The following is a 143,417-nucleotide window of genomic DNA, read 5'->3' on the forward strand; positions in this document are numbered from 1 at the left end:
GCCTTGCCTGGTGCTGGGGACATCCCCAACACACTCAGCAACTTCAGCTCAGACTCTGACCATTCGTTTTAGGGGAATTTTTCTATTTACATACCAGAATAACTGAGGTTGGAGCTGCCCCTTCTTCTGTATCAGCAAGCCATGGGTGCAGAAACACTGCAGGAGGAACCCCCTTCCTAGGTCATCGAGGCAGATGTTTTTATGATGTGCCTCTGGCTACTTTTCTAAATCCCATTTTACTTTTTTCCAGCCTTGTCAGGAATTGCTTAGAGAAACCCCATGAAGAACCCCGCCTGCTCCCAAGTCCCTCACAAGGGGTGCAAACGTGGGCCAGGTCCCGCCGCCTTCCAACGGGCAGTGTGCCGGAGCAGGAGCCTGCAGACGCCTTCCCCATGCACGGGCCCCCAGCTGACCCCAAATTTTACCCTTCATAGACACAGGGCTCACACCAGCTGACTTAGTATAATTGAAGTGGTCTTCTCAAAATGGTATATATTGATTAACGAGTGAATTAAGCTATCGAATTCTGGCTCCCTGACCCCTCCAAGGTACAGCCACTGACCTGTTACGCTTTTAATCATACTCTGCTCTGCTGCACGTAGGAGTTCACGCTGCTGTTTGCCATGCTTGGGGACCTACTTTGGAGTGGCATATTTTGATTACTGTAGCGAGATGTAGTTACTCGCTTGTTTCTGACTAATACATTTTATGAATCTTCCCTGCTGTTAATAAACATGTTGTTTAATTATTGAGACATTTCACAAAAATGTTTTTGAGATGAAGACAAATTTTATGTTCTGACTAAATAATTAAACATTATGCAAATGTTCACAACCCCAGCGTTCTGGTTTTGCAAAACAATACTTGGATGATGGCCTTGTTTGCACACTGAGTTAACTATTGTTGGGCTATAATTAGCAGCAGATATGGTATTAGGGTGATTTAAAAATATAAACAAGTTCTGGTGAAACAGGACAAGCGCGAGGGTAAGGCTGAGGGCCAGGCTGCAGCCAGGCTCTTTGAGGAGAAGGTGGAACCACCTCCCACCCCAGTTGTGCTCCCTGGGGAGCAAGGCCAGCCCTGGGCTCACCCTCATCCAGCCGGTAACCTCACCTGAATGCAGAGCGAAGCGGTAGGGCTGTGGGCTGCGACACAGCCTGCAGCATGGGAGAGACAGGGAGGAAAGCCATTGCTTTCCACACAAGCCCATTTCACCTGTGCCCAACGTGATGCTCTCTGCCCTGTCCTTGCGTTTTTTTTCCCCCTTCAGCTCAGGGACAAAACCCAGCCCTTGATGGTTTTAGGGTTTAATTATCCATGAACAGGAGTCATCCCGCAGCCTGACTTTGAACACGTCAGTACACACGTGCTGTAACTCTGTAACCTAGGGTTGAGGTATAATCACCTTAAAAAACAAAGGACTTTGCATGTGTCAGCCTTGTAATGTGCTACAGCTCTGTTTCTCAGAGGACAGGAATAACAGTAATACAGTGCTGTCACGGTTTGAGGCTGGGCCGGCCACTAACGAATGACAGACGCTCTCTACTAACCCCTCTCCCCTCCCAAAAGGGAAAAGGAAAGAGAACAAGAGAGAGAGACTTTATGGTTTGGAAAAGAAAACTAAAACAGCTTTAATGGAACAATAACAATAAAAGAAAAGATAATAATAAGAATAAGGAAATAATGAAATATATACACTATGTACAAATGTATACAAAACCAATACCGAACCCAACTCCCCCCCACCCTGATGACGATAAGTCACCACCACACCGCAGGGCTGGCACTGGGGCAGTCCCAGGCTGGACTCGGCAGCAGACAGGGACGGGAGGCAGGAGCTGGACTCAGGCACTGGATTCAGGGATGCACGGATCGAGATTGAAGACAGAAGAACTGACAGAGTCCTCCTCAGATGTCGGCCATCGAAGAAGAGAGAGAGACCCTCGTGATCCCTCAGCTTTATAATGAGTATGACGTCTATGGGATGGAATACTCTGTTGGTCAGGTTTGGGTCACCTGTCCAGTTCGCTCCTCCCTGCAGGTGTGACCCTTTTCACTCCCGGCACCCCAACACGCAGCACAAGATTTAGCAGTGACCTTGGTTGCTACAAGAACAAGTGTAAGCAAGGGCCTCTCTGCGTTACATTCCTTGGTACGAACTATAAACACCAGGCCTTATCACTGCTAGGAGCAGTCACTGTCTGGAAAAACATGCTGCTGTTTCAGAAAGTGCCGTTAGTCAGAGGAGACTTAACTGAAAAGTTAAAGCACTAAAACAGAATTAGTTCTGGTTTAGCCCAAACCAGGACACGTGCATAGCACACAATATGCTGGGGATACAGCGACTGCAGTTATCAAACTCGTCATCACTGATGTGTTACAAACTTCAGAAAGAGTTTATTAATCGCTCAGTGTGCTCTGGCTGCCAGCGGTACTTAATGGCTTTGGTTGGTGTCTGCTCCTGACCCCTGTCCCATTCACTCTCATTACCTGTGCGTTTGGTGGGTGGAATTAGCATTTGCCCACGCAGTTGCACAGCACATGGGATCACACTTGGTGCTGTCATTCTGAAAAGTACTTTTTGGGAATAAAATACAATATCAACATACTGCTCTTAAACTGCTGGTTTCCCTGTGTGTGCCAGGAGAGTAATCTGCATGCAATTGAGAGGAGGCTGAACATCTAGTTTGCATGTGGAGATGGGAATCTAAAGCTTCTTTTGAGGCTGTGAAGAAAGGAATACATTTGAAAATTCTTCGTGTCCTTCCTGGGGGATGGAGCTGTTTGATAGACCCAAAGCTCTTATGTTACCACTGTCATTTTTGTTGCCTGTTGGAGCTGTGGCAGTGCCTAGCTTGTTGCTACTTACACATTATACATGGGTAGGGCTCCTGTCTGACTGAGGTTCATTTCTCTTTTTCATAAAACTCCACTCCAAAGCGTCCTAAGACACGGCAAATTGCACTCATTATTTCTAAATGCCATGAAGAATGCTCCTGCCCTATCTATGTCTTCCTTGCCATCTACCATCCTCCCACTGCTGCTTGGATAACTATAGGTTTGCTCTGTGGGGAGGAGATAGGATTCTAAATTGGCAGAAAGATAATACCTAAATAAAAGAAACATCACTAAAGCCTTTAAGGCCGGTCAGAATGACTTAAGACAGCCTGGATCCCTGCTGCGATAGGGCAAAGCACGAGATCTTTTCATTACGGCAGAGCAACAGCTCTGCTAGTTTAAATGGAGAGTGGCTTTGGTAATTATTTTCAGTGCTGCAAGAGTTCACATGCTCACAAGGGACTGTCTTGACACTTGCCATGTCTCGGAGGCATACAAGTTAAGGTTAATGATACGTGCTGTAGGTAGGTCTAGCAAGGGGGGTCTAATGATATCATTCTCTTACTCTTTCTCTCTCCCCTCCTGCCCCAAATCAGCTGCTGACAGCACATACCTTGGGTTCAGATGACAGCTCTCTATCCTCCCCGGGCTGGATTTGAGCCCTCTCGTCTGTGGCCCTGCTGCAGTGTGGAATGATATGCTCAGGGTGAAGTTTAGGCCAGGCAGGTTGATGGGGAGACCAAAAATCCCCTACCAATGATTAGGCGTGAATCCAGGATTCGAACTTTTTACCCATATTGGATGTGATGGGGCTGGATGCGATTAGAAGGATGCATGTTGCAGGGTCGTGCTTTGTCAAGGTGTTCATGAATCTGTCTCTTCTTCTTTCCTTCATCCCAGTGTAAATGGGTTTAACAATTTCTGGCTGTTCTTCACAGTATTGGTACAGGATTATGAAAGCAAAGCAGTCAGTGAAGACAGGAGAGTGGCACAGGATCGGAGCAGAGGGTGGGCTAAGGAAGGTACAAGAGCGAGGGCTATGCCTCTTTGCCCGTTGAGGTGATGCTGACTTGAGTGTCGGTAGGCCGCAGGTGATGAGTGCAGTTAGTCAAATGCTCACCCAATCACCATCTCCAGCGTCACGTCCCACATGTTCAGTTTTGGCTGGGAATTAAGTTGCCAAGAATGAATGCAGAGGGTCATACAGCTAGTCTTATTCACAGAGAGACAGCCTGCTCCATCCTTGTAAGCAACCCCATCTATTAACTTGTTGTCACCAACCCCACTGTTCATCTTTTTTTTGGGAGAAGCAATTTTCATCTCCTGCCCCATGCTGTCTCTAGTGGCAGAAAACATGCACCAAGTTCATCCTTCGCCTAGTGCTCCCCCTCTACAAAGAAAGAGGTCAGTGCAGGACACTTCCCCCCCCCCCGCCCCGCTCCTCCATCTGCAGAGCTCTTGCCATAGCACCGCTCTTCGCAGGCTATCGACGGCCGCCAGAAACTGAGCACAAAGCGAAGGGATTGTGGCAGCAGTCGCTTTATTCCAGTTTGGTCTGCACAGGATGTCCAGATCTGCCCTTCAGTAAGAAGTTGTGGAAGGAAGAAACACCCACTGACCAGAGATCTCCTGGGTGATGGCGCAAGAGTAGAAGGGAGCTGCTTGCCCCAGAGTTGGGTTTTAGCCAACAGTTTGGTGCCTGGTTTTGACTCTTGAACATCTGGTCCTAACAAAGTGGATGGAAGCACGTTGTGCACAACCCCGCTTTCTGGTGGGAAGGAGGATCGATGACGAAGAGCTGGGCTGGGCTAGACAAGAAGAGAGGTGAGACAAAGAAAATGATGCAAAGACTAACGTGCGGCCAGCCCACTCTTTGGCAGGGGAGCCTGCGCCAGAAGCGTGGAGTATAAAGTTTTAGTCTGTGTTTCTTGGCAGTCAGAAATTTAGATTTGCATTGGTTTTGCAGATTTCAGCTCAGGTTTTACCAATCTCCAAGTCTTTGGAAAATATGCTCGAGCCTTAACTGTGCATTACTCAAGAAGGTATCTGGGCATTTGCAGTGGGTGGACCTAGAAAATCTTTGTAACAATTCCGCACAAAATAATTAAGAGTTATACAGGAGCCACAGTCTCTCTCAAAGCTTCATGTACCAACAAGACAATGTGCTGAATTTTGACAGACCCTTCTAACGTATCTTATTTTTGCCTGTGCAAGTTGACTTGGATTCTTTCCCTGTGCTGTCTGGACCTTTATTTAGTTGTGCTAGGAAGGAGCAAAACAGACCTTCAGAAGAAGATGACCTTCAGGAACCTATACTTGCTGAAGAGCTGATTCAGACTTCCCTTTAACTGCAGGTTCCCTGCCGTTGGCGGACCAACCGCCAAGTTACCCCAAGGTAAGTGAAAGCAGACATCTTTTCAGTGTGTTTTGCTTGTGATGAAGACGTCCAACTCGTAAAGTCTGGTTCTCAAAACTTCCCTGAAAAATTTTCCATCTCTTAAAATTAGGAGAGAGAGTACCATGAAGCAGGCATGTGGAAGATGAGCTGGCAATCAAAATCCTTAATTCTTAACGTCCTAAATTCCTTTTGCTTGGACTATCTCTTCAATAGTAAATGCATCTGGCTGTTCTTTACCCAGGGCGTTGGACCTCAGCTACCGTCAGCAATATTGGCACAATATGAACTTCATGGTTTCCAGGTTTATGTTTATGTAATAGCAGGAATGCATTTAAAAGCCTCTGCCTTCAGAAGGAGATGAATAAATGTAAATGTTCATCACCTCTGAGCATATGGCAGAGGCATTTTCGGCTCAGACAGAACCTCCACAGTCAGTGAAATGATGGTGATGTGGGGGTGAGGGTAGAGAAACATGAGTTTGGAGATTGAGCTCTGCTCCTACCTCCCCGAGAGACTTCTTGGACAGATTAGTTGCTCCCTCCCGCCTTAGTTTTTTATCTTGTTAAAGTGGATCAACAATTCATCTACTAGAAAGGATGGCACCATCACACCTGCATTCTGAGCGAGACACAGCTGTGTGCGGAGAAGCAGCATGACAACATGTAACAAGATTATTTCATAAGGTAGTCACAGAAAATACAGAATGAAGATTACCTAAATGTGGCATTTTTTGACTACTAAGCATTTGTATCTACAATCATATTTTAATGTAATTTTCTACATCCCTTTATTTGTTGAGTATTAGCACTACAACAGGTGCTACACAAGCCACACATTAATACATCAACTGTACACCTAGCAGCTTCGTGTACAAAGTAAGTTTCCAATACCACAAAACAAAAACTGTCTTTTGCAAACTAGCTCAGCCACTGAAGCATTCATTTGCTTGGGTTGATACCTATAAAACCAAAGTGAGATCTGCATTTGTCTGAGCATCAGACCTGTCTGTGAGATGAGAAAACCTTCTGCATTGTTATGCATACACCATTTTATCTAGTCATGGGGAGATGATAGGAAAGATCCCTTCCCTTCCCTTCCCTTCCCTTCCCTTCCCTTCCCTTCCCTTCCCTTCCCTTCCCTTCCCTTCCCTTCCCTTCCCTTCCCTTCCCTTCCCTTCCCTTCCCTTCCCTTCCCTTCCCTTCCCTTCCCTTCCCTTCCCTTCCCTTCCCTTCCCTTCCCTTCCCTTCCCTTCCCTTCCCTTCCCTTCCCTTCCCTTCCCTTCCCTTCCCTTCCCTTCCCTTCCCTTCCCTTCCCTTCCCTTCCCTTCCCTTCCCTTCCCTTCCCTTCCCTTCCCTTCCCTTCCCTTCCCTTCCCTTCCCTTCCCTTCCCTTCCCTTCCCTTCCCTTCCCTTCCCTTCCCTTCCCTTCCCTTCCCCTATCCCTATCCCCTTCCCCTATCCCCTTCCCCTATCCCCTTCCCCTATCCCTATCCCCTTCCCCTATCCCCTTCCCCTTCCCCTATCCCCTTCCCTTCCCCTATCCCCTTCCCTTCCCCTTGTCTCCTATTGCCCTGCCACGGTGCCAGGTGAGGGCCTCAAGTCTTCCCGGTGCTGCACCATGACTCGAAGCCCGGCTCCTGAACACACCCGATTTAAGAAGGTGGTTGAAGGGGTGTTTGCTTTTCCCTTCACCAGCCGTGCGCCGCAGGGATGGCACACAACCTTACGCAGAAGACAGGCTGGGGCATAGACCAGTTGCAGGGGCAGTGGGCAACCACTGCCAGTCCTTCCCCAATACACACTTGGGTGTATTTGTTTACTTTATTGTTGACATGGGAGTGTAGCAAAGGCGCCGCAGAAATACAGCTTCACTGAGCGAGGCGCTCTAGCATGTAGCAAAAAGGTCATGAAAGGCTTACAGTTGAAAAAAGCAAAACTGAGGCGAAATGAAGGTAGAAGCCCTGAGCATCCCAAAGGTGTTGTTCTGGTAAAAAACAAGGTTAGTGGCAGGCTGGGAATAAATCCTGTCTCTGAGCGAGGACCCAATTTTCAGTCAGGAGACCCAGACAGTTTTCAGGCGGCCATTTTACAGCTGAGCAACTGTTAAGGCTTTTGCTGCCACTGCGAAGCACCTTTACTGTTTTTGCATTTTTCCTAGTGCCTGGGAAAGCCAGAACATGAGCACGGTGAAACGCAAGGACAACAACGCCGTCGTGCTTCTGAATGAGTCAGGAAAAGTGCCTGGATGAAACAAGTTCCAAATCTGATGAATGGCAACAGCTGTGCAGCCCTATAGAAGTGGTTTGCCCAGGTGTGCCAGAAACAGTCACTGCAGCATACGTGAAATTATGGCAGGCCTGGAGCGTCTTTTGCCGCTTTGTCTTTACTCTGACACTTAGGTAATACCTTAGCAAAAATTTCCCAGCATGAAATCTTCCCTCTGTCGAAATATGATTATGCATTTCTCTCTCATGGTTTTTTTTTTTCTTTTTTTCCTGCTGGTGTAGAATAGCAAGCTCCTCGGTCTTTTTTTTTTCTGCAACCAAAGCTGGAACACTGAGGATTTAAACTCCTCATGTTTTGAAAAAAATTTCTGCCCCCAAGTCCCCCCATTATGGCTGTTACAGCACTTGTACTTTAACACTTGCTTTTGGAAGTGCTTAATCTTCTCCAGTTTCAAACTGATACTCCAGTTGAACAGCACTAGCCGCAAGATGAAAGAGTAACTCGGCAGGAAGAAAGATTTCAGAAATTTGCTGGCATTAAATATTGTTCAGGCCTATAAGGGAGCTGCCACCCTCACCAGAAGTAAGAGACGTTTTACTGTGTCAGCCCAACAGCCCCAACCCCTTTCCTCTGGCAGCTGTAGCATTTTCCTTCACTGTGCACTTTTTCCACCCATCAAGCAGTGGAATATGCCAAGCGGCATTTGATTATTGCTGCAGTAGGTCAGATGAGGGCAATGATGATTTCTTTTTTTTCTGTCTTGAACTTTGTCTCCCTTCTCAGGTGACTAACTTCAGGGGACAATGTCAGAGGAGCTGAGAAACAACCACCTTACACTTAGTCTATTGTTTGGGGAAGTTCATGGTTAATTGGATACCATCAACATCTGGTCAGTAAACCTTCCTAATGCAAACGTTCAATCAGTGAAAGAAAAAAACATAGGAAAGCTCAGACAGTCCTCGTGAAATAACTGTCATTAAACTCATCTTGTAACAGAGTCTTCTCTTCAGCAGACTAAGCTCTCCCAACAAAAGGACTTTTATGTGAAAATGTCTCCACCAGTTTTTTTTCCCGGCACAGAAATGCAAAAATTCATATCCCAAAGCAACACTAATCTGTTAGAGGCAAACAATGGTGGCTCTAATGTTTTTAGCTTGTTGGGATCTTTACAGAACATTCTGCTGTAGATGTGTGTCTGTGCGCGCACATGTGAGGACTTGCACGCGCCAATTTTTGTTTGAAAGTCGTGCTGAAGTGGTTTTTCAATAAAAAATCCACTTTATTCCATTTCTTTATAAAAACGGAGGATTGGAGCACACATTTACATACTAAATTTTCATCACTCAATGAATAAAATCACAGAGCAGCCTGGGTGTCAAGACCTTCCAAGCTTCTCCTGAGCTTCTTTTTTGCGCTCTGCCTGATTTGCCACTGACTCCTCTTTGCAAGCTTTGAGAAAGCCAGAAAAATTGCTGAGAGCGACTGTGCAGGTATGTGAATGTGTAAAAATACTGTAACATGTTTAAGTGGCGGGTAAAAAAAAATATCTATGGAGACTTGTTAAATGTCAGGCAGATAACTAGTAAGATTTTTCCACAGTTTCTAAAGTTCTGGTGGGGAACTCTCTCACTATAGGTAGCATAAGAGCATTAACTGAGGGTAAAAATGTGTACTATAGACTTTGTCTGAATTAGGTGGAAGACAAGAAAAAAAAAGTTGAAGCAATTGAGTTGGTCAAAAGGACTGAACACAGCTAGCCAGTTCACACTACGCTGCAAGAGCACGGTTCTTGCAAGGTAGACAGGACTGTACCCTAAGCTGAGGGTGCTGTTTGATTTTAATGAGAGCTTTCAGACCCCAAAACATGCACAAAATTCCTGGAACACGTGAAAGAAACCACTGAAGATGGGGATTACTTACAGAACAGGAACACCACAACCCTAAATAATGAACCCATAGAGTAAAGCTGCCACTGGCTTTCTTTCACTGGCTGCACAGCGCATCAGTAACGACCCTCTGGAGGAAAGTGAGTTCATTTTCACACCTCCAAAGCTGTGCCTGTTCAGCAGCGCTGGGGCAGCCCGCACGCCATCACCGCGTGAACGCCCTCCCCGGAGCCACGCTTGCGAACGGCACAAAGGACAGAGGGTTCATTTAACTGGTGTGAAGCAACAAGCTGCTCTTTAATTCAAACAGCTCTCAATACAAGCTCTGGGAGATGACTAACACAGTACAAACTCAACAGCAAAAATTCACGGCTGCAACTTCTCATCGCTGGCGAACAAGCACATCGCATTGGGCACCAACACGTGCGATTGTGCTTGGCGCTGACAAGCAGTTTGAGAAATCCTCTGAGCCCAACTTCCTTTCAGGAGAACTGCCCTGTCACACAGCAGGCCAGGGGCTCGACCCTGAAGTGACCAGGGAGAACCAAGCTGAGGACAACCCTCCAGCAGCTGACACGGGGCAACGAGTAACCAAGTGCCGAGGCAGCTAAGCCTTTCTCGGGACTCTTCCAGAACACTAAACCCCAGAGAGCAGAGCGCAAGAGCAGACGCGGACAGACATCCACTAACTACAGCCCTCCCGGCTCCCGCGCCCGCTACTGAGGGAGGCCTCGCGAGACTGAGCCATTTATAGCCGCGGCCGAAGAGAGCGACAGGACGCACAGCCAATGAGCGGCGCTCTCCGACGCGGCGCCCATTGGCTGCCGGCGGGGACGGCGCCTTGGCCGGCGGGCGGGGTTTCCGCGCCGGTGGGCGGAGCCGGAGCTCCGTGAGGTTTCACGGCTCCCGGGACGGGGGGCGGTTGCGCGAGGCGGGCGCGTCGCTGACGAGGGAAGGGCGGGGGGCGGGCGGGCGAGCGAGGGGAGCGAGAAACCCGGCGTGAGCCGCCCCAGTCCCTCGCCGCCGCTCCCGCCCCGCGGCTCCCCCTGCCGGAGCGCAGCGCCCAGGTGAGGACGGCAGCGGCGGTCAGCGGGTCCCGCTCTCCCTCCACCCCCCGGGCCCCTAATGCCGCTCTGCGGAGCCGGCTCGGAGCCGGCAGCCGGGTGGCGGCAGCAGCTAACAGCCGGCTCGGCTTTTTTTTTTGGGGGGGGGGGGGGTGTTAGGGCCGGACGTCTTTCCGTACCCTCTTGGAGTGGGTGTGCAGCGGGGGGGCGCTCCCCTTTCCAGCGCCACGGGTGGCTGCGGTGTCAGCGGAGGGAGGGCAGGCAGAGGGCCGGGGGCCGTCCGGCTCCCCTCGTCGGCATGGGTGCACCCTTCCGCGCTGACATGCACCTGCGGGGGGGTAGGGAGCGGTTGCGGCTCCTTCGCAGGACTTGCTGGCGCCCCCTCTCTTCGCCCTGCGCCGGGGGGTGCCCGCGGGGTGGCGGCGCTGCGGTCCGGGGCAGAGCGGTGCTGCTCCCCCCGCTCCATTTCCGGATGGGGCGCCTGGGGGAGACCCCTCTTTTCCCCTTCTCCTCCCTGCCTGCCGGGGGGCTTCGGCGGAGTTTGCAGTTTCCACTTCCCCCCCCCCCCCCCCCCCCCCCAAACCTCGCTCCGATGCACCGGGCGCCGCGCAGCTCCCCGGACCGCCGCTCTCCCGCCCCTCCCGTCTCCTCCAGCTCTCGCCCTCTGCCGCCCGGCAGAGCTGGCGGCGGCCGGTGCCTATCTCCCCGGCTGATTTAATTTTATTTTTTTTTTTTTTTTTCCCCTCCCGTTTACCCGATTAAATAGCCACGACCCGGAGCGGGGAGACACCGGGGAAGGTCCCAACTAACTCGGGACGGTTTCCACGGAGGCAGCGGGTCCCCTTTCGCCGGGCTGGAGGCTGCGAAATGGCAGGGCGCCGGCCAGCCGGAGGTAGCGGCCGTTAGCGGCGGCGGCGACGGGGCGCCGCGGGGTTTGCCGAAGCGTTTCAGCGGGAGTAAGATGGAAAAGCCCCGGTTTAGCAAATCTCCTGCGCCTTTTTGTCTCTCTTAACCGTTCTCCCATGTCTTAAAGAAGAACCTTTTGAACGCAGCGCTGCTGCCGCGGTCGGTGATTTTTGCGCCTGCTGGCAGGATGGGGTTCGCTCTCACCCGCTCCGAAGTCTGGCGCTCCTCAGGCTTTGAGCTGCACCAGCTAACCCTTCGGCAACTATGTAAAGGGCCTTTGGAGGGGTATTGAGGCGTATCGGTTTTTATGGTTTGCAGTTGGAAATACGCTTCGGATGTGTTTTGGGAGTGTTGGATACGTACAGAAACTTCTTGGTTTGTTTAAGATGTGTTTCGGTAGGGTGGTGCCACTCAGCACCTGAAAGGTGCCAGGTACCTTCAGTACCTGTGGCCTTCAGCATCTTAGCAGGGTCATTCCCGTCAGTCTGCAGCGGGAAAGGTTGAGGTCATAACAGCGCTGGAAGATTTCTTGGGCTTTGTTTAGTTATACCCTGTCATAACGTCGTCTCAAACTGGATTTACCCCTCAGTTAAATTTGTTTAGTTTGTGGTGTAAATTATGGAACGAACCTAAAGTGACCACCTGGGGGTTAAATAATTTATGTGCATCTACACAAGGGTTTCTGCTGGTTTAACTGTATGCATTTTTAAAAGCCGGAACACTTCTTGTTGATGTGTGGCCTTGATGTATGCAGTTTGATATAGTGAAATGCTTGAATAATCATCTAAGTACTGCTGAGCTGTAGCTGAGCTGCTGGTGCTTGTGCTCAGAGGAGTGGTTACAACACCAGAAGAGAAGGATGAAAGCAGAACCAGCCAACTCAAAACCATGATAATTAATAATTTGACACAGTTTTGTGCATACTCACTGCTAATTAAATCAGGTTGCTGCTGGAGGGTTTTTTTGTTTATTTTTTTTGTTTGTTTTCTGAAGTCTTCTAGGCTGTATTTTTTTGTGGATTCAACTAGCACAGTGAGAAGCCCTGATCACATCATCTTGATTATATTGCAGCAAATGTGCAAATGGTGCCCACATATTGTGGCAAGGCAGGCACTTCCCTTACATTATCAGATGATGTTTTTACTTTCCTGGCTGCCCTCTCTTGTTTGCATGTCGGACCAGCTGCCTGTTGCCCCCAGTGGGATAATCTGTCTAGCTTGCAGCCTGGTCCTTTGTGCACACCTGAGCTGCTCCAGAGAGATCTGACTGCTGTTAAAATAATGGTAAAGGTAGATTAGTTTAGGCATCCTTGCTTCAGAGCTACTTTAGCCGTGCTAAACTGTTAATTCATGTAAACAGGCCTTACAAAACCTGGGGCTTTTGAGATCTTTGCCTTTCCTTGCTATTAACATTCACCCAGACTTTTATCTTCTCACCTAATTGCTATTGCCTGCCCTTCTGAGTTTTATGATCTCCTATTTAAAGTGCTAGTGCCCTGGCATGCCATGCTCTCCATGTTAGGTTTCTATAGGTCTCTCAAGTTGCCTTTATCTTTCATTGTGTTGAATTCAGGTTTCCAGTATCATAAGGCATTTCACGGTTCTTTCTATTCCTGCTCCTTACTTTGTTTCTTACTGAGCTTTACCATCCGCTTTGTTTGCTTCCTATGTACTTGCATTCGTTCCCTTCCTCATAGGCACTGTGTGATTTCGAGTTAATGTTTAAAGCCACAAACCTATGTGTGCGTAGAGTTCCTCAAAAGAAAGCACGTTATTAGCATTATAGTAATCGTAGTCTGAAGGTAAATGCTTCCTGTAACTTGGATGTTGTGGCCAAGATTTGGACACAAGAGCGTGTGGTTCTGCAACTTTGTTGTTCCCTTCCGTTCATTTGCTAACCGCGCCTGTTGGTTGTGTCCCGTTTTGCAAGCTGTTAGTGAAGGTAGCGTGTGCTGCGACACAAGCTTGGGAAGAGCAGTTCAGATTTGACTGGAATCTCTTGGTACCATAATAATAAGAAGTGTTTTTTGCCTGTTGTTCTAAATACACCCAGGCAAGAGAGTGACAGAGATCTCTTCCAAGGAGAATTCATAGCAAGTTAGTTATTGCTGGGTAGCACACTTGTTTCAGATGTAGTTTATAGTGGGGAAAAACTGGCAGTGCCTTAAAAGAATGTTAAATGTTAGTGTTTGAACTACTGTAAAGGATGATTTAGTGCTTTAAAAACAAATCTGCCCCCACTGCCATCTTTTAAAGTTGATTAGTTTATTTCCCGCTCCTCTTTGTCTTGCTCAGTTGGGACAGTGTGGTTAGATTCTGGCTGCATTTGGCCAGTTGAGGATTTTCTAATCCCAGGATATGGAGCCTTCCCCTGGGATAAAACTGAACTGTAGGTAATTTCTGTGTTTTGTCCTTGTGCCTGTGCGGCGGAGATAGAGGAGCGGTACGGTCATATCACAGCATTTTATGGGGCTTTTGGGTTGTTGCCAGTTGGTATAAATTGAACAGTCTCTGCATGTGTGACTGTAGCCTGTGCTTTAGCTGCTTAAGCTAGGAAAAAAAAAATGGTTGTGGATGAATCAAATGCTCTTGCATTGAGCAGAGAAAGATGAGTGATGTAGGTTTGTAAATGTGGTTTAAAGCTCTGGTCTCCCAGTTCGCTGGGGGTGGTTCTGCTGCAGTCGCGTTGGGCCTCACTGGTATCAGTGGGGTTTTGTTGCAGTGAGTACTTAGGAGCAGGGCCTTGAGTTGCTGAAAACAGCTCCTGTATCAGTTTGTCACCTGCCAGGTGACACGTGGTCTTGCCTTGAGTTTATGATAAAAATGTGATGTATGTGTTTGTCCTTTAACAACCAAATTCATGTGAAATACAGCTCCTCTAGATAACGAGCAGTCTTAACAGAAAAAAGACAGATTAAGCTAACAAGTTCTATTCTCTGAGCCAGGACTGAGGCAGCGCGAGGGAGGTGGATGTAAGCTACAGTAATGAGCGTAGAGTAGTATTTCTTTACCGGATTTTGGTACGTGGGGGACTCTTGTAAATATTTCTTGCATAATCTGTTAAAATTTTATTTCCTTTAAACAGGACTAGAAGAATAAAGAGAAGTTTAATTTATGACAACTATAAGAAAGCTTGCAGCAGTTTGGAATGGATTGATTTATGGTACCCCTGATATGTGAGAAGCTACATTTTGTGTCACTGTTGGCCTATTGCTGCTGGTGGACTTCAGCTGACTTCATTGCAGCGAGCCCAACAGATAGGTCCTCATCGCTAGCAGAACATAAACAAGTGTGATGCTGAAATGAGATGAGGCTCCGAAATGGAACTGTGGCCACCGTGTTAGTTTTCATCACTACTTTCCTCAGTTTGTCCTGGTATACTGCGTGGCAAAATGGGAAAGGTAAGTAAAAGGCTCCAAAACCTTCATTGACCAAACCAAATTGACCTTCACGTGGCTGTATGTCAGAGGAATGAATAGTACCGGGATGTGCGCTGCTGCTGTATGTTAGCAGTCTGTAAATTGCTCGTTGACTAGCTCTGCTCCAGAAGGTATTCCCTTGGTGAGGAATGAACACCTGCTAGTAGGTTCAGGAAAATTAACTTAGAGTGATTGTGATTTAAAAAGAGAAAAAAAACCATACCTGAAGAAACCCAAATGCTGCTGTTGGAGGGAGGGGTTGGTCCAGGCTGAATAGTTGTATTTTGTGTTTTTTTGTTTGGTGTTTTTTCTTTTCCCCTGGTTTATAGTTGTTGGAAAAACATATGGTCTCTGGTTGGTTGGGGGTTTTTGTTGTTTTGTTGGGTTTTTTTTCCTCCTTCCCGTGTAACATATGGCCAATGGACCCGGCTGGAGAATGTTGTTTTTGGTGCTGCTTTCTGTCTTCACTCATGTTTCAGTGAAGGGAGTGACAAACTGCCAATCAACATTGTTGAAACACTTTTCTTCCTCTCTTGAATGAAATGTAAAATATTTCTTGTCAGAGTATGATATAAGAAATAAAGTAATAGAGCAAATTGACCAGGTAGTGGGACATGCATCTGTTATAATAACATGAACCATCTCATGAAATAATCAAGTAACTATTCTGTAATAGATTTTTATCTTTTTATTTATTTTTTGTTGACCCTATTGCACTCCTTGTCAACTTTGGAAAATTCCATTTTTTCAGGACTGCAAGTCCTGCAAGTGAGATATTTTGGTTTTGTCCATCAGTAAAGCAAATAAACTTGTTCAGCAGCGGTTTCTAGAAGAAGAAAGGTTTTGGGTTGTGTTGTTGTGTTGTTGTTTTTTCTTTCTTTATAAACAGCTGATCTCTGGAAAAATAGTAAATCATGTGCTTCAAAGATCAAGTAATTTTAAAACATATTCTGTCTTAAGTGAGATTGCTATGTGGCTTGTTCTGACTATTCTGCAGACAATATTATCTTCTGTTGTGCCTCCGGTCCAACAAGAGGAAGCTGAGATTTTCCAGGAATACTGTCTGCTGTAGCACAGCCAACTTGTTACCCTTATTTAAGTATAAAAGAAGCAGATGAGTTCTGTGGCATATTGCCTTTTTTTTTTTTTTTTTTCCGCCGTTGGGCACGTGTTGGAGAAGCAGGTGTCTTGTGGTGTGCTCTCTGCTGTAGCAGTTGGTTGGTAGGCTAGCCTTCTGAATGTAAGCAGCAGGAAAAATGTCAGTTTCTCGAAGTTATGGTAATATATAGATCTTTTAATTGGACAACAAAAGTGTAGATGTGCCAAAAACTGACAAGAAAAGGATATTTGAAGAGCACTGTGAGTCTTATTTTCTTCATTTTGGCTAATACGACTTTCTCTAGTTAGATTTTTTTGTTACTGATTCATTTTTTGCTACAGAACCTTACAAGAATTTTGCTTCCACATCAGCAAAGATACGTATATCTGACATTCTTTCTCATGCTTTTTTCCTTTCTTACTTGACATGTGATTTACAAGTCTTTTTCTCTTTTGTCAAAGTATAATACAAAGAAGAGTCTCCTTTAAAAGAAATTAACAAAAATCTGTTATTTTGAGAGTATTAGTGTATATAGCACTTGGTGACAATTTAAGCTTTTGTTCACAAGACTGCTCAATTTTTTTTATACTTTTCTTCCCCATCTGAATGCTTCGAATCAAAACTTTCTTAATGTTGGTGTGAAAGTTCAGCATTTGTCTTCTTCCAGACCTTGCTGTTCAGCATTAAGATGGTATTTGTTAAATAAAAAACAGTGTAACAAGACATCAGTAATGTGTTAATCAATCATAAATCACAGTTATGAAGCTATAGTCTAGATAATTTGCTCTTAAGGTGTTGCTTCAAGATGAATTTGTACATAGAATATTGTTTTTTAAATTTTGTTTTACTTTTTAACTTACGTTTAGCACTTTATTAATTTGCACGAATTGTCTAAAATCAAAACAGACTTTAGTTCATTTAGTACCACGTTTTCAATTAGGGACGTTTCTGCACTAATGGAAAAGGTTCAGAAACTGATTATATCTATTTATTTAGAATTTTTTTTTCAAGTTTGATATGACATTTATTTAGTAATCTTTGCGGGATGGTATCTTAATTTGTTGATAACATTTTCATTACAAATTGAGTGACTCAATTAGATGCAAATATAGTGCTTCCTGTTCCCATTCACTGAAAGGCTATGAGGTGTCACATAGGTGGGTGACCGTCATCTTTTGTTATTTATTACGTATTTATGGCATGCACTAGATTCCTGTAGATATTTGTCAGTCTTTGGCCAGCAAAGTAAACACTACTTACTTTTTTTTTTTTTAAAAGAAAAAGCAAAACCCTGACTTGCTAGCTTCTCAGTGATAACAAAACCAAATGTTGCTTTTTAAAAGCAGAAGCATAGTGCCTTGTTTGTAACAACCCTAATCCAGTCTTCAAGTGATTAATTTTAATTGAGGAACTAAGATCTTGGATAATTGTCACTTAAAATGCAGAACCATTTGTAGAATATCAATAAGACTAGAATGATGTGATATTTTTGTAGATTATGTCTTCTAGTAAATATACATAGTCTCAGTCTATGCAGGATAGGATTTAGACGCTTCAAAGTGATACAGACTTTGTGCAAAAATTCATCTCTGCGAAACAGTGCTGTGCAAACTTTGAGGATATACTAAAAAGTTATCAGGAGTTGAAGGAAATAGTCTGTCTGAAGGGCCATCACTGGAAACATCATGGCTTTATCTTCCCCAGTGGTGATCTAATGTAACTAATCGTTCATGGGGCAAGTATCGCTGTTTGGATGAAATGGCCAATTACATGGTTTTACTTTTAGATTTAACTGTGTTTGAAGAAGGTTGACTGAAATACCTCTTGTCTTTGGAGACAGTCTTCAAAATTAAGCCAAGATCTTTGTCATTTTCTGGACTCCATACAAAGTCTAGAAGCGCTGGAGTTGTAAGGAAGCAGTACAAGCCCTGACTACACCTGGGAAAGAACTCTTTGTGGGATTTATGAACAAGGGTTGTAAGACTGCTTTCTAGGAGTTAAAAGTGTGTTATGATTAGCACAAATGAAGTAGATGTTGGAAATCAAATCTTACCAAAATGCAGATTATTTTGGTACACAGAAGGAGCACTTTTAAGGGATCTGCAGTCACTTCACATTCACAGTTAGTTCAGTGTAAGGTGTCCTTGGATTCCTCCTAAGACTGAGCTCTTACGCAAGCGATAACTTTATGCTTAACACCGTCTCTTTTGACTGAATCATGCTTTCTGGTACCACTGACCTGCTCAGGGTCACAGGTCTTCACCACTTCATTTGTGAGCTGCAGAAAAGCAGTGGGTTTGGTTTGGGGTTTTTTTGATCCCAAAGGCACTGCTCTTAAGAAGATCTAACCAGTACAAAACAGTCGTGTGTACCTATTACACCAGTCACAAAAATTACATCAAATCTGTTGTGCCCTATGTAGAGAGCGTTGTCTTGATGCTTTGATCTTTAATGTGACTAGTGGTCTGGGAACGTAATGTTCCAAGAGCGGCATTATGCTCCATAATGCTGAAGAAACTCCTCTTGGGTCAACAAACTTCCTGATGCCTGTCACCACCATGGAAGTTGCAAAGGAAGGTAAATAATTAGGGCAGATGTGGTAGGATGAAATTCTTCAGCAAAGCGTTCATCAACCTCATCACTTGCTTCCCAGGTTAAAGTCCTTCTCTGATCCTGCCACCTTTGATTTAAAAAAAATAAAAAAGCGGAGCAGTTTTTGGTTTAAGGTATGTGTGTTTTGTTCTTGGTGAAAGACAGTAGTTGGCGGTGTCTTGTGTCACTTCTAGAGGGCATTTGACTACTTGAAGTGGTGAGGACATGTATGAAATATGTATTGTGAAAATCTATACAACTTAACCCTTCAAGGTTGTCTAAATGATGTGGTTCCAGAGTGCTCTGAAAACTGGTAGTGTATGCCATCTTTTTCCTATCTAAAACATACTCTTCATTAAGGATGAAGAATTAGTTGAAAAAGCTTCTGGTTTTCAGTTCATCCAAGAGCGGTGGTGTAACTGTAGTATCTCCTCACTGTATAAGGATGGGTTATTTTGGTACCTTGGTTTAAATTCACATGGGAAGACCTCCAAGAAGACTTTTACTTTTGAGATGTTTAGCTAGCTTCCTAGTTTGTTGAATATTCACTCATACTTAAGGAGTGATGGTTGGAGCTACTGTTTTGTTCTAAGCATGATTTTTTCTTTCGTTTGGAGAGAAAATGGCCTGGGCTGTGTAATAAAACTGTTGTCTTCTTTCTCCTCTGGCTGTTTTCATAAAATTAGAATTACCACACTGTTTCTCAGCCACAATAACCACAAGTGATGAAAAATATCTAAACAACAAGCATAGGAAGACTTATCTGAGACTAAACCAAGAAGGCTTAGCCAATGGTGGAAAATTTTGGAGTAACAACGAGGCATATTAATTCCTGGAGGGAGAAGACTCTTACAGAACCATGGAGGAAACGGGACAAGGAGGACAGGATATATATATATTTTTTTTTAATTATTTTTTTCCTTGGTGGTCATTATGCAAATAGATTAGAAATCTGAGAGATACATGTTAGTGTTTTGCAACCATAACCCACCTTTGTTTATGCTTTAATCCTAAGAGAAGCTGTTGTTTGAGTAAATGCTGATCACAGTCTTCTGACTGCATGTTCTGACTTTCAGTTACGTGCTGATTTCCCACTGATATGAATTAAGACCAACCAGCCTAAAAAGTTAAATGGACTACAAACTGGGAAGAGTGGAGGCAGAGGAAGGGATGGGATGCTGAAGTAGAAAGTGCATATAACAATTTATGCCAGTTTGTTTGGAGAAGAGAGGTCTTTTTTTCTGTTCCATTAAATAGAAGGGAAACATTGGTTTCCTTTGGAAAGTCTATTGCAGATCTTTCAGGAGCTGAAATTAAAGGAAATAGGAGTTTCCTTTTTGTTTTTAACACCAGCACATGAGCATTACTCTGGTCTTTATCTAAAATACACTTCAAGCTTGGTTTCCAAAACTGACAAATTGGCGTATAGCTTGTTGATATTAAAAATAGGAGTTGAATTTCATTAAAGCCAGGAATGTAGGTTTGGAATAGTAACTGAGAGTCCTGTGCAGGCAGTGAAGAAGCCGTCTCGGGTGAATCGGGCAGAAGGGGTATATATCCCAGGTGGGCAGTGTTTAGGTTTGCGGTATCTTTATGTCCGTCTTGTGCCTGTTGCAGCAGAACTTCTGACAGCAGTTATTCTGGTGAGCTGCAGTGGAAAGGATTGCAACCAAAGGGGCTTTTGCAGCACCACCGTGTCCCCTTGCTTTCTTTGTAACATGCTGGCTGGGTTAGCTTGGCAGTTTATGGGTTTCTAAAACTGGGTGCTACCAGAGCATTTAATATGACCAGACTCAGCCAGCATCTTGAGGTACTACTCGTGATTGTGGCCCAGTCCTCAGATGTGAGGAAAGGCAATACTTTTGCTCAGTGTTGCTTCTCTTGATACTTCTTCAGCCTGAGTCTTCTAGGCTTGTGTGACTCCTCCAAAATGCTGCTTGCTGCTCTTATGCAGAGACTATCATGTGAGCAATGTAGCCAAGCCAGGAAAGAAAGTTGCATCTGAAACAGCTGCTTGTACCTTACTGTAAGAGATGAATCTACTGAGAAGCATTTGCAATGGATTGTAAGCCACTGTGTATTTATCTTCTTGCTAGTAACTGTCTTCCTAGACTAGTTACAACATGGTCACATTTTAACAGTGAGCAAGAGGGGCTTTGCAATGATCTGTCCTGATTTTGATTTTGGTGGCGATTGATGTTTTCTTGAGTGAATCTGTGTGTTGAGAGGGAGAGATTTCTTACTAGATTTCAAATGGTACCGTGCTGGGAGGAGCAGTGAAGGTAGGCAGAGAGATTGAATTTTAAAATAACTTATGCAAATTGGAGACCTTGTCAGGAAGGAGGGTGAATGGAGGGTTGAAGGTAGGTGAAAGTGCCCCAGACAAAACAGGGGGTGCAATAAAGCAGAAGAAAATAAAATGCATATATAAAGCATGGGGAAGAAATTTGCTGTTAGGATTCTAGTTAGGAATGGCAGTTTACTGTGAATCTTGTGCTAAGAGTGATCATCGGGTTATTGCAGAAAACAAAAGAAATTGAACAGAAAAGGGGTGTTAAGGAAGTAAAGTAATATGAAGTCTACTACTCCAGCAAGACACAGGAAGTCTTCTTTCTGCTCTGCTTGGCACTGTGTCTGCTTCTGGATGGCGCACTGCAAAGAAAATAGATTCCTTAGATGGGGTTCAAAGGAGCATCAAGTGATCAAAGCTCTAGAAAAATCTACACTGTAAGGGAATGGTCAGTATCCTGACATTCCTTAGCTTAAAGGAAGGGTGTGAGAAGAGAAAGAGGAAGATAGTTTTCCAAATATTTTCAAAGTTCTTGCAAAAATAAACAAAAAAGGGACATAATCTATTGTTTGTGGCCATGGCAAATAACAGGATATAAGGGACTGAAATTGAAAGGGAGACCAGGGTTAGGTAGTGGAAAAAATTTTTGTAATGGCAAGTACAGTTACATACCGGAGTAGATTTTCGGGAGGCGTGAAGAATTTCCATATAGGCATTTTCAAGAACAACTTAAACCAGCGATGACAGGTAAAAGACACTAGTACCATGTTTGGTACCAATAGAGATTTGAGCTGGCACAAAATGAGTGAGTTACACTGTGTTTTTTAAATACAGTGTGACACTCCCAAAATAAGTCTTAGGGAAGACCTACAGCTGGCAGGAACAATTTAACTTCAAACTAGGTATCTTGCTGAAATTAGTTTTGACTGGGGGCTTGGACTAGATGACCCCTAAAAGTCTGTTCTAACCTACGTTACACTAGGTGCTCTTGACCTTTGCCAAGTTAATCTCTTCTTGTGCCAGGAGTGACATGCCAGTGCATTTCATTACTGAATAACATTGATGTTTGCATGAGATATGTGAGAGCTGCCCTTTATTATCATAAAATTTGATCCCTTAAAATACATAAAGTGTTTGCTTTTATTTTAGCAGATTCACTTAACCATTTATTGTTCATGTCCACAGCTCTTTCTATAGCTAGAAACCATGAAAATATTGTTAGACAAATCTCAAAGTGACTTGTTTCTATTTTCAAGTGCGATATTTTTTTCTTCTTCTTTTTTCCCTAACTCCCACAGTTTAGAGTAGTAGCTTATTCAGTAACCTTATTCCTGCTGTGTAATCATGACTTTATTTGCTGCCTGGATAACAAAAAGCTTTTTCCATTATTGATACAATCTTTAGGAATAGAATTCTGTAAGTTGTTTCGCTTTAAGATGAGACACTGGTAAGTCTATAATTTAGTTTTGTTTATGATGCACTATGTTTGTTTTCCTGAACATAGCAGAAAGTGAATAGAAAGTGATTTCCTTGTTCACAGTGCAAAGCTTTATTCCAGATAGTCCCTGCCTAAAAAGCAATTACTCTATGGTATTTTAGAGCTGTGCTTCCAGCTGCTTTTCTGGTTGTCTCCTTGGCTTTCACGCAGCATTCTGTCTGTTCCTGCGGATGCTTCCCACAGATGTGCCACCCATCTATCTAACAGTAAACAACAGACACCCCATTTTTGCTTGTGGCAGTGTATAATTTGACTATCTTACGCTTAAAAATAATTTAAAAGTTTCCTGTGCTTATCAAACATAAATGTTGCCATTATAGCCTGCAGATACATCATGGTCTTGCATATCAACACTGTGAATATGTAAGTTCCTCAGACAGTTCAGAGACGGGCTGAACTAAATCTTTTTTCCCATTACAAATTACTAGTAAAGTAGCTGTACAAATAAACAGCCCTCATACTTAGTTGCACAGCCCCTAGAGACAAACTGCAGAGGTACTGTTGGAGAGAGATTTGAATAAAACGAATGTGATGGGATCACATTTGACTTACAAGGTTGTTGTTGTTTTGCAGCAATGTGGGAGCATGGCAAAGCTTTGATCCTGAGTTGTTTGCAAGGAGGACAAGTTAGAATATGTTCTCAGAAACAGCTTGTTCAACACAGTTGTCAAGGCACAAAGGAGTGTCAGCGACCTCAACCCGCTAGCATGTGTAGAAACAATAATCAGACTTTGGCAATGGCTTGAATTTTGTGCCCAAGCTAATGAGAATTTCCAAAAGCTTCAGCTCATAATAGCATTGTTAATTGTGGTGTGGTAGCGCTTTTCTGACCAGTTATCTTTTGCTAGATGAATTTTCTTCTGATGTGTTAAAATGTTAAAACATTTGGCTGTAGATCTACCATTACTAATCTCATTTTAATTTAGAAAGCTACCTTTTCTTGCTCTATTTCCTGGCTTGTATGTATGTGTTTCATTGGTTTCTGAGAGGAGGGAAAAGGAGTGGTTTAAAGTAGGAGTGTCTTGATTTACATATATAGAAACTCACAGAGTTATTGACAATTCTGTAGTAGAAACGGATCATGTTAAAGTATTCAGAAGCTTTCAGGTTGTCAGAACTGAATCATTGCTTTTTTTTTTCCGTGTCGTAGTTCTACTTTCCTGTGTGCTTTGTTTCCTTGCCATGTTGGACTGTAGCTGGGTTAATCTGTCTGAGAATATACAGCATCTTAACTCTCAAAATCTGAGCCTTGAATGTTCGACGGTGCGTGAGCATATAACGTGATGATCCTTGGAAAAGGTTTGGGATAGGTACACCTGGGTTTTCCTGGACATGACTTCATTTTCTTCACAGAAATCTTGCCTGGGCAGAAATCCTTCAGATGCAGAGCCTGTTAGCCCTGAATGGGTGGATGCTGCTGCACAGACATCCTGTTGCTGACTAGGTTACTGCATGACCAGAAATCCCTATTGTGTACACAGAGATTGTTTAAGTGCGCACAGTGAGCAACACTTTTGGGAAGTTTTATGTGAGTGCATATCTGTGATAAGTAGTTGCTGAGCAATTGCACAATAGTCCACATGCTTTTAGGATGTCTGAGGGGGATCAACCACTCAGTTAACCGCCCTGTTGGTTGTCATATGTGCCGTGAGTCACATTCTGGAGGATGCATAGAGGCGCACGTGTTGTGGAGTTTGTTTGCGTGGAAGCGTCAGGGTTAAACATTTTTGCTTTGCACAAATGTATCTGTTGATCAGGGAGGCCCTAGGCAGAAGTAGGGGAGACCTTTCTGAAACTCCTGTGTGTAAACATGTGATGGTAGAATAACTATTTTCTCTTCTGATGTAAATGAGACACACGCATTCATAGGTAGAGATGACCTTTTTAGGTCAGGGCTCATTTTCCCTTGTTCTCCTCTTCCACACTGCTCTACTGAGAAGGCAATTGTATACAATAAATGTGCAATTTCATATTATATGGGGACACTGAAAAAGAGGCTAATGTTTTGCCCTGTGTTTGTAATATGTTGCTTTAAACCTAACTATTTAACTTGATAAAGTTTTTAACTTGGAATGAGCTGTAACCGAATGGAGGACTTTTCTCTATCTCGTATTTTGAGGATCCAGAGATGAGCATTGGGTTTCTGTAGTATTTTAGTTATCTATATGTAGATTGTGGTGATCAAAGATTTGAACTGGGTGAAGTTGAGAATTTATCCTCATGCAGGAAAAACATTGATGCTAGGACATTCACAATATGTTGTGTACCAATGGCTTTAAGTTGTTCTCAGGTTCAGTCATAATGGTAAACTAATGACTCAGATAACGGACATAGGATGGCTGTGGTTAACTTTTTTCAAAGGTTGAAATGTCACTACAGCTTCATTTGCCTTAAGACCTGCCACTGTATTGTCATCTTCTCTCCATCACTCCTTCGTAATACTTTTTTAGTCTGTCCTCCTTGTTTGGTTCAAATTTGGTGGTGCCAGTAATGCTGTATTCCTGTAAGTTTGGAGGAAACAGGCTGTTAGGACCAGGACAGAGCCTCCACTTGGCCCCGTGGAGGGAAGGACTGGAGCTCAGCAGCAGTGTTGGGCTTTGCTGGCGGGGCAGCCACTGCTCATATTCCCCCTGACCACGGAATGGGTGCAGAGCTCTATCTGCTGCAGCACTGCTGTCTTTTGCTGGCGGTTTAAGGCAGATGCTGTTAATGCATGGAAGAAGTATGTGTAAGGGAGGACATACACAGGGTACAACATGAGGAGTCGTGTGCCAAGAGTCAAATGCTGTTTCTGCTGGCTGGGGCTATAGTGGCAGAGGAACAGAGGGTCCTGGGGTGTGGGCGGGAGTCTTGGGGAGGAGCTGGGGCCACTGGGATAGAAGTCCCTGTAGGTGAGAGAGGGTAGAAACACCTGTAGGAAAACCTGTGAAATTTGTGTGGATGCAGTATCTATGTTTGAGTTTGGGTGTTCCTTCCTAACCCCACAGTCTTGGCTCTCTTGGGGCACACAAAATTACCAGTGTGCCAGGCAAGAGACCTGTTTTCTTTAAAACTCAAGCAGATGTTTGCACATAAATTGTATGTATTAGTTTCTGATTGTTCATGATACTGTTGGTTTAATCCTACTTCAAAGTGTAGGACAAACTGGAATTGTGTTCACAGGTGTATTTTAGTACTTGGTCCTCTTTGGAATTAGTGGAGAAAAGCTTTTGGGCCTGGCGAGAATCTGTGCTTAAGCTGTTTGCTTTTATCTTTATCTGATCTTCTGGCGTGTCTTACTGTTTGTACATGTTTACTGTCATCGTTAAATGTGCCATAGAAGAAAAAGGCCTTCATGGCTACTTTGCTGTGTTGTTTATTGAGATGTTATAGATGCATTTTTCAAATGGAAATTAAATGTAGGAGGCTGATGGTTATGCTAAAGGGGGTGTTGCCATTTGTGGAATTTAAGTGAGACGGTATAGTTGGTGGTGGATGCAGTTGACTCTACCCTTCATTCTCAAAAAAAGCTTTATAGCAGATTGATTTGCATACTGCAATAATGGCACAAAAGTAAGGGGACTCTTAATAAAAACTTCTATCCAGCTGTATTAGTTTGCAGCTTTCAAAAGTAAAAATGGATTTTTACATACGATTTTTGTAATGCAAAAAGTTTTTTGAACGAATCTTTAGCAAAACCCAAGGCCTTTCCTGTAAGGGAAAATCAAAATGTACTTTATTTCAATAAATCTTTACTAAGGTGTGGTTTATAGCCGCATGATGCTTCTTGGATCTCTTATTCTGTGGGAGTAATTCCTACACGGTGTCAGTTCTTTCACAAACTCTGGTTCCTTGTTACAAAAGGATCAATATGAAAGTTAGAATTCTACTCAGAAACCTTAACCCATTTGAAAGAAAAATGGAACCACATTTCCCGGTGGTGTTGTAACGTCACGAACAATGTTTGATAATGTTGATGAAGAGTAGTGCAGTGGGAAAAGAATTAAAAATATGTAACTAACACAGTGATTTGGGAAAGTGAAACCAAAATATTAATTTTCCACACGTGGTATTGTGGAGAGACTGTTTCTCACCCTCCCCCAAAAAATTTCAGCTTCTTGCACCATGTGACACATTCCAATGGCTTTAATCAAGTCTAGAAACTAGAAACCAAGTAATGCCTTCTCTAACCTTGTGAAAATATGCTTGTTGCTGCTTCTAGACCATTCTTTTCCTGTTTATGGCTTCATTTGCCATGGTTGAAATTCTAATCTGTTAAAGTGTATTATTTGTTCTATATTTGCATATGACATAAACATGTCCCTTTGTCCTGTCCTGTCCCCCCCACCTTGATTTTTAAAATAATTTACTCATTTTCTTTTTTTATATATGAATGTTGCCTGTGAAGCAACGACAAAACAAATATGATACGTGGAGACCACGTTAGAGTTGAGATTAAACTATTTTCGGGTGTCCAGCTAGGGTTGTTTGAATTGGTTTAATGCAATAACTACAGGCTTGAGATACACCAGTGCTCACAATTGCATGTTGATCAGCATGAAGGTCATCTCCAAACCATACCTGAATCTGTAGGGTTTTTTTAAATGCAGACCTATCTGTGTGTATTGTAATGCTCCTCCTAACTAGAATTTAAGTCTGTTGTCAATATTCTCTGAATTATAGGCACTATGGGAGGCACTGGCTTTGGTTCCAGCTGTATAGTTAGTGGTGCTGGTGTTAACAAGAGCTGGACAAAGGGGGGAAAAAAGTTCATTTCAGATCAGTTAGTTGTTTGAATTTTCTTGTGTAGTACACCATGAATACAAGGAATAATGTGTGTAACCTTTGACTAAAACTTTATCTCTTTAATTTTAAAATATAGGTGTGACTGTAGCTGTTAAAGCAGAAAGTTGACGTGGAGGCATCAGATACGTAAAACATTTTAAAAAGTGTAGAAAGCAGGTTCAGTTAATGACTGGCTATTTCTGAGATGTGACAGGCAGGATTAGAGGAAGCTTGAACGATTACCAAATTGATTTGGAAAATTGGTATACTGTTTATGCACTCTGGTTTGAATTATAAACATTTTCAACAAAAATGTTTTTACTCTGAGCTCTTATGGCAACTTGTTTTCTCTTTCAAATCCCTTTTCCAGTTTTAACTTATCAAGCCGATAACAAGCAGAATCAAAGACCCTTTCATGAATTCTGTTACAGCAGAGAACACTATTTTAGTAAATTGAATTAGAAGTTCAGTAGCTTGTAAAAAGGTGGTATGCAGAGCAATAGCTTTCTTTTTTTTTTTTTTAAAAAAACAAAACAAACCAAACCCTCCAGGAATTTGAGACTGCTAGATAGCATGAATAGTTTGATTTAATAGCTTAATATAGGCATATGTGCTCGCTTGTACAAAGTAGCTGAAAATATTGTCTGTTTGAGGTCTGATGAGAAACATGAGATGTCCCAGATAACTTGTAGTCAAACTGACTGTAAGGGGTTGAATTTCCTAAAGGGTGATTACATTTGTTTACACTGTCAGCAGATCTGTAAGTATTTCAGGTGAAGGGGTTGTCTCTTGTTCTCTTAACAGATGTGAAAGAATTGGGTTTTACCAGGGTTAGATTTTGGTATTATTTTTAATGTTGAAATTATGATATCACACAGAGATGCTGATTGTTACATTATAAGTGAGGATCAGCATAAGTGGTTATGGCTTCTTTCATATATCTTGTTAGAAATGAGTGTAATTAGCTATTACATAGTTTTAAGAAGATATTCTTATTTATTGGTGGCAATAAAGTGTGTGCATATATATATAGACACACGTGTAAACTAAATGATGGAAGCAAACATAACAAATGGATGCAACATGTATGCTTAATACATGCATTCCTGCAGAAATGTAGACTGGATGGTTTTATTTCCATATGTTAAAAAAAAATGCGACAGGAATGCTTTCTTTCAGCTAATGTGCTTTAGTCCTTCAGTGTTGTCAAGAATCCAGGCTAGATACTGACCTATCCTGCATCTTAAAAGTGAAGTGTGTCTCCATGCTATGATTGTAGTGCTTGCCTAAACTGGAGCTTTGCGCTTCCTTAAGCGGTAGATCTTCTGCGTAAGATTTTAGTTAGAGTTGTAGCGTGGCTTTTTAATTGACAGTTAGTTTGAAAAAAATAATCGTGACATAATGATCTTTGTAAAAACTGTCACTGGAAATTGTGTTCCTGTTTTTGAGGTAATACTGTGATATTATTGACCATTTCCTAGTTTGTTTTACACCGTTGTACGCTTTGAGTCTTGTGCCAGACAAGTAAGAAATATCAAAGTCAAGGGTTACAGTGAAGGTTGTTTGAAGGTATTTTCTGTCACTGTAAAGAGTTAATGTCCAAATTACATTAATTCAATGGTTTGCATACTCAGCTGAGCTCTTCTTTTATTGATTTCTTAAACTGAACTCTTTGTGCTATATATGTCTACAGCAGAAGTTGCAATAATTGTCCTTGTACAGCTTTGCTTTTTGGGAATAGAATCTATGAAGCTTTTATTTATTCCTTAGTGTTTCTATTCAGGGCTAGAGATGTGTTAAATGCTGATTGCTTATTGTGGAACTGATTTAGCATATGATTTCAGTGACCTTTTTGTATCACTTTCCCTTTAAAGAAGAAATCCCAGCAGAGTTGACAGTGCTTCTTAGCACTGGGAATGAAATAAAAACCAAATAGCTGGAACCTAAAAAGCCCTGAGGATTATATTAATCTATAGAGTCCTGGGCAATGTTGTTCACTAGGTAAAGAAGTGTGAATGCTAGTGAAGTTAACAGTCAGATCAGGACAAATAAATTGCAAATGTGAGATTTTATTTTTTTGTTCCCATCACTGTAGCTTGCTGTTCTTTGTTATAAAAGACCTTCAGCTCAAGTGCTGCCAATAACTCTTTTCAAACAAATCATGTGTTTAATTATCCTTATTGTCTGAAGCCAATGCACAGACAGAACACCATATGCTTCTGTTGACTTGACCTCCTTAGACGTGGGTGTCTGGATTTTCTGATCTATTATTCTTTTTATTCCTTGCATCCAAAGGAACGTTCAGACCTCTGTCAGCCCTCATCAGTGGAGATTTGAGAGTGGTGTCATAGTGGGTTTTATAACTTTATAGGAAATTTTCTGAATTGTGACCTTTGTGTTTTGAACAATTTGTATATAGAAGCAAAGGTGAGCAACTGCACCTGGAGACATTTAGAACTGTTCTGGATGCTCTGTCTAGCTATTAAAATACCCCTTAAGTAAATGATTCGTCAGTTGTCACAATTCTAGTGTGGCTTCTCTGGCTTTCTGATTGCTTAGGATTGTTTTTCCTCTAGGAAAATGTTTTATTCTGTAGCTTTTTAAAGGAGAGAAAAAAAAAAAAAAAACCCGAACCAAACCCGAAAAACAACAAAGAACAAACCAGCCTGATGTGCTACTTCATGCTTCCATTTTGATTGGTAAGCTGCAGCGTTTTTGGTGCATTTATATTAAAGATATAAAAAGGAGGGGGGGGAGTAGCTTCTCAATCTGATCTGTTTTGTACTCCCATTTTCCTGCTTTGTATATGTGGAATCTCTGAGAAAGCAAGCGTTTTTACTTTTTCAAAAGAATGTTTACCAATAAATTGATTCTGAAATTTACATTTCAAAATAGGAAGGTTTTACCAGTTGATATTACAAAGGATCATAGTCAAATTGCATAAAAAAAATTAGTGAAAACGACTTCATCTCCTGCTGCAAAGGAATGTTTAAACAAAAGTATCTGGACTGAGATTGGCCCTGAATGTTTCAAAGCAAACACTTCAGACTTGTGCAAGTGCATTAGAATTGGAGAGAGCAAAACCCATTATTCGTTTATACAAATCCTTGAAGTGCAAAATGTGAACAAATGCAATGAAAAATGCAGTAATTATAATTCTTGAGTTATTTTTTAAAAATAAAGCTAGGAAAACCTCCAGAACCTTCACTCAGAAATAAGCTGTCTTCACAGTGAAAGCTATTGAATAAGCATTTTTAACAGTACTTCTAGTCCTAATAAGTACATTTTGCTGTGGACAACAAGGGCAATAAACAGTATTCTATCAGTTCTACTGGATTGTTTTGGTAGATTGAAATACCGGATTGCAGAAATGACCTGTCAATTTGAGTAACAAGATTAGGGATAAAAGAATGACTTGCCCACTTGTTTTCCTAAATCTTGGTACAAGACCTTTTGTGTTTGTTTCATGAAGCAGAAAATGTTTTGTCATCATCAGTAGGAAGTATTTTTCATATGTAAATAATCTACCTTACTTTACGGTCTTAATTTCACAGAATAATATACTTCTAAAACAACTGTATATTCTCTAATCCCTTCAAAATAATAAAATAGCTTTATGAATAGGCGTAGCTACACACTGTGACTAAAAAGGCCCATAGGATCTAGTGTTTGAAGAGGGCTGATAAAATTTGACCTTGAGCAGTTTTCTTAAGAGCTTTTATTTATAGTATGTCTCTTGTTAGCATTTACAGTATACTGCATTATTCTGTATTTGCATGGTTGATTACTTTTCTGCTTCAGATTTTATAACTCATCATAACTTGCTTATAAAAGGTTTTAATATCACTGAAGAGCAAGGCAGCTAATTAGCTTATGGGGAGTAGTCATCCGTGGTAATATATTGTAACACTTCAAGGACACCATGTATCAGTTTTTAGGCAGTTTCGAGACAAAATCAGAATCTGATCTATAAGGGCACTTGAGATTTAATTGGGGGGTGGTGGGGTGTGGAAATTTCGTTAACACATTCTTTACTCTTCACTGTTTACATTGCAGGTTATAAATATGATTTGTGGCCACCTACGGGTTTTGACACTTGGTAATTACCCCAGCTTGTTACAATGTTTTGCTGTTTTTATAAGCCTAAATGTCACAGGCCTTTTCTGGAACATCTTTGGTATCTTTTGCGTGGACAGTTTTTTGGCCATGCCTGTGTGATTGGTTTGACAATTCCTCTGCTCTCCTCTCCTCGGTTGTAAGTTTGCGAATGTAGCGCTTGATTTGTACCTCATGAGTATCTTCTGAGCTCTGGGGTCACTTCCAAAGGGCAATGGAAGTAACGTTTGTGTTTCTCAGTAAATGCCACTACGTATTTCTTGTCTGTACATCTTTATGTGGATGCTGGACGGTTGTACAGTGCAGTGAGAGCAGGGCTTTGTATTGCAGTATTGGGTAATTGTATCTGTAGTTATGTTTTGCAAAACCCACACGAAATAGGAAATCTAACCTTTGTCAAAAAAAAAGTCAGTTTTAAGGTGAAGTTGAAAATTACATAAGCACTAGTGTGGTAATATTTTCTTTTGATTTACTAGAGGAATTCAGGCTTTTTTTGACTGACGCTGGAAATAATTTAGTCTGCCACATGTTAGCATAGCAGGATTTTAATGTAAAAGGGTATCTGTTTGTGAGGGGCAAAGATGACTTTGATCCGGTGATGCTACAAATGTGATAGCTTGTAACGTACTTGGGTATTATAGATCAAGCATGGTCTAAAAAACACACATTGCATACATCTCTGTGGGAGTGAAGTGCAGTTATTGCCATGACTTACTGGATACTGGTGTACTTGGTACCATGATTTCATGGATCGCATAAGGTACCTGAACTGATTTTGGGAGAAGTGCAAAACTTAATTTTTTCACCTTACATGGCTGAAACAAAGAAATGTTCCTGTAAAAGCTGTGCCAGGTTGAATCAGCTGGCATGTTGACAAATCCCTAATTCACTGGAAAGTAACCTGCTCTTGCTACACCTGCTGACTCTGTGTAAAACTCGGTGTGGAAGGAAGCCTTCTGTCCATTAAGACTTCTGTTTCATATCAACCTGTAGATTGATCAACATCCTCGATGTAAGTATAAAAAATTAATACTTGAAACTTGTTACTGTCTCTGACCCATGGCATGATTGTAACTACTCTGGGGTTTTTATAATGGGAATAAATGAGTTGTATAATAACTAATAACAAAAGTACCTGAATTAGCACTTACTGCAGTGTACTCTCACAGATTCAGGCATTCATTTAGTGGCATTTTAGTAACTCTTCAACAGAGTATACAGAAAGATGAGACATTTGCTGTGGAACCTTTAACTTGTAGCACAAGAAGAAAACTGAAAGGGCTATCATTAGGGTGGCCCGTAAACTGTTACTTTGGTGAATTTAAAACTGTTGCCAGTGAGATAATGTTTATTTGAATGAAGATTTGAATATCCCCCTCCTGGATAGAGGAAAGGTCCTGCCCTATCAGGTATCTCTTCCTACTCTTACCCGTTCTACTAATTGAATATTTGTGTGCAATGCTTTGTTGCCAGCCAAGCCTTTTGTCAGTGTGTCAGACAGCCGTTGATTCCTCCTGTTCCTGTTTAATGAACAAAGGGGGTGAGAGGTTTCAACAGTTCAGTTGGGTAAGGGCAGGAAATATAAATCAGGCCTACAGTGTGGTAAAGCGAAGCCCTCTGTGTTTGTCTTGCTGACTTTTATGAGTGCCAAGTCTGTTGCTGGTTACCTTTTTTTCTCTGTCATGGATCCATTGCTTTGGGTATTTAGCTGATTTGTGCTTTGAAGGAAGATTCAACTGCCTGCTGTTGATATGGGAAGGTTATAAAGCTTATTCTGATCTTGTTGTCTGATGCATCTGCCTTTGGAGACAACCAGCTGTACCACCATAGAGCTCTTGAGTAAATTATAGCTTGCTTTTTTTTTTTAAATACAGTCACCTTTGTTCAGAATGTTCTATTTCCAGTTGTGGAAATGGCCTGTGATTTAATGTATTTGTGAACCTGCTTCTTGATAAGGTAAATAACAGCTTGCAAAGCTTTCATTTTTATGTTGTAGATGGTGCTTCTTTTAGCAGACAGTAAAAGGCTTTCCTTGAGCGAAAACGTCAATACTAACTGAGAATCGCTGAGGATTCTTGAGGTTTGTAGGGGTCTTCATGCAATTCTGTTTTCTACCTCCTCCTCTTCTGTGGCCCTTCCCCTCAAAAAAAAAAGGGGGGGGGGGCATATTACCTGGCAGCCACAGATTCTCTTTTTTTTTTTTTTTTTTTCTTGTAGAGAGTGACAGGGTTTTTACCTAAGTTGCAGGCTATCACAGTATATCTGTGCAGGCTACATGGAGTCAGAAACTTTGCAGAGGTTGCCAAGAATGCCAACTTCGCTTTTTAGATTGTCTCTGGCCCTTTTTCTTTGTCTACTATTTAGCCCATTTTTTGAGAGGGGCATCTCTAGAGGGTCACCAAACAGCTCGGATTCTGTAGTGCCTGTACCTCCTTTTCTTGGTGCAATGTTAACAAAGATGGATGTATATACATACTGTCTAAACGCGTACTCCTTTCTTCCTCTTCTGCTACTGCCTAAGATATGTGAATAAAAACTTCTAAATTCCTGTATATCAATATATGTACAGTGTTGGTCGTGCCTGTCCTGTACTTACATGCTCTGAACAGTATTAAATTGTACCTACAAGCTCATGGGTGGATCTAAGTAGTTCTTCAAACTTCTGAATAGTGAATGGAGTGTTTTCTGGTGATTGTTGCTTTAATAATACCAGTATCTTGACCAGGAATCCTGTTCAAATGTACTTTCTGTGTTTTAAGATTAATGGCAATGCACACACATGTGTATATGGTTTTCAAAAGTGTATGCGATTGAAGGTTAGGTGCCTAGTTGTTTGGGGTTTTTTTTTTGATACTGACCCATCTCCATTTCCTTTGTGGGTGGTTTATGGTGAAACTTCAAATAATCAGAGGTAGCAGAATTTTGCTGGTTCTATAGATGTCTATACTCCACTCAATTTAAAAGTGCACCAAAAGTAGTTTCCTCCCATAGTTTTCGTATTAGAATGGAATAGACTGTTTCAGTTGGAAGGTACCTACAATGATCATCCAGTCCAGCTGTCTGACCAATCCAGGGCTGACCAAAAAGTAAAGCATGTTATTAAGGGCATGGTCCAAATGCCTCTGAAACATTGGCAGGCTTGGAGTATTAAAATATTCTTTTTTACTGAAAAGGTAACATGAACAAAAAACCTAAGAGATTGTGGTGATTTTTTTTTTTAATGGCACCGAAGCTGAATAGTCATAGCATTTCTTTGATTCTGTTTCCAGGGTATTTTTGCCATTTTGTTGTTCGGTGTGTGTTCAGATGCAAGGAAGTTGTTCTTCACTGTGAGGATGGTGAGACACTGGCACAGGCTGCCCAGAGCAGCTGTGGCTGCCCCCTCCCTGGCAGTGTTCAAGGCCAGGTTGGATGGGGCTTTGGGCAACCTGGTCTGGTGGGAGGTGTCCCTGCCCATGGCAGGGGGGTTGGAACCAGCTGATCTTTAGGGTCCCTTCCAACCCAAACCATTCTGCGGTTCTGTGATGTGTTTCATTTGGAATTATGATACAGCGAATGTTCTGCCAGTGCAGGTAATTTACCTACAATTCAGACTCCTTTTACTGTTTTGATTGAGCTGAGAGAATCTGAAAAATGCTTTTCTAAATTCAAACTGCAGCATATTTTCTTGTTCCTTTACTTTGATGCCCTTCTTTATCCCAGGGGAAAGCTCTTTGCTCTTAACAATCCTGGGTTCAAGTACATAAACAGATTAGACTAGTAATACAAAACCCAAACCTAAAAAACTAGATGTTTGCTAAGATGTTCAAAAGCTTCGCTTATGAGCTGTCTAAATTTGGAGAAAAAAAAAATCAAATTATGTGATCAAGACTGTGGCTAAGAAGAGAATGGACTGAGTTTGTAACTTAGGGTAGTGGTGTCCTTTTGGAATAACTTTATTTTAAAACAGTTGTTTAGTAGAAGAACCATAAATAACCCAGAGAATGAAAAGTAGGCTGAGAGCTGAGATTGTGTCTCTGGTCAAAAACTTGCAAACCTTCACAGTTTGATTTGAATTTTTAATTTTCAAAATACTTCCTCAACTTTCAAGTGAGCTTGTCTACATTCAAGGTTCTGCATATTTAGGAGAACATCTTGCAAGAAGGGAAAGAAAGTTGAGAAAACAAACTACTGAGTGAGTTGACATAGTGTTAACTTTCCAAGAAGTGTGCAGCATCAAGCCAGCTAAAATATTTATGTTTCAGCTTCTGGAGTTTTGCTGAAACTAGTAGAGTTTAAGAGAAAATGATGAAGAATTAATGCTTTCAGTTCTCAAGTAATTTCTTAACAAGATATTTTTATTTGAAGTATGAGGGCTAGTTATTTTTATTTGATCTTTCTGGCTTCCAGACCAAAGTATGGAAAAGCATCACCTTCTCAATTCAATATAAAGTGTTATGTTATTCTTAGATAAAAATATGACTGTGTGCTGAAACAATTGACGGCAAAGTGTTTGATATTGGCTACAGCTGTTGTTAGGGGGATGTTTTATTTGTCAGAGAACAGATAGGTTTGGGGTTCTTCCATCAGCTGTATGAGGCCAATAACTTACTGTCTGAATTCCTTCCTCTGTTTTCTTAAATTACTCTGGGTTTCAGCATAAGAAGGCGAAAAGTCATTTATAATATTGTAGAAACAGAAACGTTTTTTCGTGTTGGTGACTGCTGATCTCTGTGACTGTTTCCTTTATGGTTTTAGGCTCAGTATTTTTCTTTTTACTGTAACGGCAACGAAAACAAGTGGTTTGATAACTTTTTGACAAGAAGTCAATTCAATTTCTTTAGGTTTTAGGGAAACCTTTGAACAATCAACCACTAAATGGTCAAACGTGTTTTGAAAATATTGGCCTTGCTGACTTTTCTGTATATACAATGCTTACAAGTCAGCTTCTCATAGAATGGAGTATTTCAGTTGGAAGGGATCTACGACAATCATCTAGTCCAACTGCCTGACCAAAAGATGTAAAGCGTGTTATTAAGGGCATTATAAGAAATGCCTCTTAAACACTGACAGGGGCATTGACTACCTCTCTAGGAAGGCTGTTCCAGGGTTTGACCACCTTCTTGGTAAAGAAAAGTTTCCTAATGTCCAGTCTAAACCTTCCCTGGCACAGCTTTCAGCCATTCCCATGTGTCCTGTCTCTGAATCCTAGGCAGCACCTCCTCCCTCCACCTTAGGAAGCTGCAGAGAGCAATGAGGTTGCGCCTCAGCCGCCGCCTCGACAAACCCCAAGTCCAAATGTCAAAGGACAAATCCAAAGTCCTCAGCCGCTCTTTACAGGACGTTCCTTCCAGCCCTTTCACCAGCTTTATTGTCTTCCTCTGGTTGCATTCAAGGACATTTTACATCCTTCTTAAATTGTGGGACCCAGAACTGCACACAGTACTCAAGGTGAGGCCCCACCAACGCTGAATACAGCTGGACAATCACCTCTTGTGACCGGTGGTTATGCTGTATTTGACACACCCCAGGGTGCAGTCTGCCTTCTGTCGCCAGCCAGACGTAGCCCCATTCACTACAACCCTTTGAGCTCTGCCCTTCAGTCAGTTCTTCACCCAGCACATCATGAACCTGTTCCATCTCACAGCTGGATAGAAGGATGCTGCGAGGGACAGTATCAAAAGCTTTCCTAAAATTAAAATCATCCACCACCTTCCCTTCATCAACTGGATGGGTGACCTTATCATAGAAGGATATCAAATTAGTTAAACAGCACTTTCCCTTTGTGAACCACTGTTGACTGTGCCTTGTGATTGCATTTGTTCTTCAAATGCCTTTCAATAGTACTACCCAGTATAATCTTCTCCATAATTTTTCCAGGAACTGAGGTTAGCCTAACAGGTCTGTAGTTCCCTGGGTCTTCCCTCACACCCTTTTTTGTGGATTGGAATAACACTGGCTAGCTTCCAGTCAGCAGGGACCTCCCCAGAATCCCAAGACCTTTGGTAGATGATTGAGACGGGTCCTGCCATAACATCTGCTGGCTCCTTCAGTATTCTGGGATTAGTCCCATCAGGCCCTGTGGGCTTGTGAACATTCAGCTGATATAGCTGGTGCCTTAGAATTTCAGTGTCCATAAATGGAAAGTCACTGTTCCTGCGCTCATGGTCCTCCCACTCAGAGGACTGAGCAGCCCAAGGTCTATCAGTATTATTAAAGACAGGCAAAAAAAGCACTGAATGCCTCTGCTTTATCTTTGTCCCTGTTAGTCAGGTGACCATAATCAACAAGTATTGGTCCAACAGTTTCTTTAGACTTCCTTTTGATAATAAAGTACTTAACAAAGCCCTTCTTGTCAGATACAGCACTGGCTAGTCTCAGCTCTAGTTGAGCTTTGGCCTTTCATCACACATACACATTTCAGAAGGACTGCCTTGAGTTTCTGGGGATGCTTCTACAGTCACTTGCAAATTTTTATTCCTTTCTCTTTGTGAGGAAAGATTTGAAGTTTAAAATACAAATGGAACTTCTGTGTAATATAGTAACATGCTCTCATCAAACAGTCCTAATTTTTTGATTAAAAGATTTAGCTTTCAAATGATTTCGTACTTGGGAGAGGTGAGGGGGAAAGCAAATACCAAACTTGAGCTAAGTCAAAGTTTAAATAAGAATAGATCCTTGAATTTAATCTTGTAGGCTCATTCCCAAGTACTTAGAGTCAAGACCTCTGAAAAATCAAATTGGGGTATATATAAACTGGTGATGCTTTAAGGGACGCTTACTTTTCTAAAGTCTGGGACAAGTGATGACCACTATTGGTGGTACTGTAAGAGCCTAAGAAGTATTTTCAGCTTTGAAAGTGCCTTTCAGTACGAGATGAAATTTGATGTTGCTGCTGCTCTGTGTGTGTGTTTGTTTTTAAGTAATAGGTATCTGAGCAGTTGATCAATGCTTTGAAGTACTGCAAGTATGCTAAAGATATAACTACTAGAAATTTAAATTTAATTTTGTTTCAAAGTACAGGCAGTCGTATTATAAAACAAGTACTGAAAGGCCAAATTACACATTGATCTCCAAATACATGAAAAGTGACAGCTCTGGTAGTGTTAGAAATGTAAATATTTTAAATGACTTAAGTTCTTCCAAAGAATGATTTTTACTTCATTTTGCATAAATAACTAGAAAAGTTCTTGTAGGGTAGTGGACTTAATATACGATTAATTTGTTAGCATTTTCTAGTTTTACTTAGCTGAATAGTATTGTGACCTAGTAAAAAATCAGTCATATTTTTGAAGGATGGGTCTCGGGACTTTGTATATCTTTTAGAGCAGCCTCCTTAACCTAGATACGTCTGGTTGAAGCAACTGTCAGAAGCTGACTACTTTCAACCAATCAGCTAGTATTTCTTAAAGGAATTCAAATACCAGTACTATTCACTGGGAGCCTCAGGACTGGACTACTTTGTAACGGTTTTACTGGGGAAAATTTTATAGTGTCACCGTTGGGAACCTATGTTCTTTGGTCAAAAACTGCTATGATAAATTATGAAAATAAAGGTTTACTTCTACATAAATAGTTTTAAATTTCTTTAAAAAGAAATTAACTAATTACCTTTTTTACGTTTGACATGTTATATTAATTGTAAATTAAAGGTGTAATAACAGCCACCTTCTCTGAAAGTATCATCTCCTCAGTAAGGGATTTTTATTGGTGGTTCTTAATACGAAACTGCAGTTTTAATTTCTTCATGTGATAAAACTGCCTTTTCAGTTGGGCTCTAAGTTTCTTGTAGTTTTACTACAGAGTTTTAAATTTTTGTGGAATTACAAGGTCCTGTAATTCCCATTTTTCTATTACCTACTTGAATTAGGGAGGTAGAAAAATCTTAGTCTCTGCTTACAAGCTGAGGTTTGCAATAAGATATTTCTGATTTTGCATTGTGGAGTTTGCTAGGTGGAGGTGGTAGGGAACTACTGCGGTTCTCTAGTCTTTGACATATTCCAAAGTAAATTATGCCCTCTAGGCCTCTGCTGTTTTAGAGCACCAGAATCACCGGAGTACTGTATGTGATGTGCTACTATCTTGTAGTAAGCATAGGAAGAGAAATGGTCTCTGCCAAGAATTTGTCTGAGTCAACAGAGGAAGACCTGAATTCGTCCTACTTGAGGTGTTGAAGTCTGAACCACAGGTTCTGCTTCTTGAAAGAAAGGGTTTGTGGGCAGCTGTTCTCGTGTTTTCCTGGGAGAAATAGACTCTGCCACAGGTGAGTTTTTAGCCTTTTCAGAGTAGGAAAACCAGAAATGCTAGTGTTTGTCTGCTATCTTGTACCATGAAGAAAGACAAGAAGGGAGACCTGGTGCTACAAACTGCTTCTGAGGCTATCCAGTGCTATAGAAGCTCTCACAGAATCACCGAATGTCAGGGGTTGGAAGGGACCTTGAAAGACCATCTAGTCCAACCCCCCTGCTAGAGCAGGACCACGTAGAGTAGGTCACACAGGAACACGTCCAGGTGGGTTTTGGATGTCTCCAGAGAAGGAGACTCCACAACCTCTCTGGGCAGCCTGTTCCAGTGCTATCAATAAAACCTTCCATGTCCTTTGGTGGCTCGCCTGTTCAGACAGAAATTAACAGGGATCTATATAACCTGCCATCACCGTTCATTTTGGGGAGGGAATATAATTTGCGTATTGAATGTGGTGTCTCCACTAATACAATTCTATGTTCGTTTAGCCGTTAAAATGTTTTGTAACCTTACTGTAACTAGTAGACATGGTTCCAAGCAATCTTTGATTTCTTTGGGTTATCATTGGCAAGTAAAAATGTCCTTCATGCCAGAAGCTCAGGAAAATTTTCCTGGCCTTCTCAATACTGCTGACTAAAGCACCAAGTCCTGTTTCAAATAGCAGTCTGGATTCAGTTGTCAGTGTGTAGCGTGCCTAGCACTGTATTGTGGACCAGCATCTGTGTGCTGGGTTTGTTGGCACAAAAGCAATAACCATTTGGTTTTAATGAAAAAAGGAAATGAAAGCTGGCAAGGGAAATGCTTTTAAGAGGTGGTGAACTATGTTTTTATTTTTCTGTCTTCAAAACAGAGGGCATTTTAACTAATTATGTTTTCTAAACATAATTAGAATAGTACATGCCAACTACAAAAAAGAAAATAAATGTAAATTGAAGAAAGTTGGAGGAAATGCAGCATTATTAACAAGGGAAAGTTGACTGTAATTACTTTTTTACCCCATGTTGCTGTAATGTAGCAACAGGAAGAGATTTGAATTGCTTGCAAAACTGCTGCTTCCCTACCATTGCAATTCTAAAAGGCTAGGAATAGATAGGTAAATAACAAAAGATATGTCGATGGATGACAGCTGTGTGGTTGGAATATTGATTACAAGGTATGAAATCACTTAAGATACTCCAGTCTATATTTGTAGATTGGCTGAAGGGGAGGGATGATGGTGAGCAGGAGATTCGAGGAAATGACCAATAGGAAGAAGCAAAGATGCAGGAGCCAGAGATATTTACCTTGCTGGGTGGCAGCGGCATAGGCAACATATCAACAGATGAGTCTTGGTGCTTCCCTCTCTCTTTTGCTCTCCTTTCAAAGAATACATGTATGTGTCTACATTGGCAGGATTTCAATCAAAATTTTGTTCTTGCAGGCACCGACAATATCATTAAGTTAAAACTTGGGTTTCAAATTGGCTTGTCTGAAATATCATCAGATTCTGCTCGTTCTTATAAAGTATTCAGAGAGGAGGCTTTCAAAAGGCGTAACCTGTGCTTTTGTAAGGCACTACTTCTGTTCTGCTTCTTGAAAGAAAGGGTTTGTGGGCAGCTGTTCCAAGAAAGGATTCGGAACTGCCTTGTGGCGCTGAGTAACAGGGACTGAAAGGTTGCCCGGGTCTGTGGCTGTGGTGAGGGGCATACCCCCCTCAGTGCCTGCTTTGCATCCCTGCCTGGTGCAGCTCACTCTTCCCTCTGGGTGCTGTGTAAATGTCAAGGTGCCTGACTCAGGTGGGATTGTGCTGGGCCCTTCTTGGTTAGATTTCAGATGCTGCATAGCTGAGCAGTCGCTGACCCTTGTTGGATCTGTCTGTAGGTGTTTGTTTCCAAAAATAACCAGGATCATCTTTTTTCTCTCTAGAAAAGTTGATTGCATATCAACGGGAATTTCATGCTTTGAAGGAACGTCTTCGTATAGCTGAGCATCGCACTCTGCAACGCTCTTCTGAGCTGAACGCTATCTTGGAGCAGTTCAGGCGTGCAGTAGCAGAAACAAATGGCAGTAAGAATGCAATGAATAATTTTTCAGGTACATACCATGATTAAGCTATTTTTTATAACTCTGCAATACCAGTATCTCTTCTTATTACTATAGAATAAGAAATTAATACCAAGAAAGCCAAATGAAACTGTTCAGCAGTGCAAATGAAGAATGTGTAATATGTTATATGTGGTGGAGATTTTTTGGGGTTTGGTTTTTTCCAATTTCTATTCTTAATGATCCACCCACTGTTCATTCTTATGACTTTTAGGGACTGAATACTTATTCCACACCTAGCACCTGAAGTTTGGAACTTCTGGTTTCTTATTTAACATATTGAATATATTTTGACAATATTTTACATCACTTTTTGAGTAGAGCTTGAGGGGAAGGATGAGCAAACAGAAGGAATGGATGAACTTGGAACAATTAAGATATGTTTAAAAAATCAGCTGGAAGATGTAAAAACATACAGGCTGAGGTATTGGTTATGATTTGTAAAATATACAGGTAATGTCCTTTTTTAATAACTAATGATCAAGTAGTAAACTGGTAAAGTCTTCCGTAAGTTTTTACCCATTACAGAGGCTGATGCTCAAGATTAGAGAGCTGCGTTTGGCACTATTAGAGAATGCCTTTGCATTACTCACCAGATTATTGAAGTTAACTTTTAAAATCACCCTAATACTGCTTTAGTCACTGATTTTTCTAGGTGCATAATTAATAACAAATGGAAACTTTCTGGCGAGAGTTTTGATTTGGTAGGTTGCAGAAATTTCACTGTATTGACCTAATGAGGAATGTAAACGCAAAGAGTTTTGCAAATCAAAAAACTGGATCAAGCTTTTTGAATCTGTTATCCATTCGCATTTGTGCTATGGGTTACTATTTTCTGTAGTCTAATAGACACTAATGGCCTGTCCAACCTGATCTCCATAGTTCCCTGGATCTCCAGGAGTGGTGTGCATAAAGGTTGCATTTAACATAGTCTGTGACCTTTGTCTTCCTATTCTGTGTGTATGTTTTTGCTGTTAAAGCAAACAGCCATAGAGAAAGTCAAGTAATTTTGATACTGGATTTATGATACTGGATTTATGATTCAGTTATTACTATGTTTATTTCTAAAAGTGAGTTATCTTGCTTGTAGATAGTATAGTTGTAGGGAGTTACTCTCTTCTAATGCAGCTGAAGCTACTGATTCACATTTTTGACATTCTACCGTGTCTGGATCCCAACTGGGACATCCTCTTTTTTCCACGTGAAGGCATGATGGGAAATCAGTGGAAGTCTGAATCTCTGAACTTTTGTGCTCAGAACTTAGTATTAGATAGATTTTTTTACTAAGGTTAGTGTATTTAACTATACATGGTACTATGTAGCATTTGCTATCTTTGAAGTTGAAAGAATTCCAAATTGTTTTATATAGGTCATTATTTATTCATACAAAGAGCTGTCATACTTTGACAGAATTTTTAGTCCAGCTTTTGCAGTTGAAGCTAAAGGAAATGTTAGCAGGAAAAATAAAACGTACTTGTATTGGAATCTGTCAAAATGAACATCTCTACTTATGGCAACTATTTACAAAGCTTTTTTTTTAAGACTTTAAGTGGTTAGGAATTTAGTTTCACCTAAAAATAAATATTAAAACAAACAAACAAAACCCTTCTATCTTTGTAGAAGCAACACGCAGAATCTGAGAGGAATGACATTTATGGTATTACTTTTATGACTTCTTCACAATTTAATTTTATCTCTGAAACCTTGAGTACAGCTTTTTTTTTTTACTTAACTTGATATTATAAAGCCCATAAGTTTTCGAAGTTTCCATATGTTATCATATTTGTTGTTTGAAATAAGAGTTGTTTTCACACTTGATGTAAGAAAATCAACATGCACAGCAGGGGAATTAAAAAAAGCCTGTTACTTGCAATTTTGAGAGCCACCTGGCCATTTTGAGAGGCAGCTACTCTAGAAAGAGCAAGAATTATTTTAAGTGCTCTAATGGACTAAATTAAATTCACATTAGCATTTATTTTATTGCAGAAATACTCAAAATCTCAATTGTATATTTAATGCTATTTTTGTGCTGTATGTATGTGCAGTGCATTCTAATATGTACTTGTAGCTTTGAAAAGTTATTTGCAATAGCATCACCACATGGTGATGAGCTCTGTAAGCATAAGTAAAAAATAATCTAGATAAATAAGCCTCCCCACCCAAACAAACCAACCCAAACCCCTAAATAAATGGAGCATTCTTCTGTGATCACACATTAAGTCATATGTCATCAGGTAATTGTTAACTATGTATGTAGCAAGGTTACTTGGTGGAAAATAATCTAAATAATCATTTATTTAAAAAATTATAATGAGAAAATACTTCCCTTGTACACAAGATATAAAGCCTCAGTAAAATGCATTGTTTGTTCTGTTTTTCAGTTGGGACCAAGCTTGGAATTTTGTATTATTTACCACTGCATAGAACTTAATTTTATTTGTTTTCTCCATTACTGATTTCATGTATGTTTGCAGATGAGACGCTGAAATTATTAAAAGAGCTAACAAGTAAAAAATCTCTTCAAGTGCCAAATATCTATTACCATTTGCCTCATTTGCTGAAAAATGAAGGAAGCCTTCAACCTTCTGTGCAGGTTGGCCTTGGAAGGACAGGAGGTATGCTGATACAATGTTTATTTTGCATTTTATATGTAGAGGACTTTCTAGTTTTAGTAATATAATTTACTGCATTACTTGGTAGATCAAGGACATCTCATTTAACTTGTGTAATGTTGATATCTCTTAGAATTCGCACTGAATTCAAGATGAAAGGAGTTTGGCTTCAGCTTTGCTCTTTTCTGCATAATCTCAGTCACACCCCATGCCATGTTAAGGTACACATTAAGAAGCATTTAGTTTGCATGAATTTTTTGTAACTGAGTAGAAGGAAACAGAGCTCAAACGTTACAGATTCTGAACTGTTAATGGACATATGCCTTTGGCTTTTCAGATTTGTGGGGATGGATATAATTATGCATGATATTATTTTAGAATTGGTGTTTCTTGTTTTTTGAGCAATATATTTCAATGTATAACTTCAAGTTGGGCGAACTAGGATAATCAGATGTAATTCTATCAATAAAATGTGTACATTCATTGGAAGGGAAAAAAAAAATTGGTGTTGTCCTGCAATACTGTTGATCCCTTCTTGTTTTTTCTAATCCTCACAAATTCTGAGCTTTGCTCATTAGTGTAGCTCCATGGAATCCCACTCTTGGAGCTCTAGAGAATAAACAGTATGAAGCCCAACCAAGCTGATATACCTCAAAGCATATGTGTGTGTGTTTGTGTGTCTTAAGCTTGAAGGCCCCAACAACGAATCCCTGTTTCTCTGAGTGCCATCTGACTTGAATGGCTCATGTTATTGTCCACTAGACCTTTCTTTTTTTTCTTTCCTCCCCTTCCTTGCTTTTGAAAGAAGCATTAGTTACTCCTGGCCTGTATTTTTTTCATTACTTCAGTAAGTTTGATTGCTTTCTTTTAACAGATGGCATGCCTGTGTGACAAATGTGTGGGCTCAAGCCATAGGGTTATTTTTCTGACTATAATTTATTTCAATGTTGTTATTCAGGAAGGAAAAGGCTCATGTTCCTTTATTGTTTTAAGTGAAGCCTGTATTACATTGCGCTGGGAATATGACAAAAGTTTGAAATTACAAAATATAAATTGGAATCAGGTTTATTTAATTAAAAAGAGGGAGGAAATTCTAAGTTAAAATTATTTTTCTGATATTTCCCTTTCCTGGTCACTGTGCTTTTTGAGTGTTTGTCTGAAAAATTCAGAGCTTGTTAATGTGTAGTTGGTAGGTGAAGCAGGCTCTATAAGGAAGGACAAACAACATTTTTAATAGTTGTTTGATTTTTATATATTTATGATATGGTAAATCATTTCACAGAGATGGCTCAGAATGCTGATGCTGACTTCGTTAAGTCTGCTTTAGCCTTTTACTGCTCCTTTATCCTGCTGCTATCTGCTGTGTTCCTAATAGATAGCCAGCCCTGGCCATGGGGTGGGATGCAGAAGAAAGACTATGGGAAGGTTAAGGAGAGTCAAGTGGCCAGCTGGTGTTAATAGCATCGTAGCTGGGGCTAGATTGCTTCGTATTTGCAGTGCTTTTAACAGGGTAAGAGATTTCAGTGAGGAATTTCCGGGCAATCCTGATGACTTGGACTTGTGTTTCTAGAAGAACCCAAATCCAGGTGCAAGGAAAGTAGTAGAGTTTTTCAGCAGTGTCATTTTAAAAGATGACTTCTCAGAAGTTAAATGCTTGTTGTGAAGAAAGGTTATGCCAGTTTGAAAATAAAACTAAGTTAGGGAGTTTAATCGCTCTGTAAGTCTCGGTGCACCTTATCTGATTAATATCATGGTTGTTGGTTATTACTTACTATATTGGGTTTGCATGGCAAAGTTTTGGTAGTGGGGGGACTACAGGGGTGGCTTCTGTGAGAAGCTGCTAGAAGCTTCGCCTGTGTCTGATAGAGCCAATGCCAGCTGACTCCAAGATGGACCTGCCGCTGGCCAAGGCTGAGCCCATCAGCGATGGTGGTAGCGCCTCTGGGATAATGTATTTAAGGGGTGAAAAAAAAATCCTGTGCAGTGGGGTAGAGCAGTGAGACTATGTGAGAGAAACAACTCTGCAGACACCAAGGTCAGTGAAGAGGGAGGGGGAGCAGGTGCTCCAGGTGCTGGAGCAGAGATTCCCCTGCAGCCCATGGTGAAGACCATGGTGAGGCAGGCTGTCCCCCTGCAGCCCATGGAGGTTAACGGTGGAGCCGATATCCACCTGCAGCTTGCGGAGGACCCCACACTGGAGCAGGTAGATGTGCTTGAAGGAGGCTGTGACCCCATGGGAAGCCCATGTTGGAGCAGGCTCCTGCCAGGACCTGTGGAGACAGAGGAGCCCACGCTGGAGCAGGTTTGCTGGCAGGATTTGTGACCCCATGGGGGACCCATGCTGGAGCAGTCTGTTCCTGAAGGACTGCACCCCATGGAAGGGACCCACAGTGTAGCAGTTTGTGAAGAAATGCGTCTTGTGGGGGAGGACTCACATTGGAGAAGTCGTGGAGGACTGTCTCCTGTGGGAGGGACCCCACGCTGGAGCAGGGGAAGGGTGTGAGGAGTCCTCCCCGTGAGGAGGAAGGAGAGGCAGAGGCAATGTGTGATGAATTGATCGCAACTCCTCCTGTGCTGCTCGGGGTGGGAGGAGGTAGAGAAATCAGGAGTGAAATTGAGCCCAGGAAGAAGGGAGGGGTGGAGGGAGGTGGTGTTTTAAGATTTAGTTTTTATTTTTCGTTACTCTACTCTGATTTGATTGGTAATAAATTAAACTAATTTCCCCAAGTTAGTTCTGTTTTGCCCATGACAGTAATTGCTGAGTGATCTCTCTGTCCTTATCTTGACCCACAAACCTGTTATATTTTTTTTTTTTTCCTTCCCTGTCCAGTTGAGGAGGGGAGTGATAAAGTGGCTTTGGTGGGCACCTGACATCCAGCCATGGTCAAACCACCACACCTATGCAGTAATCTGGCATGTCTAGGATTACTTTTTTTGTTTGCTGTGTTCGCTCTGAGCGTTGGTGATGATTATGTTAATCATGCTCCTGATGATGGGTGGTATATTTTTAACCTATTTTTAATTAGTTATCTCCATCTTTTAACTGTTTGCATTTCTTAAGCAATGCTTTATTATGAGATAAGATTTTTGTTTTCTATCTTGTATATGAAATCACTGAACGTACATTTCTGGTTTGTTTGATTTCAGTTTCCATTGTAATGGGAATACCTACAGTGAAAAGAAAAGTCAAGTCTTACCTTACAGAAACTCTCCACTCCCTTATTGATAAGCTGTCCCCTGAAGAAAAACTGGATTGTGTTATGGTTGTCTTTATAGGAGAGGTAATCACTTAAATTTTTATACAATTTCTAACCTTTTAATTACAAGTAGCACTCCTTTCAGGGATTGATGAGGATCTACTTTTTCTTCAAGGTGTAGATAGATGACAGTCTTCTCCTTCCATGACAAGGAGAAGAGAGAAACAGTCCTGGAGAGCCTAGCTTTTTCTGTTTATCAACGGAATAATGGACATGCGTTCAGTGGACTAGTTATTTTTCCAGTCTTCTGATGCTTCTACGTAGTGACAGACATGCGCTAATTAGCTTATTGCTTCAACATCAAAATAATGGCTAAGGGACTCCGGTGTCGTAGGGAGGATTATTTCTGTTCTCTTCATGCTACTGCTTATTCTCTGATTAAATGGGTCCTGCAGTTTGAGATGTTAGGCACAGATAGTTACTGATTTTATTTTCTGGGCAGTGTGGATATTGTAAGTCCATTTTCATGGATTAGTTCAAACAGTGTTCAGTTGCACAGTCTGGTCAGTTTGGCTCTGATTTAGTGGAAATCAAATTTAGGAATATGATAGAGTGCTTTCAGAAATAATTCTGTTGGGTGCTGGGAATTGCATGTACTTATTTTGGTCTGTGTGTTTTTTCTCAGAAGTCTGACTTGGAGAGTGGGAAAACTATATGTAATGTTTGAACTTCATCCATCTAACCACATAGTGCTCTACTGAAACAGTTTTATGAGTCCCACAAGTGAAAATTTGAATCCTCTAGTTACAACTGAAAACAGTTTTAATCCTGGGAGCCAGTGTCCATTCAGGGGTGAACCAGTGGAAAAATAGATAGGCATTTTAATACTTCTAGTTCTGTTATCAGCACATTTGAAAGCTTTCTTTGAAAAGTTTATAAACTCTTTACCTGTACCTGAGAACTGATTCTTCTGGTTCTCTAATGTTAATTGCTCTGTTCTCTTTTTCTTGACAGTCAGTCAAAAACTATCTGTCTGGATAGATACTGCTTTTCTGCAGAAAATGCTCTTAAAACATCCATTGGTTGAGAGTATCAAGAGAACAGAATTCATTCTGAATTATTGGAACACTGGGTTTTTCTTCACTGTATTAGTTGGAGTAATTTTACTGCCTTTTAGCGTGGCTTCTTTTCAAGGTTTAAAACTGAAGATTCATTTTGTTTTGCTTAAGGAGGTCTGAGCTGTGAAGACTGTGTATTGTCATTGAATTCTCTCTTCTACAAAACTTCGGAGTGAAGTGTCCCCAACAGCATGAGTTTCTCTTGACACCTTAGACAAGCCATGTTGCTATACCTGAGTTTTCCATAGCTAAATAACTTCCTTCCTTTGAGGTGGTGTGAAATTCTTTTTCATCTCGGGAATGCTTCTACAAAAGTGACCGTGAAGGAACTGAACTTTTTAACGTGGGAGCTATTGCTTCTGTGCCCAAGCAGAACTCTGTGGTTTGCTCCTTTGCTCCGGGGTGGGCTACTGTTATCCTCTGTATCTTATCTCTGTATGTGTCTCTCTGAGAGCAGCACTATGTGCTTACTCACATACCTGCTGTGGGTGCTGCAAGCCACGAACGTCTGGGAAAATTTGAAGAATGTAAGTTTAAGTTCTTGTCATGTTACAACCATTCCTTAGATTTGCATTTCTTTTTCTTTACTCCATCCAATTTTATGTCTTCCCTGCTTTACTGTTTCTTTGACCATGTTTTATATTTTCTTAAGTTCAATATCGTACAGTTTGTTTTGTAATTGCTAAAGGGAACTTTTTCAGTGATTAATATGGTACAGTAAATACTTCATCCTGAACTATGCTGTGATTTTTCTGAGTTATGCTGTATATTTCAGCTTCCTTCTGCAAGATGAAAAGTGTAGGTTTATTAAGCATTTTCTCTGGCTATTTTAAGGAAGGCCTACTCCCCTGGTGGAATTCTGTTTTTCCTTAAACAAAAGGAAGGGCTTTAGGTTTTAAAATAGCTTTATTTGTGGGGTTTCGTAGCCTAAAATGCTTTAGGCTATTGCTATCATTGGCATGTGTGCATTAATGAAGGCTTATTTTTAAATAACACTAGAACTTTGACCAACTATGCTTGTGTTTAAAAATGATGACGAAAGTTTCTGAAAAAAGGTATGGCCTCTGCTCAACATCTGTGTGGCTTAAGTACCGCAAGAAATGGTCATAGTGTGAGGTTAGGTAATTTTGCTAATAGGCTTAAAATTACTATCTGTTCTTTGTCTATAGCTTGCACCAACAAAAAACCTACAAGACTTTACAAAAATGTTTTTCTGAGAATTATATGAAAAATGGTATTTTAAAAGGATTTTAGTGTTTTCTCGCTGACTTTATTTGAGAAATCAAATTGACAGTGTTTAAGAAGCACTGCTGGGAGTCATGGACTGTAATCTCTTTGTGCTAAGCACCCTAAAAAATTAATACTTTATTATTCTTTTAATGCTGATATTTTTTTTAGCAGTTCAATCTCACTCCTTTCTTGTAAGTTTTACTTTTTTGCTAGAAAACAAGTCGAAAATTAAGGCTAATGGCCTTCTGTAAACAGCATGAACAGTGTAAACAGATGAACTAGTAAATATAGAGGCATTATGGTTGCTAAATAGAGATCTGCATATTAATTTGCTGTATGGATATTTCTCAGTAATGCAATTATACACCAGTAAATTTCCATACTGGAAGTTCAAGGAATTCTAAAATATCTCAGCTGATGTGTTATCTAATCACCAGTTTAAATAATTACTAAATTGCTTGACAGTAAACTGTACAGTTGTCCCAGTAACTGACATATGTCTGTGTTCTCAAATTTGTTAAAATAACTTTATTGCAGAATAATTTGCAGGTATTCATTAGGATGACTAATAAATAGGCATGATTCATTATACCTCTATACTTTAAAATCTTTGTATTCTCCTTCACTATCTAGCTAGGTCATAGGCTTATCAGATGATTTGAAACAAGCAATTCAAATCTCATAAACCTGCTCCACATGAGAACTTGCTTTCAGAATAAACTATAGGCTCTGTGTTTAAGAAGCTATGAACTCCAGATTAAAGTTGTTGTCTAGTATTTTTATTTAATAGGGTTTGTAATTAACATGGGAAACATGGTTTTGAAGTACTTTACATCATCATAGTGGAACAACAAATCTATATGTATACACACACTACTGAGTATGAGAAATTAAAAACTTTTCTGGTATCTAAGAAATGTTTTGGGTAGTTTGTTGTTGATTTTTTTTTTTTTCCTGCGGGGAGATCTCATTTACCATGAAGAAAATGCATCTTAGACTTGTTCTAAATATATCACAACTTACTGTCAGTCCACTTCATTAATCAGTGACTGCACTTAGCACAGTCTTTTGTACAAACAGTAATCAGTGTATATTGGAAAGACCTTGATTTGACCAAAAATATCAGAAAGATAAATCATTCCGGTAAGAATCAGAAGACACTACAGGTATGCAAAAGCATTTTGCTAATTCTGTACACTACTGATTACATCTGGCTAGGCAATAATTGACCAGCCGTTTGTTCTTGGAGCACTAGGCCATATGTTACACTTTCTTGAATATTGGTTATTCAAATTTTATTCTTTCATGTGTATACAATTCACTTAAGATAGAAAAACTTGCATATCTTATCTTTTACTGTCACCGTGTCATCTCTTTATGTGAACAGTGGCTGCTAAATTTAAATATGTTGATCTTCAGTAGTGTTTTCTCTGCTCCTTTTGTGGAGAATCTTCTTTTTTTTCTTTATTATTTCTTTGGAAAAGTTTCTGCAGTGGTTGGGTCAGTGTGACACAAGCACCCAGCAAGGTACCATCCGGTGCTCTGGCACGAGCAAAGCCTCAGCAAATTAAACACTGAGTGAGTGCACACACTGGGTCAAACCTTGCTGAACCTGTTTTGGAGCACAATGTGGAAAACTTCTCCAGCATAATAAACAAGCCTGTATTTTCACCTCTTCTTGCCCTGGGCCTGAATTATAGATCTCTTTGATCAGCAGATCTCTTGATAGAAAACAAAGGAGTATTTTGTGTCTCTTGCTCTCAACCCAGATTATTAGTATCATCCTGACTACAGAGATGTTCCATACTTTCTGCTAATTGTTTAAAATTTGAGAGCCGCCAATTCCTGGAGCTGCCCTGGAGAATGTATTCCTAGTCCTGAAAAGATCTAACTGCACATCTGGAGCTGGAGAAAGACCAGTAGATCTTAGCATATACTTACATACGTATATCTGTTTTATTTTTATGTGTGTGTGTGTATATATATATATACACACACTTTTTTTTGATCAAAGCTAGACAAGCTGTTGAGCCAAATGACATGTTATATCTTCACCGGGTAATTTTAAAGGCCTACTCAAAACTGATTATGAACATAGCTACTAGATATACTGCCAAGGGTGGCTTGGCCTACAGTGAGAATTTGAGATATGTAAGCTGCTGTTGCAATTCCTGCTTTTTTGGCACCTGAGCTTTGGTACCCAAAGAGTATGGACTGCTGATACTGGGCATCATTATAGGATTTTACACTCCTCTCTTCATGGCAGTGACTAGCAAAGTTTTTATGTGGGATTAAACCAGTGATAAGAATCTTACTTAGATCTAAGAAAAGATCCTTGACAGGATTTGAAAACTTCCATGCACCTGAGACAAAATTAGTATCTCAGCATCAAGACAAAATTCATGATTGTGCTTTTTGCAAGCCCTAGACTTGAATGGCTGAAATGCTTCTCTGTGTATAAGATACCTTCTGAGATGTAGCTGGGCCTTAGTAACTATTTGATGATTCTGGTAAGGGGACATCACTGACAGTAGATAGTTGTTTCTGATCTGTCTGGTAATGTCTAGTGTATTTGCGAGATGGAAAATAACAGTAATAACCTTATTTCAGAGGCGTTGTAGCAGATTACTTCATACCTGGATGGCTGACTGAAGCGACACTTTTGAGTTTTGGACAACACTATAAAATTTTGCTACTGTGGTCTGCCTTGGGCTAAAGATAATGAGGATAAATTCCTTCTGTCCAAGTAAAGAACGCATATCATAGATGGGTGCTTTTGACTGTGCACAGCAACTACCTATCTTCTGGAAAACAAACCATCTAGACCTTTTAAACGATTTACAGGCTTACCCAAGGACGAGAAAAAGTTTCCTCAGGTTGCCAGGCCACATATGCTGCTTTCTTTCAGACTCTACAAATCAGGCTTCATCTGTAATATGCACAAAACTAGTAGAAGGCTGTATGACACTTACATAACTTGCATCCGAATGTCCTGTTTTGAATTGTCCCTTGGTATTTTTTGTTCTGGATGGCCTTCTTAAAAGCTAAACTTGTTCTCTGATGTGGTGGCGTGGTTGACAGCACAATCCATATATGGACAGGTGCCCTCACGATCAGGGAGCATACAGGGTGCAAGGGTAGGGAGAAAGGAGGATGGAGTGGTACAGGAATACACTTGTATTCCTGCTATTGCTGCTGAAGGCTTTGCATTGTGAAACCCTCTCCTGAACTGAATTAGGTTAACCACAGAAACGACTGGGGAGAGAAAGATACTTCATAGCTGTGAGGTAGAGTGGGGACTTTCAGTAAGGGAGGATGAAGTCATTAGCTCATGTAGGACACAGAGGCTACATTTGGCTTATGTTACATTATGACAATGTTCTGCATCCCTGTTTTTTGCTTTGCATCTTGTTCTTGTGTTTCCTGTATTAAACTTGAACTTGCTGCTTTAGATCTGAAAGCAGATACCATATTCCTGAAAATAATTTTTTTCGCTGCATTTGTTGAGCTCTAACAGATATTACCTTTTCCCACAGGCTTTATTTATATCTATACACTATTGCAACCACTGGAAACCACTGCTGCACTTTTATTCCTTAGGGCTTTTTCTTTACTGCATAAATATCCAAAAATAGGTCCAAATGCCACTTTAGTGTCTGCTTTTTCCTACATAAATTTTAATGCCTTGTATATAGATAATTATATTCATACGTACTTTTTCCATTTCAAGGCAAATATACATGTGCTTTGCATTTTCTGGAGGCTGTTCAATTTTGCATTGTTTGTTGTTATTTAAAATACACTGTGAAATTATTCCACCCCTATTCTACAGGGATGATGAAGAATTAAATAAAGTTGTAGAAATTGGTAAGCAGTGAAATGACCATGCTTTGCAGATTAGCATGGTTGTTTCTTGGGGATTGTGTTCTGGTTTTTGAAATATGTTCTTGAGTAAGTTGAGACTGACTTCTAGTAGATTTCATTTAAGAATTAAGATCTGGATAAGCTAACAGCCTAGATAAAACATGCATTTTTTTAAGAATGTACTGTAAAGTTGATCTCTGAATTTCTTCCCTCTTTCTGTGTGGCTTCTCTTCTTGAATTTGTAGTATTTTGATATTCTGCATCTTAATTTCCTTTCCTAGTGGCTTATGAAAAAAAAAAGCTTTGGAATTTTAGAGCTGTCTTTGCTTCTATTTGCACTTCTCTTCTTAAAACTGACTCTTTTTGACAACTGAAATAGAAATTTGATCCAGACAGAGGTTTGGTCTATTAAGGCATGATCTGAGATTCAGAGAATCACTGAGATTGGAAGGGACTTCTAGAAGATCACCCAGTCCCACCCTCCTGCTCAAAGCAGAATTATCTGCTGAAAACTTGTACATTTGCCAGAGCATTTCAATATGCATCTTGAAAATTAAAGCTTTAAAAAAAGCTGAGGTAGCAAGTCAAACTTCCAGAACAAGAAAATGCTACGATTACATCGCTTGTGCACTGTATCATGGCATTTTTTTCACCCCATTTGGAGAACCTAATGTGAAAATGAAGTTCTTTCGTTAGCCAGGTGCCAGTGTTGACACATAGTTGTGTGGTCTGATGCAAAGTGTTTGTGTGCTTGCTCTGCCTGTGTGGCAGCCTGCATCCAGCCCTGTTTGAACTCACAATTTTACTTGTTTAGATTTTATGTATGTGGATTAGAACTGATTCTCAGTTTGAGATGGTGATGCAGGTGCTATGTAGGTGCTGCTAAATGAAATTAAGAGGCAAAGTCTTAAAGACAATATTTTTCACTTATTACATAGCTAAATTGTGGACCTTGTTGCTACTGGTTGTGAAATATGAGTGAGTAAATGGGTTCTGAAATGAATTGGGCAAATTCACAAAGACCAGATCCAAGAGGAGCTATTGAATCTAATGGTATGGGTATCAGTCAGGCCTGAGTTATAAACTGTTGATTACAAAGAACTGGTGGGTATGTGAAGGGAAGGAAGATTCATTCTGTACAAACGCTGTTTATTGCACTCTGCACTACACTGGTATGGCTCCACCTTGAGCACTGTGTGCAGTTTTGGGGGCCTCAATATAAGAAGGACATCAAACTGTTAGAGTGTGTCCAGAGGAGGGCGACCAATACGGTGAATGAGGAATGGATGAGGTTGCTTGGTTTGTTCATCTTGGAGAAGGCTGAGGGTTGACCTCATTGCAGTCTACAGCTTCTTCCAGGGGGCAGCAGAGGGGGAGGTGCTGATCTCCTGTCTCTGGTGGCCAGTGATAGAATGCAAGGAAATGGAATGAAGCTGTGTAAGGGGAAGTTCAGACTGGACATTAGGAAAAGGCTCATCACTGAGAGGGTGGTCGGTCACTGGAACAGGCCCCCCAGGGAAGTGGTCCCGGCACCAAGCCTGTCGGAACTCAAGGAGCATCTGAACAACACTCTTAGTCATATCATTTAGTTTCAGGCAGTCCTGTGAGGAGCAGGGAGTTGGACTTGATGATCCTTATGGGTACCTTCCAACCTGAGATATTGTATGATTGAATCTTTTTTTTTTTTTCCCTATGCGTCTACTACTGGCTAAGACAGTAAATAGACCTTTGGTCTAAAGTGTTAGGTTTTTCCTTACATTTGAAGAAACAGTCCACCTTCTCTCATTTTTAAAGCTGTGAAGTAGGTCAGATTTAACAGTATGAAAGGGTTGATTCTTAAAACTAGGAATCTTAGGTTTTGTCTGACAGTTGGCTCGCTGTTAATCAGAACTTTCTAACCTCTTGTTTTGTCTGCTAGCTAATACATTCTACTACTTCTCTGTGCACACGCTTACTCATAAAAATCAATAAAAAAGATTGGAAAGTTCATTGCTGCTCTGGTTCTTTGTCTTTTACGAATAACAATGTTTGTTCAGACAAACCTTAGAATAATTGCAAATTTGAAATATAGCCTCACCTAAACTAGAGAAGGTACTTTAGACAATTGTAGGGCAGCATCTTACAAAACCTGAGGAAATTAAAAAACTTATTTCACTGAGTCTGAAACTTAAATTTGTTCCACAATGGACTCCAAGTTTTCTTTTAGAGGGATTCATCAAAGCACTCTGTGTCTCATGGAAAATTGCTGATGCAAGGAGTTAAGCCTTAGATGTTGCCGTGTTCATGGGCCTATGAAACTCCGTAGGTCTCATGAGCTAAAATCTTCTTTTCTTGCTGAAAGTTTAGATAGGCTCAGGGGGATACTGGTGAGGTACCTTGAAGAGGAGTCTACCAAGGAATGTTAAATACACAAAATCACATGTGTCTTGGGAAGTAGCCTGAACTGAAGGCAGTTGGAGCGTGGATGGTAGCAAGAGGGAGTGTTGTGTATGCTTGTCCAGTTCTTATTCCTTGATACATATCTGTTCATGGCTGCCACTGCTGGAAGCAAGATGCTGAGCTGGATCAATCTTTGGTTTGTTCTGGTATGAATGAAAAAAGGGGGATGTCTTGCTCTGAGTGTTCTTGCTTTCTCTCTGAGATCAGTGATTTCATATGACTGGGAAGAAAGAACAAGTGGAAAGATTTGGACTGCTGATATTGAAATAACCATCCGTACTTATGCCTTTCATCAGTTCCCAGAGATCCATCTAACAGGACAAACTTGTTTGTAAGGCTTACTGTGATTCCTTGATAAGGTGCATCTTTGTGGCTGGCGCTGTTAACTCTTTGGTTGTGACCTGTCACCATTTTGCATTTAATTGCTTTAAAGAGATTAGTTCTTAAAATGTTCAGTTTTGCCTCTTTTCTTGGGCCCAAACTCCTAGGGTTTATTTAATCTTCAACCTTAAAGAGTTTTACTGAGGAAAAATTCTGCTTTTGCTACTGCCTTCTAATTTGGCAGACAAAAACGTTCGTAGCTGTAGTCTTACAAGTTGTGCTGCTTTGGTTGGGATCACTGGTGACATTTCCTTTCAATAGTTGCAAGCAGCACTTGTACCATGAAACAGAATTTAAGTTCATTATAGCTGCTCCAAAGTCAACCTAGTATCTACCAGAGGATCTTCACTGGAAGCCTAAAGAATTATTACCCTTTTTCTTTCATAGGTGACTTCCTTTTGACTGATCTGGATTTGTCTTGTCCTGCTTAAGATTCTTGGAGAAGACAAGGGTATTACTCCTTTGTCTTACATACAGTTCATAATTATTTTCGGCAGTCTCGTATCCTGCAGATTGATAAAGAGGACCTTAGGTCTTATTTTGTCAAGGCAGTAAACACTTTCCTTCTCAAAAATGGGGAATAGACTTTGGTCAATAATAGATTATTCCCCACCCCCACCCCATCACTTTTCAGTTACTAGCTGAATTTATTGATGCTGCTTGGAAGATCCTTAGAGGAGTTATCTGGCTAGTCCAGATTTCCTTCCATTGCTACCCTGCAAAGTCCTCTGTATAGTTAACTCTTCTCTTGGGTATAGTAACAGCTTGGTCAAATTTATTGCATATTCTCATGTTTATTTCATGAGGTTGTGTGAAGTAACTTAGAAGTGCCACCTTTCTGGGACATGTTCACAGCTGAAGGGTGTTGGCAAAGGTACCACTTAGTGTTAGGCTGGGTAATGAGAGGAGTTGGTTGCCTATGGAAGTTCTGATGTGGAAAGATGAAAGTCAGCCTTCTATCCTGAGGGCAAGAGTTTGGTGTTGAAATCCAGGTTCTGAATATCACATGCTGCTGGTAGATACGAATACAACTCCTTATTAAGAAATAATGGCAGGATATCAAGTTTTTAATGCATTTGGTCATGTGAAAAATGGCATCAACTCTTAATCACAATGTTCTTTTTCAATCTGAAAGCAGCATCTCCTTTTGCAGTATGCTGATGCAGTCAGTGATTGTTGATTCAGAAGGAAGGTTTCCTACTAAACCAGCAGTGGGGTTTGCCTTCTCTCGTGTTCAGTGCAGCTAGACAAGACCATCTTGGCTTTGTGTGACAGCAGCACAGATTACAGTACGAGGTTGGAAGACTACAGGCTACATCACTTTAACGTGAAGCTATTGTGATTGCAGCTCTGACTGGGAAACTGCCAACCTTTTGCATGAAGGACACACAAAAAAATAAGGGGAAGTAGGGAAAAGCCCTCTTATTCCAGACTTCCTTTTTTTTCTGATTGTCATGTGTTCTGTGTAAGTGTGTAAGGTTTTAAAAGCACTAGCAAGGCTTCATGGTGTATCTACAAAATAGGTCAAAACTATGTTCGCACTAAGGCACAAGCTTGGGACCAAATATATGCTTCCAGTTGGGGTGAAGTTCAGCATTTATTTTAATCTCTGGAATACTGTATAGGAACTAGCTGTCTTCTGCTCTGTGTGTGTGTGTGTATATATCACCTGCATTTTTCTATGCAATTGCAGTATGGACTGTTTAACAAATATTTGAGTTATTAATGCCAGACTGTGTAATTGAAGTTTAGCACCACTGGAAATTCAGATTGTCTTTTTCGTATGCTGACTAAACAACAATTTCTCTATTTTTAATGTTTTAAAAGGTTTAAAAAATAAAAGAAAGAAATGCTTCCATTAAAGATGGATATACTGAAGTTATTTTTAGATAGTCGCTAGGTCACTGGTTTGCAACTGTACACACAGCAGAAAAGTTATGTCTTAAACTCCATTCCAGTAATAAACTGTGCGTGAACGATCCATATGTATATTTAAAGACTTAGTGATATATCAAGGTCCATGTGGACTTGTGAGTCTTCTTGTGTGGAACTCACTGCAAGATGAGTTTTAAATTGTGAACACCTTATCCGCTTATTAGAACTTCTGTCCAGCACTAGGTATAGCACTTATGAAGAATATACATATGAAAAATAAGTGACAAATGCTTTCTGCTCACATGTTCTTTTAGTATTTAGAACCTGCTTTTGGAAGGAACCTGCTGCTGTCCATTTTTTGGAAAAGCATGCATCACTGGCATTATGTTGGCTTTTATAAAAATAAATCTTTAAAAATAGAAATGGTAATTTTTAAGATCAAAGGGTAAGCACCTTTATCAAACAAGATTAATGGTTCTATAGAGATGCTTGGGAGGGATTTATTCTCTCTGCATATAATCCTTTAATGATAACCCGCATTACAAATTCATCAGAAAAAGTATGAACTGTTCCTTTGTTTCCAGCATTTCAAAGGCATCTCTTTCTCCAGAATCCTCATGAGCCACCAGAATCTGGGCTGATTTATAGACTGTAAATTTTCTTTTGAAAACTGATAAATAGTATGTCAAATTATTAGATTAGTAAGTATAACAAAGTTAAGGGTTTTCAGTCACATTTATGAGTTCAGACTCCCTTTTCCTGGAATGCATGCGTACAACCAAATTAATAGGTTGAATAACTGGCTGGTTCTGGCAAGTTAGATGATCTAGACTTTTCCAGAATGTCAGGATTTGTATTTTAACCAACAAGGAATTTTTAGAATCTGCACATCTCAAAGAACCATCAGGTTTCTGTTCCCATCAGGTGACTGATGGGATTGATAGTCCCTCGAGTTTAGTCTCTGATGGAAAAAAATAACTGTAGTCAGGAAAACTGCATGTTTGTTGCTGTCTGTGATTGGGGCATCCATGCTTTAAATGCAAAGTTTAGGAGATATATTTTTGAAAGAAGAGTGTGTGTTTAATGCCTTGGTTTTCAGCAAGCTTTCCTTGGTAGTATTTTCATACATTTTATTATTATATAACAATAATACGAAGTTCTTCCTACACAAACACTCAGTGATCATTTTGTTATTAGGAGTATGAGAGGCTGCAAGAAAATACCAACGGCTGGATTAGAACTGTCTGTTAAGTGCAGATTTGAGGCAAATATTATTCCCCTCTGTTTACAAAAAGAAAAAATAGTTTCTTCTCCCATTAGATGTAAGACATAGTTACATGTGTGGTCTGTTCCTGTATTACTCAAATATCTTAGACGCTGAAGTGGATTTTTAAGTACAGCTACCTCCAATGTTTATTTTACTGTGTTCTTTCAAAATGTAGCTCCAAAACTGTTAATTATTCTTTTTTTTCCTGTTTGTTTTTTTTTTTTTCCAGACTGATCTTGATTATGTTAACGGTGTTGTTGCAAGCCTGGAAAAAGAGTAAGTTGTAGTTTTAAAGGGGGATGTTTTAGCTTATTGTTGGGTTTGCATCTTGTTTTTTCCTAAATCAGGCTGTGATAGGTAATAAAAAGTATTCTGGAAATATGAGGTAATGCATTTTTTGTTTCTTGGGGGTTTGGACTTTCAAAGAAAAAAGTAATAGATGACAAATTAAGGGTCAGTGATTCAGTCAGTTAAATTGTAAAACAATAAATGGGATTAAATTATTTGGTGCAACATAAACAGATGGGATTTTTTTTTTAACGTGAATGGAAATTTGTGACATCTGTGTTAGGGCCTTGTATTCCATATGTTCAAAGAAAACTATAGAAAAAAAATCACTAGATATGGAAAAATGAAAGGCAAAAGAAATGTTTAGAATCTAGTTAGAATTCTGATTATTGGGCAAGAGTCTGTACTGCACTTAAGCAGCTAAGGAAGGCAGGTTTTTTTATATATTACTTTTATTTTACATGCCTTGTTTGAATAAGTCATTGTTGTAATGAGACATAACTGTACCAACAGAAAGCAAGCAGGACGTCTACAGAACTCAGAATCTCTTATGTGACTTCAGGGTGTTTCTATTGACAGGTTTTCTACAGAGATCAATTCTGGCTTGGTGGAAGTCATAGCCCCTCCTGCAACTTACTATCCTGACTTGACCAACTTGAAAGAGACATTTGGAGACTCAAAAGAGAGAGTGAGGTTAGTTTATTCTCCCAGATCTTTTCCCATCTCCTCTCACACCCACACTTTTGTTGTTTGTGAAATGGCAAGTGGGATGTGAATTCTTGAAATGTTTTCCTACTGTAATTCTTGAAAGTGTGGGGATGCTAAAAGTGCTGTGTGAATCAGTCTCATTCCTATATGCATGCTGTTCTGTGCATGATCAGAGCCTAATGCTATGCTTGGTTGATTTAGTGTTAAATTTGGGAGGAGAACTGAGACTTGATACATTAATTTTTTTTCCTCTGTGTAGACATTTTCGTTTACTGTTTTTCTTCCTGAAATACAGTGTAAACCTCAGTAATTCCTGCCGAATTACCATTTAAAATGCACATGTGTTTTTAGGGAAATGTGAGGTAGTTTTCACAAAATCGGATTCAAATTAAGCCAGTTTTATGTCTGTATTAAAGCATAAGGTGAACGCTTTGTTCCTTTTTTCAGACAGAGGATTTCCTGAGGGAACAATGCCAAGAGCAGCTGTCTTAACATTTCAGTAATATGCGTCATTCTCCATAGTGAGATTTACTTTGCATTGCCAGTGTGTATTGAAATAACTTTTTTTCATAATTCTGAAGCTTTTAATTTAATTTCAGATGGAGAACAAAACAAAACTTGGATTATTGTTTTCTTATGATGTATGCCCAGAAAAAGGGGGTTTATTACATTCAGGTAAATTTCTCTTTTTTTGTTTTGAGACAAGTTTTCAAATGAGTCTCCAGAAATTATGCTGTTGGACACATCAGAAGGACCTACACAGAACAGAGATAGCTTGATTCCATAGTTGGAGGACATTTAAGTATGGAGGTTATGATATATGAGGAAGTAATTTGTGGAGGACACTGTCTCTGAAGCAGAAAGTAATTTGTCCTATGTGGCTTATTTTAAGATGCTTAGTAAAAAAAGTGAAGGAATGCAGACAGCTTAACCACTGTGTCTTCCTTGTCCCCCAGATGAGTTACTGTTGAGTCACCTAGGTAAAAAACACCAGCATAGTTTAAAGTGGGAATTAAGTTAAAATCCATTCTTACTTTCTTTTCAAGGCTGGTGCAGCGTCACTTTAATATGACTCTTGTGTATAATACATTTTCAATGTGTCTAGCAACACGTTGAAAGAGATTTTCAAGAACAGAGTTAAGCAATTCATCTTCACTTTAGTTTAGCTCAGAATTGTTCCTATCATGTCTTGCTGCTTTGAAGTATAAGCCTTACCTGCAGGTATTGCAGTTTTAGTGGGTAACTGTGCTTATGATCTTTATTTAGATTTTGGGACTGTGTCCTTTTGGTTTCAAGTCCCACTCATCTCATCTAGTTTTTACAAAGCTATGCCGACTACTCTCTGAGAGCTGTTGGAGACTCAGCTCTCCTGGAAGCTGCACAGCCAATGACGTGTGACAGTCTTCTTGAAACTCGGCAGTTGCACAAATATTAGCGCCAGCACAAGGGGAAGAGCGTGAATGCACTGGGAGAAAGGACAGGAGAAAGCAGGATCCTTAAAGCAGTGGCCTGCACTTACTATGAATCAAAGGGATTGTAGCGCCCCGTCTTGGCAGTTCTTCTGCCTGGACTAGATTAGTTTGGACTACGCACCTGTTCTGTTGGACAGCTAAAGCCAGATGAAATGAATCCCACCTCTATAGACAACGTGTCTCTTAGCTTCTTGTCTCGGAGGAGAAAGTCTTTCAGTGCTGTAAGGTATGTGGGTAAACAGTCATGTTTATGTACAAATGATACAGATGTACTACTACTTGTTCTACTGATGATGTCATTTAGTCTAACATTATTTCATGGATGATTTTTCTCTGAGGAGAGGCTAGAAAAGCAACGTTGTGAATTAATAAGTTGAGATACATTTGTGTATTCTTATTACAGAGAGATTCTGGATTAGTTCTCTACAAATACAGACTATGATCCCTGCGATAGTTATTCTTGGCTATAGCATCTAGGTTTTACAGCAGCACTTGCATTAGAAATATGTAGCTATGTTAGCAATATATTATAAATCAGTATTTCCTATCTGTGCTTCTTCCTATTGCTTTGGTGGTGCTTTTTTTTATTTATGTTGATATCACTGCTACCCTCCTCTAGCTTGAAGATGACATCGTTGTCAAGCAGAATTATTTCAGCACAATAAAAAATTTTGCACTTCAGCTCGCTTCTGAAGATTGGATGATTCTAGAATTTTCTCAGCTGGGTTTCATTGGTAAGAAAATGTTCACTTCAGTAGTTCGAAAGAACACATTCATCCTCAGACTCTGAATTAATAGTGATCTGACTTCAAAGCTATCTCCTTTGTGTTGGAAATAGACCAAGAAGTAGAAATTCATTGGCTTTTTTAGGAACTCTGTTTTAACTCGTGGAGTGTTTTTTCCAGTTGTTTCGTATACTTTTGTATGACTGAGACAAACTCAAACTGTTGGAAAAGAGCATTTTTTTAAGCAAAAGTTAATTTATAAAAAAGTAAAAGTCGAACTGACTTATTCTGAATTTAGCTGCTTTTAAAACAAAAATGTCATTAAAACACAACTGACTGAAGTAAAAGAAAAATGCATGAAAACTAACTCCGCCTAAACAAATTGGTGTTTGTGCCAAAATTTCCAAGAATCGGGAGGCACAGATTTTTTTGGTTGCAAAGCCTGTCCTATCTCCACCTTTCTACTCCATCAAGAAGTTATGACGGTCTGCTGCTTCTTAGGTGTAGTTAAGAGTCTATCTGCTATTTGCAATAAACACGAGTGAGAGAAGCTAGTGCAGCATCTCAGGCTGTTGTGGATTGACTACCAGGGTGCTGTTGCAACTGCTTTATGGCTTTTTGCTCTTACACTGATGTGTTTTTGTTGAGAGGTACTAGACTTAACAGGAAAGCAATGAAAGAGAAGTTTTGAAGGGATTTTACAAATCAAAAGGTTATTTCATTACTGCAGTGATGTGTCGTGATCTGTTTAAAAGCGCTAAGCTGGACATATGCGAGGAAAAGTCGAAAGCTAAATCACACTGTGGAGATTGCTTTACGTAGCCACACAGACGATTCCAATGCAAAGGCTGCAAGTTACTCTCAGAACAGGAGGAAAATCCTACGTGTAACAGATAAAGAGCACTCCGGAGTTCTGTCATTCTTTTGGAAATTCTTGTTGCTCTCTTCTTTTTACTTTGGATCGGCTTTCCAGAGAATGGCTTCATTTTAGCTCAGTTACTTGTAACAGTAGCACTGAAAACTAAGAATGTTGTCTCTGTGTGAATGGCAAGTATTATCCTGCTTCCAGCTCAGCATCAGGTGTGCTGCTGAGGCAATAGTTCCTGACTTCCAGGGTCTTGGAGATTCACCGAGCAGAAAGGAAAACAGTAGTTGTCTCCTAAACATGTATGTTAGGGTACAAAATGGTACTTTGTACCTTTGCCTGTCAGCCTAACCTACAGAAACAGTGGAGAGGAGGAGAGAAAATAGGCGGAGGGAAGTCTCCTTATCTATCTGGCCTCCACAGAACCAATCTCCTTGGTTGCCTTGGGGTACCAACAGAGATGCACTGTTCCTGAAATAGTTATGGAACTGGTTTTGTGGCCTCAGAGGTGGAAGGGAGAAACGGGAAATGCAGCTGCCTATCATGGAGAAATAAGCATTTAAATGTTTTACTGGAGCTTTTGCCCACAATAGACTTGTCTCTTCTGTCAGGGGGCGCCTTGTAACTCTGTGATTCTGTGGCTGCAGAGACTGTTTGAATACCAGCATCTGATTAGGCTTTGTTTCTACTTTTGAACAGGTGAGCTTAAGTTATGGTCTTAGTTGGGGTTGAAGTTTTAGCTCTAGTCTTTAAATGTAAATTCTATATAAAATTCAAGGGATATAGAAGTAATTTACATTAATTCTACATTTGCTTAATTTAGTAGTACAGCGTTACTTGCTTACAAATTGCAGTTTTGTAAGACTGACATGTCAAAATGGGCTAAAAACCAGCTTACAGTTTAGGACATGCACTGTCTACCCCATGCAGATGTATTTCAGATCACTGTCGGGTATTTCACACTCATTTCTGTTCTCGGTGCTGCTATAGAGGGCACAGTGTCTAAGCCAGACGGGGTAGGTAGGTAGTTCTTAATGCTGAGATTTGACTTAATCACCTGCACAACTGTTTAAAAATATTTTTAAAGTGTTTTTTTCTACACTGTCTTTTTTTCAGTGTAGGCTCTGAAAATAGTTGTAATTAAATTTAGTTGTTAGCTCCTGCTGCTTGCATCCCTGTCCTTTGTGCCTTGTATCGTATTTGCTTGCCTCCTTTCAATTAGATGATATCAGTAGAATTTCAGATGCATTCAGCTATGGCTACACATCTTAATGTTGCTTTTCTACCTAGAAAATTCAATTAGATTTTTTTTCTCCCAATTTAGTTACTTATCCTACTTTTAAGTTTTGAGAGAAAAATTAGTATTCCTGAAAGTGACTTAAACTTCTGGCTTCGAGACACATTGGTGTGCTATAACCATATATTGCACAGAAATTTTGTGCAAGTAATGTAGATTTGCCTCACCTCTGCTATCCCCTTAAGGATCTTGATACAGACTTATGCTATGGTAATTTGGTAATGTGGATAGCTATGGAGAAGAGCAAAAGCAGTTGTTTGCAACTGGGGATGAGTTTTGTGTGTAAATGTCTGAGAGAAAGTAGAACGCTGAATTGTCTAGATGCTACTGATTTAGAAATAATCTCTAAAAAGAGGTGTGGCTGATTCACTGTAAGCCATTGGAAACCTTGATCAGCTTGCAGGTTCGCTAGGTAAAAATGTATTTTCTCGTAGTGTTTCTGAACTGAAAATCTAATTTATGCAAGTACTACATGAAGAAGTGGCAAATGCAGCTATTTAGGCTGACAGCAGAATTACAGAATTCTGTCACCTCTGCCACAGAGCAAAGTTGCTTCCTTTGTGGGTTTTTTAATGCTGAAAGCATAGTCATAACTGCTGTCAAGTATCTAATAAATAATGGGTGAGATATATGCTGTTTCCCAAAGAAGCCCTGTGGAAGGAGATGCATCTTTTTCTCTTCTGGATTCTGGTTTGCAATGCGGTCCCTGGCACAAGATAGGAAAGTCCTACTAGCTTTTTAAGAGAAATACTGATTTGTCTTGCAAGCTGAAGTGTTTTCCAGAGGATCTGCAATACTCTGTGCTGTAGCTACGCTGCCAGCTATCACAAACTTTTAATGGAGGGGTCTGAAATCAGCCTTTTAGTTGTCTTATACAGTTCCTCTGAATCTTACTGTGCCCTCATGTTTTAAGGCCTGTTGTTCTTTATTTTAAGTTGTTCTGATTACAGCTTTGTTCAAGCTGTCCACATAGTTGAAATTTGGGGAAGAGTAGATCGAGTCAAATATTTGAGATTTAAATAACTTCAAAGAGGTTCTGGTTTTACTGCCAGTAATTTGCATATCATTAACAGGGAAAGCGTTGAAAGACTTCAACTGTAGTTAGAATATGTGCTTGCAGGTATAAAATTATTGTTGGTGTCGACTGAATACATTTAATGATGCTTATGCAGAAGAATGAAAATGAATGATTTAGATATTTGCAGTTCAGAGAACTGTAGAAAACAAAGTTTTTCATTTTGTGTGTCTTGTACTTGCCAACAAAATACTGTGAGGGCCAGAATAGTTCACCAAGGATAGCATTTAAATGGACTGAAAATCAGATAGAACTCTTGGCAGGGCACAATAAATAGCAGAAAATGTTCTACGATATTTTTTTTTCAGTCCTGGCTCTCACTTTTATCAATGTAGATAAATAATGTGGAGAAAATCTTCCACATTTTGTAAATCTCTAGGTATTTATGGAGCAAGATTGTACCTTTGAGTCTTAATTCTTTTGGGTTTTGAAGTTTCTTTCCAAGGGTAGTTTGTATGCACCGAGAATCTGAAAACTCTGAAATTTTGTCAGCATACCAAGTGCATGAACACAGTGCAAGATGAGCCTTTCCTTCTTTTCTTTCCCATTGTCTTTGATTTGAGGCGGTGCATGTTGACTGCAGTTTTCGCTTAGGTCTCTTTGGCTTAATGACTTTTGACTGCATATTGGGGATGGCCAGCGGACAATCTGTAGGCTGGATTTGGATGGCATCTCAATGGCTCCATGGCTCGCAGCACTTTCCTCACCTGCAGCTGCATGGGAGGCCACAGGACTGCAGGACCTTGGCAAATGCTGCTACTTGTTCTTGGGCTATGGCTGTACCCTAGGGAAGCCAGGCTGCTGCTGCTTCCCTTGCTTGGGAGAAGCTAGTCAAGGGCTTGTCTGGTTTGGATTCAGAGGGGCTGAGGTGTCACATCTGTGGAGTAGGAGTTGTACTGGGCTGCTTTCCATCACAAGGAGTAGCTGTGGACAGTCGGGTCCAGAGCTTTGATGACCTGTTTTACCAGGGACTTCACTGTTTTTGAGCTGGTTTAGGAAGAGTGTTCTGGGGGAGAAAAAGGGGACATTGATCCATGACAGTACTGCTGTGCTGTGCTGGTGGCGTCCTGAGACGGAGATGGTAGATGAGGGATGCTGTGTTATATTGGAGGGCAAGGAGCTGTGCCAAGCTAGGTGTGGAAGGTGGTGACAGCATTTCGGCAAGTAGTGTGTGGATGTCTGTCCTTGGTTACTGAAGGGAGATGAGGGCTTGTCTCAGGAACAGGTGTTGCCTGTTTGTCTTTGCTGAAGTGATCTTTACGAGTTAAAGTGAGAAGGCTTTGCCTGCACTGTTGAACCCTTCCACCGTGCTGGGCAGTGTAATGTAGAGAGGCCAGTTGGGTCTGAAGGTGCTGGTGCAGGTACAGCCAGCTGATGCTTACCTAGCATATTCTGATTAGTTGCAGTTGGATGTATCGGGATTTTTTGTTTGTTGTTTGTTTTGTTGGTTTTTTTTTTTTCCTGGTGTGTCTTGTGACATCACCATGTTAACTAGATGCTTCATCCGTATTTATTGCACTGCATCATAATGTAGCCTTGCTCAGAGCCCTCCAAACTCATCTCAGAATTCCAAAGTAAGTATTATTTCGTTGCCTGTGTTCTTATCCAGTTTCATACAAGTCATAAAGGAATGAGATCGCATCAGAAGTGTTTTCTGGAAAGGACGAGGCCCTTTAGGTGATCTCCTAGATATGTATCCTCTCTTTGAGAAAATAAAGGATCTTGCAATTCGAGATTCTGGTGTTCTCAAAGCAAATCTCCGTATGTAACAGCATGATACCTGGCGTTGTCAGAGTACACATAACAGGGCCCTTGCAACTTTGATGCTTTCCTTTAAAAATATCTTTGTTGCTAATATATGTAAGCTAACAACCTGGCATTTTATATCTACTCTGAGACACTGTATAATGTGCCAGGCTCAGTCACCTGTTTCAGTAGAGAAATTTTCTATCCCTGTTGCAACAGGGATTTGAACTCCCAGCTCCTTTGGGTTTTTTTCATGCTGCCTTGCAATAATCTTCGATGAATTACAGACTTGAGTGAGCCTCAAAAGAAAGAGAAGTAACTGAATGTCTGGCTCTGGGTGATAGGCCACGTGTACATTTACAGTGGAAATGTATGTTCCTAATCACTTAAGACTAGATAACTTCTTGCCCTTTGAGTATTACTGGTTCAGGGTGATACTGCAGGTAGATCCTCTCTTCTGTTTATATAAATGCGAACATCCTCCTTAATGGCTAAATAATATAGACTGCTTGCACCATTTCTTCATTTCCACTTGGCCACCTGCTCAAGTAGAGTGTGACACTGCTGATAGTTTTTAAGCTTCATAGAAGACATTGTTCCCTGTTTGTTTGTCATCCAGACTAGCATATATAGCTCCTTAGTGGCCTTTCCAACGAGTTTTGTCCTCTTGTGGATGAGAACCAAATCCTATTTTCTGATGAGTGTGGGAAGTGTTTTTGCCACCTCAGAGAGGAACCTGTTTGTAATGTCTACTCCAGATGTTCTTGCTAAATGTAGAAGGAGAAAATATTAGGATCTCTACCACTTGTGGAACTTACTTAAAAAGCCTATGAAGGCCTCATAGATTACAACTGGGAAAAAAAAAATCACTTCACATGCTTAAGTGCTGTGTGTTAGTGTGTTGTACAGAACTCCCAAATATGGACAGACAGAAGACTTTTACTGAAGAAGAGCTTCTATTGGACTCTGATCCATTAATGCACATGTGCACCAAGAGCCCATGCCTGTCAAAATCAGCACTGCCCTCATCTCAGCACCGTCTGCAGAACCAAATCACTTCAGCCAGCGTCCTCCTAAGAGATTAATTGTTGTGTAATGTCTTTCTCTCTCGCCTCTTACATTGTAGCCTAGCAAAGTAGAGGCAGACTTCATCTGCAAACCTGATGATGTTTTCTGAACCTGCCCTCAAATCTGGAACTGCCTTTGGGACTTTAGTTGGCACTCAGTCCCTGATAGAAGCACTTGTCTGTCTGTCTTCAGCCTTGGACTGCCCCACTCACAGTTGCGTGTTGCTCCTTGTAGCAATGTCTTGATACAAGGCACCTTTCTGAAGTGCTGAATTCAATTTAACAAAATAGCCCAGTGTGTTGCCCACCTTCCCCTTCAGACACCTGTACTGGCAGTGAAGTGTATTCTACAACCAGGTTGTAAATTACTTTTGTTGATAGTAAATAGACTTTCTTCATCAACAGTAAGTTTCTTTCTTTTGCCAAGGCCTCCTTTAAGCCTCAGAGTTTGCAGAGTTCCCAGGAATCCTGTAGCACAGTGCCACCCAGAAATTAATCTATGCTTGACTGAGCAATATGCGGTCTTGGAAGCCCCAAAGTTGTGGCAGTACTTGGTGAAGAAGTTCTGCAATTTTTGTTTGTGGGAGGGACTTAGACTTTCTACTAGGCAGCTGACTGCTTTGAATGTGGCTACTTGGAAATGCCCTTAGTATGAGTTTGCTGATGGCCTATGCATTTCAGAAGAAACTCCGATTACTGCTTTTTTTTTTTTTTTTAAAGTTGCATTGTCTCTGGTTATGTTCTAGTAGCTTCCTTCTTTCCCTTTGATTTTCTACACAGAAGGATCTGGAGCTACTGGTAGGTGTTCTGTGTCTGCTTTTCATAACTGCAAAAGCTGAAATTGTGTGACTGGGCAGATAACACTTGCAACAGCTCCTTGTCTCAGATGCTTGAAGCTTATACATGGCGTGGAGAATAACAGACATGAATCTGTAGCTGCTCTTCCTCTATTTTTGCAGACTGGCAATTTCTGCTCTTAAGGAGAATGTGTTGTAGTATACACTGAATATTTTGATAGCACCAAGATATATTATAAAGAGTTCTTGTTTGAATAGTTGGTTTTAGTTTCGCATAACTGAAAGGTATGGAGCTTTTAATAACATTGAGATTTCAAGTTGTTCATTGCTGAACACTTCTTGTCTTGGCAGTAACTTACCTGTTTTCTCGCTGATTTCAAAACACAATGTTATCTTTAATCTAAAGTAACTCCAGCTATTCTTAATGTCATCACAGGTAAAATGTTCCAGTCTCCAGATATCACTCTTATTGTAGAGTTCATATTTATGTTTTATAAAGAGAAACCTATTGACTGGCTCCTGGACCATATCCTCTGGGTGAAAGTGTGTAACCCTGAGAAAGATGCTGTAAGTTTGTTTTTATTATAAAGCTTCTAAAATGTTTTCCTGATGGTGAATGGGTTGGTTTGGGTGAGCTGGAGGCAAGCATACTGTGTATTATAGTTACTGCATGTCCGTGAAAGAGTCTTTCTTCCTACCAAGATTTTAGTCTCAAAAAGAACTTCAGAGAGACAGTTCTCAGAGGCATTATAACTGTTACTGTTTCAGATTTTGGAGATGGATGCAGTAGGATGAAGTCCAGTTAATTTCTCTGTGCAACAGTCCTGAAATAAACTCATTCACATAACCCCCACTGAGGCTCTGCAGAATGCCACTGCTTGGATAGCAATCAGAGTTGGTTCCGAATGGGGAATAAACTTTGGATTTTAGACCTTCATTTCTCAAGTAACACCCTTGCTGAAAGACTAAACAAACAGGTTCTGTGCAAGAACCTTGAGCAGTATTATATTTGCAGAGCAGTTTTGGTAGATTTCTGGAATGAAAACAAGAACAACTGTATAAATAGGTCTTGGTTCTTGTTGAGTCTTTTTGATTCATGTAACGTCACACTCTTGCAGTAAAAATTTGGCAACCTTGTGTTGATTTTACTAATGTGATTTTTTTTTTTTAACCCCTTCCCCACTCCCCCTGTTTCAGAAACATTGTGACCGACAGAAATCTAACCTACGGATACGCTTCAGGCCTTCCCTTTTCCAGCATGTTGGCCTCCACTCCTCTCTAGCGGGGAAGATACAGAAACTCACAGTTAGTAGCTAAAATTTTCTTTCCTTTCCAGAGCAGGCTGATTAAATGAAAAACTTTGTAGCCTTTGAGAAAACAGGCTTTTTCTTGTTGTCTGGCATTTTGAAGTGTGCTGTATATTACTCCAGTTGGAATTAAATTTGATTTAAACTGGTTACTATCAAGTATAAGAAGTGCTAATCTTGGTTTATTTTTGTGGATTTTTGCTAGGGGATATTTTTTCTTATTTTTTTACTTCAATGTCATGTTCAGCTAATTAATCAGTACAAAATCTGATACATCCCAAAATGAGTAATGCATTCATTTTCCATTTTATGCGAGTGTTTATTTTAAGTGTAACCACTTGGGAAGAGAACGTAATAAAACAGATTATCTGACCAGCATGATGTTTGTCTTTCTTTCAATTAGGATAAAGACTTCCTGAAACCATTACTGCATAAAATCCACGTGAATCCACCTGCAGAGGTTTCGACATCTTTAAAAGTCTACCAAGGGCATACGCTAGAAAAAACCTACGTAGGGGAAGATTTTTTCTGGGCTGTCACACCAGTTGCTGGGGATTATATTCTATTTAAATTTGACAAGCCAGTCAATGTAGAAAGGTTAGTAATTATTTGCTTTTGGTCTGATATCTAAAGCTGCTTGTTTGCCAGGAGTGCTTGAAGATAGAATTTAGGGCTATCATTATAACCTAAAACGAAATAATGTAGGGTCTTTGGAGTTCAGCTGAAACTACGATCATTAGTGTCTTCCCTCTAATCCTTTTACTACTGTAAATTTTGTCTTGCTTTTTTTTTTTAGTCCAGAGCCTTTTTGATAAATGCAGTTCAAAACTAGTGCTTCTCTGGCAGTTCATAAGAGAATTTAAAAGAAGCCAATTTGATTCTATTTGTATTTGGTTGGCCTGCTTCTAATTACAGAGCAATTGTACAGCGTGGTGTATGGCACAGTATGTTGTGCCCTGCAGCCTTGGTCCCTTGATGGTCCAGATCAGGAATCTTGATGGAGCATATCACGATGTCCCCAGACTTGAAAGCTGAGAACATTGAAGGGTAATGGTTTTTTAGATGTCGCTTTAGGGCTTGTAAAAAGTCACTGTGCAAAGACTCCAAGTTGACCTATTTAATAAAAAAAAAGTGTGTCTGGGGGTTGCCCTTAAAAATACAAATATTTGTGACTTGTTAGAGGACTAAAGGTGACTTGTTTTTAGTTACTGGTCAGATTAAATAAGAATAATAGTTTGCACTTTAGAGTGTAGTCGTCCATTAGTTTTATGAGACTCATTTGCTGCTTTGCTTTTTACTGTCTTGGCAACCTAGTAGTCCAAGAATTATAAATTATTTATTTAGTGTCTAAGTGTTGATATGTTAGTGGATTCCTTTTCTCCTTTCTTCACATACCTTATGTGTTCTTTTGAGGCCAGTACCTGTAGTCTGATTGAGCAAAGGCTCTTTGGATCAATTTATCTGGATGCTTTTCTTGTGAAGCAGCCCTTTTTTTGCAGTCCTGAGCTGAATCCAATCAGTCAACTTCTGTGCCTTGTGACGTAATCAAAGGCTGAATCTTCATGCCGGCTTAGTGGAACAGTGAGAATCACTAGTTTCGTTGTTACTATGTTGTTGCAAAGTAGCCTGACCTATGAAACTCAACTTTGTTGTTGGAGATGTCAAATTACCCTTTCAGATGAGTGTTATGCTTTAAAAGGCTTTCCTGGTTAGCTTTCCGAGATACATGTGTTGAGGAACATGACTGCCATACCTCCTTGGATTAAAGGCAGAATCTTTTTTATCCTGTGCCAATAGTTTACAAAATACATATTTTTAAACTCAGATGTATGAATTCACTGATTTCTTTTTGATCAAATTTTCCTTTTCAAAGGTATGAAGTAAGTGTTGTCCAATCTGTGTGTTTGTTTTCATTTTTTTTAAAAAGAATTAGATGCATTTATGTTATGAATAGGGTAACTGTAAGCAGCAAATATTGATGTTGGGTGGGGTAGGATGAGTCAAATGCACAATGGCAATTTTGGAAAGCATTGCTAGCAAGTGTCATAGGTCAGCACTGTTATTTAAAAACTAGCATGCACAGGTCTGAAGAAAATATGTTTTGATATGTGTTACCTTATGGTGAGGGAATTGGGGGAATGAGTCAGTACTAATTATCTGTGCAAAAGGTGGAAAGATAGTGTTTGTTATTGTGACCTGGAAATTTGTAGCTAGGCCGAAGGTGGTTATGTCTGCCTGCTGTGTTAGGAACAGTCCCGGCAGTGGAGGATGATATGATTCTTCTTTTTTTTTTCTGTTTCTTGACAAAAGGTTTTAGAAGAAAGGGAACATCTTGTATTCTGTTGCTTCCTCAGTGGAAGTCTACCAATTAGAATGATGCTACCTGTTCAGACATAAGAAGTTTCATGTTTGCACTATCATTGTAAGACATTTTGGAGTTTATTATGATTTTAGCTTCTGTTGCTACAGTGTCCACAAAAATGCAGTATTTTGCCTTTCTGAACTTGGTGGCTGATTAGGGCTACAGATGCTGTTTCAAATTGTTGGGGACTTGTTTTTGTCTACTTAACTTCAGCAGCAGCAGACTTTGGTAGGTGAAGGTCAAGTGAAGCAATGATGTTTCCCGATATTTCAAGGATGCTTGCTGAGGCAGTCAAAAAATAAAACTGTGACTTATGGGTTGAAACACAGAAAAGGGAAAATGGACCAAGCATTAGGAAGACTTTCCTGGTGGAGAGACTTATCTGATTGATTGTGGGAATTCAGAGTAGAAAATACACTTTTGAAAGCCATCTTGTGTTTGAGAAGGGGTGCAACAGGTTTTTCTTTTTTTCTTTTTTTAAATAATAGAAAAGTTCTTTGAATTTACAGATTTTGTCTGCCAAGTCAGTTTGAAGTGTAGGTGCTTAATAACTCCCATAATAACGGAATATTAATAATTCCTTAATGGAAATATTGACCAAAACTCTGACTGAATGAATGGCAGTTCTGTTACACTGTGACAGAGCAGCAACTTGTTCCTATAGTTTATTTTTCCATGCCAAACATTTTGCTGAACTGAATTTAAGTTTTCTGCTGAGTAAAGCAGTTCAGTAATTAGTTTTCGTTAAGTCTTTAAATATTTCATTTTTGGGATCTGAGAGTATTGTCAGGGATAATGCTGGCAAGCATCACTTACTAGTTTAAAGTGAGAACTAAGCTCACTTTGCTGAGCAGCAAGTAACGTTTGTGACTATTTTGTGCAAGACCTGGTTGGCAGATTCCTGCTGCATATTGAACAGTCAGATAGGTGGTGCTTGTTCTAAATCACACCTGGAGAACAGGGATGTGTAAAATGAAATTGTATAGTACTAATTTTAGTAACAGCTCTTGTACTGAACCTTTTTAGTTTTTTTCCAAGCAAACAGGCTTTTTTCCAGCCACTGCACTGAAGTCCCCTAATAGTAAGCTAGGATCTCCTTCTTATTTTTGCAGTAAGAAGATATATGCCTCTCTTTCAGTAGCGTATCCCTGAGAATGAGATGAGATCCACTGACTTTTCTTTTAGAAACTGATTTAGAAGAAATTGCACAGCAGTGTTGAAGCTGTGGTTTGTTTTTTGTTTGTTGGGGTTTTTTTTTTTAAAGAAATGGTTGGACTGTTTTCTAAATGCTCAAACCAGCCTACATTGTAAAGATAAGAAATACTGAACTTCTGTTCCCTTAGGTTGTTAAATAATTATAGAAATCCACTTTGCTATTTTGATATGTACACTGTTGTTCCAAGCACATATTTCATTATTAAAACTGACAGGTAAATTTAAGAGTTTCTTTATGAAGCATACATTATTACTACTTTAATGCTAGTACTGAATGTGAATTCATTTTCCTCACTATAACAGATTCAAGATACTTATTTCCTTTACTAGTTATTCTTTTTCTTCAGAGATATCAGTGAGGAATGTTATACCCAAGCAGCTCCTTGTGAAGAGCTTTTGACTTTAGACATTGCTTTTTTTACAGGTTTTTTGTATGTAGGAAGCTGTGAAATACATGTGGATGAGTAGTGAATCTCAAACAGAAGTAATAAACTTTGAATGTGATCCTGGTTTAAAAACAAAACAGGAAGACATTCCATTGCAGCACTTAAGTGATGCTGGTGTCTGTCATCATCACAACTATCTTTTTTTTTTTTTTGACTGCCTAAGTTTCGGAGCCCTCCCTATGAATGTGATTGACACAAATCAGATATTGTTTTCAAAGAACATGTGCACTACTTACACTGAGGAAGCCCTTGGAAGCACATAACCTGTGACTGTTTTAATTAGATTATGTTTACACTTGTCAGCTTTTCTGCAGTAGGAATTCAGAATGGATATTTATAAAAAGGGCTTCAGGCTTGTTGCAGTATAAATGGCTTTCAAATGCTCATCTTTATTAAAAAAAAAAAAAAAGCAAGCTGCAGGAAGAGACAAGGGTGTATTTTATACTGTGGGAAAAAAAAAAAAACACCACCAGAAACCAAAACCCACCCAAACCTCACCAGTATATGTATTTAAATTTGCTTTGTACTTTTAAAATATGAGGTTCATCCTTTCTTGTATGTTACTGCTTGGTTATGTTGCTTTGAGTATTTTCAAAAGGATTAGAAGAGTTTGTTTTGGGGGGAGGTATTCGTTTTTTTGTTAGTGGTTGGGTTTTCCCCACATACACACCCATCCAGCACTGCTTTTAACTCTGTAGTTGTCCCATCATTGTGTTCTTCTTTTAGCGAGTTATTGCGTAGTCATCCTAATGTGATATTGATGATTAATAGCATGATTTTTGAGGTAGAACTTGCTGACTGGAATTTCAGCTTTAAACTGAAATCTTAATACTTTGACAAACCAGCTTGTAAATTACACTTACTACTTTGTGTTCTGATATTGGCATAGATACTGGATGTGCAATATTTGAGACTAATCATCTAATTTTCCATATTGTTGACCCTGGAATCCCAGGGAACATGTGATGTAAACCTTACGTATATTTTCCGTGGCATCTTCTCACAACATAGAACTCCCACTCATGCAAGAAATACATATTTGACTATTTAAGCTAGAAAACCAATGTATTGAGTGTGAAGAGTGTCTTGTTGGGCTCCTGGTAATTAAACATACATATCACTTTGTTTGCTTTGAAATTATTATGACAGTATTGAAAAATACCTGCATAACAAGTGGCAGTTACTTGCCTATTACTACTGCCATTTCATTGTAAAGAAAAATAGACACAACTTTTTAAAACAGGTTCTCTAGCAGTGAAAACTTAAAAGGAATTTAATTTTTTTAAGTACAACAAAGTTACACCAAAAAAAAGTATCCTAACAGTTGGTCATATCTAAAATGTAGTTAATTATCCATGTTATGGGATGCGAGTCTTCCTCTGGGTAGAGGGATGCAAGATCAAATGCATTACAAAGGAAAAAAAGACTTTCTAACAGCTTTCCAAAACTGGCAGTGAAGTGGAACTTTTTCATCATTGACTTTTGCAGTAACAACCAGTTAAAACCTAGAAAACTGCAAAATTGTTTGGGTTTTAGATTAGTACAGCAGTAACTCGACTGATGTATAAGCTGTTCTTTGTTCATAGTTGCTGTTCAGTGTAGAAACTCTCCTTCAGCACAGTGCAATACATTCAACCTTTCTTGGGCGATTTTAGCTGAAGAACCACATATGTGCACACACACGCAGTGTATGAGTTAGAAGTAATCTTTCTTCTGATTCTAAAGTTATAATATAAGTTATTAAAATTTAACATCATCTTCATTTTATTAAGATTTAATGGTAGTGTCAGTTGATAGGAAATATTTGAAAGTCTCTTAATTATTTTAAATGTTTTGGTGGTTGTCAGTATATTTCAGGTAGGATATTGTTTTTAGTGTATATGAAAAAGAGAATTTGAGGATTTTGGTTTCTTTGTTTACATCAGCTTCTGTACTAATGAGTAGAACATCCTCAAATTGGATGCACTGAGAGCAGGGATTTGGCAGGCAGACTCCCAGCCACTGATGCTGTTTGCTCTGGGCATGGAACTCTGCCCATAACAATGAAGCAAGAACTTCATAGGAAAAGGAGAAAAAAACAACTAAGTATGGATCAGAGATGGAAGAAAAGAGCTGCCTGAGCCAAGGACACGCTGCTTCTTACTTAGTGGCACTAATATTCAAGATTTGTGTATTTGGCAGTGTTCCTGGGTTTACAGTTCTTAGTCAGAAATCTTAGAGGCTTAATGCTGTTGCCTAAATGTTGGATGTGTAATGTCACTTGAGATACCCTAAAATACTTCACTTGATTTCCAGAAGGGCTTGAGTCTCTGAGATGTCATAATTGCATCTTGCTGGCCTGTGACGAGGTCTCATGCCCAATTGCATCTCAAATGGGGGCAAATGTCTGTGTTTAAGAAAACTGAATGGAGTTCTTACCTGCGCTTCTGGAGAATTAAGCTGGGGGGGGGGGGATGTTTATGTGCACACACACGTTTTAAAACAAAACAAACCCCAAAGCCTTTCGGCATTTCACTGGATTAAAATTTCAGCAGAAGTAACCTTGCAAAAGAATATAAGGGTCTTTTAACTAATATTGTGATGGAAAAACTAGTTAATTCCTTAATGAGAAGAGATTTCAGGACAGAGCCCAGTCCCCCCCTTAAAAACCAACTTAACCACAACAATAACAAACCTAAACAAACAAAATGACCCCAGCCACAAAACACTAAAAAAACCAAACCACCTCCAAAATGAAAAATTAAAAATAAGTTAAAATTAATTTAATGCCGGACTCTTTTATATTGTAGTTGATATGTGTATATTCCAGGTTGCACAGTGCAGGTTTAGAAAGCTGATCTTAGAGTCCTCAGTGGAAAACAGTAGGCAAGAGTAGACTTGGGAATATTTTTCTTACCTGGCGAAATGCCTTTTACACATGTTGCGCAGCTGAAGAAAGTTAGAAAGTGGTATGGCTAACCTCATCAAAAGATTTAGATTGACTTTTAAAGTGGTGTGAGAAAATTAACTTCTCAGGTGTGTATTGGATAAAAAAAAAGACTCAGACCACTCCCTAGAATCCCCCCCATCACCTCTTCAGTCAGGCTACCTTGCGGTCCTTTGACAAATGTGAGACAGCTCTTTCCTGTTGGTGTGCTGGTTTGGCACTTCTGTGAAAATGAGGAATGCAGCTCTCGCAGCTCTCAAACAGTCAGCCCAGTTTATATGTGGACAGTTAGACTGGCTGGTTTTGGTAGAGGGCATGAAATCTTACCAGGCGTTTTGCATAGAAGTTAATGGGGTGTGTTTGGTGTGGTGGTTGTTTTTTGTTTGTTTGTTTGTTTTTAAATTAGAAACTATAACAAGACAGAAAAGCTCCCATTAGATTGCTTACCTGTTGTGAGTACTTGGTGGGTGTATATATATAGACTTGAAAAATTAAGCTGCTTTTTTTTTTTGAAGTATAGGCAATTTTTGCCAGAGCGGTAAGAGGCATAAAAGATAAGAGAAGAAATTGAGCTTGAGAGAGGGAAAAGAAATTATTCATCTTCTGTTTGTATTTTGCACAAGGAAATAATGCACGGTTAATACCTCTTTCCAGTGACAGTAAAATAACATTTCCTAATGAGGATTCTGGGAAAATGACAGGGGGGAGGTAGATTAGATTTCTTTTACCACATTTGCATACAGTGATCAAAAATACTGGATAGAACTGGTGAATAACGACTCCTGCAGTGGATGATGGCATCTGTAGAGAGCCAAAAATTTGCTGACTGAATGTTGCTTTTACAGAAATTCATGTGCAGAATTAAAAACTGTTATGCTGCGTGTTGCTATGGATAATTTGCTCAAATGTGGAAGGAAACATTTCCTCTCTGCCTTCCTACCTCTTTTCCTTTTATGAAAACGGGATATACCAAAATATATCAGATTGCTAAGAGAGATGTAAGGGGGTTATGTAGAGAAAAGGATTTGATTCCTGATGTTTACAGAGCACAAAGGCCTGCATTTGAAAATAGATTCTTAGAATATTTGTGTTTAGGATCAGGTGAGAGAAGTTTTCTGTTTTCTTCAGAACAAAACCCAAATATATTGACAGTGGATGTGAATTGTGCTTTTTAAAGCATTTTTGTATATTATTTCCCCTTATAAAGCTGCCGTAATTTACTGATAGTTATTGTGTTCTAATTTTTCATTGCTGAGCAAAATAGAAAATGCATAGAATCACACTTTCTATATATGTAAAAAAAAAAATAATCATTGGCACTTCTGTTTATTTAAAGTAAGAGACAGTAAGACAGTTGTTTTAATGCCTAAAAGAAAACAAATTTGATAATAGAAAGAATAGCAGTTTTCTAGGCCTAAATATGCTTTGATGTGAGGGAAAGAAGAGAGAGACATTCCCTTCATAAGCAAAATGGTGGGAGGGCAGGGCATAAATTGGTGTGTGTAGTTGGGATTTATTTCTTCTTTTGAAAGTACAGGTGATGGATTAGTGCAGCAAGATGGAAAAGTTTCGCTATTCAAGGAAGAATATTAAAGCTAACAGCGCAGATTAGTAATATTGGTATTAATTTATACACATCTTTTGGGGGATGTTACAAAAGATGAGAATCTTTCCAGGTGCTCACTACTAAGGTAGGTCTGAATTTGCGTGTAGGCTTCTAAAGTACTGAAACAGTTAACGGCATTGGCAAGCTGATGATATCTTTCATTCAGTGTATCAATGATAATCATGCTTCTGCCCTGCTCTCTCCTTGTGTGTTAGGGTGTGTATGATGTGTTTCAGCTTACTGGGTTTTGTGGGGGTTTTTTCTGCCTAGTTGACTATATTTTAGAGGCGATACCTAGCTCCATAGGAAGAAGTCAAACCTTTAATGTGAGTAAATACTCAAGTCACTGAATGTGACAACTGAAGTTTTCTTTGCAACTTTGACTTGGCTCCATTTTGTTGTTTGTTTGTGTTTTAAACCTTCAGTGCTTTTTATATTTCATTATGTAATTTTTTTTGGCTGCGTGAGATGTTCATGTCTGGTATCCTCTATTCTTCTCGTACTACATTGAGGTAATGACCAGAATGTTTGCAAGTTGGTTCATAAATGTAGTAACTTCTGGCATGGGGGAGGTTGTCTCTGGTTTTGAATATCTACAGTCACTAGTTGTCATCTTTGACCTGTACATCTTTAAAAAGATACTTCCAGAGAAAAAAAGGATCTCTGAAGTTCAGTTACATTAGTATTTAATTTATCAGTTCTAAGTTAGAGTTACTTTTCTCTGTTGACTTACATCAAGAATGTCCATGTTTGTATGTTGTAATAAAGCTCTGAAGTAATATTCCCGAAGGTAATAGTAGGGGTTTTTTTAACTTTAAGTGAATTTGTGTTTGTTTGGAATTACTATGTTTAGAGGTCTATGGCTTTCAGAATTTTGATTGGAAAGAATGGTTCAGAAGGTGTTCTGTTTAAGCAGCAGGTAGAAAAGAATATCTTAGTGATTCCATCCTAAGAAAAACACCAATTAACTAGGAGGGAAGAAAAAAAAAGCATGGTTTTAGTGTTTACATGGACTGTCACCTGCAAATCCCTGGACAGATGTCAGAATAACTTAGCTGAAAAGCACAACTACTTCGGTGTCTTTCAGCCTCTGTATCCAGAAAAATATTCCAGGGTCTGAAAACCTTGAAAAGTGGTGATTTATCAATATGTCAGGGAGGCAGGTTTTATGAAAGAACAGATAATAATGTGTCTTTTAGGACCTGTAGAATGTTTATTTGTAAATCAAACTTAAAAAAATATTTGAATTCTGAGCAGAAGATTGATCATAGATGTGAACTCCGTATGTATATTCATACTTCTATTTTTAATCTGTGTAACTTTCTAAGTAGGTGTTATCTGGCAAGTGTTCAAGCAAGGCTCAGATATAAGAATATCCTTTTCTAAACATAATTTTAAGAAAGATGTGACACAGGCATATGTTATATATGTATGTGCATATGGGTAGACAAATAGTTATGGAAAACATACTAAAAAAGCGGGTTTTATTATGTGGAAATCTGGAAATTAGATTTTATTAATTACTTCTGTAAATTGTTTTGTCATTGTGCCAACTTGTGAGTGCCTTGCCCTAATGGGGTGGTAACTGCTGGGGGCAGGAAACTGCACTTCCGTTTCAAAAGTCGATAGCACAATAGGAGAAATGGTTGGCTATGGTTGTATGTTTGCAGGGTTGTTTTTAAAAACAAACAAAAAACCCCAAATAAATAAGTACACCCTCCCAAAAAAACCCAAACAAACAAAAACCCAACCACCACTTCCCTGCCCACTGTCCCCTCCTCCAGCCACCCTGCCCCCAACGTCCCTAAAACGTTATGGTTCATTGAGAGCACAGTGATCACAGATCACGAGGAGTTTCTTTGCGGCTTTTCAGGTGTGTCTTCTCAGAAATAAGATTTGTGAACTAGAAAGCACTAAGGGAAAGCAGCGTGTTCATGGTTTGGTTGGGGCATTTGGTGGTAGCACCTTAGATGCGAGTGTTTGATCACTTGCCTTTTAAAATAAGTCTCCTTAGAATTTTCAGTGTTTTCATGAGAAAAATTCCCAGTAACGATTAGGATATCTGACAGACTAAAGCATGGCCAGTTAGATCTGCTAGGTCAGAAGACAGCAGATTATACTCTTAGTCCTCTTCTGGTCAGCTTTGCCAAGAGTTTTGTTTTGCTTATTATTGAAACATACAATAAAGGCATCTTCCTAGAAATGATAATTAAGTCTTTGGGGTTTTTTGGGTGTCACTACTGTTTAGAAAAAGTCAGAAGATTTTTCTTGGAAGAACTGTGTGGTTTTTAGGTAGCTTGTGTATTTTTAGAATTGACTAACCTTTACATTAAACTATAGTGGGGAAAATTATTTTTCTTAAAGGCCATACAGTGCTGAAGCTTGCTGAATCCAGTTTTGTTTTGCAGTTCCATCTGCAGTTCTGCTGAAACCAGCGCAATAGCAATAGGAGCTTTCTTATAGCTGAGTGTGTGGTTTTGCTCCTGTTCAGAGCCTTGATCGAAGAAATGTTATATATGTATGTGTGTGTGTTTTGTTGTGTTTTTTTTTTTCTTAAATTACCTCCACCATTTTGGGATCACAGATGTTTTGAAATCAGGATTGGAGAGCTCTTGTCGTGTAGCTATGGAGTATGGATTAATGGCAAGTACTTAACTGGCTTCAGACATACTGGATAAGGACAAACTTGAATTTACATCTCCAGTTATGTCTTAATAAATTGAAAATTGAGCTAATGTTTGTAATTTTAATCAAGTCATAATTTCTGAACTAATTTTGTTCCTGGCTGGTGATGTATTTGATGTCAAAGATGGTGCTTACTGTGAATTTCTCTTAAGTTCCAATTGAAGAAAGGTTTGAAATGTGTTGATAGATTTTTATATATTCATTTAAACATATTAAAAGTAAAATAGGCTTGTTAAAAGTGGCATCTGAGTAGGTGTAATAGGTAGTTTTTGACAGTAATCTCAATAAAGCCTGCGGTCCGCTAGAAAAAATGGTAAGTAATGGACAGTTTTTCAAGCATTGATACCACCTAGTGGTAAAAAAATATTGTTACTTGTTTACATAATATGTGTTCAAAAGAAGATGAAGTTTATGTATAAGGAAAGGGGAATTAAACTGTCTTTTGTAACATCTGCATGTGTGTAGTACTGCAAAACCTCTTTGAGAGTGGGCAGCTAGAATTTGAACACTTGCACATCATTGCTTGATATGTATAGGGGTGGTTTTGATACAGTTTTAAACGTATACTCTGTCCCATTGAGGAAGAATAAAAAAAAAGAGAAATTTCATTAAATGCACAACTGAATGAGGGTAACAGGGACTTGGTACAGGTATTTTCTGTGTGTCTATACATGTCAAAAACATGCTTTTTTAAAAAAAAAAAAAGTGTCTTTGGGATAGAAGTTTGAATTCAGGTAACATTAAGGGTGTGGCTATGGGTTGGGAATTCCTGGCACGGTCATTGAGACCTTGCAATGAACTGGAGTGGAGAGCCGGTCTTGGGGAAAACTGGGCTGGCAAGATGTTGGACAGGTTCCCACATCTCTTTCATAATGGATCTGCAGTGTTCATTCTGTGGGTACAAGGAGGGGAGTGATGGGGAGAGGCTGAAGGAAGGCAGGGCTCCTGCTTCTGGAGGTGACACCAGTGCATGCCAGGCAATAATGACTACAGTGTTGGTCACTTTGTGTAATGCAATCTGTCAAGATCAGGTTATGGAAACTACCTTTCTGAATAACATATTGCCCAACTACTCTTTAAAAATGCAAAACTTTAGCCCTTTCAATTACAGGAGTATGTGAAACCATTTTTCATTTCTTATCACCAGCTGATGTGGGTCCAGTATAAAAGTTATGTTTGTCATTGTAACATCTGTAATGTGACTATTAACATGTAAGTTTGTAACTTGGCTAATTCTGACTGATGTATGTAGACTGTTTTATTTTTCCCTTTTCATTTACAGGTACTTGTTTCACAGTGGCAATCCAGAGCATCCAGGAGATATACTTCTAAACACAACTGTGGAAGTTTTGCCTTTTCAGGTACGAATTTATTGATTTGTATCTTCTCCATTATAGGGTAAAAGCAAAGCCTCCTAATTTTGACGACTTTAACAGGGTAAGGGAGACATGAATGCTCCTGGTTTTTAACTGTAGGATCTTGATGCTCTGATGCTCTCATACTTTTTTCTTATTTTAATTGGATCTATTCACAGAAAACTATTGTAGCTACTCAGACTGCTTGTGCAGTCTGCTACAAGTGCTGTTAGTAATTTGGAGGTGAACAAGCTCGTTTTCTTCCAATCCACTCTACTATTTAAAACAAAAATTAAACAATCTTTCCTCTGGTGTGTATTTTGGAAAATGGGAAAGCTAAGTCAATCTGCTTTTTGACTTGGTAAAAAAGTCTTGGTTCAGGAATTGACACACATCCAAACATTAATAGATATTGAAATATCTGGACTCTGAAACAAAATGTGTTCCTTTCCCTGATTACCAGGTTTTTTTTTTTCCATAAATCGGTCTTGAGTTTTATCTCAGGAGAGCACTATCCTATCTGAAGTATATTCTTGCTTGAAGCCAGCTGGTATGGGTTCTTTTTCTTTAACTAAGTATTATAGCTAAAAACTTTTATCACAAAACTCTGTGAGAGGATTAAGATATTACTTCAGATAAGTTTATTTAGTATTAAAATAGCAAAGTATTAAAATAGCAAAGTATTTCTATCTTTGCCCATACACCTGGTGCAGGTATCTTGAAACCTGTGTCTAACTTACCATATGCTGAATCTTTTTTTCTTAAAAAATAATAGTAAATGATCACAGATGAGTTCACTTCTCCATTCTTGCAGTCTGCCTTCCCGGGAGCGAGCAAAAATAGGAAATTCTGACCAGCCCCACCCCTCCCCAAAAAAGAAGTTTGTCAGTTTTATTCTAAACATGACATGAGGGATATTGTATCATATTATAAGACTTACGGGTTTTGTTTCTCAAGACCTTCGGAAATATGTTCAACCACAAAAAGAGCAGCAGGCCTCACTTCATCTGGGCCCAAGATACCACAAGAATGCACAAGATAATGAGAAAAAATGTGCATCAAGTATCTTTTTTTTTTTTTTTGGCTACACTTGGCTGGGAAATGTCCCTCAAACTGGAGCATCCCTTACAGAAGTAGTGCTTCTGAGCTTCTGTTGTTATTGACACAATTTGTGGAAAGGTAAACAGTAAATTCTGCATCTGGACTATTTCTAAGCCATTGGTATCAGCAGAAAATGTCACCAATATGAGGACAGCAGCTGCAGAATGATAGGTACTGTCCTGAGAGAATGGTATCTGGATTTGTCTGGGACTCAAGCGCTTAACGTGCTCAAAAAAAAACAAACCCTCAACCAAAAGAAACCCCCCAAAACAACAAAAAACCCACCACTTTTTCAGCAGCCTCACTTAAAAATAGGAATTTTAAAAAAGCTGATGGATTTAACCCCCTGTTAAGCATTTTTAATTGATTCCTAGGAAATTCTTACAGTGGGTCTTTTAGTATTGGATCACGTGATTCTGGTTGTAATTTTCCAGCTGTTTTTGAAGCTCTGGTCTACAATCTCATTTTTCCATGCTTATTAAAGTAACTTACCGATCCCTTTTTAGTGAGGCAGTGATAATTGCAATACTTCCCTTGCTGGTCTGATTGCTTTTCATCTTGCCCAAATTCTCACATCAAAAAGTAAGCTGTAAGTTTAATTTGTCCTGAGAGAAATCTCTGGTTCAACCGTAGGAAAAGAAGGCAAAATCCTGCCTTTGCTTTTCTTCTACTGTGTATGCCAGTATCTGCTATGTATTCTGTTCACGTGGCAGTTACCATGCGAGTTACGTGGGGCACTTAAAGTACTTCTTTCTCCTTTGAAGCCAAATACCATTCAGTTCTGGAACTGATGCTTTTGGGTTTTTTTTTTCTGTGTTGGCTTGTCTAAGGCTATAAATAACTCTTCTAGGCTGGTTCATAATTGTTTAGAAAAGACAGATGCTGAATATATAACAAGAGTGCACACACATTTGTCTTTCCCTGGCAAAGTCATATGTCAAAATAAATGACCTCATTTATGCTTTGTTGTTCTAGAGTGAAGAACTGGTATTAAGCAAAGAAACCAAAGACAAACGCTTAGAGGATGGTTACTTCAGGATAGGTATGTCACAGTAGAAAGAAATGCGTATTGCTACCATTGGAACAGTTAAGACATTTTCATTAAAACCAAAGCAAACCTAAAACTGAGTTTTGGTCATTCATTTTTGGGTACATGACCTTGTAGGCTTTACTTACTATTGTTTACAATATTTCTTTTCTGAAACTGATGTACTAAACAAAGATCTAGTGTGACCCTTAGTTGTAGTGTAGCTACATCTGACTTCTCTGCCAGGATCAAACACCCGGATTATTGTAGAGGCATTTCCAGGTGTCCTGTGACTGCAGAAGTGCCTCTGTGTGAGCTGTGTGCTTGGCCTGCGTTTGAACCCACCCTACAGACAGTGGGCTGTCTCGTTGGGATGAGATTGGCATTTCCATAGCCAAGCGGCTGTTGGGGAAGGTGCCAGGATACCTGCTGTCAAGGAAGAGAACTTTGACTCGTGGATTGTATTTAGTTTGCTGGACAGAGGCTGCGCATCCCTGTTACAATGAAAGCAAGGGGGTTTTGTCTTAATGAATTGCAGTTGCTGCGTATATATTTTAAGTGTAAAGTCTAACTGGGCTTTTAAATTGGATTCTTATTCATCCTAATATAATTGAAGATCCTTTAAATAGGAATACATTAAGCATGAATGATATCCCTTGTCCTTAATCCTCCTTGAAAACATGTAAGCCAGGGGCTTCATGTTCAGTTCTGTGATACTAAATTAAAATCTGTGCCAAAATCTTCCCAGAGTTTGAGGTGCTCATATCATAGACAGTTCCAAATTTTTTTATTCTTACATGTAATCCTGTTCAGATCGGTGTGCTCTGATGATATGCCCCATCATGTTTGCTGCTGCAAAGCTGAATCTGATACCAAAAATCTCTGGCTGTCTTTTGTTTTGAGAATGATACCAGTCAGCCCTTACAGCCCCCAGCAATAGGTTTCACCTCTGAATGGTGATACTACAGATGCATTTTTCTGGACACAGATTTTGTACTTGAGTTTGTTGAACAGGAGTTAATTGAGGATATACTTCCATATACTTCCGCTTCTTTTGCAGGGAGATTTGAAAACGGTGTAGCTGAAGGAACAGTTGACCGCAGCCTAAACCCTATTTCATCATTCCGGCTTTCAGTGATACAAAATTCAGCAGTTTGGGCAATTCTGAATGAGGTGAGAGGTGGTATAACCTTTTAAAAACAAAACCGGCAAACGTGAGATTTCTTCATTCTGTCAGTATGGTGAAGCTCAAAATTTTGGCTAGTACTGAAAACAGTTGCCTCTTATTACTGAGAAATGTAATACCCTAAAACATTACTTCTTTTTTTTTCTGATTCTCTGTTTCAGATTCATATTAAAAAGATTACAAACTGATCCTGGAAATCTGCTTTAGAGGAAAAAGAAAGAATCCTTGAAAACTCTTTCTATAAAATTTGACATCCTTAGCAAGTCACAAATTGAAAATACTGAGCATGCACCTTATTCCAAATTTCTTTCATTTTTCACTTGAACTCTACCTCTTGTGAAATCTACTGTAGATGAGAAGATTGTATTTACCCTTTCTTATCTGACCCATCCAGAAACTGATGCTCCACACTGATAACATTCACCTGAGGCCTAAGTTGTCCTCCACTTTAATGTGACTTTTCCATCTTAGAGTTACAGAACCCTGCTATGTTTAACCTGTACTATTTTGATAGTATAGTAATATAGAGAAGTTGTACATATTGTTACATTCCTTGAAGAAGAAAAAAATATAATTATTGTTAAATATGTTTTATGAAGGGGGTACTTTTGGAGTTCCATTTATTTTCTATAACAAGAACCCTCTTTTATAGACTGTCAGGGATATATATTAAAAATGTTAGGGATATTTAATTTATTAAAATAATTTGAAAAGTACATATTTTTATGCAGTAAAATTTTAAATTGATATAGGTTTTTTTATGAATTCTCTAGTTTAAGTTATCTTTCTACATTTTTCTTTGGAGATGCAAACATAAATTAATACCATTTCAAATATACTGCCATGTTTAAAAAAACTAGATTAAGTTTCTAAATTATGTAGTTTTGTACACAGAATCTGAATGATGTTCAGAGGCATTAACAGAGTTCTGAAGAGCGTTATTCTTTGGGGCTATGAAATTCCACTATGTACAGTTTGTAGCCACATGAAAAGCATGCTGAGATGTCTTGTTTCATATTCTGTACTAAATCTGCAGTGATTTTTAGATTGAATCCATTGCATTTTAGAGTATTTTTTTTTCAATTCCAAACAGTTCTTTCTAAAAATCTTTGTAGACATTTCTTAGCCTGGACAAATTCATTTTCTGTACTGAAAAAAAAATAATCATTCTCCAGCTTTGCTTTGGAGTGACAGAGGTTACCTTTTATCAAAAGAATTAATAGTAATTAGGTACATTTGATCCACAGAGGTCTCCTTTTAAAAAGTTCTGTTATTGCAGTGTTTATTTTACATACATTACAGTGAGCAGTTACGGTTTATTTTTATTTTCTTCCATTGTTCAAGAACAAGGTTTCAGTTTGACTCCTTTATTGATCAGTGTAGTAACTCTCACTAACTTTTAATAGGAACTGAATTTGGCCTCAAGTTAGTACCCTGCCTTTTCATTTCAAGGGAAAGAACAGTGACCTTAAATGAATCAGAAACTCGGTCAGGAACAGAAAGTGGTTTGGATTAAATCCAGAGCGGAATTGTTGCAGTACTAATGCTGCCGCTGCTCTTGAGAGTCCTTCTGCTTAGGTGCTTATGTGTAAGGACACAGGCATGGGAAGATTTAAGTTACCCAGTCAGAAATGGTCAGGAAGAAGAGAGGCAGAAATTCCTCTCTAAAAGGAACGGAGTGCCTGATTGACACTGGAGGGAGGCATCTACCCTGACTTGGGGATTCTCGGCTGTGCTGTGAACCAGCCTCCTGGAACTGACATCTCAAAAGCTGGCCCAGACTTCCCTGCAGAAAAAAAAACCCTCTGTTATCCCAAACATCTTTGTGGTCAGGGCACAGATGCACAAAACCTGTGGTGGCGTCCCTGATCTAGAGCAGGGATCTTGAATTCGTATCTTCAGCATGAGAGTTCAACTAATAGATTTGGCCTCTTTTTCGTGACATATTTATAAGGAGTAGGAGCCAGAACCTGACTCTCCAGCACTGCAGGCCGTCAGCACTGGGAAATAGAGTCAACCTGTCTTATCTTCTGCCTCGTTGCAAAATTGTGTTGTAGCTTTGACAGTTCAGCAATATTCAAGTTTAAGAGCTTAACTACTTCCACAGGCCACAGTAATTTTGTTTTAGCTATATTGTCTGGGGACACGGGGATGACGAGATTTATACGCAGAGATAAGACCTTCCGTTTAGAGTGAGTAGTGTAAGCTGAAGTAGAAAGCTACCAGGCAGGCCTTGTTTGCTTTTTTCTGATCACATCAGTTTGTGTAAATAAAATGTTACTTGCAAAGCTCGTCTTGCCCATAGGGACTGTGGGCATAAGCGAAGCACTGGCCTCATAAATGGAGTTTGTTCTTGGATTCAGGAACATGGGTGAATAGGCTCAGAGTCCTGCCTGCTGTGAATCTAGCCTGTTGTGCTGCCACAGCCCCGGTTTGTTATATGTATAACGCCACGCCATCAAATTATCGCCACGCAACGGCTTTTTATCACACATGAGCTAGCAAAGGTCTAAGAAAGTATTTAGGTTTTCATCTCAGCTGTGCCTGTAAATGAATGATGCAAGTAACTGAAACTATAGCTACTTATTACAATTTAGACCGCAGAAAAGTGTTGTTAGATATTGCAGTTTCTTAATGTAAGTAGTTCTGCTGACAGTGACTTTCATATTTTTGCACGAGTTCAAAAGTTTGCTGGTACCACTTACTTAAGAAAGCTGCATGCTTATTCTCAAAGCACCGCTGTGCCTGATGTTTCACAGTAGTTAAGATGAATCATTGCTAATATATTTAAATATATAGAACCCTTACCATCTTGCAGGACTCTGGTTAACAGTATATTCAGTTTTCAAAAATGTTGAGATGAAATTTATCAAAGACAACAAATTAACTAGTGCCTGGTAAAATATGTGGGTTTTCTAAAGATTGTTGCATTTTTATTACATTTTACTAGCAGGAGCTGGAAATACTCTGGGCTGCTTTAATGTTCCTGAGTGTATATGCTCCCTAAATAAATGTGCCACGTTAATACAAATTATGTTTCATAGATTCAGGTAAATTCAGACATGGTGTAATCAGTTTTGCAAATTTGCTTGGAAATTTTGCTGAGAAGTAGAAAAAGCAGGGAAAATATTTTCTATCTAATTAGTTCTGCAGACAGCTGTTCTGGGCTTTCTACCTTTCAAATTCCAATCCCCAAGTCAGACTGAAGTGGTGCAAGTCGTTGTCTTGGAATTATGCTGAAATAAGAATGCTTTGGCTGTTGGCTCCACAGTCATTAGCTCAGGCACTGTTTATGACTGGGTATACTCCAGAGGGGCTGGTGTCTCTTACACGTCTCAGTCTTAAGTTACAGTATTACCACAAGAGTTCCTCGGCATCTTAAACCTATTACCTGATTTTTGGGAGGTTTTTCCTACGTGTATTTAACTTCAAGTAATTTTTGCTGTGGCCTTAAAAATCCCCTCCAGGCCACTGAATCTTATGGTAATCAAATAATGGAAAGTGTTTCAAAATAGACTGCATTATACTATGATCCTGTTAGCTCCTTCTAATGCTGTTAAAGCTTCAGAAAAGAGAACTTTTGTGAAACCAAAGGCATTGCCACAAACCTTCATTATCTGGGCAAATTACTCTTCACTACTTATACTGGATGCCAAACAGACTGGCTGATGTGAGCACTGGCTTTTCTGAGCTGATCAGGATCGCTCTGGACCAAGGAAATCCCAGACTGTCGGTATAATCTTGCTTTGCTCATTCAGTGGGTAGTCCTACTGAAAACTTTGTAAATAATGTGAACAGGATGTGATCCCACATTAGCACTTTCTATTCTTTTTTTTTATGAAAGAGTGTTTCTAAAGCACTGTATAAGGCTATGTGCTTTTGCATTGATAGAAAATATTCCTATAGATACATTTGTTTTTTCTTAACTGAAAGATGGCCTAGAAAAATTCAAACACACAAACATGATTTGGGGACCAGTAAAAGACTGAACTCCTCTGTCCTATTGCTGCTTGTCTAGCTGTTTCAAAAGCAGTTGTTAAATACCTGGAGTCAGTTTAGAGCAAAGCAGTTTATACTTTGCCCATGTGATACACGATTCCTTGAACTGGCTGGAATGTGATTAGTCTTTGGCAAAGCTGAACAACTGTGTAACATTTTTAATCCATTTTTTTCCAAGTATATTATCATTTCAGTAATCTGTTTTTTGTTGGAAATATTTGCTCCAGATGAAGTATTGTAGTAATTTGTAGTTTACTTTCAACTTGGAAAATATTACTTTAGTCTTGGGGCAGTGGGGGGGAAGAATTAAATGTCCTTTAAATGTTGTTCCCCTGAAATAAATTAACCCTAGGTTCCGTATTTGTTCTTACTAGGAAGGATGTATTCTGAAAAAGCTGAAGTAACTGTACTAGAAAGGGAAAAAAACCCTTTAAATCATCTTTACAATCACCAGCATAACGCTGAAAGGCTATTAAACAACTGGTGTTTTCAGGCTAGCATTGATTGCTGATGTAAAAAACACAGACCTGATGAGTTAGTTTTGGAGAGTGTCACTTTTCTGACCTGCGCGGTCTCTTAAGGGTTTTGCTGATTTCTGCTGTAAAAGTGAGCTGCTAGACTTAAAGTAGCTTAATTTTGAGAAGGATGAAGCCTCCTTTCAAGGGGACGAACTTTGATATCGCTAAAGGGAAGGTACACAGCCCCGAAGTCCTTCGGTGATTTCAATGGTATTGCACTGGAGGGCACTAAACATGAAGTATTTTTACTGCTGAACTGAAGCGGGTGGTCCCTGGTGCTAGGGTTCCTGTTAGGGAAAAGGGGTACAGCTGGGCTGCAGCTGCCTGCAGGCTGGGAGCTGTCAGCCAGGGTGGGGGCAGGTCCCCACTGGAATCCTTCACTTTCCGGGGCTCAGCGGTTCAGTGCGTTCCTTGTTAAAAGGGGAACGTTGCTCAGCATCTGCTGAGGGGAACATGATTCTCGTCAAGCCTTAACAGGGGCTGAAACACACAGTACTGTAAGATGCACTGCCAGCATATTTGGTATTTTATGATAAATACAGTTTTTCCTTAGAGATCAAATTCTAGTGTTGAAATATTAAGTCTTACTGTAACCAGTTTTACTCTTGCATTGTTTTGGAAAGTGAATCCTAGTGCTCCTGTCTCACACTGAACACCGCTTTGGGAAGTTGCCATCTTCATTTTCCAGAAGGTATTGTTTGTGATGGTCAGTTGATTCTCCTGCCTGGTGGACTTCACAGCTGCAGGCCTTGCCACGAGCCCACCCTTGTTAGCCAAACTAAACTTTGTACTTTCCTTCTGTGTTCATTGGCCTGCCGCTCATAACGGTGGATGTAATAATCCCCCCTGGACTTCTAGAGATTGGGTTTAAAAAGTTGCTGCTATATTTGGAAACCTGATAATGGGTCATGTTAATTGTGCCTTTCATCACTGTTTCTTCTGTGTGCCAGAGTTGTCCATGTATATTTGAAGTAGTCATTAGAATAAATCTGTTCTCAAGCTCTTTCATAAAAGGAGGGGACAGTTCTGTAGCTAGAGACAGTTGTTGCTTTACTATCGCAACACTATTAAGATCTCTTCTTTCACACAGTCCCAAGGCGAGGTATTCCAATACTACTCTTCAATAAAACTGCTTTTTGGTGTCACTTAAAACCCTCATAATGTAGAGCTTATGCCAGTATGTGCAAAATATCTGCAGTAAGAGTTATGCTAAATAGACTTGTTGCAGTTAAATTTAAGCTACAGAGATGTACAAGTAACTTGTTTTTAGGGAATGTGCTGCAAAAGTATTTGAACAAAATTGCTAACATGTTTACTGTTGTAAATATTTTAATAAAAAAAGGACACTTCAAAGTTTTTTTACACAATTATCTACAATAAAGAGAAATTTACAACCATTTACAAAATGTTCTGAACTCTTTCTTTACTGTCAGGCAGCTAAGATAAAACCAAAATAAACATTAGACAGGGGAAGTCCTGGGTTTATTTCACTCTGTATTTATAAAAGGAACAAAGCATCTTGGTGAAGTTCCATCCACATGCTAATGAGATCAAATAGAGCATGATGAGGAGTGCAAACGGATACAACAGAATAGCTGTGTTCTTCAAAAAGGGCAGTGCTGGAACAGAAGCAACAAGGAAGCAAGTATAAAGTAGTGCTCTTTCCAAGATAGTGCTTTCATGGAGAATGGCCTGGGGCCGGGGGGGAGATAGCCAGAAAAAGACAGTACTGCTCTTCCAGCTGCCTTAGGAGGGCAGGTCCTGCCATTGTCACAGATTAAAGAGTACTGGAGTTAAGTGGTATAGGTAATGACCTAGAACTATAGCCTTAACCTCACCACAGAGTTTTTATCCAACACAAACATTTTTGAAGTGGATTTACAGAGGAATGAGAAAAACAAGTTGTGGTGCTACAGGTCTAACGCAAGAAGGGAAGTTGGTATGGTGGAGAATATAAATTCTTTAAGATGTTCACCCAGCTGGAACCATGGAGTGGTAAATTTCTATCAAGCTTCTCTTACCACAATGCAAGAAATTATTTCAATGACCAGCTAAGTCTCTGCTTTACAAGCTGATAGACTAAAGTCATGCTCTTGGTTGTAGTCAAACAAATACAAAAGAAGTTGCTGTTACTCACCGCTGTATCCTAGGAATGTCACATAGATGTAATAGCCGATGGCAATCAGCCATAATGTATTCCCAACAAAATACCCAATGACAGAATCAGATATGATGACATCTGTAAGAGACAACAGCTCTCAGCTGCTTTGACAGAGCATGACTCTGGAGCAGAGAGCACAAAGTATTCTACTTACAGTTGATGAAAAACAGCTGGATAAAATGCAAAATGACTAGAAGTGGATAGAAGGCATTGAGATGAACATCAAAGGCATATCCCCACTCCACATCATAGTCTCTGTTCTGCTGCTTCACCAAGTACTTGTTGGAAATGAACCTACACGAAAAGATATTTGAGAATGTTAATGCGAATCGATAAAGTTGACTGACAACAGGTTAGTTTGAGATAGCGAGCCATATGTGATCCTAACACTCTACCCTGCCAAAGCTTCTGCTATCTGGGAGAAAAATATGCCAGAATTATGCAGCCCAGACTATCATTAAAATTTTTTTGTTAAAACTGTAATGACATCCCTTGCATTCAAGGGGCAGCTGAAATACACTGCTGGTAACACAGAAACAGAACTTTTTGAAATAGGTTAGTGCTACACTTTATCGATGCAGTTACAAGGTCTCGGGCAGCGCGCCACTTTGGAGACACACAGAGGTGACTTCAGAAAAGCAACTGTACCTGACCAGTACACCTCACAGAGAGATGGTTTATTTCAGCTCTACAGAAACGGTGCCCTGCAAAGACGGAAAGAGAGCAGGCTCGCGCTCTTAACGCAAGTCCATTCTTCTTACTGAAAAGAAGCGCTATCAGAACATGCCCAGCCTGGGGTTACAGACTACAGAACAAGCCTTGAGACTGTTTTCTTCAGCTGAAGTTCTGCTGACATCAGAGGATTTATCCCATTCAGCAAAGGAACAAGAAGTCAATATGCGCTCAGAAACAAGAAGCTAAGAGACCAGCTTCCTCTGACAATAGTCTCTGTGCCAAGGGCAGGTCAGAAAGAGGCAGAGCCTGGGTGCAAGGTGAAGCAAGGCAAGAAGGGGTTTAGACTCATTAGGAATGGGGGGAGCTTCTGGAAAAAAAGGTGAGCCTGCACTGAAAGAAGGGACTTGAACCAAACTGGAGCCAGGTGACTGGGACAGAGGAAACCAGCAGATGTTGAAGTCTTTCTGGTTCAGGAGACTGCATCCTGAGTGACAAATGGCTGGAGAATGGGGGGAAAGCACTACTGTCCTCAGGCTTTATTTAAGCTGTTCAATCAAAATGAGGAATGAAGAATTTTTCTCAATCGCCAAATTGTTTATTTGGCATTATTGTTGAAGACCGACAAGATGAAGAAGAGAAAAAACAAGCTGAAATATTCATTGTAATACAGACTTTCTGAACATTCATCTTCTGCAGGGAACAGTAAAGAAAAAGATGTGTTCTTTTTTAAAGCAAGATTTTGAAACAATTACCACCACACAATATTTACTTTATAATGTTGCCCCCAACAGAGAACCAAGTGTCTTGCAAACAGCAGAGGACTATCGTGTCCCAACAGCAACACTGGGCTCAGTTTCAGACATCACTACTTACCACATCAGAGTTGCAATCAGGAGGCCAACACCTACGCAGTCTATGAATACAACCCAAAGTAGCAGCTTTATTGTTTCAAAAAATCCCATGTCCAGCACAAATCCAAATCCTACAGTAGACACTGAAAAGAGAAAAAGATTATTAGTTAGCTATGGAAGAGAAAGCACAAGATCTTAAATGGTTATGTTTTTTGAAGTATACAGTTACAAAATCTCCAGTTTCCTTATTTTTCTCCCTGAGATTTTCAATCCAACAGCTCACTTTTTCCACCAAATACTAGGTATAATGCAATTCCTTTGTAATCTAATCCACTTCACAGATTGGAGAATGCTCATCCGTACTTGGGTTTAATGATACAACAGCAAGTTGTATTGCTCTGCCCAAACTATTTTTTAAAAACTCGCACAATGCTACAATAGACTATTATTTATTTTATAAAAGCTCCTTGTTAACCCAAACCATGTGTGTGGTGATACAGACTTTTATATCAGAGTCAACCATTCTGAAATTACTAAGAGCAGTGTGCTATATAACAGAAGATGACTAGGATAATACTTAACTGCATTTTCAGTTCAGTCTAAAAATTAAAAGTGAATCTCACTAAGGCCTTTATTGTAAAAGCAGTATCTTATCTGGAACATTCAGGTAAAGAAAGCATTCAGTATTTTTTAACAAAAGCATTGCTATATAGCATGGGGGTTTTATTACTGTCTGTAAAGTTATGGGGAACTACATAGTTCAAAATGCAATAGAAAATGAGTTGCAATAGAGAGATTAATTCAGGGCTACATAGGAGTCACGCCTCCTCTTTGTTTCCTAATTGGCACCTTTACTTCCAAAAGGTTAGGCCATTTTCTTGTATTCTACTTCGATTAAAAGATAACCCATATGGATTGGTCCTTTTTGCATGTGTGCGTGATTAGAAGGGCCACAAATGTTCATCCCTAAACCCTCCCTCCCTCTCTATTATACTGCCTGTTCCCGGGCACTCACCGCAGAGCCAGATACTGAGCAGTACTAAAAAGGCAGGATCATCTCTCGCCCATTGGTCCTTCGTCTGTTTTCTGTAGTGAAAGTTCCTATAAACCCTCTGTGGCGAAGTGAATAGGTAAAGCATCTGCCAAAGAGCAAACTCAAAGTCCATCTGTCGGAAGTGGAAGAGCCTCCGCAGGTACTTGTAGCGTTTGGCTCCAGCCGTGTGCCTCGCAGCATCTCGGGGGCTCAGCGCGCCGTTGCCTTGGCTCCGGGAATTCACTGAGGTGGTCGGCAGCATTTTGCTAAAGAAGGAATTTCAAAAAGACGCGGTTGGGTTTGCGTATAAGGACGACGACAGCGCGACGCTGGCCACCCCTGCGACACCGGCGTTACAAGAACTACGCACGGCTACAAACCGCGACATTTACAGGCGGCTCCGCCACGGCCCGGCGGTCCCTTCGCTGGCTGCTGGCGGGGCGGCGAGCGGGAGGCCAGCAGCAGGCGACCTGCGGCCCCACCGGGAAGGGGGCTCTGCCCCGGCACCGCGCCTGGAAGCGACGCAAGGCGTTAAGGGCCGGCGGCCTTCGCGGGAGGCGAAGGGCCGCAGCGCGCACCCACGGGCACGGCAGGGATCACCCGCCTCCCCACCTCACCCTTCAGCCCACGCCACCGCCCGGAGTGACCCACCGCGACCGCCCCGCAACCGGCCGCCGCCCCCTCAGCCCGACCCGCACCTTAGCGCCGGGATGGGAAGAGCCGAACCTTTCCCCTCCAAAAACAGCCGGGCTCGCGCCACCGAGCTCCGCTCCGCTCCGCTCCGCGCCGCTCGCCCGGTGAGGGGGCGAGGGGGCCTCACCTGCTGCCCCGGCCCACGGCGCGACCCCCGCCGCCGCCACCGCCCGCAGCCTTCCGGCAACGTCCGCCGCGCAGGCGCCCCGCGTTCCTTCCCGGAGCCGCCCCGCCCCTTCCTCCTCCTCCTCCTCCCCTCCCACCGGAAGCGGCGGTAGGGCTCCGGGCGCCAAGATGGCGGCTGCTGCCGGTAGGGGCGTCAGTGTAGGCCGTAGCGAGGCGTAGAGCCGGCCTCGCCGCCATGCCCAAGTACTACGAGGATAAGGAGGAGGACGGGCGGGCCTGCGGGGGGGTGAGGGAGGACCTGCGGCAGTGCCTGCTGGAGAGCCCCTGCGTCCTGCAGGTGAGCGCTGCCGCCCTGCCGGGAGGGAGCCCCGTACCGCCGCCCCCCCCCCCCCCCCCCCGCCTCCCCGCTGCTGCTGCGCTCCCCTCCCTCCGGTTCAATACCCCCTGAGGGCAGCGTGCCCCGAGGCCTGCTCCCCGGCGGGCCGGGCGCACGGGAAGGCGCTGTCTGAGGCGGCCCTCGCCGCGGTTCCTGAAATAGAGGCGTCTTCTGGCCGGGAGGGGTGCTGCTGGGGGTGCTGCCGCCCCTGCCGGGCGGGGGGCGGTGGCTTCCCGCTGGCGTGATCCAGCCCACCGGGGAGAGAAGCTGTTAGCTTTCGAAAGAGCCTGCTAATTCCTCTTCTAAGCAGGTTAAGGCACTATAACTTCAGAGGAAGGCACAAGGCACCGTACCGTAGCAAACTCCTGAGTAACCGTTGTCCGAAGTATTTTGGTGACTCTTTGACCAGCTGCAGAAAAGCGTTCAGTTTTTAATCCTTTACTTCTCCCTCTAACAGGAAAACAAAAGCCCTAAACAATGCTTGAGGGAAGGACACTGTAGGAATTTGCAAATGACGTTTTTTGCATGCAAAAGATCGATGGTAAGTGTTTGTGGTGTGTTTTGTGCTAGAGGCCTAGGTGCTTTCTGTCCTTTTCCCTGCTTTCTGAAGAAACCCACTTCTAATTTAGTAAAATTGGTATCATGAAGCAGAACAGGTCTTGCCTTCGAATCCCGCTTAAAATATGGATGTCGTGCACTGTTCTCATGATGGAAAACAAGGTTGTAGAGTGTGACAAAGATGGAAAAATGCATATTTAAATTGAATTAGGCTTAGAATGTGACAGGTAAATGAGGTAGGTATTTTTACTATTGTTTTTGGTAAAGCATTGGTTTAAACAATGTTAGTAGATCAGGTAATCGTAAGACAAGATATTGACGAGCTAATTTTTGTCTGTGAGGTCATTGGAAGAGATGCTTATAGAGAACATTTAAGTGAAAAGGGTATCCTATTGAAAGATTTTCACTGATGAAGCAGGCTCTTGCATTCAAGTTGTGCTGCCATGAATTTTTTTGGAGGACTTTAATTCATGACAACAGATGTTCTGTTTTTTTTTATATAGTGAGCTATCAAGTATGGTAGTTAGATGTCAGTTTTTAAAATGTAGTTAGATAAAGTTTCCCCTATTTTGATAGGAGTTCCTTGTCCAGAAATGGCTTGTGTTTCCATGACATGGCGAAGATGGTATCAAAACTTGCTAAGCATGAGTAGTGTAGGGCTCACTTTTACTTTCAGACAAGGTGATACATAATGAAGACTGTACAGCTGGAACTGTACCTACAATTTTTCTTCCAGTCTGTATTTTTACTAGTCATAGAACCACAGAATGGTTTGGGTTGGAAGGGACCTTAAAGACCATCCAGTTCCAACCCCCCTGCCGTGGGCAGGGACACCTCCCACCAGACCAGGTTGCTCAAAGCCCCATCCAACCTGGCCTGGAACACTGCCAGGGAGGGAGCAGCCACAGCTGCTCTGGGCGACCTGTGCCAGTGTCTCACCACCCTCACAGTGACCAACTTTTCCTAATATCTAATCTAAATTTCCCCTCTTTCAGTTTGAAACCGTTACCCCTCATCCTATCCCCACACTCCCTGATCAAGAGTCCCTCCCCACCTCCCCTGCAGGCCCCCTTTAAGCACTGGAAGGCCGCTGTAAGGTCTCCCCAGAGCCTTCTCTTCTCCAGGCTGAACAACCCCAGCTCTCTCAGCCTGTCCTCACAGGGGAGGTGCTCCAGCCCTCTGATCATCTTCATGGCCCTCCTCTGGATCCGCTCCAGCAGCTCCGTGTCCTTCTTGTGCTTAGGGCCCCAGAGCTGGACACAGCACTGCAGGTGGGGTCTCACCAGAGCAGAGTAGAGGGGGACAATCACCTCCCTCAACCTGCTGGCCACGCTGCTTTTGATGTAGCCCAGGATGCGGTTGGCTTTCTGGGCTGCGAGCGCAGATTGCTGGGTCATGTCCTGCTTTTCACCCACCAGTACCCCAAGTCCTTCTCCCCAGGGCTGCTCTCAACCCACTCATCCCCCAGCCTGTCTCTCTGCTTGGGATTGCCCCGACCCAGGTGCAGGACCTTGCACTTGGCCTTGTTGAACTTCATGAGGTTTGCATAGGCCCACCTCTCCAGCCTGCCAAGGTCCCTCTGGAGTCAAAGCAGCTTTTTGTACCTCTCCTGTGTGAACTATATTAATCCATAAAGTGACAAATGATTGGTTTTGTGGACCTGAAAAAATGCTGTGTACTTAACGCTTGAAATACCAATTTGGTGCTGCAGTAGTAATGTACCTGTCTCTGGATGATGGGCCTGTATTTCTGTCTGGAGATCGTTAAGGGAGCCTGATGAAACTAAGTTTCTAGCTGAGTGTCTCCAGTGGTGTGGGAAGAGGCCTGGCTCTTAGGTGATTCTATTTAACCACTCCAAATTCCAAGGCTGATGAGTAACATTTTTCTTGCCCTGTTAATTCTGTCAATTTCAATAATTGTGCTCTGCCAAATCTGTTACTTGGTGTAATAATGAGTCTTAAAGAGTATGTAAAATACAAGTTAGACACTAAATGCAAGTATAATTTACAACATGGTAAAATCATTAAGGGTTTTGCCTGGATGCTGTATTCTTTGTAAGGAAATGTAATGTTTTATCAGAGGAGTAAACTTTAGTACACTTTAGATACTAAAAGTAGGAACATGGTTTAAAGTGGAAGCTGCTTGGTTATTGGACAAGCTGTGTCATCATGTAGCTTAGCTCTTTACAAATTCTGCTGCAGTTCTGAATCCTGAAAAGAGGGTTAGTTAACGGAGGGGAAAGATACCTCCTCAATCTCATACCCGAGTATGGCAGACTTGCAATATGTAACTGCCATCTTCGAGACTGACTATCTAAATTCAGAAGAATTCTCCCAAGATCAAAGTATGTTTTTCTGCTCCGCTGGGAAAGAATTTGCAATTTAGCTTCTCCAAGTGCTGCACTGTAGCTTTTATTTTAGCTTTACTGTTGTTTTTTGCCTTCCATTAAATGCCCTTTTGTAACTGCCAAGAGTAAACCTGCAGATTTTACAAGCTGAGTAGTATTTCAGGTTTTACTGATTTATTTCTTTCTTTCCAGAAACTTCTTGTATTTAAGTTACCCCTGTCCTCACTGACATTTGCAGTGACTCTCACTTCAAACCAGTCTGAATTTTCCTCCTTCAGCTTATCAGTTAAGTTTGGAAAACCAGGTCTAAGCAGGTTTACAGAACCTTGTTTTCACGTGTTCCTTGGCACCTCACTGTGCTGTTCTGTCATTTGTGCTGTTACGCTGTTTATTTCAGAATGCACAGGATGCTTATCGCATGATTTTAATTTCGTGTGAGATTTAAAATAATACAGTGTCTGTTTCCTTGGAAGAACCCTGTGACTTATTGGCTACGTCACTTATTTTCTTTACAGTGACTTCTGCTTTATTCTGTGCATTCTTCTGATGTTACAGAGTGCCAAGATAGCACAAACACTCTAAAGTATTTCTTTTGTAAGATCAGTGGTCTTAATACGTTGACTTTGATTTTTCAGTTGGATACCAGGGCGAGATTCAGAGGAAGGAAGGGATACTGAAGCCCTTGTGAAGAGACCCAGCTGTGGGAAATCGGGGTTCATCAGCACCTCAAACAAAACAGAGACTAAAGTAAGAAGATTGTATCTGCTGCATCCTGTCGTGCAGTATTTTTGAGGAAGGTATCTACTCCCGAGTATTCCGGTAGATTGACTTGGGTGTGCACTTAAATGTTAAAAAGAAGGCAAGCATAAAAGTGCAAGTTCTGGCCAAAATGGGTGCGTGTCAACACACTTGCAATAAAATGTGTAAAATCCAGAGTGAGCTGCAGAAGTTATCGCTGTGTTTTGAAGTGAAGTTGTCTTTTATGGTTTTACTAATTCCGATCATGTTTTACTGTTGTTACAAATAATGCAAGGCATGGAACTGGGAGGTCGCTTGACCGGTATCCCAGAGGATACCTCAGGGTAGAGCTGTTTCCAGAGATGAGGAGTTGACCACGCTTGCGAAATGCGTGTGCAAGCTGCTTCCTCCCCAGCAGGTTTGTTACTAAATAAACCTGCACTAATAGGTAGGAGTGGCGATGTTTTTGCAGTCCCACATATACGAGGATGGCACCTCTTCCCTCTTACTGCACGTTCCTTTTAATGTGATGATTGATGTACGTGGTTATTAGCAGTCTGGTCTCGTTGGACGACTAGATTAAAATGTGGTTACTCTAAATTAAAGGATGTCTGATTTATCTTTCAAGTAATCTGTCTTCTCGTTGTGTTGACACATGTCCAAGAGAACTATAGCATTATTCTAGACAATGACTTGAAAGCTGTATGCCAGGACGTAGCTGATTATGCGTCTTTGGATGGGTGAGGAAGCTGTTCCTCAGGCCAACAGCTGACGAGACCATGGCTGCTGCGTTCTAGAGGTATTTACAACAGTATTTAAGATCCTCTGAGATGACCCGGAATGATCTTTTTGCATTATTTGCCAAGCAAGCGTATCAGTGCTAATCCAAACATACGTTAAATGATGATCTGGACTTTATTGTGTTTATAGGAAGTCGTGTTCCGCAAATTTACATTGTGAGCTTTTTTTTCTAGTTTTTACTTTGTCACTTCTCTGAATTCTTTGGTCCACTTTTAGGGTATAAAATGTTCAAATTGCCATTCATATTGGTTTGAATTGTAACTAGTTTCTGCTATATACTTCTTAGAACTTGCTCTTCCTTTAGAATTTTTTTATGCTTAGTCAAATTGTATATAGTTTCCTAAGTTATAAAACAGCTGCAGTGAAAAAGTAAAGAAATTAATAGAGGAAAGTATTGTTTTGCTTTGCTTTGATCAAGGATGACTGTAGCAGATCTGTCTGCAGTATGACAGTGTTCTTCGAGACATAGATAACATCTATCAGTTAGTCCCTCTTGCCCCACCCTAGTAAGGAAGTGTGATTTGTCGGGGTAACAAGCATTAAATAGTGCTTAAACTGCGCCTGTGATCAGTATTTACTGGTTCTGTTTAAGAACTTGTTTATGAAGAATATTTCTTTTTCGTTCCTTTAGTGTCGCTACCTCCTTCCCTGCCTTTTGAAGCCTTTCAGAAATAAATGGTAGTGTAACTCTTACATGGGGAAACTCAAATAACTTCAGACAAGCTGATTAGAAAGCAGAGTAGGAAATAGTGGGAGGGGAGAGAGTCATAGTAACTTCTTTTCTTGGCTAAAGCTTATAGCCATGTGGCCAATTTACATTTAGTCTGAACAGATGCATGCAACACTTACTGTTTGTAAAATTGATGACACCAGTGAATGAGTGCACCTTGGTTATTTAATTCTGTCTGTCTTAAGCAACTGCTCTGTGATCAAAGTATGTTTATGTTCCTTGTATATGTAGGATTTTATTCTTGTGATCATAAATCACCGATTTCACGTTTTCATGTTCTGTTGATCGTGTGAAAGCTAGTTCATTTGTGGAAGTGCTGTAAGTGTCCTTTGTTTTCCACAGCCTAGTTACCATATTATCTCTCTACATGATAAATTGGCGTGATGTCTGTAAGAGTGTTCTTAACTTAGTGCTCTAATTTCAAAGTGTTATTCACAAGCCTTCTCCATGGGGAAAAAAGGAGTAAAAATAAATTTAAAGCCACTTGGCAAGCAATTAAATGTCAGTTAGAGAGAAGAGTGGGAATGGTATGTGGTTTTGGTAGTCAAGGACTTTTCCCAGGTGTGCTCTGCCGCTGGGGACTGTAGGCTTGGTGTTTCAGGTGACCTGTCCCTTTCTCAGCCGAATTCACTGAGCCTCCCCTAATGGTTGGTGCTGCAGCAACTCCCTTTGGGGAGCAGCAGGCAGGTGACAGATCATAGATGACTAGTTAAAGTTATTTGTAGTAATTGGCTTGATCAAGTGTTAAAATTAAATGCAGTGTTTGCTATTGGACATTTAAGGTTTAATAATTTAACAGAATACGTGTATTATTTGATCCAATAGAATCTTAGTGTCAGAACTTCCTAATGCTATCTGGGACAGTGTAAAAATACTTACAATATGTATCAAAATACTGGCTTGCTTGAGAGACTATCATTGTTCAATTCCAACATTGTGTAACATAATCTGTCTGAAAATGACTAATAATATAATTGCCTTGCGACTTTGAGCACTGACCTGCTTGAGAGCTATAAATGTTTCTTGTGTGAAAAATAATTTGTTTCGTTAATGGAAAGCCCTACGTGCTATAAATTTGTGTATGTGATTTGGTTTTTTCCTGATAAACAAAATGTTTTTATTTGAATATCTTGGTGTTTTTAAGCCTCATGCCTTGTGCTGCTCCACTGGCTTTTATTAAAAAAATACACATTTCTAGTCTATGGTGGGTTTTGCAAGATGGAACACGTAATGTGTTTGGATCTGTGAAATCGGACTGCTGAGGACAAAAGGCTGAAATGGCGCCAAAAGGCTCTTACTGGGTTGTGAGTCACAAATACATGCGGTGGTAATAATTTGCACTGAATAAGTAGAGGATGGAGTTTGCAAAAACCTTTCGCTGCTGCTCTGATTTCTCCCATTCGTTTTACATGGAGGCAGGGTCAAAGGGTGTGGAATGCTGTCGAGATTCATGTCGCAGGTGGCGGCTCCATCAGCGTTAGGACCCGTCTGTGTTACTACGTCTAGTTTCATCAATTAACGTGTTCTCCCTGTGGTCCAGTCCTGCAAACACATTTGTATTTACATAGCTGTAAACAGGTATTGCAGAACTACTCACGTGTTTATTATGTCAAAAACAAGGCCGTAGTCATTTACTCTGGTTTGAAAATTCTTCAGGTCATTAACTCTGTTCTTTCAAGTTAGTATGAAGTGCTAAGCGTATTGTTTAATGTGAAGGCCTGTGTGTGCATACGTTGGAAAGAGAGAGAAAGGGGTTGGCATTTAACAAGTACACCTGCGTTTATTGTTTAAGTTATGCCTCTTAAAAGGAAAGACAAAGCATAATTTTTTAAAAAAAAAAAAAAGATCACCTTTGAAATCTTTTCTGCTTCCAGAATGTGCGCATTTGTATTACAAAGAGCTTCATTATTCACCAGTTGGCATAAGAAATGGGTTGCGTATTCTCTCTTCACTTTTAAGTTTCTGGGGAGTAGCAGGTTGGATGCTAGGCTTTTTTTTTTTTTTTTTTTTTTCCAAAGCAAACATTTTAAATAATATTGTTATTTCAGTGGAAGCCCGAAACAAACTAGACTGACACCTTCTGCTCATGAGAAGAGTGCTAAGTGAAAGCAGCAGCAGCCACAGAATGTAGGTGGTAAGCAGTGTCTGTTGTTTAAGCCGTTGGTTGGAAAACTTAGAAATACAGAACTGCAGCAGCTTTGTTGACATGATGAATTTCACGAGTACTCGTGCTGCCTTAGCACTTGATATGTGGTCATTTAGAGTATCTGTGTATTTATTCTAAATATGTATCTCGCTGTCTAAAGCTGAAGAGCGTGACAGAGTTTCATTTCCATCATCAATTGTAGTTGACAGAATAGTAACCAGAAACCTTAAGATCCTTCCTCCTTTTTCTTTTTTCATATGTGCATGCTGACTTGTTTGTCTCCGGCACGGTTTTGCTGCAGGTATCTTCAGAAAATTATTAACCGTTGGTTTCTGTAGGTGGTACACTCCCCAATGACTTGATTTGCTCTCTGTAGGAAGAAAATTCTGGAAACATAGGGAGCAGCTTCTCAAAGTGGACTGTACTTTGTTTTCGGGATTTACAGTAGGTTGATTAGTAATGGCCTTAATTGAAAGGAGAAGCAGGCAGCAAGATTAGCATTTTAATAGCTGCTTAAGATGTCAGTAGCAGGTGATACATTTCAAATAATAATGTATTTCAGTAGATAAACATTGGAATGATGTTTTACATCAGGCTGAGGTTTGTTTGTCGTGATGAAAGCTTTCATGTGCCATATTCTTTCTCTGCAAGTAGGTACTAATGGGCTGCAGTGAAATGGAAGGGAGTAATTTCTTAAATATTTTTAGGAGCAGAGGAAATGATAGAAGCGAATCTCCATGACTTAGAACAAGCTATCCAAAAGTGTTTTTGCAATATTACTATTCCTGTAAAAGGAGCTAGGGAAAAAATAGCGAATATTGTAATTGGTTTGTAATTCTGAAGTTCCAATGATAAACTGTGCTGCTGTGAAATTGTAATGTGTTGTCCCCCATTGTCATGAAGGATGAAGAATATAGAATTCTACTGTCAATTTATGGCAGGAATTTTTAAGGCTTTTTTGGTGGGAGAAAGTTTGAAGTCTTTCTGGTACATAGGTCACAGGAGTCTAATATTTGTTAGATACTGTTTGTCTCAGGCTTTTGATTCTGTATCAGCCATACCTCTGTAATGTCTCTGAGTGGGAAGAAATCTGTTGCAGGCTGTTGAATTGATGTCATACTGAGGAAGGTGAGGGCAAATAGGCAGTGTGCTGAGAGGATTGATTATCAGATGTGTGAAGTTTTGCATTGCTCAATATAGAGGCAGAAACTACATAAAGCCCTTGATTGGATGAGACTGGAAACCCAGTGAAGTGTCCCTTCCTGCTTTATATGAGCTGGTAAGAGAGTTTAACACCCTTTATGTAGTCTGACCTCCTGTGAAGGTTACATTTTTAGGTTAGAGAAAGGCATTGCTCTTGAAAAGGGTATAAAATGCAATTATGTCTTCTGATATTATATTTCAGTAACTAGTAATCCCTTGCATGTCAGTCTTGTGATTAGAATTTGACTTCAGCTTCCACTTACAGGACAAGAGGAAGGCTCTGCAAAAGAGGTGCTTGTATTGTATTTCCCTGCAAGGAATGCATGTAAAACTAAAAAAAAAGGTGTGGTCTTAATATTTTTTGATGAAATGCATGGATTTACTTCCTAAAATCTTGTGTTATGCCTGTCTTCCTTAGTCCCCTCATAAATTTGTAATCTTCTTTTAAGAAGGAGATAAAACCCTGTTACAGGGTTTTTCACTGATCTACATATGGGTAAAATCCCCTTTTCCTTTCTACACTATTGATCATGCTTCCAAGCTTCGTGTCACCTTTTGTCACAGCATTAAGTTGGGATGTTGTGTTCAATTCCTTGTCTGTTATGACCCTGATGCCCTTTTCCGAGTAAGTTTTTCACTCTGCTGTTTTCTCAGTGTTCAAGGTACAGCTTTGTCTGTTTCCCTGGATGTACAACCTGAGCTCTGACTGTAAAAAAAAAAAAAAAAAATTTTTGAACAGTATGCTGTATCAGCTCTTCCGGAACTCTTACGCGGCGGCCCAGTTCTTTTGTTCACCATAGTGCTGGCTTTTGTGTTGTCCACAAATATGATCAGCAGTGAGTTTATACATGGTTCCACATCTTTGAGGAAAATGTTCAACAGTCTTAAACGTGGTCCTGGTCCCAGGGCAGATCTCCAAGGACTTCTGCTCAAATACAACTCCCCTCTGACAGTTAGTTTTTGAGGCTTGTTACTTAGGTTTTCTTAATCAAACAAATCTATAATCTTACCAAAAAATTAGGTAAATGAAAAACCTCCCTGCCCTATCCGTTCCTACCCTGCTGGGTTTTCTGTCACTTTGCCCTGGGTAGCTCGGGCTGCTCTGCCTATAAATAACGTGGTGGTTCTCCACATCCTCCTTCAGTGCTGGTGCAACGTAAGCGCCCTTCTGGTCCGCTGGGTTTTAGTGCTCTTTCGATTCACCGATGCTAAGTGAACATCAGTGGCGAACACCGCTCGTCCAGGATCCTTGGTGGGGAGTTGTCCAAGCCTGCTGTTTTTAAAAGGTTGGATTTTGGTTGATGATGATTAAAATTGTCATCAGCTACAAATAAACTACAATGTTTTGTGCTTCTTAACACTGTCAAACTGTGTATTAAAGATGAAGGGTGCTAGTGACAGTGTTTGCTTGCTTTCTAGCCTGTTCTGGCCAAGTATATTTAATATTTTTATGAGAGGATGGCTTTAAGGTTGCATGGTGCACAGAGGAACTCCTATTTTCTGTCTGCTTTTTGTTTAAAAGCATTAGCTTTGTGCTAAACTATGACCAAAGGTAAATGTTAAAAATCACTTCTGTTTGTCTAGGCGTTGAAAATGCCCCTTCTCTGTAAGTTCTGTGTGATTTTGAAGCAGAAGCGCTTGCATGGAATGTCAACAATGACGGGTGGAAAGAAAAATGAAAAAATTCAAGCTGCATCTCCTGGCTTCTCCATCCAGATTTGGATCATACTTGAGGACTTGAGCTGGCAGCTTCCAGAGCGGGGGAGCTGCAACAGGCAAATTAAAATTCTTGCACGAGAGCGGTGTCGGGACTGACTCGTCTGGTAGTTGGCAGCGGTCCTCTGCAGATCATGCACAGTTGGCTGGAGGCATCCAGACAAGTGCGTCTGTGTGTGCCTCGCCGATTCCCCATTTCAATGTGTTTCCTGCGTGTGGGAGCACCTCGCGTACCTCCTGGGAGTTCCCACGGGGAGGCTTGTGAGTGACCTCTGTTCCCCTTGGCATGTGCGTGCTCTGTAAAAAAATAATAGGATGAACCAAAGCTAGTCTGTGACCTCTTCTTGCATTCTTTTGAATTACACTTTGTGCTTCTTGAGCACGTTAAATCCCTCATTGATCACAGTGTGGTTTAGAAATTGGTGAAGTGGAGCCCAGGCTCCAGCTCTACAGCAGTTTCAACGAATGTAGCTGGTTGAGCCCAGCTATCGAGCAATTTCAAGTGTGGAGAATGAGTAAGGATGAATGGAGGAAACATGCTGGTGTATTCATTAGAAAAGAGAAAAAAAAAATCTGGATTATTAAATTATTTGGCCCAAATTTCCCAGCTGTGATGTGGGTGCTTCTCAGCCCCATGACATCCTCTTTTCTCGAAATCCCCAATTCCTGGCTGCGGATGGTGATCCAAGAGAGAAGCGCGAATGGTGATCCAAGAGAGAAGCCCGGTTTGTTTAGTTTTGGATCCGTCGGAGCCGGAGATGACAAAGCACGAAAAAGCCGGCGGCTCGCTCGGAGGCCGGAAGGCGAACCTCGGGTAACCGCGGTTGTACCGAAAACGGGGCTTATTTCGGCCCCGGCGGGAGGGCGATGCCAGCCCCGCCGTGGCCGCGCCTGCCCTCCCCGTTACTTGCCGCCCGCACCTTCCCCGCCTGCCCGCGGCGCGGAGCAGCGGGGCCCGGCGGCCGAGGGCGGAGGGGGCCGGGCCCAGCGGCGGGGCGGGGCCGCCGCTCCCGGTGCCGTCACGAGCGGGCGGGCGAGCGGCGGCGCGCGTTGGGCCGCCGGAGGCGCTGGGGGTGCCGGGCCGGCGGCTGCCGCGGGGCGGGGCCGGGGCTGCGGAGGTAAGCGGGGGGGGGGGGGGCGCCCGCCGGGCTCCGAGGGCAGCCGGGGAGCTGCCCCGCCGCGCTGTGGGAGGGGGCCGGAGGGAGAAGGTGCGCCTCCCGGGGTGGGGGCCGGGGCCGGCGGGTCCCGTCACGGCTGAGGCGGGAGGCGCCGCTGACAGCTGCGGGGGGTGGGGGTGGGGGTGCCGTTGGGCGGTGGGGCAGCGCCACCCTACCGTCCCCGGGAGCGCCCCGGCCGCCCTCCCGCCGTCCCGGGCGCGCACCGCCGAGCCCCCATCTTGGGGAGGCCCTGGCACCCGGGCTCTGCTTGGTGCCGCGTCGCGGTTTCGGTCATCGTTGTTGTCATCTGCAGCGCGCTGCTGTGTTTGACGGCGTTACCGGGTACGGTGTCACGCGTTTCTCTTTTATTAAGGCTCGTCCTGAGCCGCGCCGGGCTGTCGTGTATAAATAAAGGTGTGTGAGCAGCTGCCTCGGGAGGAGGTGCGAGAGGCATTTAAAAAGAAAATGTTGCTTTTAATTTATTATTTAAAGGGGTGCCTGAAGGCTCCTGTGCGTTCCAGTTTCCAGGGATTTTTATGAGATTTGGGCTTTTCGATATTAGCCCAGGTGCTTCTTTTACGGTGTCGGCATGGGTCTGTAGAAGAGCGGGGTGGCGGGCCCCGCGTCCCTGCGACGGTTCTGATCCGTCCCGTTTGTGGTGGCGGTGGAAGGGTGACCCCAAGGCGAGGTGGTGGGGTTGGGACCATAAGCAGCGCTACGCCCTCCACACCCGCGCGCTTTCGTGCTTGAAAAAGAGTCACGGAAACACTTGAGTGTGCAGGAGGCCCCATCCTGAGGTGGGATTGTCCGTCCAGGGTTGGTAGCGGGAGTTTGAAAAAAGTGAAGATCAGAGAGTCTGTTCGTGGTTGACGTCTGGTGACGCGTGGTGCGCCCATGCTCTTCGGTGAGCTCCGCTTTTCCAGCGGCGACGCCGTTGTTCAGGGAACAGGAATTGAAGAGCAGAGCTTAGCGAGCAGAGCGCGCTGTGGCAAGTGATGTGATGTTCAGGAACATTTAACCTCCCTTAATTTATTCCAGACCAGCTTTTGTGATTCCCTTCCCATGTAGAGAAGCCTGAAAAGGAAATGGATCGTGTGTTTAGTTTGGTGCATATTTCAGATTTTTCCCTACTTATTAAGCTAGACTATGGTTGTGAAAGAGAGTAGAGATGCCTTTGCGCTGCCTTTGCAGTCCCTGGTGCACCATCATTCTTTTCACGTGGCTTTGACGGAGCAGCGTAAGAATGAAGTTGTAGCCTCGTTCCAGTGCCATAGGCTTTCCTCCATTACAGTGAGCAAAGTCAATATATGGTGGTCAAAGCTCAGCATGGGCTGCATGTGCTGCGTGGAGGGTAGAGGGGCTTTTTTGCCTGGGCAGGCAAGCACTCTGTTGGCAGTAGCTCTCCATCTGCAGGCCGGTGATATCGCTCTTTCTGCAGTATTGAGCTTGCCTGCGTTGGCAGTAGAGAGCTAGCTGGGACGGGCGTGCTGGGTTGCTTTATAAGCAACAGAAGCGGAGACTCTTCTGTGTTTGTGTGCCCTCAAACTCCAAAGCAAGGGAGATGAGGTAGCAGAACCCTGTTGTCGTGGAAACAAGATTATTTGTTTCTCCTTGAGGAATTACCATTTGCTAACGCTTTTTTCCAAAGCTCTTAATTTTAAAACTGATTAAGGTTTTTCCTGCTTCCGAAGGTTTTAATTCAATGGGCTACCTTGCTTCTAGGAACTCAGAGAACGCAGTATCTTGCCAATTTTTTCACAAGTCTCTAACTCTCAACGCAAATGTTAGGTGAGAGCAAATGTGGGGGGGGACGGGACACAGCTTATATATTTTTGGCAAGAACTAGAAATTCAGTATTCTTAAATTTAGAAGTTCTGGCACTTTACAAACTTCGAGGTGGATGTGACCTCTTTTATTCACTGTTCCTGATGGCAGTACCACATTCTTAGCAAATCATGATTTCAGTGCTGTTTTCAAGTATCCGTATCTAGGCTGTATGCGTTTTTCTTGATATATGACAACTTTGCCTGTGATTTAATTTATTTTTAATGAGCTAATTTTAACTTAATCTGTAGTGGGTGGTAGCTTGTAGGGACCCACGGAGAAACAAAGAACCCTGCCAAAGTGTGGCAAAAGAACCATGTGATCTTCAGAGGGTGTTTGGCTGCGTTACTGAAGACGGTGATCACACCTCTGCAGAAAGTTAGCTACTTCTGTCTGGCTTGCTGTCAGCTGAGTCAGAAGGCTGTACACCTGCTAGGGCAGTAGAATTTTCAGTCTTAAGATCTCAGATATATTGAAGGTTGGATGTTCTTGCCTGGATGTAGAGAGCACTTGCCTTGTGTGGAGATGAAGTTTGAAACAACCTCTACCTGTTGTTCTTGAAGAGAGAGAGATGAAATAACAGAGGCAGCTTAGCTCAGAGCTCTGTTTTATGCGCTCTTTGCTTCTGGTTGTCACTTCCCTTCCTGTTTCTTTTCTGACAAACTGAATTTCCTCTCTATTGTTGGATTATCTACCTAAATCTCAAACAGACATCCTTTGCAGAACCTTGTTGGAAAATATCGTTGACCTTGGAAGAAGAAAGCTTTGGGGTGTATCTACTTCATCCGCATCTGTCAGATAGGCATAGCCTCAAATGTGTTTAAATTACACCTATTGCTGCTTAACCTAATACGGTAAGCTCTTTACTACAGATGAAGTTGATTCTTCTGGCTTTCAGACAGAAGGAGGACTTTCCCTTTCCCACTTCATGGCCACTTCCCTCTGCCAGTGCTCTTCTTCCTTTGCTTCCCGTGTTCTGTTCTCACTAGTGGTCTGCTTGCTGTAAGGGAAGTGTCACCACAGATTGGCAGTGTGCGAGGTCGAACCAAAGCACAACCACGGCAGAGCAGGTTGAGAATGAAGTGAGGACCAAGTGAAATAAGGAAAATAACAGTGGCATTTGTAAATTAAGGACATGGCTGGGAGAAGGGTATGTGTCTCTGCTGCACAGGGGAGTGGTAGGGTCATAGCTGGCTTTTGTGGTTTATATGGCATGTGGTAAGGGAGGTGCATACAACGGAGTGGAAGGCAAACTCCCCAGACTTCCCTGGATGTTACTGCTGTATTTTCCCTGTTTCAGAAACTGAGGTTAATGACATTGCGTCAGCCAGCACAGGTGGACATTGTGCTTCTGCTTCTGTCGGCCCGTTGAGCCAGCCACTTTTCTGTCTCGCAGAGGAAAGGGGGGTGCTGGCACTGCAGAAATATGTTAGCACTTCTTGAAAACCGCATTTGAAAGCTGCAATAAGGTATATTGACTCAGCAAGAAGGTTGTCCCTGGGCATTTATACTTCCACCGAGTGTGAATTTCTTGAATTTATGGTATTTTTACCAAATATACAATAAACAGTAAATAGGGAAATTGAAGTACCAAGGTACGTCCTAACTTAGCTAAAACCATCTTGATGAAATACAAGAGAGTAACATAGTTTCCCCCCAATCTCCAGTCAAGTTGAGATCTTGATCTTAGGTGAAGGAGACTTGCTGTGCAGCTTGTAATACACAGCCAAGGTTTTCTCTGCAACCGAGGTTTGTAAATGTGCGTCTGCATTCATTGAAAGGCCTCCTTACATACAGCAGTGAGATATCTCTAAGACCTTGTATGAAAACAGCAGGATATTTTGAAAAAGACGTTGACATTCTTGAGCTGTTACATGTAGACCTGGCCCACTCATGAGAGTATAACCCCTTTGATGTTCTTATATTTCTTAGGAAGGCCTGAGTCTTGTTTGTGGCCTACTGCTCTGCCATGCTAACAGAGAAGCCTGTTGTGTGAGAGATGACGCTCTCTAAATACAGCTCTGTTCTTCCAGTTTGTTGCAGACAGAACAGATTTTGTGGAGGAGATAACTGAGGGAGGTGAAAGGGAGTAGCATGGGAAAAGAGGAGTGTGGATATAGAGGGGGAAAGTGAAGGGACAAGAGCGGGGAGGATGGCCCATACAGGAAAGAGGAGAGATAATGATACAAAAATGCATCCAGTGTGTCTGATCTATATTTCATAGCATTTGCCAGTGGAGCACTTTAAAGTTGTAGTTTCTGCAAAAAAAAAAAAAAAAAAAAAAAAAGGAGGAGTTCTGAACCTGTAGCTCTAGCTGGGGTGTGCTGGGGGAGAATGCAAAAGCAGGGGCTGGGCTTTGGAGCTGGGCTTCCCTGGCAGATGTATCCTGAACCTGAGCATGTGGGAAGTGTGTGGGGCGGTGCCACTGTGATGAGAACCTGCAGATGAAGGCCTGGTACAGGGTTTGCATGCTGCTAACTCCCATTGTTAGCTAGGACACTTTAAAGAAGTTAGGGTCGTCTGCTCTCACAAACGTGGCTATTTTCATGTTGGTGAAGAAAATAATATGTTTTACCAGCCATCTAAACTTCTGTAAGAATAATATTCTTTCTACCATATAACTAACTGTAGGAAGCATATATGTACAGATGTTGTAAATCTTTGAAAACAGCACACCTCGGTTCCTTGGGGCAGTTTATAGCTAAGGTACCCTTAGTGCAATCTAGCAAACTGTACAAATTTCTGCAAATAAAACCAGTACCTGCAAATGCCTCTGCACATGCTCAGTTCCTTCCTTTTTTACAAGGCGAAGCAGTCCAAAGTACCTCTGTGCTTGAATAGTTTCTTTACCTGGTGGTAGCCTGCCATGTCACTGAGTTTTCTCTAAGTTCCTTCCAGCTACAGAAGCACGTACCAAGCAAAATGGACTGTGCTTAGAAAGAATTTCATGCCTGGAATTTCTTTTTGCAATGAGTAGGACAAGTCATTAAGGTAGAAATTATGGCTAACAATGGAGGCACAGAGGATACTAGATTTGCTGAGAATTTGTTCTTTCACTCATTCTTTGTTGTTAAATCTATTGTGTTGGGGAAAGTGCAGTGCTGGGCTTACTGCTAGGGTTAGGCATCGGATCTTGTTTGTGTTTGTTTCAAGCCTTAACCCTTCACAGTCTGAAGCTTGGATTCGGGCTTTAGAATAATGTTTTCAAGAATTGTCCAGTTTTTGAGAGTTATAAGAAGACTTCAGAATTAAATTGCTTTGTATAAGGTGTCTTAGAAATAATTGCCTGCTTGGATTCTCCTCTGTTCTTCTTCCACCTCTTTTTTTCTACATTTTCCCTGTGATGACCACTGACAAGGGAATAGTTTTTCATAGTTTGCTGAGCCTCTTAATTTTTTGTAGTGCTCTTTTGAAAAACAACTTGTGTTTTTTTTCAGTGCTGATCAGAATAAAGCAGTTATTGATAGACTCGCTGAAGATTTTTTTTTCTTTCCTTTTTTTCTGCACCCGCGCTTCCCCACCTGGATTTCTCTGTGCATCTTGCTGCATTTTGTCTTGCCACTGAAAGTTCTTTTGATCCTGTAGCTACTTTTTACGTTCACTAGGCTGTAAATTACTGCCTCCCACAGCAGGGCGGGTGGAATGAAATGTGTGCCTGCGCTTCCGCAACTTTAGTGCAAAGTTCACTGTCTTAATTTAAACTGTTGGCTTGACATTTCTCAAGAGTGTTCACTTGATTTGGTCCATTGACTTTGCTTGCGAGGCAGTAAACTTCAGCAGGATCTTCAGTCACCACAGCTACTTGCTGAGCTGTGTGTGCCATTGTTCTATTTTTACCATAAAGCGATAAGTATTAGTGCATTGTTAATTCTGATAGCAGTTGTGTGACTGTCACAGTTTATTGAACGTTACACCATTTGTTTAAAAAAAGATGCTTGTGTATTGTCTTGTTGAAGATGCTACTTACAAAATGTAAAATCTAGGATAAGTCTTCCTGTCCAGGTCCAGAAGTCTGTAGAGCGTTTCTCAGGTGCTTTGTGAGTATGGATGTTACCTGCACAAGAGAATCATATCACGGGTATCTTATCCCTTCCAGTTCCTGTAGGTCACTTTTTTAAGTTCAAAATTGTACGATATCACACAGGCAATTGTAGCAACAAGTAACAGGAGTCCAGTAGATAATAATAGTAGTAGAAAAGTCCTGTATGTCTAGCTGTGTTTGAAAGTCAATGTCACAGCTGGAAGCTAGGAGGTAATGTCATGTGACATTTAACTCCCAGTGGATTTGTGAATTTGGTCTGCTGTCCACTGGCATACTTCTAGAAACATGGATGAACGTGGTCCTTGAAGTTTTCTACTGATCATAACTTTTGCTCCCAAAGTGTGGTTGGACCCTCTGTCATCATTTCTGGGATCGGGGGAAGTGTTCGGCACTCTTGGTTCCATGCTGAATGGAAGGCAATGCTGCCCCATACAAGGCATCTACAGGCATGAAGACATTTTATACCACAAATGACCTACACTGCTTACAAAATAGCTGTCTTAAAAGAGCAATCCATATAACCACAGTTTGGCCTCATGGATTCCAATTATGCTAAATCCTTAGTTAGAGGATCTACTTTTCTGTGTTGTATTTAATGCGCAGGAGGGGCCTAATCTGGGGATGAATTGTGCAGTAAAGGACATGGGTGGGTGTCACAGCTTTATTTGTTGCAGAAATTGGAAGTTGTACAGTGATCAAAGCAGGGGATTGAAGGAAAAGGAGGGCAAGATTGTTTTCTAATTGAGAGCTGCATCCTTCCAGAGGCCTGGGACGCAACCCTACCACTCCCCACAGTTCCTGTGTGGTGCAAGGCAAGTCTTTAAAAGTTGTTCTTTTGCCATTAGTCAATACAATATTTCTCAGTTTTTTGGGTGCCTGATTTAAGATCTAGTTTCAGTTTTACAGAATTGCCAAGATCTCCCAGCTGTTTCTGCATGTATTATGTAAAAGACTGTATACTTCCAAAGTTCAATCATGGATGTCTTGAGTCAGACACCTCAAGCTCGTTGGTACCTTACTCTTTCTGCTGAAGAAGGCTGGTTCTCCCTTGAAGTATGTGTCCAGTATCTCTCCCGTTCCCACAGCTGGTTTCCAGCCTACTTGTGCCGGCTTAGGCTGCCCCTCCTTGGTTTCCCTCCTTCTGGTCCTTGTTCACTGTCTTTGGTCTGCCCGTACCTGTCTGCTCCCCAGCTCTTTACTGCAATGATTCCTCCCAGCCAAGACCTTATTTCTACCCCTAGACTTCAGTCTTGGTCTTCTGACACCTTCTTTTTTTTTTTTTTAAGCTAACTTTGCCAGTATTACTCTTCAAATCTGTTACTATTTCTCGTACTCCTTTGGTTTGGCCATTTTTTCCCCATTCTTTTGAATTTGCTGTTTCTTATTTATTCCTGAAGGCTTGTTCTAGAGATACAGGTTCTGTTGTCCCAGTTCCATGTTCGGCCAAACTGATGCTAAATGATTACTAAAAGGAACGGTTTTCCAAACCCCTTGGGTTGGAGGTCTGAGTCTGCCTATAGGACAGTGCATGCGCAGTTAGGGCACCCGTGGAAATCAAGAGTACTCAGGTTTTTGGCATCCTTGGAGATTTTATTTGTGCATGAATCTCTACTGGATCTGTGATTACTGTGACTTTTAAAAGGATTAGGATAGAAAGGAAAGACTGACAGGTTATGTTGTTTTTTAAATTGATGCAAAACATTTTTCCTTTAGCGCTTATTCTTGGCAGTAGCTGAACTGTTTTAGATTAAACTAATGATTATTCTTTAAAAATCAGTCTGAGGCAAACACTCAGCATGAAAAATTTCTGGGCACACACTTTGGGAAAATGTAAGCAACTGAGAGCAGCAGTCTTTTAAGAAGTGGTGTTGAGAAGCCGTAGTTACGGGTGGTGATGCTGGTGGTCCCACCTTCTGATTGCTCCTCTCTTGCTGAAGGTTTAGAAGAGGCTCTACAAACTGTTCATTCTCTTCCTGTGAACCTGTGTATCTCAGCTATTGTTCAGTGACACAACAGCATAATGTTTGGCATGCAGTGGCATATAAGAGATTTTTAAAACAATGTGGGACTAGTGATGGCCTGTAAATGATCTGCCCATTAGAAAATGGGGGAAATCTTGTGTAGCAAGGAGCCAATTTCAATGTAAATGGAGACTTTCCTACTCTTCTCCTTTTGGTAAAAATGGTGGAAATGTTGAAATGCATCTTTGCTTTGATGTATACCAAAACTCTTTCTCTCCCAGGCGATGTACCCTTCCCAAACAACTGGGAGAAAGCATTTGTTGAGCACTAACTCAAAATGTATGGGTGCTGCCATCTGTCTTCATTACTTAGGTTTTTTTCATCAAGTAATAGACAGACTTCATCTTACCAAGTTTATAAGACTTGAAAAAACTACATATGCTCTGACTGAATCTTTTCTACAATATGTTTCTTTTGGCAAGAACAGGTTACACAAGATCAGTTATTTTTTCCTGTTAGTTTGACCCAGTCTGTATTTCAGTAAAACTACCCGTTCCAAGAAGTATCAGTAAGAAACTTTATTTCTGCTAGAAGTACTCATGGCTGCGGTAGCAGTGCCCAAGACACAGGCTTTCAACATGAGCTGTAGATCTACTGCTTCACTTGAGCTGGAGATGGATATGGAACAAGCCTTGTTAATTCTGCATCAGGTTCTCACGTAGCTTTCTATCTTTGTTTGTGATTTCTGCGTCATGGTGTCTGAAATGTTCTGTACTTAATGTATTAATGGTAGGTTATAGTTCCGTGTTCCCAAGAGGCTTTCTAGCTGGGAGCAAGCAATCTGTTATGACCAGAAGGTTATATGCTCTATAAAAAGAGAGCACAGCAAAATACAGTCAGTCGAGAAATCTATGTGAAAGCTCCTATAGTGATTAAATCTGCAATGGGAGTTTTGGATGTGTGTGCTCTATTCAATTTTGAGAACATTTCAGATTAAATATCTAATTAATGTATTGAATGAACACACCTACATAAAATATTCAGCAGTTCTGTTGTATAGCATAAGTAGCTCAGTTAAAGTAGAGCGATAAATGTCCAGGTGCTGTCAGAAACTGGGGACTTCAGCACCCTGCAGGCTTGGACGTGAACTGAGTGATTGTATTAAAATCTCATAGGTCAAATGAGCATGCTACTAAAAATGGACTGGTGAGAAGTAAATAAAGCCATTAGAAATCATCACAGGCTCACTGTTGGCTCTTTGTATGTGTACTGTGCTGCTTTTCAGTGGCTGCATAATGCCTGTTGCTTCTCAGCAGGGTAATATTCCCCTGGGAGAAGAGATGCTGGTGGAGTTGAGGCTTCTGCTCTGCTGTGTAGAAGCTGCTAAGCGCAGGGAGACTTTGAGAGCTGCTTTAAAAACACTGCTCTCCAGTCCTAGCAGAAAGCGGGTATGTGGGGAGACAATTAGTGGGGAATAAATTGTGAGGATCAGTTTTTCTACTGAGATTTTCTTTCTCAGGAAGAGCAGTGAAAACTTCTAGTGTTTTGTTATGTAAATGTCGTGTCTCACATAGGTGTTGCAGGGGCTAAAGACCTGGCATAGGAATAGAAATTCTTTATTTCTGTGGTTTTCTGGTGTTGCCTCCTTGTTCTGTTTCCCTCCTGTTGCTCTGAAGGGACAAAAGCATGTTCTCCCCCCAGTTTACCTTACCTCAGAGTTAACTCAGGGTACTGCAGCTTGGAAAGGAACACATTAGTTCTTACTCTTGGAACCGCAGAGTGCTGTTGTATTACCATCTTGCTGTAGCAGTCCAAGGTTGCTTTGAACATCTCCTGTCTAGCTTTGGAGTGTTAAAATCCCCAGAATGTGTTTGCTCCCGGGGTTGTCTGCTGCTGTACGAAGAAAGAAGCCAAGCAGCATAGTCCCCTCCACTGACGTGTTATATGAGCAGGATAGTTCACCTCAGGAGTTACCATTGGAAACTGTCTTCCCTTCCACACTGCATCTGACAGGTAGGGGCTGGAGAGAGACAAACTGGTACAGTAGTTCTTCTGCAAGGGTGCTCCTAAGAGCTTTCAGTCTGAGGGCAGAAATTTATTTTGCTGTAAGTGCACCTTTTTCCCCCTCCCTTTCCCTATTTCCTAGTCTGGAAATTTGCATTTGGGACGGGAACCTGGTGAGCTTTATGGGTGAGGTTGATAGGAGGGGAGGGTAGCAGTTCTTTCAAACTGTTTGTGAGAATCCAGTGAAAGATTCTTTTAGGAGACGCTGTGGTCGTCATGTCTCAAGTGAAATAAGGTCATGGGTAATTCTCTCTTGAACAAAGGAGGTCGTGAGGCCTAGCTTCTACATGCAGCAGTTAAAAAAAGGGTGTCAGGGAATGTATGTAGCAGTAGTATTATCTACCTTGGGCACTGGAAATCACAGGAACCCTTCAAAATTGTGAGGGTTGTTGAAATAGTCCTTGTCATAGACTTCGTATTTGTCTCCCAGCTTTGGGAGCTTTTACATAGTTCCCGATCTTGATGGTCCCCACTCAGTAGTACTGAGTAAAGTAGCATGCTGTGTGGTCACCTCATATTCCACTCCTCCTGAAAACCCTCATGTCTTTCAAATTTTTTTGTGCCTGTGAATGGTGCTGAAGAACTAACATGCATCCTGCCCTCTTTACGAGTTGACTTGTAAGGCATGTTTGTAAGCTGTGTTCTGATAAGGTGAAATATTTTGTCTTTCCTATATGTAATACATGCTTCAAGGACCTGAGACTTTCAGGAAAAGGCCAAATATTGTGAGACTTGGGTACAATAGTCAGAAGGAACAGGGATTCCTGAGGGAATAATTGTTGGGGGTGCTACAAAATCTTTGTGTTTCTGTGTTTCTCTGAGGCCCTTCACAGTGGTTATAAGGACGGGCAAAACCCACTTATATACGGGTGGATTTCTGTAATTGTATATGGTTCATTGTCTTAGGGATTCATGGTGTAAAATTATGCACAGGATGCCAGATTGATGGCAACATCAGTATCTATATGTATTGCACCTACCTGGAATTTTTAGGAAGTGAAGAATTAGTGAAATGCAGACCGGTCTGTTTTGTGGTATTTCTGCAGCAGAGCAGTATCAGGAGTTCCACAGTCTCTGAACTAGAGGTTTTGAGCCAGGTCTTTCATGGGAAGTATTTAATTTCAGGCTGCTCCCGTAGCCAGTACTGTGACCCTCCCTGGCATGACCAGTGTCCTCCCAGAAGCGTTGTGAGAACGCAATGTACCTTGGTGATTTCCATCTGGGACCTGCTACTGAGAGTTACAAGTGTGGTGGGTTGACCCTGGCTGGATGCCAAGTGCCCACCAAAGCAGCTCTATCACTCCCCCCGCCTCAGCTGGACAGGGGAGAGAAAATATAACAGCAGGCACATGGGTCAAGATAAAGAGAGTTTAATAAAGCAAAAGCAAAGGCTGTGCACAGAAGCAAAGGAAAACAAAAGATTTTTTTTCTCTACTTCCCATCAGCAGGTGACGTCCGGCCGCTTCCTGGGAAGTTAAGGCTTCAGTATGCACGGTGGTTGTTCCAGATGACAAATGTAGAACAAATGCCCCCTCCCCTTCCTCCTCTTTCCATAGTTTATATTGCTGAGCAGACATCACATGGTATGGAATATCCCTTTGGTCAGTTTGGGTCAGCTGTCCTCGCTGTATCCCCTCCCAAATTTTTGCCCACCTCCAGCCTACTGGGGAAATATTGGTGAGACAGCCTTGATGCTGTGTGAGCCCAGCTCAGCAGTAGTCAAAAGACTGGTGTGTTATCAACACCTTTCTAGCTACCACTACACAGCATGATGAGGGCTCCATCTCAAGGCAGACCCACTACAATAAATTAGAGCTTGCCCCTTATAAATTATTCTTGCCACCTTTTTTGGTTTATTGTTTAGCAGCTAGGTTGGAAGAGCCCATGAAGACATATGCCTCTAGGGAGGGTAATGTTGTGTGGTTGTGGAAGGAAGAGACTTCACTTCACCTAAAAAGTGTCAAGAGTTTGGGGAATAAAAAAGAAAATGTAAGTGGTAGTTCTGTAAGTAGAAGGAAGCGGGGATTTTTTTTGATGGCCCCTTTTTCTTCATTGCTGCAGTTACGGTTGCAGATTAGGATTAGACTAGAGTTGAGACCATTTGAAACAGTGAAGCCGTGAAGGTGGCAAGAGATATATACCTGAACAGAAAGGGTACTTGCAGAGCACAAGTTCAGAGGCCTGGGCTGTCTGTAAAAGTTTGACAGGGTTAGGAGAAGTATGTATGAGTTCTAGGCAAACATCCTTTAAAAGACCTTGACATTAATTTATGGAGAAGATAGGGAAAATATCACTTATCTGTCATTATTTTTATGATGTAGTTGGTGGGAAGGAGATAATGAAAGACCCTCCTGAATTATGATTGAAGGTCATGAGAGCATAACTTAGGAGAACTGCAAGAAGCAAGACTTGAGAAAAAAAAAAAAGGAAGAGGAACTATGAACTCTGTGGGAACTTTGGTGCTACTGAATTAACAGTATTAGCAGTCAGAAAGTGAAAGCACCCAAAGTCTAAAAATTGGGAGATTCGCATTTCTCAGAAAGAAAATGAAAGGAGAAGCAGCCCTCTGCACAATAAATTTTTGAAATACTGAGCTAATGCTTGAAAGGAGTACCTGCCAGGCACTGTGTGAGTTAGAAGGTCCAGTACAGAGGCTGTGTAGAATTTTTAAGAGATAAGAATTTGCTGTACTGTCAGAATCAGCCTCCTGCAGCAAAAAAAGAAAACCCGAAAGGGAAACATGAAGTTCCCACATTGCCTACTACAGATACCTAAATCAAAGAAAACTATTAATTGCAGTTCATGCATGTAGAAATAATATTTCGCTTTCGTGGTTATCCTAAAATACTCTGTCTCAGATGCTTTGATTTTAGTGGCAATGATTACTAATATAAAAACTTCTGTAATGGCTAGCCTGTAGGTAGAAAGAAATATGCAAATGTAGTTAATTTCCAGAGGAAGAAAGATGACTTAAAAAAAACCCCATGGTTGCTCAGTTGACTATGTCTTCAACAAGCCATTGATGCCAGGGAAACGGCTTGTCATCCTGTCATTGGTAATCTGCAGTCATGATATCTTGCCCGTTGCCAACAGCTCCAAGATACATAGCAATTTCTTCTCTCATGGCCCAAATGAACAGCTTTTTGCTTCTGACTGGATGCTTGGTTAGAATATTTTTTTAAGGTGAGACTCTTGTGGCTGTTGTATGTTGAAGATGGGACTTTGATGCATTACTAAAATGTTGGCTTGTAGTCCTTTCTGCCAGGTAGCTCTGAGTACAATGACATATTGAATATAAAGGGGTTTTTGTTTTCTACTGAGCCAAAATTAAGAGGGTAACATCCCATGGGTAAGAAATAACTCTCTCCTCCTGCAGACTAGGCAGCATGAGAGTTGTGTCTGGTCTGAGGAACAGCTTCTGCCTCTGAACAGCTGCTTCCTATCCTTCCTAAAGTGTAACCCTTCCTGGGCTGTCACATAGAAGTCAGCCCTCTTCCCCATGCGGTCACCTGCCTCTCTGTTTACTTTCAAAGAGCTGTTGCACCCCTTTACAAGGTGAATGGGTGTGTGTTGAGGAAGAGTTTGGTTAATAGTGTTTAAATGCCTTGTGCAGGTGGATAACAGTAGGGAAAAGATTTTTTTTTTTTTTCTTTTGTTTGCCTTTTTTAGCGGAGATACTTTGTTATGGAGTCTTGCGTTTGTCTGAGGTTATTGTTTGCAGACAGGAGTGAGGTGATATAATGATGCAGGATATATTTGTGCTTTCCTGTTGTGGTACTTGTGGTTGGAAGTAATCTGGGTGTAGACTTGGTTTTCTCCTAAATGACATGTTGCACAGGGCTGAGAACAGGCGCTGTTGAGTAAGGTAATGGGGAGGCAGCTGGAGGTTGAAAAGGAAGATAAAGCTACATGGTTCCTTTTTATGGCTGGGTAGTTTTGGTTTGTTGTGTTTTTGCATGATTTTGGGCATTCATTTGAATATTCTTTAATAACGTCTTGTGAAGGTTTGTGAGAAAAAGAGCCTGCGCCTGTATGTGCATATAGCATGTGCCCATAATTACCAAAATACCAGAGTGGTTCGTAACCCTTCTGTTCTTGTGGCAGCCCAGCTAAAGCCATTTTCCGTGTTGCCTTTCAGACATGTGCCCTGCTCTTGTCCCTCTGATTTTGCAGAAAGAAGCTCTGCCATGTGCTGTTCAGGCCTGATATTCTGTCTCAGTGTGCTTCAGATGCTCAAAAAAGTCCCTTCCCAGAGACCTCCTCTTCTGTCACATTCAGATTTGAAAGTGCTATTTTGGTACTGATGTGCATGTATGACATTGCCTTTATTGGATGCTTAATTCCTCTGCAACATTCGGTATTTGGTGCTAGCAGCAGTGGAAATGAGGGCAGGGTTTAGACCCAAGAAGTGTGCCTGGCGGTAATGGCCAGTGTGGAAATGCTTAAGATGACACACGTGATGAGCAAAGGTTGCAAGATGAGTAGTAAGGGAGTGATCTCCTCTCCGGAGAACAGGAGGAGCATAAAGCAGGAGGGCGATGACTGTGATGTTCCCATGAAGGTGATTTTTACTGGAAAACAGAGGTGGATGATGAGAGGGACATGCAATATGTTGGAAGGCTTTGGAAATGTGATACTGTCATTTGTTTGCAGTGTCAGGCTGACTGGCCTGCTTTTTCTCTGAAAAGGGTTTGCTAACTCTGTGAAAATCCTCCAAACAAAGGCATAGCCCCACATAGCAGCAGTAGTCCCTACCTGTCGGAACTGGAGTTTCTGTCTTCCGTGTGCTTGAATCTGAAATCTGTTGCTGGCAGCAGTTCGACCTCCAGGCTTTAACTGAATTTCCATATTCAGAGCACTAGGTGTTTGCTTACCAATGGAAGGGGAGACAAGTTCTCTGATAAAGAGTCACAGAAAATCTGCTGCTGTCTGCACCTTCACTTTGCTGATACCACAGCTTTTAATCTTGCACTCTTAATTAACTCTATATCCTGCTTCCATTTCTTGGTGCTAGAAGAATGCTTGAAGCAATGTGGGTTTGCCTCTGTTGTTGGAGCGCTGATTTCAGGCAAAGTCAAAAGAAAAAAGGAAGCGTGGGGGAGAAGCATTGTTGCAGCTTGAGAACACATTTAAATAATTATTGTTTTGAAGTATGAGGTATCAAAATCAGTTATTTATATTTTTAATAGAAGTCTTGTTTTTTAATTTCTTGTTAATGTAAAAACATTTTGGTTTTATAAAATGCGTACTCAACACTTGAGGAAGAGTGTCTATTTTTAATGCTGGAGTTTTAGACTGCCTGCAACAGGGTATTTGCTTAATCATACTCTTTGCTTAATCATGGTCTGTTGGATCTTCTTCTTTTCCCACCCATCTTTTTCACCCACAGTTCAAATGGCTGGCTGAATATATGTTCTTTGGATGCATCAGCATGAAATCTTGCAGATGGCCACCAGTCTTAATACATGTGAAGCTGTGATCACAGTTTTCTAAACAGTGCCAGAGATGCTGAATTATGTTTGCGGTATTGCCAAACCTCTTTAATCAGTCTTGACTGAAAAATGATGGCATAAATCCCAGATTAGTAATGGTGCTTCAGTGAGTCATTAGCAGTGGTTGTCTAGATCTGATCGTAAAAGATAGTTTTTACAGACACAAATGGGCCAGTGCAGGGCGAAAGGGGAACTGCTATGGTATAGCTTCAGTAGAGCCATTTTTAGGTTCTTGGGCATGTATGAGAAGAAAGTTTTCACATAATTTGCTCAACATGGTCCTTTGTAGCTGGGACCTAGAGTGCCGTGCTCTCTGCTGAAGACAGTTTATAGCTCAGTACAGGTGCTGGCTTTCTGTTGTTGCATCAGCAGCTGTTTGAGTTGTGGGACTAGAGCTGAGTGAAGAAATGTGGCTCGGCCCGGCAGCCCGGCGAGGTGGCGATTGCACAACTGCGGGGTCCCGCTGACGCCAGCCGAACAAGGCAACCTGTGCGGCAGGGAGGGAGCGCGCGGGCCTGGACTGTGTGTACACGTACATTTTAGTTGTAGGGGTCAGTTCTGGGGACCTTCATCTTCCCTGTCGCTCCTTTGCAGAGAATAGGAGGCGAAGGGCTGTTTGTGTGTTGAGGCAATGCAGGATTCTGCCCGCTCCGAGCGGAGAGCCCCTCTCTGCCACTCACAGTACGAACAGGTACCAGGGCAGTGTTGGGCTGTAGCCAAAGTGCACGGTAGAAATGTTTGATACCAAACCAAAATAAAAATGCTCATCTGCAAGGACTTTCAAACTTGAAGGGTTATGTCCATAACGAGTATCTTGGGGCATGTTGTTGTTGGTTTTAGGCTGGCTGTTAACCATGTGAGAGAATTGTCCGTTGCAAAAGGCATTTGTGCCGGCTCTGCTGCAAACCTTGTGAGCCCAAAGGTGTTTGCGAATGTCTTCTTTTTTTTTGGTTGAAGGTTTGAACTGCTGAAAGGTGGTGTTTTGACAGCTCAGAGGTATTAAATCTTAAGCAACAGCAGTGTATTTTCCTTCACACTGCAGGTCTTGAACTGGAAGGCCTGTTTTTAATGAAAAAAAACGCCTACAGAGAAAAAAGGCCTCTTTGTTTAGATCACCTTGGTTTCATACAAACATTAAAAAGAGCATTTTCAAAGCTCCTGTCCAGAAATATTTCTTAAATGTACAGGCTTAACTGAGCGAAGTCATTAAACTTTTTCTTTATTCAGACTAAGAGCTTTGTTTGAATAACGTGAAGCTCTTGTCTTCTACTTGGATTGAATGCTTCTGCTTTTAAAACAGTCTATTTCTGCTCACTAAACAAGACACAGGAAAGAGAAATGGTCAGAGTTCAATCCTACTTGAAAACATTTGCATGAAAACAATTCTTCACAAAGCAGATGTAGGAAGCTTTGTATTTTTTACTTTCACTGCTCAAATTTATGATTATAAACCAAACAAACCAACAGTAAATATGTCAGGATGCTTATTTCTATTTTGTGAAGAAAATACTTATCTGGAGAGATTTCATGATTTAAGTTACCATTTTCACAGAAATTTTTAGAAATTTCCTGAATCTGTGTTTTTCAGATTATGGTTTCAGATTTTCTTTGACTTAATAGTTAGTGAAAAACAAAATATTCAAGAAAAATAGTAAGTTTCTGGAATTTATATAAAAATACATTTTATTGAGATATATTTGACCTTGGGATGTTTTCTTGATGGAAAAAACCCAACCATTTCAGACCGAGCACAGGGCAACAGCATTTGTAAGCTAGTCAAATTCCATGTTTTTTTTTCTTTTGAGTGACTGTAGATCAACTAGAAGGGAAAAACTATGTTCTCATGTCTAATTAACAGATATCAATGTCTACTGTGTGCAGTGATGGTTTCTACAAAAGTGAACACACATCCTATACTCTGGCTTTGGGACAGTTCTGTGTTTCTGTGTTTTTATTTTGGTATGCTGTAAAACTCTGTTTTTTGTTTCAGACGCTAGATTTCTTCAGATCATTCTCTTTTTTCCCCCAGACAATTCTAAATGTAATTAAATGTATTTCAGTATATGATTTCTTTTTTTTTTTTCTTTCTTTCTTTCATCCTTCCTTCCTTTTTAAGTAAAGAAAACAAATCCCACAAAACTCATTTAATATTTTTGGATTCCCACATCTATTTATGGCTCCTTGCATCATGGGGGAAAATATGCGACACGGCTCATAAGAGGGTCACGTAAAACGTTATATACAGCTGTTGACTGGTGAGAGTTCCAGTTGTTTTAGAATATCCCAAGAAAAAGTGTAAGCACAAACATCACAATAGTTCTTTAGGTTTTGAGGTGGTTTTGTTGATTTTTCAGTACAAGTCACCACCTGTATTAGAATCTTCAGCCTTTCCTCTCCTTTATTACCTCTGTTTTTGTCCAAAGTGATTGCTGATAGCAGGGGTGAGCAGCCAGGGGTGAACAGAACCCAGTTTGGGACCCCCTGCAGTGCAAAACGGGACTTGTCAACCTCAATAAGAAAGCACTGTGGTACTGGGCTGAGTGTTCAGCATTTCCCTCAGTTCTGGTTCTTAACACATGCAGCACAAGCACGTGAACTTGTGCGGCATATGGACTGTGCGTTTCTTAGATTGTTATGCTGTGTGCTTTTTTAGCCAGCTGTCTCTTTTTGGACTGTTGAATGAGGCTGGGGTCCTGAATTTGTTAGGCTGAACGTAAGTTGGGTTTTACAGAGGAATATGGATTGTGTAGCAGTTGCTGATTTGTTACCTTTCAATCAATAATGATCACAGAATCGCAGAACCGTAGCGGTCAGAAGGGACCTCTGGAGATCATCTAGTCCCAACCCCCTGCTAAAGCAGGTTCCCCTAGAGCAGACTGCATAAGACAACATCCAGGCAGGTTTTGAATATCTCCAGGGAAGGAGACTTCACAACCTTCCTGGGCAGCCTGTTCCAGTGCTCTGTCACCCTCAGAGTAAAGAAGTTTTTCCTCATGTTCAAGTGGAACTTCTTGTGCTCCAGTCTGTGCCCGTTGCCGCTTGTCCTGTCAGTGGGCACCACTGAAAAGAGCCTGGCCCCATCCTCTTGACATCAGCCCTTTAGGTATTTTTAAGTATTGATAAGGTCCCCTCTCAGTCTTCTCTTCTCCAGGCTAAACAGCCCAGGTCTCTCAGCCTTTCCTCATAAGAGAGATGCCCCAGTCCCCTAATCATCTTCATGGCCCTCCCCTGGTCTCTCCCCAGTAGTTCCCTGTGTTTCTTGAACTGGGGGGCCCAGAACTGGACACAGCACTCCAGATGTGGCTTCACCAGGGCAGAGTAGAGGGGAAGGAGAACCTGACTGGACCTGCTGGCCACTCTTCTTAATGCACCCCAGGATACCATTTGCCTTCTTGGCCACAAGGGCACATTGCTGGCTCATGGTCCACTTGTTGTCTACCAGGACTCCCAGGTCCTTCTCCACAGAGCTGCTCTCCAGCAGGTTGACCCCCAACCTGTACTGGTGCATGGGGTTATTCCTCCCCCCTGCACTTGCCCTGGTTGAACCTCATTAGGTTCCTCTCCGCCTAACTCTCCAGCCTGTCCAGGTCTCACTGAATGGCAGCACAGCCCTCTGTGTATCAGTCACTCCTCCCAGTTGTGTATCATCAGCAAACTTGCTGAGGGTGCGCTCTGTCCCTTCATCTGGGTCACCGATGAATATGTTGAACAAGACTGGACCCAGTACTGAGCGCTGTGCTTCAGCGAGTTCTCAATCCACCTCACTGTCCACTCATCATTCCCACACTTCCTAAGCTTATCTATGAGGATGTGGTGGGAGACAGTGTCAAGAGCATTGCTGAAGTCGAGGCAGACAACATCCACTGCTCTCCCATTGTCCACCCAGCCAGTCATGCCATCATAGAAGGCTATCAAGTTGGACAAGCATTATTTCCCCTTAGTGAATCCATGTTGACTACTCCTGATAACCTTCTCCTTCACCTGTTCAGAGGTAATAACCAGAATGAGCTGTTCCATCACCTTTCCAGGAATGGAGGTGAGGCTGACTGGCCGGTAATTTCCCCTTTTTGAAGACTGGAGTGACATTGGCTTTCCTCCAGCCCTCAGGCACTTCTCCTGTCCTCCCTGACCTGTCAGAGATGATGGAGAGTGGCTTAGCAACAGCATCTGCCAGCTCCCTCAGCACTTGCGGGTGCATCCCATCAGGGCCCCTGGATTTGTGGGTGTCCAGTTTGCCCAGTCCTCCTCGACCAAGGGAAAGTCTTTCTTTCTTTAGACTGCCTCCAGGGTCTGGGATTCCTGAGGGCCAGCCTTAGTAGTAAAGACTGAAGCAAAGAAGGTATTCAGTAACTTGATCTTGCTTTGGAAAAAGTATGCAATGTGAATGTAGGCTTTAAGACAGAGAATTTTCTTAAGGCATGAGAGATTAAAATGAATGCTTTCTTATCGCTCAAGGAAAATGAAGTATAAAAAAAGGAGACAACTTGTGATGATAAATTATTATTATAATTTATTTGCTGGACAGAATTGTTGATACCCTTGAAAACTGGCCTTTCATTTCAGTGAAACAGAAAACAATTGGTAGCTGTCTCTTGTACAGTGTGTTACTCAGGAGCTCTCTAAAAACAATGAAAAGGCCAATCATAATATTATGGGTTTTTTTTCCTTTTGACCTGTTGGCCGCTTTCCTCTTTGAGCTTGACCTAATAGTGACAGATTTGCTTCAGCTAAAGTTCTGGGAACCGACATTTATTATTTTTTTGGCTGTGGGCGCAGAGAGAGCAAATGAATGAGATATCTGTAGATGGTTTTCTGCTCGGAAACAGGTGTTTGTATATGCATCTGTGGGTGAGAAACATTTACAAATAGCAGACTTACACATATGAATTACTTGTACACACAAGCTCCTAAATTTTGCTTTATGGCTATATAGGTTATGTATTCAAGTAAGTCGGGGCAACAAACTAGAAACGTTTGTAGGTAACAGAAGATGGGATGAAGAGAGGTAGTATTTTCCTTTTTTTTTTTTTCCTTCTTTTCCTTTTTTAAAAAAGAATATCAAGTTCTGTTTTGTTGCAGGAGCATAAATAGGTCACAGTGTGTGAATGGTGTGCATGATGATAAGTACACGGAGAATGAAGACTACATGAAACCCATCCTCATCTTTGCTTATGATACCTGCCAAGTCTCCAGCTCAGGGAGTCTTTGTCTTGGCTCTTCTTGATGTCACTAAAAACCGCTAAAGCCAGACACTACACTGGTTGGAACAGACCTTTTACGGCCTGGATATTTTCTTCTCTTTATGATCCGATTTGTCTTTTCCTCTGACATCAGTGGGTGTTGGATCAAACCTTTACTTCTGTGAAAATCTTAGAGACTGGAGATGAAAAAAGCATCTGTAAATTTTTGTAGCAGGAGAAAATGTAAGTAATGCCAGAAGGAAGGAGTATTTAGAACAGCCTCCTAACTTTGTTTTGGTAGCAATTGTTACATTTGTCGCAAGTTCATTAGCTGACTTCCTACTGTGGTTTGTACCGCTTGTGGTTACAGGCAATTAAATCTGAAAAGTCTCGTGATCCACACTCGCTGTAGTTTTAGGTGGAGGCAGATGTCATCTGTTGTACAGGAAAAGACCGCCTTTTGCGTTAAGTTACAGTCCTGTAGTCTTACATTTTAGCCTCTAAAACCATGCGATCTAAAAAAATATACAGTAAACATCTGACCTTTGGAGTGTGCATTTAGACCTGCACAGCTATGGATGATGAAAAGTTACAGTACTTGTTTATGCCCATTTTGCTGTTTGTTTTGTTCTAAGCACAGTGTCTTGTTCCAGGATTTACATTTTACCTGAATTTCTCATCTGAATGATTTTACTGTGTAACAGCTGCTCCTGTAAAGGGAGAACTTCGAAGTGGAACAGACTGAGGAGGAGGGAAATAATTTGTAATTAATCATGTGAACAGACAGGGGACATGTTCACAATTGTAAAAAATAGATGTATTTCTCTCGTACAGTGTGAATAAATGAAAAAAAAAATCTTCCAGTGGACCACTGAAAGTAATTTTTAACTGAGCTGCACTTCTCTCCTGGAATGTAAATCCCAAGAAGTTTGAGGTGAAACAAGCATACGTGAGGAAAGCTAACAAGCAACGTACAGAAAACAGAAGTACTGCTAGAAATTGTATCTGTGTGGTTTTAGATTAAGAAAGTTGTTTCTTTTAAACAAAATGGCATTGTGTTCTGGTTCAACAAAGTCCGAAAGGTTTAGCTCTTGCAGGTGAGAGTTGGAGTGGCTGCATGTTGCTTCTTTGGGGAACAGAAAAGCCCTGCTTTAGCTTTGTTGTCTCCTTTCTACCTACAGACCTTTGGAACTGAGAAATGATTAATTGGAAGACAAAATACGAGGCTGGTAGTTAAACGCAGTTTAAGCAAAGTTAAGAGGTTTTTGGGTAACTGTTGGAAACCAGCTGAAACAGGATGTGCTTGTTTGCATCGGTTTTTGTAAAGGCTGTCAGTGCAGTCGTGTTTGTCTGGGCTTCAACCCAGTCGTCTGTACTCTGAGGGACACGAGCCTGCTGTTGTATGGGAGTGAAGGACTGACTCACAATTGTTTTTTCTGGAGGGTTTTACTGGTGAAACCAGCACCAGTCTGGCTTGAACCAACTTGCTTGGGCCTCTACAGGTAGGCATGCTAGGAAGTCTTGTAGCAGAGAGGTGAAAGATTATATGACATATTAATGGCATCAGTTCTTTCTGCTGAAGGGTGATGGGGATAACGGGTGCAAGCCAGAGGCAAGTTGAGGGCTAAAGCACCGACCGATTTCAGATGGGACTTGTGGATTGCTATCTGAAGGCAACAGATGTAGTCAGAGGAACCTGAGATCTCTGCAGTGTTAAATACTCTTTGTTTTCTTAATGCTTTTAATTTGTGTCACTAGAATATTTAAAATGGTTTTGTTGCATTAAGCATGAAACAAGGAAACACTTGGTAAGAAGGATTTCTTAAGTAATCTATGTTTTACAGTAGAGGTTCTCCAGTTTTGCTGTCACTTTTGCTTATACCCGTAAAAAAAAAAAAAAAACAACCCACCCAGAAATGTCATCACAGATACGTCAGGCTTTGCTGATCTCTCCTTTTGATGTGCCTTGCGTCCCCACAGGTTCTCAGGCATACTTGTTTATTTGTTCATTACTAAAGGGAGTATTTCAGCCATGCACAAAGTGAAGCAATTCAGAGTTATGTATAGTTATTGATTAGTGCTTCCTAGCAATTTTCCAAAGGGGACAAATTTACACAAGACACTTGAGACGCACGTAATTGATGACGTATTGGATTTCTCTTTTTCATTTGGCAGCTGTGCTCAGAGGCACAAAACTCCTGCCTTGGGAAACTGAATTCTTCCTGTGTGTCACCCAATCCTGCATATTGAAAAAAAGTTTAAAGTTGAGCATTGGTGCTTTCCTTGTGCCAAGTTTTAGTGACATCAGTGAAGTTACCTGCAGAAGAAGGAGTTATCTGACTGGAGTCAGTGTTTTAAATAACTTCTGTTAAAGAAATTACCTGTAACCATAGGGAAAACCAGTTTGCCCTTGAGCATTTTTCAAAAACAAATTGAAAGGAGTTACTAGAGGGAGAAGGGGAGGTGGCTTTGCTTGTGGATGTGTGGCTATAGAGTCAGGGGGCAGGGGTAATTGAGTAATGAGCACCCTGCGATGTAGCAATGCACAGGAGATGGCCATGTCTTTTGGAGGGGAAGCCTCATGTTGGTGCTGTCCTGAGAGAAAAGCGCTGTCCTTATGGAGGGAACCAGTTCACTCTTTCTATGATTGTGGAAAAGGAAAAGCAAAAGTTCATTGCCAAGAGCCAAAAAAACATTTCTAGAACTTACGAGATACAGAATATTTAGGGTGGTGTCCAGTATAGACTGCCTAAAATAATGTTAAAAGTCAGCACAGTACTCGCTCTGATTTATATTACAGTATCTGCTAATTTTTAGCATAGGAAATTTACTTAATGTAACCATTGGAGAAGCCCAAAGAATGACTGATATGTCTGCAGAACTATTAATTGGGAAAACTTCTGCCTTATTTATGTAGCTGTCATCTTGGTAACTCTCTGATCAGTGTTAGTAGTGGATCAGTGGAAGTGAACAACAATCATAATTTGTCATAAGAAAACCTCTGAGTAATAAGTCTTGATTTTTATCCTTGACTGACCTGTCCTCCTGACTTACTTTGTTACATATATTACTATTATATTCATACTCACCATGCAACAGTCTCTCACAGGGACGGTCTGGTATGTCAAAAGGTGTTCTTCCATCATGGCTTCAGTAGCCCTAGGATGTCAAAGGTGTATTTGGGATGATTTTGTCTATTCAGGTCAGGAACTCGAGGACCAGACTCCTTATCCTGTTACTGATGTTTAACAGGCGAGCATACAGCGGTAATCCTACGCAGGTGTGTTCTTAGCTCACTGCAGATGTAAGGTTATTTATCTGTGTGCTTCATAGTGGAGTGGGATTAAGCTGAGTGATTTTGCTTTGTGTTTGCTGTGGTTCAGCTGTGTGTTTTAACTTCTTAAACTTCAGTACTTTGATCCTGAGCTTTTATCTTTATAGCCATAAATGTAAAATACCTGATTGTGACAGGCAGGTCTTCTGAGCCAAAGAATGGCATTTCTGACTTTTGCATCAGCACTTCTGCTGTGTCTAAGGCTATGTTATGCTATTTTGATTCTTATAAATATTCCTTTAAAAAAAAAAACAACCAACCAAACAAAAAACCTCACAGCTGTTTTAAGTGTTGTTTTTATAGAACAATATTTGGGCTGGATAGAAAGTACCAATTGTATCTGCTCTTTGACATTTGCTGTTCTTGCCGAGTCCCTTAATCTTACTAGTCTTTTAAAAGGCATCACATACTTTAGCAAGAACAAGCTGCAATTCACTCTGCCTCGTATACAGGTTAGTGCTACAATGTTACTACACTGAACTAAGCCTGACTTTTGCTTGGTTGCTGGATTTTTTGAAAAAGAGAACATAGTTCTGTGGTTGGGCCCTAGTCTGACATACTGCAGGAGCGAGTCTTTATGTACCTGTTTCAGTTATCACCTGCATTTTCATGGGAAGAGCAAGCTGCAGTGTTAGAAGTTCTTCGCTTTCTCATGTCTCAAGATGCAAGCTTGTTCCAGACGTCACGGCCCTGTTGGAGTGATTCACAACAGAGAAGTAGAAATCATGGTCTTTCACTGGGCTGGCTGGTTCTTCTGGTCCTATGGCTGAAATGCTGTGGCTGCAGGTTTCCTGGGTCTCTTACCAGTTCATGAAGGATAGCTAGCAGCTACTTGTGGCAGCTATTCTGTGTCTGCTCTTCTGCATTTCCTCTCCCTTTCCTTTCAAAAGGAACAGAATATTTGGTTGTGTTCTGTGGCAACATGGATTCTCCTTTCTGCTACTGAAACTGGGCTAAATATTCCTGCAGTATTCCAGTCTCAAGCAACTAGAAGCTGGTTTGGGTGCAGCTGCCTTGCTGCCAGTGGCCAAAACTCAGTATTCAAGCTAGGCGTAAACATTGGTGAGGTTTTAAATAACCCTAAGGTGGAGATCCTTCTCACTGAGTTCCAGAGTTTGAACTTTTGTGGTTCATGTCTTCAAACTTCCCTCTGCTAAATCCTGAAAGAGCAGAGATTTGCAGTGCTGGTTACTTAGTTTTGAAAGTCAGACCTGAGACTTTCTCCTAGTCTTAAAATGTTAGCAATTGAGCATTTAAGGAGAACATTGAATATCACACAATTTGTAATTACTGATATGGTATATAGGTCCACAGCTGCTTTAAAACTTATGATCCTGCCCCAGCCTTGGGACAACACAGTGACAGAGGGTATATCTTGTCAAAGTAATGCTTCTCCCAGTATTTTCATCCTAGGGTGTTTTTCTGCCTTAATTTTCTTTGCAAACGTGCCTTAATTTTCTTTGCAAATGTACCTTTCCTTAGTTTGATCTTCAGTCTCCCAGTGCAGCATTAAGCCAGATGTGGATGAATATGGACCTGTGCAGTAAGATGGGTAGGTCTATACCTCTGTACTGTCATCTTAATGTATTTACTGTATTTGCTGAACTTACTCTAAAGGAATTAAAGTTTTGTAGTCTGTGTAGCTTCACGTTCTAAGTGACATTTCTTCAAGAAATATATTAAAGGATTTCTTGTAAATACAGGAGCTACGTCTTTGGTACATATTTTACAGGACTTAAAAGAGTGCCAGGAGAAAACCATTCCTGCCTTTACTTTTAAAAATTACACCTGCCTATAGGCATATATTTCAAGTAGGTAATTAGCTCTGAATGGTTTTGTGGCAGCTCTGTTTTAATCATTTGAAGGGTGACAAAGCAGAAAGATTTGGCAAAATAGAGCAAAATGACTAGCAAACTAGCTGATAGATTTTGTGTTTTCACCTGCAAATAAAGTTAAGTGCTTGATTGTGGTGCATGTGTGCGTGAGTAGGAAATTACCTTTAATCAGCCCCAAGTGTACAAGTCTCAGCCTTCTTTAGCACCCATATGTCAGTGTATGCTGCAAAAATAGATTCTATCTTCTTTGTTCAAACTGGCAACATGGTTAAAATTTTCCAGGAGATTGAATAGTCTTTGGATGTTTAACTGTGTATTTTCTGTTTAAAGTAAGACATATCGGTGTAATTACTTACCTGAAAATTGATTTTGTCTTTTTTTTTTTTTTTTTTTTTTTTTTTCCCTCCATTTTTCTTTCTTTTTCTTATTCAGGTTGTTAGCTCTCAGGCTTGAGAGATTGAGGGAAGAGAAAAAGGAGTAACAGTCATTTCCTGAATTGTCTCATTTTTGTGCTTGCAGATGATAGTAGGAGCACTCTGGGACTTGATAGCAGTTTAGAGATTAGCTTAGAGACATCCTGCTCTGCACCAGCTGCTCTCAGTGCTCTCCCAAATTGAATGCTAAGGATGCTATCCAATGGTTCATGTCTTGCTGGGATTAATTTTAGGCTGTTTTAAAAAACTAGGACCGGTCTGCTTTGGTACACCAGTTGGGGTGTGTTGAGTGTTACATGAGTTAAAGATGGTTTTTCATTTTGACTGGTGCTTTATTCTCCACAATGCTGCATCTAAATCAGATTTTTCTTCAGCTTTTATTGCCTTTAGTTTTTAGAAACCAGGCTGAGACTGGAATACCATAATAGTGCTATCTATCTATCTATCTATCTACCTTTTCCCCACCTTCCTCCACTGCTCTTTGTACTGAGAAAACTGATGAGTAAGAGATTTCTGAGGAAAAATGAGGATAAACAGCCCCGAAACTTCCAAGATGTAAAGAAGCAGTTCTGTTCATTGTCCCTCCCTCCTGTATTTGTCATCCATCTCCTCAAGAAGAGCCTGTACTTGGTCTCTCCTCCTTATTGTACAAAAAGCAGTGTATGGACTTAAAGAGGACAATAAAAGGCAACCGCTTCAGACAGCTGTGTTAAAAACTTGAGGGTGTTGATAATAGAGTATCATAGGAGGCTTAAACTCTGCAGTAGTGGTTTTTATTTTTCTGTGGATGTGTGGCTTCTGCAGTATTAGAGGCCAAACCTGCCATGGTACCTTTCCAGGCTTGCAGCCTGTGCAGTAAAATATTCTGTGGAGTCTCTGCACAGCAGCTGTTCTGGAGTTACTGGTATTTTTTTTTAAATTGGCTTTTCTGTCAGTGCCACACAATTCTGAAAAACGGTGCTAGAGCCAATCTGCAGTACAACACTTGGAGAAAGCTGTAGTGACTATAAAGGAGTATTTCTGTCATGAGCCAAAAGCACAGGAGTTTCAGGGATGGGTGGCCCAAAACATCATCCAAGCTCAATGTGTCATGTGTTTTGTGTAACTGAGCTACAGCATGCTTAGGGATCATGGAGGATTTGCATAGCTCTGTGTTGCAGCTTCAGTTGCCAAATCTTTGAGTATTGCTTAATGGCAGGCCAGGAGTTTCTGATCTGTGGTCCATGAAGCGGTGGAAACTTGCATGGTATGGCTTTCCCTTTATTCATTATTGTTGCCTTCATTGCATTAAAGAGGCTAAGTGAACCTTAAATACTTAACGTTAAGTAGCACTTGCTTTGATGGAAGAATTTTTTTTGCGTGATGATAAATGGTTAGTCCACTGAACAACAAAGGCTTGATTTGGGGAATGACTTTTGAAGCCTCTGATAATAGAGTTGTGTGGTTTAGTGTCTCACTTGGGTTCCTGCCAGTTAGACTCGAACTTTCAGGGAGTGATAGGTTCACATCAGAAAATGCCATTGGGCAAGATGTGATGAGGACGTTTTTCCAGACTGAAACCGGGAGAGGTCTGCAAGGCTCTTCAGACACCTGTGTCAGTGGAAGAGGCCTTACTACTGTGAATGAGCACAGTTAAGTACAGCAAAGCCTTAACAGCCTTGAAACTTATCTGCCTAAATTTAAACCAGGGGAAACAGAGCTGAAAAAAGTTTTAGTTGTTTTTTTTTTCCCCAGAAACTAGACAAACATTGTTTTTCTTCCCCAATAATACTTTTATGAAGCTTTCCTAATGATCTCTTCCCAAGTCCTTTTGCCTCCTCTCCCTTTATTGTCACAGCTTCCCCAGGCATCTCGTTTTTCTTGTGTGTGCATCTGAGCAGCCTGTCAGTCAGGCAGCTCACTTGCAGCTTACAAGTGTGTGCCTGTGTCTCTGCCTGAATCACTCCTCTCCTGAATCCACCTCCTTGAATCTTTCTCCATCATATGGTTAACTGTGCTGTTTGACTAGCCACGCTTTCCCCTAAGATGACTTGCCGTGCAGTTTTGCCATCACTTCTCCATTTCCTGTTCTCTAAACCAGTTTGCCCCATTAGCAGGCCACCTCAGTGCCATTAACTTCTCGCCTTTCAAGACCATACGCTATGAACTGCTCTCAGATTGATATATTAACTGGAACTCATATCCTCTTGATGGTAACATTGATCTTTGCCTTGCTGAGAGTTTTGATTCCCCAGCTCTGACATTTCCTCTGTTTCTGTCTGTCATCTTCTAAAAATGTCTCATACCTCACAGCCAAATTCTTCCCATCTATGTTCTATTTTGAGCTCTGCTTTTACTGGATAGTCTTACTATTTAACTTCAGCATTTCAGCCGCTGCAGCATTTCTGTATGTCTTCTGTGGATTTTTTTGTTGGTAGGCCTGATTGGGGCATATTAGCACCATCAGACTTCATCCCCTCCACAGTTTTAGACAGAAGTGAGTGCCTTCAGACAGGTGATTCCTGACACCTAAGTTAGCAGCTTAGCTCCTGCTTAGCTTAGGTGCTCTGTATCGCACTCTGCCTGTCTTGTTTCTGAGAAAGGAGAGAATTCAGTGCATTTTCTGACTCTCCTGGACTTTCTTGTTAGTGTAGGCTCTTCAGCCTCCACATTGTACACAAGGGGTATGCATGGATTCTAGTAATTTTCAACCTGTTAAAGAGATAGGAGGCATTACAGAATTTTAAACCACTACTTTTTAATTTATGTTCTTAAATATGTCTTTATTCCTGGCTAGTAGGCTGTATATGTAGGAGGAATCAATAGATTTGTTTCTTTAATGCAATTTTTGAAGTTCCCACTTTTCCTTTTTTTTTTTTTTTTCCCCCCTTAATGGGAGATTTTTCAGTGAAAAACTTGACTCTACAGACTATATATTTCCTCTTTTTAGTACCAAGATTATAGGGATTTAGCCCATAGTGATATGGAACATTGGAGTAATAATGCTGAAAAGGCTTCTCTTAAAAACAAACCAAAAGATCCCAAGCAAGATAACAAAAATATGTTGCTTTCCTATGTGGAAATCTTTTTATGTGAGTAAAAAAAATTATTTCCTCTCTTATATAAGCTATAATTGCTACCAATTTAATGCAAAGTTTGTTACTATTTGTAAAAAGGCTCAGACCTTTTTCTTTTTTTTTCCCATGATATTTTTTGAACCTGCAGTCAATTATTTTTTGGGAGGAAGAACTGGGGGGGGAAAGAGTGGGTAGAAGAAATGTACACCATTTTTGTATAAAAAAAGGCTCGTACTGATTAGCTGCTATCTAAATTATAGTCTATAAAAATAAACTTTAAGCTCATTTATATGAAGCTGACAAAGCATCAGGTCCTTTTGAAATAGTGTTTTGCCAGTATTTGTGTGGTTTCAGCCTATTATATGAATTCCTAAAAAAGGTAGGCTATTTAGAAACACTGTCTAACAGGTGCTGCTTGCATCTTACTCTTTTTTTCAACCCACTGTAAAAAGAAAGACACCCGTACTTTTGAAACTGGTTTAATGTGAGGATAGCTTTTACTTGTCTTCCTTTAATTTTAATGTGTCTGTTTCCTTTTCCATCTTAACTACAGCTGTTACACTGAATTACAGCCTGTGTATTTTAAGAGTCCTTCCATAGTTATGGGTGTGGATCATGTAGTTTCCGTACAATGCTGTGCCTGGCTCAAGGCAACTGCAGCTCATTTGCCATGACTTGTGATTTCCTCACTGAACCAGTACTGTGGAGTAGTTAACTGAGCTTGAGATGGTTCAGTGGTTCGCAAGCAAAATGGTTGGTTCTGAAGGAATAGTGTTGTCCGCAGGAGTAGGGAGGTGATCGTGCCCCTCTACTGGGCACTAGTGAGGCCGCACCTCGAATACTGTGTCCAGTTTTGTGCCCCTCTCTACAAGAAGGACATTGAGGAGCTGGAGAGGGTACAGAGGCGGGCTGCCAAGCTAGTAAAGGATTTGGAGCGTGTCTCGTATGAGGAGTGGCTGAGGGATCTGGGGCTGTTTAGCCTGGAGAAGAGAAGGCTGAGGGGAGACCTTATCGCTCTCTGCAGCTACCTGAAAGGGGGTTGTAGTGAGGTGGGGGTCAGTCTGTTCTCCCTAGTAACAAGCAATAGAACAAGGAGAAATGGCTTTAAGCTGCACCAGGGAAGGTTCAGGCTGGATATTAGGAAGAATTTCTTTACTGAAAGGGCTGTCAGGCATTGGAACAGGCTGCCCAGGGATGTGGTGGAGTCACCATCCCTGGAGGTGTTTGAGAGGCGGGTAGGTGTTGTACTTAGGGACATGGTTTAGTGGTGTTGGTAGAGCTTGGACAAAGGTTGGACTTGATGATCTTGAAGGTCTCTTCCAACTGAAACTGTTCTGTGATTCTATTTGTATTAGAGAGAGAATTTCTTACTCAGATTGTGATGAAGAACTGGCACAGATCAAGGCTCTGTCTTCTTTCTCTTTGCTCAGTTTGGTGTCTCTTGACACCATCTCTGTTCTTGATATAATCAGCAAAGATGAATATACTGTATTCTATTTCAGAAGCCCTTTCATGGAGGTTTATTAGAATTGTTTTTCCCAAGAGAAATTAGCAGAGAATTAATGCTATTTTGGACTATAGCAATCGATAAAGTATTTTTACACCACCTGTCTTTATGGCTTTTGCTGACTTACACTTGTATTGGTGATCTTGTGTTTATAGTCAGCTCCTTTTGTTATGTCTTCTTTATCTCTAAAATGATTTAATGAGTGTTTAAAATCCTCAACTTGCAAAAGTGAATGTATTTTGGAGCACACCCTTCTACGATTGTGACTGCCATTTATTAAATAGTTCTTTAAACAGTTCTACGTTGGTTAGAATCAACTTTACAAGATTTGGATGGGGAATGAATGGATATCTTCCTTCCAAAACTAAGCATTATCCCAAAATTACTTAATAATACATTTAAAGAAAGTTTGTCCAATATTTGGTGCACTATCAGAGCTTAAGATTCAGTTCCCAAGACTGGGTAATGTCAGGCAAGTAATGAATAAAATCATTACAGGCTAAGTGAAGTGGGCCCTAGAAACCTGTGCCTCTGAGCCTCAGACTCTTACCTGCTTTATTCTTCTACTTGAAAAAAAAAACAAAACCAAAAACAAAACCCAAAAAACACCAAAACAAACCCACCCAGTCCTACACCCCCCCCAAAAAACCCGAAACTGATGGGCTGCAGGGAGGGAAACCTTGCCTTCTTCTGTTTTGGGTTGAAAACTGTGAGGTGATCTGAAGAATAGGTAATGAGGATAACGTGACCTGTTGTTTCCCAGATCTCCAGGTACATGCTTTGACGCTATCCTGACTCTGTCTCAGGCACAAAACACATGCCAACAGATGTGTGCTTTTCACCAAACAAATCTCCATGTCAAGGAAACCTTGGGTCTGTGGCCCAGCCAGGCTGGGAAAGACAACTGCAGCTCCCAGTGGTGCAGGGCAGCAGGACCCGTGGTCTGTGACCACTGCGAGCCTCAGCCATCAGGCAAGTGCAGAAGCAGCCGTCAGTTCCAGACAGCTGAGGTACATCACAGACAGAATTAGAAGAAGGTGGAAGTAGGGGAGGGCAGGGTAATAGAAAATATATGTTTTACTGCCTTCATAATGTAAAAGGATGGTCCCAGTAATCTTACCAGTTTAGGCTGGTGGAACTGAACTATAAACAAGAGGTTGTATGTGGAGCTATCACATCACTTTTCTGCACAGCTGGAATTGTTTGGTGACTTAGATGGATCTGTTCAACAACTGAATGAACGTATGCCATACATTTGATGGCAAACTCTGTGGATGAAGACTTTGTAGAATCATAGGTTATAGATATCAAAAATTTACCTTTAAGTAGCACAGTTACTAATGTTTTCCATTTAATCATAATTCCTTAATACTAATCATGCTTCCTTAATATAGACATACAAACATTGTTAGACAAGGTCAATGAGACTCTAATAATGCATTAAACTTGGTAATCAAATGATGCAATGTCTTCAATTATTATCTGCCAAGTCTAATTCCCTTTAAATTCAAGGACTCAAAGTCTCTTCCCAAAACAGTATGTGATGCAAACATCTGTAATCTCTGGTCTCCCTTTAGTCCCCAAGACATCCCATGCAATGAGACCTTTTACCATACTAGGAAGTGAAAATAGTCTAGAAATATATATATAGCAATATATCAGTGCATACTTTTCTGCATTATACATAATCAAATGAAATTGATTTTTTAAAAAAACCAAAGCAACCACTCACATACCACTTGATCTTAGATACATGGAAAAAGATGTCATAACTGGTGGAAGTGCCAGCAAAGGGATCTGTTTGGGGCAGTCCGTATTTTTATGTAGCTGAAGAAAAAGAAAATGGTTTATTTAATAAGGAGATTCTCAAACTATTCATATTCTTTTTATTTTTTGCCCTCTCTTATTACCTATGTGGGTTAGCTTATTTGTAGTTGACTGTTATTGGAGTAAGACATGCAGCCTTTGACCCTAAGATTTTTTGAAACCACACTAAAAACACTGAGGTGCTACTTTTTGTGATGTTTTTCCATGGCCTAATTTTAGGAAAAATCCCAAATGATCCCAAATCAATTAAGTTCTGAATGTCAAAATTTACATTAATCATGAAAGAAACACTTCCATTATCAACGCTTTTAATAAGCTTTTCCACCTCGGGCTCCCACTGATCTGAATTCTGATACACAATCCAACATGTACAGTACCTTAATCTTTGAATGGTCCCACTGATATTTGGTGGCGTTAATCTAGGGAATAATTTACAGCGCACCACAAGTAAAGGTTAGATTCACACGTAGCAACTTAAATTTTGTGAGCTTGCATATAACTCTTTCTGGTTGGATTGTTACATAATTTATTTTGAAAGCAGAAATAAATAATTTTGAGAAAGAAGAAAAATGGTTTAACCATGGCTCTTCTTTTTCTTAGATCTTTTACTGGTTAACATACATTTGGGGAGTCCCATCTTTTTGTGAAGTGCTGTGTTACAGTATACTAACAACAGGACTTTTTTTGCATGGCAAAGGCAAAGAATGCCAAGAACAGGAATAAGAGAATGAGACCCTTAAACATATCTAGGCAGGCAGGCAGTTCCTTTTCATGACCTTACTAATGAGGAACATAGCAGAAGATGATTTCCCCACTAAAAGTAGGGGCTGGTTAACTTGCAAAGGAGTACATATAGTTGAGACGACAAGACAAAACATTAGAAATCTGTTGTGCAAACACAGAAATCTTGCATTACAGCTGTTCTTTCTTCATGCAGATGAGGGGGAGTAAATTTTACAAGAAATGTTGCAGAATAGTCATCAAAATTGTTCAGCTTCACATTGTTTTACCATTTTTTGATTTAGTTTACCCAGTGCAGCAGATGATATTGAGAAAACAGTAAGTCCTTGCATCTACTTTCTCCAGCATTGACAGTTGTTCTTTGTGAGGCATTTGAAGAACCTACCAGTCATAGGTCATGAAGACCAGCATGAGATCTGCAAGTCCTGCATTGTGAAGACAAGAGGGAAAGCTTCACTCAGAAGATGTATAAAGTGTATTGAATGAGCAAAATGAATGAATGTAGAGAGTTCCCACCAAAGTATAGCATTTTGTTAGACAATACAAGGAACCATAATGCTGAAGTCATGCAGTAACATATGCTTTCCACAAAATGAGTTTACGCCTGGGTTTGGGTGTCTCTTTTGTTAGCATTCACAGACCAATAATCAATTGAAATTATTGTATGAGTGCAGAAAATGGGGCATGCTGGTTTGAAATAGAGAGGTAGTTGTGCATTGTAGAGAAAAAAAGATTGGAGTCAGAAATTTCTGTCTATGTTGGTAGAACAAGTTTTAATATTCTTGGAAGCCTGGAGAGACCAGATGTTCTCTGCCGTGCTTTCTCTGTTGTCCAAAGTGATCTCTACGGCATGCACATAAGGTTTGAGATTACAGATGCTTCCACACTTGGACTGTATAGTTTTTTAGGAATAAACAGAGCTCTGAATGTAAGGGGAATGAGCTCGGGCTCACGGTAATTGCAAGTGGTGCATCACTTGATTATCAGGTTTAATGTATCATTACGGTCTTGCTGACCTTTTCTGTCAATGCAAAACATGGGCAGATGTTGGCATTAAAGAGGAAAAGAGAACAGAAGTGGATAGATATGAGCAGGCCAGCTGCCAAAAGATCAGCTGACACTATGCTGACATCAAGTGCAATCTGGGGAGTCCTTCTTATCCAAGCAAGCCTTTGCATGCAGCAAATGTTACTGATGTCTGTATACGCAGGAGCCACAGCAGGGTCTGTAAACTAGTCTCTCATCTGGTCAGTACACCGTTGTTGCTGCAAGATATATTTTTCTTGTTTTGTTTTGGCTGATTTCTCTGATCTTAGTCTCTCAGAGTCTCTTGTTTCATCTGCTGAGAACAGACCATAAAGAGGAAACAGGCATTTAGGTCATCTTGTGCATTTTCACTAGCTGTGCAGAAGTACTTCCCTCCGAGATCTGTGTGCAGCATGTTACAGGCGGCTTGTAACTTTTTAGTCTCTTTCCAGTGCAGGATATGTAGCTTTGGATTGTTACAAGAAAAATAAAAAATATATTTTACTTGGGTCATAGCTATACCAGTAACTCAAGGTGATCTCAGTGAAGAGATGGAGTTGTGTGGTAGAAACAGTTTCCCATGGCCTCTTGCAGGTTGCTTTGTGAAGTGCTTTTGTGGAGATGAATTT

General features: G+C 40.9%; 3 protein-coding genes across 5 annotated transcripts; 2 read left to right on the forward strand and 1 right to left on the reverse strand.

Annotated features, from left to right (window-relative positions):
• The first annotated feature begins 14,622 nt into the window (after window positions 1-14,622).
• On the forward strand, window positions 14,623-86,825 carry MGAT4A (alpha-1,3-mannosyl-glycoprotein 4-beta-N-acetylglucosaminyltransferase A). Its single transcript, XM_009947622.2, has 15 exons — window positions 14,623-14,716; window positions 41,222-41,389; window positions 43,873-44,013; window positions 47,158-47,291; window positions 59,611-59,657; window positions 60,249-60,362; window positions 60,977-61,052; window positions 62,469-62,583; window positions 69,858-69,988; window positions 70,619-70,726; window positions 71,132-71,325; window positions 83,251-83,329; window positions 85,400-85,466; window positions 86,512-86,624; window positions 86,799-86,825. Exons 1-15 carry the CDS (start codon window positions 14,623-14,625, stop codon window positions 86,823-86,825), a joined length of 1,608 nt encoding a protein of 535 aa, XP_009945924.1.
• A 5,803-nt stretch (window positions 86,826-92,628) lies between these two features.
• Window positions 92,629-96,716, reverse strand: UNC50 (unc-50 inner nuclear membrane RNA binding protein). Of its 3 annotated transcripts, none has more exons than XM_086482187.1 (6): window positions 96,695-96,716; window positions 95,857-96,140; window positions 94,864-94,984; window positions 93,470-93,609; window positions 93,292-93,393; window positions 92,629-92,773 (listed from the first exon to the last, which is right to left on the reverse strand). In XM_086482187.1, exons 2-6 carry the CDS (start codon window positions 96,134-96,136, stop codon window positions 92,637-92,639), a joined length of 780 nt encoding a protein of 259 aa, XP_086338313.1. In that variant the 5' UTR covers window positions 96,137-96,140; window positions 96,695-96,716; the 3' UTR covers window positions 92,629-92,636. The 3 variants fall into 3 exon arrangements, with proteins under 3 accessions (XP_086338313.1, XP_086338314.1, XP_086338311.1); XM_086482188.1 differs by lacking the exon at window positions 96,695-96,716 and adding an exon at window positions 96,573-96,628; XM_086482185.1 differs by lacking the exon at window positions 96,695-96,716 and adding an exon at window positions 96,255-96,273.
• Window positions 96,717-96,884: 168 nt separating this feature from the next.
• Window positions 96,885-100,907, forward strand: COA5 (cytochrome c oxidase assembly factor 5). Its single transcript, XM_086482189.1, has 3 exons — window positions 96,885-97,030; window positions 97,527-97,610; window positions 100,610-100,907. Exons 1-3 carry the CDS (start codon window positions 96,929-96,931, stop codon window positions 100,649-100,651), a joined length of 228 nt encoding a protein of 75 aa, XP_086338315.1. The 5' UTR covers window positions 96,885-96,928; the 3' UTR covers window positions 100,652-100,907.
• The last annotated feature ends 42,510 nt before the right edge of the window (window positions 100,908-143,417 follow it).

Source organism: Leptosomus discolor, chromosome 1 (genome assembly GCF_034619465.1).
Source record: "Leptosomus discolor isolate bLepDis1 chromosome 1, bLepDis1.hap2, whole genome shotgun sequence".
In the NCBI taxonomy this organism is placed as follows: domain Eukaryota; kingdom Metazoa; phylum Chordata; class Aves; order Leptosomiformes; family Leptosomidae; genus Leptosomus; species Leptosomus discolor.

What these genes read in the sequence shown, in the direction of transcription:
- COA5 (XM_086482189.1), top strand. Translation starts at nt 96,929, where the DNA reads ATGCCCAAGTACTACGAGGATAAGGAGGAGGACGGGCGGGCCTGCGGG. An exon ending in AGAGCCCCTGCGTCCTGCAG is followed by an intron (nt 97,031 to 97,526) that starts GTGAGCGCTGCC and finishes TCCCTCTAACAG; the next exon opens with GAAAACAAAAGCCCTAAACA. An exon ending in TTGCATGCAAAAGATCGATG is followed by an intron (nt 97,611 to 100,609) that starts GTAAGTGTTTGT and finishes TTGATTTTTCAG; the next exon opens with TTGGATACCAGGGCGAGATT.
- MGAT4A (XM_009947622.2), top strand. Translation starts at nt 14,623, where the DNA reads ATGAGGCTCCGAAATGGAACTGTGGCCACCGTGTTAGTTTTCATCACT. An exon ending in AAGCCAGTCAATGTAGAAAG is followed by an intron (nt 71,326 to 83,250) that starts GTTAGTAATTAT and finishes TTTCATTTACAG; the next exon opens with GTACTTGTTTCACAGTGGCA. An exon ending in TTTGGGCAATTCTGAATGAG is followed by an intron (nt 86,625 to 86,798) that starts GTGAGAGGTGGT and finishes TCTCTGTTTCAG; the next exon opens with ATTCATATTAAAAAGATTAC.
- UNC50 (XM_086482185.1), bottom strand. An exon ending in GCTCAGTATCTGGCTCTGCG is followed by an intron (nt 94,985 to 95,856) that starts GTGAGTGCCCGG and finishes TTCTCTTTTCAG; the next exon opens with TGTCTACTGTAGGATTTGGA. An exon ending in CTGATTGCAACTCTGATGTG is followed by an intron (nt 93,610 to 94,863) that starts GTAAGTAGTGAT and finishes CTTTTCGTGTAG; the next exon opens with GTTCATTTCCAACAAGTACT.